The 141,699-nt window shown below is 33.2% G+C and overlaps 14 protein-coding genes and 1 long non-coding RNA gene across 24 annotated transcripts; 9 read left to right on the top strand and 6 right to left on the bottom strand.

Annotated features, from left to right (window-relative positions):
* Positions 1–927: 927 nt before the first annotated feature.
* LOC101219184 lies at positions 928–1,671 on the top strand. Its single transcript, XM_004145397.3, has one exon. The coding sequence runs from the start codon at positions 995–997 to the stop codon at positions 1,277–1,279; it is 285 nt and encodes a 94-aa protein (XP_004145445.1). The 5' UTR covers positions 928–994; the 3' UTR covers positions 1,280–1,671.
* Positions 1,672–6,469: 4,798 nt separating this feature from the next.
* On the bottom strand, positions 6,470–9,127 carry LOC101218943 (glutathionyl-hydroquinone reductase YqjG). 2 transcript variants are annotated; one of them, XM_004145396.3, is made up of 6 exons: positions 8,942–9,127; positions 8,199–8,424; positions 7,936–8,112; positions 7,622–7,846; positions 7,105–7,233; positions 6,470–7,027 (listed from the first exon to the last, which is right to left on the bottom strand). In XM_004145396.3, the coding sequence occupies exons 2-6, from the start codon at positions 8,409–8,411 to the stop codon at positions 6,794–6,796; spliced, it is 978 nt and encodes a 325-aa protein (XP_004145444.1). In that variant the 5' UTR covers positions 8,412–8,424; positions 8,942–9,127; the 3' UTR covers positions 6,470–6,793. The 2 variants fall into 2 exon arrangements, with proteins under 2 accessions (XP_004145444.1, XP_031736254.1); XM_031880394.1 differs by lacking the exon at positions 8,942–9,127 and having other exon boundaries at positions 8,199–8,919.
* A 4,452-nt stretch (positions 9,128–13,579) lies between these two features.
* LOC101206060 (pentatricopeptide repeat-containing protein At4g19890) lies at positions 13,580–16,185 on the bottom strand. The gene has a single exon (XM_004145427.3). It carries the CDS (start codon positions 16,130–16,132, stop codon positions 13,946–13,948), a length of 2,187 nt encoding a protein of 728 aa, XP_004145475.3. The 5' UTR covers positions 16,133–16,185; the 3' UTR covers positions 13,580–13,945.
* Positions 16,186–20,542: 4,357 nt separating this feature from the next.
* LOC101218712 (mediator of RNA polymerase II transcription subunit 22b) lies at positions 20,543–22,867 on the bottom strand. Its single transcript, XM_004145395.3, has 4 exons — positions 22,652–22,867; positions 22,273–22,451; positions 22,094–22,159; positions 20,543–21,050 (listed from the first exon to the last, which is right to left on the bottom strand). Exons 2-4 carry the CDS (start codon positions 22,417–22,419, stop codon positions 20,811–20,813), a joined length of 453 nt encoding a protein of 150 aa, XP_004145443.1. The 5' UTR covers positions 22,420–22,451; positions 22,652–22,867; the 3' UTR covers positions 20,543–20,810.
* Positions 22,868–25,422: 2,555 nt separating this feature from the next.
* LOC101205825 (protein EXORDIUM-like 7) lies at positions 25,423–26,791 on the top strand. Its single transcript, XM_004145426.3, has one exon. It carries the CDS (start codon positions 25,617–25,619, stop codon positions 26,625–26,627), a length of 1,011 nt encoding a protein of 336 aa, XP_004145474.1. The 5' UTR covers positions 25,423–25,616; the 3' UTR covers positions 26,628–26,791.
* A 5,771-nt stretch (positions 26,792–32,562) lies between these two features.
* On the bottom strand, positions 32,563–36,724 carry LOC105436360. 5 transcript variants are annotated; one of them, XM_031880425.1, is made up of 5 exons: positions 36,556–36,724; positions 35,441–35,581; positions 35,281–35,352; positions 35,080–35,196; positions 32,563–34,995 (listed from the first exon to the last, which is right to left on the bottom strand). In XM_031880425.1, the coding sequence occupies exons 2-5, from the start codon at positions 35,474–35,476 to the stop codon at positions 33,091–33,093; spliced, it is 2,130 nt and encodes a 709-aa protein (XP_031736285.1). In that variant the 5' UTR covers positions 35,477–35,581; positions 36,556–36,724; the 3' UTR covers positions 32,563–33,090. The 5 variants fall into 5 exon arrangements, with proteins under 5 accessions (XP_031736285.1, XP_031736283.1, XP_031736284.1 ...); XM_031880423.1 differs by having other exon boundaries at positions 32,563–32,971; positions 33,079–34,995; positions 35,281–35,569; XM_031880424.1 differs by having other exon boundaries at positions 35,441–35,569.
* Positions 36,725–39,404: 2,680 nt separating this feature from the next.
* LOC101218476 (proteasome subunit alpha type-5) lies at positions 39,405–43,779 on the bottom strand. The gene is made up of 10 exons (XM_011662007.2): positions 43,654–43,779; positions 43,496–43,542; positions 43,294–43,375; positions 43,030–43,110; positions 42,575–42,688; positions 42,390–42,491; positions 41,955–42,013; positions 40,429–40,531; positions 39,962–40,027; positions 39,405–39,820 (listed from the first exon to the last, which is right to left on the bottom strand). The coding sequence occupies exons 2-10, from the start codon at positions 43,507–43,509 to the stop codon at positions 39,728–39,730; spliced, it is 714 nt and encodes a 237-aa protein (XP_011660309.1). The 5' UTR covers positions 43,510–43,542; positions 43,654–43,779; the 3' UTR covers positions 39,405–39,727.
* Positions 43,780–51,075: 7,296 nt separating this feature from the next.
* On the top strand, positions 51,076–56,845 carry LOC101218236 (proteasome subunit alpha type-2-A). Its single transcript, XM_004145393.3, has 11 exons — positions 51,076–51,288; positions 51,377–51,453; positions 51,916–51,980; positions 52,075–52,121; positions 52,566–52,641; positions 53,239–53,306; positions 53,789–53,858; positions 54,340–54,425; positions 54,681–54,743; positions 55,938–56,003; positions 56,494–56,845. Exons 1-11 carry the CDS (start codon positions 51,248–51,250, stop codon positions 56,540–56,542), a joined length of 708 nt encoding a protein of 235 aa, XP_004145441.1. The 5' UTR covers positions 51,076–51,247; the 3' UTR covers positions 56,543–56,845.
* A 4,003-nt stretch (positions 56,846–60,848) lies between these two features.
* LOC101217998 (pentatricopeptide repeat-containing protein At2g35130) lies at positions 60,849–68,150 on the top strand. The gene is made up of 8 exons (XM_004145392.3): positions 60,849–61,011; positions 61,924–62,108; positions 62,194–62,426; positions 62,808–63,057; positions 64,097–64,242; positions 66,091–66,296; positions 66,689–66,813; positions 67,355–68,150. Coding segments are annotated over exons 1-8 (1,731 nt in total). The 5' UTR covers positions 60,849–61,009; the 3' UTR covers positions 67,939–68,150.
* A 3,804-nt stretch (positions 68,151–71,954) lies between these two features.
* LOC101217522 (glycine cleavage system H protein 2, mitochondrial) lies at positions 71,955–75,419 on the top strand. Its single transcript, XM_004145390.3, has 3 exons — positions 71,955–72,290; positions 73,498–73,757; positions 75,038–75,419. Exons 1-3 carry the CDS (start codon positions 72,212–72,214, stop codon positions 75,164–75,166), a joined length of 468 nt encoding a protein of 155 aa, XP_004145438.1. The 5' UTR covers positions 71,955–72,211; the 3' UTR covers positions 75,167–75,419.
* A 1,854-nt stretch (positions 75,420–77,273) lies between these two features.
* On the top strand, positions 77,274–83,358 carry LOC101217046 (chaperonin 60 subunit alpha 2, chloroplastic). Of its 3 annotated transcripts, none has more exons than XR_004214040.1 (9): positions 77,274–77,475; positions 77,549–77,723; positions 78,254–78,375; positions 78,464–78,671; positions 78,763–78,908; positions 79,059–79,365; positions 80,617–80,867; positions 82,119–82,323; positions 82,626–83,358. XR_004214040.1 is itself a non-coding variant. In XM_031880160.1 (9 exons), exons 1-9 carry the CDS (start codon positions 77,353–77,355, stop codon positions 82,678–82,680), a joined length of 1,548 nt encoding a protein of 515 aa, XP_031736020.1. In that variant the 5' UTR covers positions 77,275–77,352; the 3' UTR covers positions 82,681–82,831. The 3 variants fall into 3 exon arrangements, 2 of the variants coding, with proteins under 2 accessions (XP_031736020.1, XP_004145436.2); XM_031880160.1 differs by having other exon boundaries at positions 77,275–77,475; positions 82,123–82,323; positions 82,666–82,831; XM_004145388.3 differs by having other exon boundaries at positions 77,280–77,475; positions 82,123–82,323.
* Positions 83,359–90,584: 7,226 nt separating this feature from the next.
* LOC101216813 (protein NAP1) lies at positions 90,585–126,306 on the top strand. 2 transcript variants are annotated; one of them, XM_004145387.3, is made up of 24 exons: positions 90,585–90,869; positions 91,310–91,741; positions 91,855–91,929; positions 92,228–92,308; positions 93,201–93,281; positions 93,436–93,518; positions 93,671–93,755; positions 99,797–99,922; positions 100,039–100,146; positions 101,830–101,874; positions 101,956–102,098; positions 102,843–102,975; positions 110,093–110,203; positions 110,283–110,361; positions 111,152–111,345; positions 112,019–112,164; positions 114,819–114,900; positions 115,028–115,138; positions 116,189–116,314; positions 116,424–116,563; positions 117,084–117,180; positions 124,028–125,019; positions 125,236–125,451; positions 125,649–126,306. In XM_004145387.3, the coding sequence occupies exons 2-24, from the start codon at positions 91,331–91,333 to the stop codon at positions 126,145–126,147; spliced, it is 4,164 nt and encodes a 1,387-aa protein (XP_004145435.1). In that variant the 5' UTR covers positions 90,585–90,869; positions 91,310–91,330; the 3' UTR covers positions 126,148–126,306. The 2 variants fall into 2 exon arrangements, with proteins under 2 accessions (XP_004145435.1, XP_011660308.1); XM_011662006.2 differs by lacking the exons at positions 90,585–90,869; positions 91,310–91,741 and having other exon boundaries at positions 91,886–91,929; positions 93,191–93,281.
* Positions 126,307–127,654: 1,348 nt separating this feature from the next.
* Positions 127,655–128,941, top strand: LOC116401713. The gene is made up of 2 exons (XR_004214042.1): positions 127,655–128,378; positions 128,690–128,941. It is a non-coding gene; the product is annotated as an uncharacterized LOC116401713 (long non-coding RNA).
* A 48-nt stretch (positions 128,942–128,989) lies between these two features.
* LOC101217757 (sulfiredoxin, chloroplastic/mitochondrial) lies at positions 128,990–131,814 on the bottom strand. Its single transcript, XM_004145391.3, has 5 exons — positions 131,670–131,814; positions 131,426–131,589; positions 130,145–130,178; positions 129,451–129,544; positions 128,990–129,207 (listed from the first exon to the last, which is right to left on the bottom strand). The coding sequence occupies exons 1-5, from the start codon at positions 131,749–131,751 to the stop codon at positions 129,192–129,194; spliced, it is 390 nt and encodes a 129-aa protein (XP_004145439.1). The 5' UTR covers positions 131,752–131,814; the 3' UTR covers positions 128,990–129,191.
* Positions 131,815–131,923: 109 nt separating this feature from the next.
* On the top strand, positions 131,924–137,354 carry LOC101217291 (14 kDa zinc-binding protein). 2 transcript variants are annotated; one of them, XM_004145389.3, is made up of 6 exons: positions 131,924–132,063; positions 132,156–132,260; positions 133,699–133,785; positions 134,308–134,455; positions 136,729–136,846; positions 137,030–137,354. In XM_004145389.3, the coding sequence occupies exons 1-6, from the start codon at positions 132,038–132,040 to the stop codon at positions 137,095–137,097; spliced, it is 552 nt and encodes a 183-aa protein (XP_004145437.1). In that variant the 5' UTR covers positions 131,924–132,037; the 3' UTR covers positions 137,098–137,354. The 2 variants fall into 2 exon arrangements, with proteins under 2 accessions (XP_004145437.1, XP_011660307.1); XM_011662005.2 differs by having other exon boundaries at positions 131,925–132,063; positions 132,153–132,260.
* Positions 137,355–141,699: the final 4,345 nt, after the last annotated feature.

Raw genomic sequence — 141,699 nt, 5'->3', positions numbered from 1 at the left:
CTTAATCATGAGATAGCTTAGCAATTTATATCGTATTGAGGTGGTCGTATAGCTTATTCGCCTGGTAGCATAAGAACTTCCTTCCAACCTCTTCCTTAACGCAAGTTAGTTCGTCCATTCCTTCATTCGCACAACAATCCTCATTAAATTAACTCTACAACATCTTTAGGATACTTTGGTAATTTTAATTCTTTTCATATCAATTTCATGTGTTCGACTCTGATCACCCAGGTAAACCTATTGTCTCGCTTACACTTGAAAAGAAATAGGAAAACTTGCACTTTGCAAATTGTGCAATAGGTGGTGGAGACATTGAGAGAGCATATGACATGTAATGATCATGTTAACTTGAATGATGAATAGAATATTAGAGAGCATTTTGCATACAATGATCCATATTCAATGACACATCATCACATCACCAAACAAACAAACAAACAACCATTTTGTAAAGAAAACACCCACAAATCGAAAGCAAGAGATGTAACACAATTACACAAGCAAGCTTTTGGACAACCACTATTAGTGAATCACATGTATTGAGTGTTGATCTCAATCTTACTTATTGATTTTGTAACAAAAATATGCATAGACAAAAAAAATTAACGCCTTCTAGACGTAATCTTAAGGTGTGTTTGGTTGAGATTCTAAATTGTTTAATTTTAACAAAGAAAACTATTTTGAAAAAAAATGGTAGTGTTTAGCAAATTAAAATAATACATTTTTAAAAAATTCATTTATAAAATAATCTATTTTAAAGAAATTTTTAAAAACTAAATTAAAAAAAATATTTAAAATAAAATGTATTATTGAAAAACATTTTTTTTTTAGTTCAATTCATACCGATACTTAGTATTTTAGAAATTAATAAATTTTCATGTACGGTGGTGACGGTGTTTGTGTATTTTATATATTAAAAAGAAAAAAGAAAAAAAAATACTTCTCTTCCTCCCCAAATGGTGTGGAACACCGTTGCGACAACGGAAAGAAAGAGATGTTACCAATGGGTGAATCTCCGTTAGGTGGTGACGGTGGCTGCGATCGCCTGGAACAAGCTCTCCGAGAGTGTCACAAGCGAGTTCCAGAAGGTCCGGCCCGGCGGTCAGCCTGCCGACACCTGAACCGATCTCTTGCTGAGTGTCTGGTGGCGACGGCTTGTCCTAGCGAGGCGGAGGCGGTACGAACCCTCTGCTCCAGCGGCGGAACCGCTCTCAAGAGATCGCAGTGCGAGCAAGCTAAGTTTTCGCTCTCTTTCTGCCTCTCCTCTCTACAATTTTGAAACCCTAGATCCTTGAAATCAGTGTAGAAAGATGGGAAAGCTGTAGATTGGGGATCGCATCGGGGAAGATGGATTAATGAGTATGCGAAGATAATGGAGCACTCGTGTGTTTAAAATTTCCTTAGAACAAACAAATCTTCAAACATGATTCAAGTAGAAGGTCCGATCCTGAGAATTGAGAAAGAATGTGAGTTCATATCCCTTCTCGAGGAGAAAAACATCAAAATTGTTGAATATACTGAGTGAAATTCCTTCCGAGTCGCATAATTTTGTCATTAGCAACTATATATTTTGGTTTCGTTATAGAACATCTAATTGATATCAATTGGAATTCTCAATGTCAAACTCTGAATTTTGTTCAAATAAAGTACTCCCATCTCCGTATTCATCAATCCCATCCCTGCTAGCTTTTGCTTGTTTGATTGGAAATTGATCAGAATCATACCATTGTTGAGATATAATCTTAGAGTTGAAGCCTGCCATTCCTGTTGGCTGTTGCTATTGCAAATGCTCCTGCCAAAAATTCGTATTCAAATGGAGCTCACTCACCAGGACCTATTTGTTCATAACTCTAGGACCATATTTGCAATTGATAGTCAAATTAACTCTAGGACCATATAGAAACATTTTTCAAGTTTGGGAAGGGGAATTATGCAACAAAATATTTAGAACAATTTTGAAAATAGAAAAAACCTATAGGTTTGCCATGGAAAATACCAAAATTGTCTAGACGTGCTTAATATATTTGGTAAAAGAACATTTACATTTCGCTATTCTTTTCTTCACATGCCAATTATATACATTTGGCACAAGATTTGACATAAGATTATTCAAATTTGATCGTTTGATTGTTTAAATTTGACTATGAGTAGCTAAATCTCAACGGTTTTTTTCAAGATTTTTTTGCTACACGACCATTTAGCATTTAGATTTGGATTTGGGAAACAATTGTTTAGATTTTGCTATTTTTGGTACATGATCGTTTACATTTGACGATCATTTTTTTTTCATGATTTTTTGTATATGAAACATAATCTAAACAACCAAATAACAATTTGGAAAGAAAACTTACTCAACCATAGAAAAAGACAATAAAAAGAATATGGAAAGGAAGTGCAAAGAAAAACATTTAAAAAAGATATAAGAGAAAATGGAAAAAAAATCACAGAAGAGGAAAAGAAAAAAATCGCAATAGAAAAGAGAACGATGATAAGGAAGAACAAACCTGAAATTTTAAAAAATGGTCGGATTTATAAAGTTTTTCATTCTGTTGCATGGACCATAAATATTTTAACGGTTCATTAAATTTATAAAAAAAATTCCGTCAAAAAAAGTAAAAATCAAATAGAGTACATTATATATTTATATATTGTTTTTGTAATTACAATATAGGTTTATAAAACAAAATGAAATGATCACTATATATTAGAAAATAGCAAAATGTTAAAAGGAAAGTATATGAGTGGCACTTAATTTTATTAAGATTTTTTTTTTACTCCAATACCGATGAGATAATCCATAATCCGTTTTAGTAATTTGTGGAGACGTAGTTGTAAAAAGTTTATCTTCGTTCCTACTACATTAATATATGTTTGGGAAAAAGATTATGATACTAATGTTACTATAATATACGTTTGGAGGAAGGATTATAATAATAATGTTATGATATTTTCTTTTCTAAAATATATAATGCATATCCAATACATCAATTTTCATAAATTTATTTTATTAAATAATCTTATATTATTCGTAAATTTAGATCATCACCAACTAAATTTTGACATATTTCTCGTAACTTTGGTAATGCATTTCCTAGTTGATCATCTTCGTTAATTTATGACTAAAATATTTTTTTCTAAAAATGACTAAAAAGTGTCTAGGTCTAATTACTGTAAGTATTTTTAACCTTTAAAAAAGTTTAATGAGTATTAATGTATTATAAATATTATTAAACAAAATACAGAAAGTACTAACTTTTATGAAAAAAAATTCAAGATAAATTTCTATAAGTAGGTTGATTTTAGGTTTAAACTCAATTGAATAATTTAATGAACAAAAAAAAACTATACTTAATTAAACATAATTCAATATCGTAATTTATTGAACGGTTTCTTTCATATCCCGCGATTGTTGAAGTTGAACTAAAAGAATAATATATTAAACGGTATGTAATTTTAATTTATTCATTCTTGAAAAAAAAACTTTCTTATTATAGATTAATTTAGTTGTAAAGAAGGAAAACAAAGAAAAAAAATTAATGAATTAGAGGCTTTTTCAAATTTTTATTTTGTATGGGAATGAGTTTGGTATTAGTGATAAACTAGATTAATAATAAAAGTTTATTATTAGTTGATTTTGTTATATTTGCAATTATCTACACCTTAGTTAATTGTTAAAGGTTACGTTGACATACGCCTTATTTCATACTAATTTGAAATTGTTAAAAATTAAAAAATTTCATGAACGAAATTGTTATAAAATAATTTTTAATGACTAAATTGTTATGTTATGGTATGTGATATGGCCCTCTAGTTGTTTTTATTTATTGGAGGAAAAACTTATGAAAACGGTACACATGCGCAATAGAAAAATGAACCAACTTTACTCCAATGGTAATTAAACAAATTTAGTAATCAACATGTATAATCCTAATATAAACAAAGATGGGTTAGTAGAAAAAACTTACCTTTGAAGTTTTTCTACTTTTGTATTTTCTTCACGAATTTGAAGTGGAGACTACCACTAGAGTTGACCCGCTATTCGTCGAACTTAGATTTTTCATCAGATTGTGGGACTCAAAAATGGTGTAGAAAAAAAAGAGAGATTTTTCCTTTTGGAGGAACCAAACCTTTTGATATATTGTTATGGAGAATAAAAGTGAGTTAATGTTTTTTATTTTGTAAACCTTAATTACAAAAATAAAATCTCACCATTAAAAAATAAGAGACCTTTCACATTCGCAAAAACCTTTTTATAAGTAAACTATATGCAAAAGCTTCTCTATCTCACCACTTGACATTCCACTAACTATTAGTGAACTCGGTGTCTCACATACATGAAGCCACTTGCATGTGATGAGCTTGCCAAATCTCAACAAATTAGTCTAGGGCAATGTGGTAATTTGACATTTTAAATCAAATTCAGAGTTCGACCTTTCAAAGTCTAAAGTTAACATTTTGACTTTTCACAACTTTGACCATTTCCATCAATTCTAAGCTTTCAAATATAAATCCATATTCATATTTTTAGTATTTAAATCACATTTAAACATGAAGCTCTATCTTAAGCTTATAACCAACGACTATATCAAATATATCCGTCGGTTTCTCTTTCTTTACCTAATTCGAACAATTTGAATTATTTCATCATGATATTCTAAGTTGATTCCTTGTGAGCTAGCGGGAGAATCTAATAGACCTATAGATCATGGGCTCCAACGATCCGAGATTAACTAGCTAAACTCTTTTAGATCGAGTTAATCAACATTTATTAACTAATGGGTCATTCCACTAAAGTCTCGTAGTTGCACTCTCCTCACTCTAGATATATTTGTGTCCATGTTATATAACCATGTTAAGTAAGTTAATCCTTCACAGTTTGTTCGTAATCTCGACTGGGTCAAAGTACCGCTTACCCCGATACTATATCTTGCTCCTTAAAACCAATTGATCCATTATTGAACAATTGGTTTAAGGTCCAACCTCTAAACCGAATCCTTCTCGGGCCAATGAGAGGATGAGACCCCTTGTTCAAGATTTAGATTCAGTCATTAAGGGAACAACCTATCTACTAACCCCTAAGCGGGTAGGAGTGAATTCCATCTTGCACCCTATGTTCCTAGTTATCCTCTCGTTCTTACCTCTGAAATGGGAGGCTTATGGGTCAGCGCCATTAAGCTGTCTTCGTCTATGCAGATTTTAGGATAATTTCGTGTGAACAGAAGTTCACAGTTAGCTTAAGATTAAGATTAAGTTACATATGATATCTTTAAACGAAATAGTCAATTTTATTAAAGTTAACAGTGTTATAACTTAAAAGTGACTATTTCTATGGTTTCGGTTTTATGTAAACTTTTTACATAGGATGCCTCACTTCCATGTCTCTACATGCACAATTTAGGATCACGTTGTTTGTATTAACTACAAAGTGGGCCGCATCCGTAGTGTTCCCAAAATAAAGTGTCAAACCGTATTCGTATACTATGACTATTTAAGCTATATACTCGAACTTGATCCACGTTTATATCTCTACACAAAGTTCAAGTTTATTCAATACTAGCCTCGGGACCTTAGTTTATGACTTTAAGATTATAGTATCAATAACAATTTTATTGAATAGAATATGATTATAAACTACGAGTTTTAGGAGATAAATTCCAACAAAAACTTGAACATCTTTCTGTAACATGTTCTGGGGTGTGTTGATTTTACCTTGAGATTAGTTTCTAATATATGTTGTTATGGATTGTGTATATTTGTTGTGCCTTTCTATTCCTTAAAACATGGTAGGTCATTTTAAATGATATCTGTAACGTAAAAGCCAGTAGATTCTAAGTAAGAATTTTTTTTCTCAACAAGGATGTTTTAGATTTTGTTGTTTGGTGTATTTTCCCTAGCACATTTGTGTGTTTTCTCTCAACCCACAACTATGTCAATCTTTCACCGGAGAAGATTGTATTGTTGTAGATTCTTGAGACTTACTTACGACTATGTCGGTCTATTCTTCAACAACTTGAGAAGGGTGCTTAAACTTAGGTAATGGAATGTAATCATTAGGAATAGTCTAAGTGATCATTGACTAATTTTTATAAGCCTAAGTAGTTAAAGTGAGAAGATCTTACACTCAAGGAGAGCCTAAGTTTTATTACAAATGAGTCTCACACTGAAAGAGAATCTAAATGATTGTTTGCTAAGTTGACTTATTCGAGTATTATTGTAATTATCGTTTATTTACAAATAAGTACATCGACTTAATATTAGTGAATATACCTTTTAAAAGACTGCCATTCTGTGGAATATTAAACTCTATGTTTTGATTTTTGGTTTAAATTTTTAAGCTTGATGTACGTAGCTCACGTATAACAAACTTTGTTGCGGGTTAAATGACTTTTATTTCATGTTACTTCTCTAAAAGTTTAAACTCCAACATTAATTTTTTGATCACTTCATATATATCTAAACAGCAACCAGATCCATCATAATGATGCGTGCAAAATATATATATAACAAAAACAATTATTCAGTTACATGTTTATTTTTTCAAATTGAAATTTTAAGCTCAACATCCAGGGTGAATTACAAGGTTACAACCACACAACAAGCACTTCTACAATGCAGAACTCTAAAGAAAATGCAAAACTCAGCAGTTAAGAGCATTTTTATTCCGTCTATGCCTTGGCTGCTTGGGCAAAACTCTTGAGAGAATCTGTCTTTTATCTCTATCAATGAGAAACTGAAGTATAATATGTAAAACTCGAACACACAAGCTCTTGAAGTAAGAGTATACGATACAAAACTATGAGGAAAATCTATCTCTATCATGAGGAGAAGAGTAATCAATATTTGGGCCAAGAGGGATGATTCCAAATGGATTGATTGTAGGATGGCTTCCATAATAATGCTTCTTTATATGTTCCATATTTACAGAGCTGCCTACCCCTTTAGTTTGGTATATATCTTTGGTGTAATTGAACAGATTTGAATACTCTCTCAGTAGTTTCTTGTTGCATTTGAAGTGAACTGCATAAACCTGAACTTGGAAAACAGAATGGTGGTCAGATGGAGAAAGAAAAGCACTTTTTTGAGAGGGTTAGTTGATATTGGTACCTCGTCGAATCTTATAATGGTGACGAACAGCCGAATGTCTGCTTCAGTCAGTGTGTTCCCACAGAGGTAACGTTGCTTCGAAAGTATTTCCTCACATCTGTCTAAAGCTTCATATAACTCTTTCACAGCCTGTAGAAGGATGGTTCCTGGTTATTTATATCTCTAGAGTACATCAAAATAGACTAAGTTTAAATTTTCAAGATCGAGTGTTTATTGATTGGGTTGCATTGTATAAGGGCACATTTCTGATCCAAAATACTACTTGAATCAAACAAATCACTAGAAATGTTCGTGTAAAAAAATATGTAAAAGCATAGACCTTAAAGGTTAATTAATTCCAACTGGGACAAATTCAGCTGAAACAAAATTGAAAAGAAATCATAGACCTTAAAAATTCAACTTATTTGAATCAGAACAATCCTATAGTGACCTAATTGAAACAGTTTGTATTCTCATACATTCAATCAGTTTTTACTTTTAGCACTCTAAATTGTTAGCTTCTAAACAGAATGCTTACCTGGTCATAAGGCTGTTGCTGCCTTGCAAAACCACATTTATAAACACCATTATTAATGCCACGGTATATCCAATCATTAGTCTCATCAATTTGAGCTTGCAAGTGAGTGGGATAGAGATCCAGATGTGGATTCTCAGCTATATCATTGAATTCAGTATTAAGCATGCGAATTATCTCTGAGCTCTCATTGTTAACAATTGTTTTGAGTTTCATATCCCATAAAACCTGTCATGAGGAGGATAATGAGAAGTGCATAACATGATAAAACCTAGTAAGAAGCGCAAATTAAGAACGCAACAATGGCTGAAACTTACTGGAACTGTATACTTCCCGCTGTAATTTGTACTTGCAAGTTCATAGAGTTCTCTAAGACTTCTAACTCCATTCAAAGGGTCAGGTTCGGCACCAGGCTCCTCTGTATCAGAGCTAGGAAAAACCCATCCCATATGATCATCAGAGTCCTTGGTTCTTTCCCATATTGGTTTGACTGACTGAGAAAAAAAATTTGATGTAAGGAAGAGATTAGTTCTGAGTAAAAACATCGTGGTTTCATTCAGCTATTAAAAAGGAAATGTACCGTGAAACTGATCGCTTTTTCGAGTCCTTTGAGTTTCAAATAGGCAAGGCACCTGGAAGCCCAAGGACAAGCGTATGATATGTAGAGATGATATCTCCCAGATTCTGATGGAAACTGGGAGGATCCATCTCGTGAAATCAAATTTCGAAACGTCGAAGCTGTTCTTACAAAAGCACCTGTTGTAGACATTTCATCGAGCGCTGAGCGTGCCATTTTGCAGAAAAACCTGGAAGAATGCTCCATAAATTTATTAATAGACACATATAAATCAAAATGACTCTTCACTTGGAGTGAGTTCAAGGGCAAATCAGAATTCCCGTTTCCATTTCTTTAAAAAAATTCAAACCCCATCTCCTCTTTTCTTTTGTTGAGCTCAACGATTTCATTCCAGATCCAACGGGAAAGAAAATTAAGGACAATCAAATTAGGAAGTGAAACTCAAGAAGGTAAAATTGACAACTGGATCAACCCAAAAACAGAAATTCATACCCTCATCCAACAGAACAAATACGTGGTACAAATGATTGAATTAAGGGTCATAATATTTAAAGCAATAACGATCCTGGTAATATTTGAACTAGAACCTCGAGATTTGAAGTCGCACAAACACCCATATAATTTAGTAATATATATGGTAATGGAACACTTGAAAATTAATATTAAAATAAAAGATTCACGGAATTTAACAACAGGAGGAATTGAAAAGAAAAAGGGAACAGAATAGTGAGAAAGGTAGGGATAACCTTAGAGACGTAAAACGGTAATTGGAAGAGGAAGTGTTGTTTGTTTGAGGGAAGAGCAGTGTATGTATAGCAATGGCGAAACGTGAAGTATTCAGAAAGCAAAGCAAGAGTTGATCACCTTTATTATACTTTTATTTATTTTATTCTCAACTTAACTTCTAAAAATGTAATATAACAAAAATAAATATATATATATATATAAAATATATGAACCAAAGTAAACGTAGAGTGATTAATTAATTGTTTGTTTATTTATTTTGGTGTCTTCGGTCATATTCCCCCATAGCCGCCACCATTGACTTCTCCCCCTCCTCCTTCCATCTTCTTCCTTCATCATCAATATCAATGGAAGACGCCACAATTGATTCCAGTTTTGTTCTTTCCTCATTTTATCTTTTCATTCTTTTATCTCTTCTTACGCTTTTTCTCTTCGTTTTTTTTTTTACTGTCTTTTTCCTTTTCCTTTTCCTTCTCTTATTTCCTCATCTTCTTCCGCCCTTTATCCGTTCTTCTTTCTCCCCTTCTTTTCCCTAAAATGAACTCAAATCTTAGAGCGATTTATTTGTTTGTTTATGCTTTGAAAACGTAGGCAGAAAAGGGAAAAAGAAGAAATGGGTAATGGAAGAGGAAGAGTGAAAAGGAAAAAGAAAATAAGTTTGTGGAAGAAGAGAGAGGAGATCAGATTTACAAGTTCATTAACTAAATATTTTAAATGATAGTATTACAAACCTACCCAATTAAAAATTAAAAAAAAAAGTGATAGTATCACAAACCCATCAAATAAAAAGTGTACACTCAACGACAAGAAATGATGATGGTTGCTTCGCCATTGTTAATGGTGAAGGAAGAAGATAGAGAAGGATAGAAATTAGAAGAAGGGGGAAAAATGGAGAAGAAAGTAAAAAATTAAATGTCTAATTTTTAAACAAAAGAAAAATAATTTAAAATAAGTAATAGATATGCCATGTCCCATGTCAATCAGTAGTTAATAAAAATAAAAAAAAAGTTAACCAAATACAAACCTAAAGCACAAAAGCTGTTATTTTTAAGCTTAGATATTAGCTGGTTTTTAGATGAAATGCAATACTTTGATCACGAGTTTATAATTAACATATATTTCAATAGTTGAGCATTGCATTTGAAGCAGTATTGACAAGTTGTAAGAAAAATATATAGAATAATATAAAGGAAAAAATGGTCAATGTGCATGGAGTAAAGAAAAGATCTACAGATTGCTGCAGCCTGAAATCCAAAGAGGATAATGTATTGAGATATTTAGAGTTTTAGAACGTTTGTATGCTAGTTTTGTCAAGAAGTTAACTTTCCGAGGGTTCCCATGTTTTGAGAAGAGGTGAAGAGTTAGATTAAGGGGGGTACAATGGTTTTTTCACATGCGTTGTTGTTCGGTGGGCAAGACGATATGGCGAAAAAGAAACTATCTTTTATTAAAAAACATTTATTTATTTTTTAATTCGATTAAAATAACTTTTTTGTTTGTTTATCATAACGAAGCGTTCAACGATATGCTCTACCTACCTTCAACGCATGTACGAAACAAACACACATTTTGTGGTCTCCTTTTCTACTGTTTTGGCCTTTGAGGTTATAAAAGCCTAAAAAAACGCTGCACAAGTTTCCTCTCATCTCTTTTCTCTGTATTCTACCTGCTCTTCTTCATTTACGTTTTATTTATTTTTCGTAATTTACATTTTCGGGAAATATCATATGAATTCGAGAAGGTGTGTATGCTTCAACGATCATTTTCAGTGCAAAATTGATCATATACAATTTTTGTGGCTGTTTTATCATGGGGACGATGTGGTAACTATCATAACTTCTTGCATAAACAAGGATAAAGTCGTGAAACATCTTAAAGAGAGTGAGCTCCGTGACTCTATCGCTAATAAGTTTTCGTTTTGGAGAATTTTATTTTGACGATCCAACTGTTGTTTCTATTTTTTAGTTCAAGACTTGGATTCAGTCCTTAATAGAGCAACCTATCTACTAGCTCAAAAGCGAGTAGGAGTAAATTTCGTCTTACACCCTATGTCTCAAGCCATCCCCTAGATCTTACTCCTGAAATGAAAGGCTTGTTGGGCCAGCGCCGTTGAGCTGCCCTAAACTATGCAGATTTAAGGACAATTTCGTTTGAACAGAAGTTTATAGTTAGCTCAGAATTAAGATTAAGTTATCTAGGTCGTTAATAAGTCGAAATAGTCAGTTTTATATAGTCAACGGTGATATTACTTAAAAATGATTATTTCATGATTACAATCTTATGTAAACTCTTTACACAAGATGTCTCCACTTCCATGTCTCTACATGAACAATTTAGGATCACATCGTATGTACTAACTAAAAAGTGGACCGCATCCATAGTGTTTCTAAAATAAGGTGTCCAACCCTATTCATACACTAGACTGTTTGGGCTATATACTCGAACTTGATCCACACTTATATGTCTCTACATAAAGTTCAAGTCTATACTAGATAGCCTCGGGATCTTAGTTTATTGGATTAAAGATTATTGAATTGAATATAATTTAAACTACAGACTATGAGTTTTAGGACATAAATTTTAACAAAAATCAGCCAAGGAACAAGATGCCGTAAGTATGGATATTGTACACAATTAATGAATATTGTTTAATGTTGTTAATAAGTTTATTAATCTCATATTGGTGTAATTTAAAATCTGTAGGTATCACATCCCACCCCACAACGCGTCATGAACCTCTCGTTGCCACACAAAGCTATGTAATGTTTTGCTATTGGTTTAAAATAATGACCTTCATTAATTAAGAGATTTACAGCAACCATGTTTATTATGGTTAACCACAACTTCCTAAGAATATGAGTAATAACAACTATATACAATAATATGTATTACCTTTGATAGTCTCCTTTTTGTTAGTTTTTTTTTTTTTTTTTTGTTCTTTAATTATTTGATTCATTTATTCTCTCTATAATTCTTTAATCATAGGGGTGAAACAAGCATTTTGTTCCAACTAACTTGAACAACTCATGAAGAATTGATTTGTTTCTATTGATTGTATCTATGAACACAACTTATCCTATAAGAATTCAATTGTAAATCTATTGTGATTTTCTATGTAGTTAATGAATGAATGTTAATTTAATCAAAGAATTTAATTAATCTAGGATCATTAGAGCTTCATCTATAAATCCATAAATGACTAGAAAATTCGTAATGTTCAAATTTACGAGAAAAAGTATTAATTGTACTCAATACTATTAATGTGTTTTGTTATAAAATTTATTTGAATTTTACAAAAGTGAAGTTTTTCTTTTGCCAGACTTTTTTTAATATTTGTGAGTGTCCAAACTAACTTAAGTGCACCTCAACTAACTTCACAAGATAATATGTCTGACTTTATAACATTTGAGTGTGAAGGATTAATTCCTAAGTCACCTTGAAATTAAGTTGGAACCTTTTAGTTAGTTGTTGAGATTTTCTTGTTAGAATCTTTTAATTAATTATTGAGATAAAACCTTTTAGTTAGTTGTTGAGATTTTCTTGTTAGAATCTTTTAATTAATTATTGAGATAAAACCTTTTAGTTAGTTGTTGAGATTTTCTTGTTAGAATCTTTTAGTTAATTATTGAGATAAAACCTTTTAGTTAGTTGTTGAGATTTTCTTGTTAGAATCTTTTAGTTAATTATTGAGATAAAACCTTTTAGTTAGTTAGTGAGATTATCTTTTTAAAATCTTTTAGTTAATTATTGAGATTAGGTTGTTAGAACCTTTTAGTTAATTACATATTATCTTTTTCTTACCACCTAATCATCTATCTAATAAGAATTTCATAATGCCCACCCATTCATTTGTGGAAAATAAATTAAGAGGTGATGAAACTAGATTTTAATAGTAGTTTAACTAAAAATTGAGATAGGAAATTATTTACCTTTTGTAATTTTTTGGCCACATTTGTTTGCATCTTTTTTATTCTTGAATCATCAAGTTGTTTAAAAATTATGAGATCTCAGTTAGTCAACAAAGACTTGAGAATGTTTGAGAGTGATTTTAAAATTGTTAAAAATCTCTTGTCGACTTGAGAATGTTTGAGAGTGATTTTAAAATTGTTAAAAATCTCTTGTCGACTTGAGAATGTTTGAGAGTAATTTTAAAATTGTTAAAAATCACTTGTCGCGTTCAAATTTACTTTAAGTCACACACTTCATCACTCTATATATTAAGAACGATTTCTAAAATGTTAAAAAGTAATTTTAACCCTCTCATAATGACTAGAAAATATGTCCATATATAAAAACATACACTAAAAACAGGGAGGGAAGGTTTTTGCTGTAAGAGGGTTGAGACAAGCAGATACACTCTCTTAAAAGGCATATGACAAGGTTGACATCACTCACATTCAAAACGAATATGACATATTGTTTTTTAGCAATTTTTAAAGAATATATTTTAAACTTTTATTGAAAAGATGAAGGAACTGTTGTTGAAAAGGAAAAGAAGACGTATGACATCCAAATTTCTTGGATAATAATAAATATGGGGAAAGGGCTTCAGCATCAATCTACTTTCAAAGATAGTGAAAGGATATACCATTTTGAAAATACTTTCATCAACCGTCTTCGTATTTGTTTTGAAAACTATCTTTTTTTTTAAATATATTCATGAGTGTCTGAGCCAGAAAATTGTTCAATGTGTGGCTGTAACAGCAAATAATTCTTCATATAATTTCAATATTTCTTCTTATAAAACAATAAATAGATAAATAGTAATAACAACAATAACAAAAGAGATTATATATTCCTTAAAGAAAGAGAGATTATGAATCAAAACTTGAATTACCTGCACTGTTCTTGAAGTGCAGGCCAAGCTTTATCATCTTAGAAGACATCCCTGAGATGCAGCTGGCTTGGAATCAAATCAAGAGAACTAAATCTATCTTTGATCATTATCCTCCATTGCTCTTCTCTTCAACACGATAAATTCATTTATCATTCCAGTATTTAGAAGGTTAGCCGATACCTTTTGAAATCCTCTCGGATAAGTCCGAAACAAGAGCATACTTATTGCTTTCAATACAGGCAGTGTTGAATGCAGCCAAAGTCACACGGTCGACATTGACCTCCTTATCCAGTAACTTATGAAAGAACAGAGCTGCCAAGGCGACTTTTTTCTCGCAACAAAGCTTCCTTATTAGCGTATGAACTGTGCGTATCCAAAGCTTCTTGTTCAGCCGTTCCAATATAACCATGGCCGAAGCAAAGTCTTCTGTTTTGCAATACTCATAAGTCAATGTCACCCGTGTAACTTCGCAAGGAGACAGCCCTTTGTCTATCATGGTATCATATAATTGGCGAGCCTCATCCAGCCTCGACTCTTTACAAAGGCCACTGATTAAAGCACCATAACTAATGCTATCTGGTGCACAACCATGGTCACTCATCTTCTGGAAAAACTTGACTGCTAAGCTAACCTTTTTCTCCCTACAATAGCCACATATCATGGATGTGTAAGTTTCCTTTGTTGGAGCCAACCCAAGCTTAATAACTTCATCAAACAACTTTTCACTATCCTTCATCATATTTTGCCTGCAGAATGCAGCAATCAAAGTGGTATATAAATGAATGTCAGGCTGGAAACCAACTTTAAACATCTTATTTAAAAACACAAGGGCTTGGTTCATATCGGCTCGCTTACACTGCTCAGATATCAGAATGGTGTATGTGACACCGTCAGCTTCAATTTGATTTTGAAATCCTGTATTTAGCAGCTTGAAAGCCTCTTCAGCTCTCCCTCTTTTGCAGAGACCATCAACAATTGAATTGTAGGTACATGTATTAGGGAAGAAACCTTCATTAGACATCAACTCCATCAATTCATACGCTTTACTGAAATTCCCAGCCTTACAGTGCCCATCAATAAGTGTTGTATAAGTGTTGGTGTTTGGAACCAGTCCCTGTTCTTTCATTCTTTCAAACAACATTTCAGCTCTACTCAACTTCTCCTCTTTGCAGTACCCACTTATCATGGCTGTGTAAGTGTGCACATTTGGCTTGTAATTATCACTTCTAATAAGTTTAAGAAACAGTCTAAAAGCTCTCTCTGTCCATCCCTTCTTGCAAAGGCCATGAATTAATGATGTGTGGGTATACACATTGGGTTTCCATCCATTTTTAACCATCTCTTCCAATAACTCAAATGCTTGCTTAACACTACCCCTCTTGCACAACCCACTAATCATAGATGAATAGTTTATCAAATTTGGTGATAAACCCATCTTAGTAACCTTATGGAAAAACCAAACTGCCCTGTTTACTAAACTTTTTTCACAAAATGCTGTAATAATCAAAGTCAGTGTGGCATTATCAACCACAAAACCTCTCTCCATCATCTCACATATCCACCTATCTGCTTCCAAAACATTACCATTTCTACAGTAACCTACAATTATATACTTATAAGTGCAAGAATCAGGATACACACCTCTTGCAGACATTTCGTCGAACACATTGCCTGCATATTCAACCAGCCTCATTTCAGCAGCCACCAGGATAATACGATTCATTACCCTGGTGGTCAACACAAGTCCCTGATTTCTCATGTCAAGGATCATATCCACCGCCTCCTTCAACTTCCCAATTTCTGCAAAAACACCTACCATACACTCCACAACTTCATGAGCTCGCTCTAGATTACATTTGCCAACCAATGACATCGTACAAACTATGTAGAGCCGCATGAAATACCGGAATTTGGGGAACCCAACTGCCCAGTAAAAGAAACTCAGCGCGACCATTGAACCCTCCTCGCTAGCAAGCAAAGCAACGGCAGAAATGGCTTGCTCATGAGTCAAAGAGGCAGCATCCATATCAAGATTCAGCTTAGATGGAGAGAATCTCAGATGGGGTTGACGTAAATAAGTGTCGAGAACTAATGAACAAATCTTTTTCAGAGGGGACTGCAACGAAGAAGAAGAAGAAAAATCATGGTGCGGCGAAGAGATGGAATCAAAATGAGTTGAGGAGAAAAATGCGAGGGAGGCAGAAGCTGAAGATCCCTGTTGAAAGGAACATAATTTCTGGAGAAATCCATGGGGCCTCAGAATTCGGAGAGACGCCAAGAACTGCATCAAAGGTATAAAAACTGCAGGACCTCTCCCTCCATTCAATGCTAATTGTCGAGGATTTGTTGAGTTCATCAAATATATAAAAATAAAAGTATGAGAAACTTTGACGTTAGATTTGTTTGTTTCTTATTGTAGTTTGATTTTTATTTATTTTAATACTTCTATATAAATATTTTTTTAACTTTTTCTCTCCTTAATTATATCATTAAAATTTCACTTTTATCTCCTACCTATTTAAATTTCACCTTCCCTCCTCTTAACTATTTTGTAATTATTTCAACATTTCAAATTTCTTTTCCTTTTCAAATGTTTGGATATAAATATTTCATTCTTTTTTTTTTCTATATATGTTCACGACAAAAAATTAGGAGTGTGAAGAAATTGGTCTTCTAACAAGTTTAAATAAAGATTTGTGAGCTAAGACTATTACTAAAGCGCCCACCAACCATCATCAGATTTTTGCGATGCCTAGGAGCAACTAATCAAACCCAATAAAAGCATATGCTGAAAATTTGATTAGAATTCAAAGATGAAGAATGTAAAAGTGGAAGACTAAAGAGATAACGGTCAGAAATGTCATTTTCAAAAAATAACAAAATGGCATGCGAATGTGCATCAAATGAATAAATTTTTTATTTAGTTAAATAAAATAAAAAAATTAACGTGCATAACACGTGTTACCAACTAGTTTATATTAAAAAGTATGTTTGAAATGTTATTATATCAAGCAAAATTGCATCAAATGAATAAAAAGAATATAAAAAAAAACAGTCCATTTAGAAAATGTAATGACAAGAGATATTGTCATAAATTTTTTTACTATTTTTGCAAATGCCTCTTATATCAAAGGCATATCAAACCAGTAAAAAACATACGACACATATATTAAATATCTACTTAACAAATTCATGTTGTCTCGTTAAGACAATTTTACTCACCCTAGTGCTGGAGTTTCAAGAGTAATTATCTCATAGGATATAATAGATTAACTTTATTCTAGAAGTAACAGCACGTCTAGGAGATCAACGATCAAAACTTTGTGGATGTATCGAACTTTCATCATTTTGAAAATGGAGAGAACACACAAAAAAGAAAAAAAAAGAACAAATTCATAATTCAAATTCAGAGAACGAGCACTTAATTCAAAATCTTATTTGCGGTCATTTGAATAGTTGTGTCCTTTCTCTAAATTGGTTATTCTCATGAAATGAAGCAATCATTCATGAGAGACACTATTTATTCCAACAACCCCTCAAACGGTAAGTTGACAAATTAAGATATAAGGTAGAAGAAAACGTTTGGTTTTTCCTAATGGAAAACCTGCATCGCGATAATTAGTAAAAAAAAACTTTGAACTTTCCTAGTGAGCATTAATCAAGTTTACTTGGTTAATCAGTGGACTTGATGTCTTGAACTGTCAATCGTTTTAGAGTAAACTAAGACAACATATATCACACAATTTCTCATTATAACAAAGTTTGTTCTCATAATTGTGACTGTTTTGGCCTTGAACATCGCCTGGTTTCATAAGTGTTTTAGAGAATTCTCCTTAAAAAATTCTCACAGAAGTGGCCCTTTCATACTCACATAGGTGATTCCTATAAAAAGCAACACGTATGCTCTTTTCATTAATAATTACCGCTTATAGAAATCATTAAAAGCATAATGCTTACCCTAAAACCAAATTAGCACTGCCTAATCATCTTTAGAATGGGTAAAAGGTCAAACTTCATCAAGTGCTCATTGCGTTATCTAGAGATTAGTTTGCCCTTTGAACCTAGATCTTGGGATCTCTAGTCAACTAGGTTGGGTTGCCTCTCTGATTAACTTCATATTATAGGCTTTATTCTCATTCCTTTTGACGAACTTTCAACCAACTCTCAGTTAGGCATTTCGTAAGTGGATCTGCAATATTATTTTTTGCCATCACAAAGTCGATTGAGATAATTCCACTAGAGAGTAGTTGTCTAATTGTATTATGTCTTCGTCGTATACATCAAGACTTACCATTATACATAATATTTCGTGTCCTTCCAATAGCTGCTTAATTATCACTAGGCACCGATTAAGAACAATTGAGAATATCTTCCAAAAAAAATTTAAAGAGTCATTCTGCTTCTCCAGCCTTATCTAAATCTATAAATTCAGATTCTATTGTGGATCGTGTTATACAAGTTTGTTTGAAAGATTTTCAAGATACCGCCCCACCTCCAAGAGTGAAAAACATAACTACTTATGGATTTGGAGTCTTTAGTGCTCGATATCTAGCTGGCATCTAGGATATCGAGTATAGTGTAAACCATAATTTTTTTGTATGCTTTAAGTATCCTAAAGTTCTCAAGATAGCTTTCCAATAATCTTGACCTAGATTACTTGTATAACGACTTAGCTTGCTTATAGCATATGTTATATCTGGATGTGTACAACTCATGATGTACATTAACCTACCAATGATGCAAGAGTATTCTAGTTGTGCTATGCTATTCCATTATTTTTACCTAAATGGAGATTAGCATCAATTGAATTTTTTGCTATCACAATGTCATATTTTTTATATTTCTCAAGCATTTTATCAACATAATGTAATTGAGACATCACTAACCCTTGTAGGGTTTAGAAAGTTTAATACCTAAAATAACATATGTGACACCTACGTCTTCTGTCTCAAATTTATTAACCAACATTTGTTTAGTATCTATAATAATGTAGATGTTGCTACTTGCTACCTATAACTAGCAGATATCATCTTACATACAAGCATACAATGACATTATTATTCTAATTACTTTTGACATATACATATTTGTCACATTTATTAATTTTAAACTCATTTGCCAGCATTTCACTGTCGAATTTTTCATGCCATTGTTTTGGTGCTTGTTTTAGTCCATAGAGAAACCTTATTAATTTGCAAACTTTTGTTTCTTAATCAAGGAAAACGAAGCCTTCAAATTATTGCATGTAGATCTATACATCTAACTCATTGTTTAAAAAGGTTGTGTCCATAGAGAAACACTTCGACTTATTGCACGTAGAAACCTTATTAATTTGCAAAATAAGGTTTTAATCTATTGAGAAACCTTATTTTAAACGTAGTTTAAATTTTATATTTTGAATTTAATTTAATGCATAACTATTTGTTTCTTTATTCTAAGCTTTCATATTTAAACATACAAATACACTAAAATTAGATCTTTTTACCATCTAACAACCCTCCTTCCAAGTATGAATTATAAAGATGAAAAGCATTAACATACTGGTGGCTACAATTTATAAGGAGATAGTATCTTATTTTGAATTTTAACTAATTTAATTTAAATAGAGTTAATTCTTTTAACTTCCTTATAGTAACAAATTTTATTAATGGGCCAAAATTCCTTCATATTCGAAATTAGATTATTATCTCAAATTAAAATTTTACGGACAAAAAAAAATCACTTTTGCTTCATAATTTTTTTAAAAACTAATAATATAGTCCAAAATTAATTTTGGTGTGTGATGATTTAGTTTCTAAATTTTCAATTTGATAACAATTTAAATCTAAATTTTATTATCTAATAACCTAGGGAGTGTTTAGAGGTTGGAGTGAGTTATTATAATATGTGGGTTATAATAAATCATGTTATTATAATATATGTTTGAGAGGCATACTATTAAAATTAATAGTATATATTTGAAATACTGATTATTTTAGTTTGTATTATGATAGTCTATGTTCGGAGTTTCGATGATTATAGTCTAAATTATATTGGAAGGTAAATTAAATATAGGTTATTTTGTTAATTTATTTAACAATTTAATATTTTTATTTTACTATGTTTTGAAATAAAAATTCGTTTAACTAATTGAAAAAGGATGGTGGTTTTTTCTTTTATTCGGTTGAGAGGCAAATATATTTAATTCTTTAAAAAAATTTATGCATTAACTTTGAAAGCTGTGGTAAGAAAATATGATTGTTGAAAATGTCATCGTTGTATTATTTATTTATTGTGTTCGTTAGTCTTATGATTATGATTTTTAAATGTATATTTGCCTATTGCACAAGGACTTGCCCATTTCTTCATAATGCCCTTTCCTTTTAATTGTATATTTGCCTCCAATCTTGCTTCATTTAGAGCTTTCATTGTCAAATAATAACAATATAAACTATTTAATTTTTGTTTGTTATAGAATAAGCAGTGTGTTTATTAATCATAGAAATATAGATGTAAATGACAGTAAAACATGAAAAGGAAATAGGTTTACACAAAATTAAGAAGAAGATATATACCAATTTGAAGTTGGGAAATGAGGAGGGAAGCAAGCATGAACAACAGTGAGATTTCCTGTATCAAATAAAGGAGTTTCTGAAGAACATCAAATTACCAACGTATCAAAATGGCTTCCTTCCTTTTTTTTGTTTTCTCCTTGTTACTTTCTTATTCATCATCTCCTTAGTTGCCTCCTCATTCATCATGAATTAATTATATTATCTTCTTATCAAACTATATAAAATTAATTTCTGAATTTACCTGCCAAAGTCAACATACATGTTTCGTCCTCTCTGAATTAATTCAGACAACGGAATGAGTTACTTATTTCCTATCATGTTTGCTATTTTTTTAGGCACTTTCAAGTGAAGAAGGAAGTTATAGTAAAACGAGAGAGAAAAAGTTAGAAGTGTTATATTACGTTTCATTATCCATGTTAGCAAGCAACTGAGTTTAGAAGCCAACAGCATCGCATCATTAATTCCACTTTCCACTCTAAATCACGTCAGGCTGTTCTGATCAGTTCTCTGTGTTGAAGAATAATAATGAGATTCAAGCTCCTTCAAATTGGCAGCAGCTTCTTCACCAATTCTAGATAAAAGACGGTCAGTCTGTTGTGCCTGCTGATTGAATTCCACAATTCTTTGCTCCACATGATCGTTTAGTGAAGCAAATCCAGAAAATATTGCTGTCTGCTTAAGTTCTGAAACCAACTTCAGCAGAGAATCAGCTGCCTGAACCTGTTAACAAACAAGTATAGAAACACTAAATTGTAGCCATCACAATAATAATGAAAAGGACAAAATAAATCCCTGATATATTATTGCCTATAATCTTATATGTGAATGATCATTATGAATATAAGAACCTTGATAGTTTGAAACCAAAAATGAGAGTTTTCAACAAGGAATAACTTCTTCAAAGGATACAAACTCCCAAAAGAGAACAGAACAAGACCTTAAAACAATTGCAATCAAGTGAGAACAGCCAAGAAACAAAGAAAGACTCGTCAAACCAATTCTCTCAAGTCCAGAGAAACCTTGAAAAGCATACACAGCAGCTGATAACAAGAACCAATAAATTAACTACCAAAAGCAGGCCAAAATACTTTCTCTAAAAAAGATCTCACCACCAACTGTTCTACAAATGCTATGACATGACGGTCTATCAAAATTTCTCTACAGTCAATTAGCCCATAAATCTTTGTTACCCAACAAATTGACTTGTGCTGAAAATAGATTTTAATTGAGAAAATGTACCCTCCTTTAAGAAACACCAAAACTTTTATCTTCATATCATCCTACAAAATCAGTAAAACACTCCATCTCGCAGTAGATTCAACATTAACCCAACCGACTTCATTGAAGCTCCATAATGATTTCATGAACTTTTTGGTAAAAAACAACTGTTGTTATTGCATGAACTAAAACCAAATCGAGGCGAGATGTTGCATGAATTGCTAAGGTAAGCTCAATTAAGTTTTTCTGAAGAATCAATTGGGATCCCGCAAAAATATTCGAATATGAAGACCACCTCAACTAAAGAAGAGAATTTTCTTGGAATAGGAGCTAGAGGAGAAGAAATACTCACTGATGTTGGAAGAGACGCATAAGCAACTAAATTTATTGCAAAATCATTCAATCCCACAAAATCAAGGCTTCATAAGATTATTATCATTCAATTGTAGAAGAACAAAAGAGCTATCTATCTATCCAGATGGCAACCTAAAAGGAGCATCACAAACAAAGAGAGTAAACAATCAAGGGAAAATATAGTATCTTACCATTCTGGCCGCACGCATTTCCATCATGAAAGATTCTTGTGAGTTTCTAACTGGTGGATCGTTCACCTGACGAAACAACGGTAAGTTAATTATGAATTCCACACATGAGGTTGTTAAATCAAGAAGATCAAGCAGATAAACCACAAAAGAGAATTACAATAAAAATGAAAGAGTTTTACTCTAGAGACGTTGACAAGATGAGTGAAATTGTCAACAATATTGGCTATATCAGTTTCCACTCTCTGGAGAAGCAGTTTCTGCTTCTGAGCTGCCGCCGCCGCAGCCGCTGCAGTGGGGCCAGTTCCACCACCGATGCCTTTGTTCATAATAATAGATAGAAATGGGAATTGAATCAATTCTGCAATGACGCCAAGGCGATCGAAACGAAAGGGAATTAGAACCATTGGGGAAGAAAAATGTAACGCCCAAAAATTTAACACGACAAACATAACCATTAACAATTTAAACTATAAATCCAATCAAGAAAACTAATCTTCAAAACACTTTCTAACCAGTTCAACAAGACTTTCCCAAATTCTAACATGTAATATAACTAACCAATTAAGAAATGGGAAACTCAAATTTGAGGTTGAATGAGAGTGGGTCTATAACACGTCGACAAAAATGGAGAAAAACTCTGGTGGAACGTCGTCGGTGATAGTTCGTGGAAGGTGTGGCCGTGTCGATGGTCGGAGCTTATGGGCGTTGCCGGCGTTACAAAAAAGCAACACGAACAGAGGATGACGAAGCCCTAGACACCGAGTGGAATTCAATAGTTGAGATGGGCTTAGATATGGGTCGTTAATGGGCTCTTATAAAAATTTAGCCCACCAAGAAAAAAGGGAAGAAAATCCCATGGGTTTTATGTCCTTTTATTATAGAGAAAAAAAAAAGTTGAGAAGTGCCAAATCTGCTTACATAATCTTTCATGACACGATTCTCAATTTTCCATTCTCACAATTGTTGTACATATGTGACAAGAACGTTAACAAAAAAGATTCAAACAACTTATTTGATCCGTCCCACGATGGTGGTAACAGGTGGTAAGAAGAGAGTCAGGAAGGGTTTTGAACTAAATGAAGAAAAAGAAAAGTTGCATGACTTTATAACAAAGTGTTTTTACATAATAGCCCTGCGTGAAACATGACTCGAGGTAAGTCTATATATATTGTTATGGATGAAAAACTTAAACTCTCAATAAACAAAATTTAAAAAATAAAATGGAGGAGAAGCTCTATAGTCTTTATCTAAGAATGAACTTGCATATCCAACATCTTATTTAAACGCTTCATAATCTCTCTATTCTTTCACTCGACAAAATTTCTAAGTGTCCATACAAAATTAGGGATTGTGTAAAGCGTTATAGATATATCAAAGAATATTTAATTACATTTTTTTCATTAGGAAATCATTATATCGAACAAAGTAGGAGAATTCCAATAACATTTCCAAGTGTCCATACAAAGTTGGCAAAAAAGACCCTTTCTATACACTTAAATTTATGCGAACAAGATATAAAACTATATCAAAAGTTTGGTTCATTTAACTTTCCAATGTTATATTTTAATGTTGGAAAGATAATGATATTATACTTTTTAATCCTTTTATACACTCATCAGTTTAGGATATATTACTACCTTAGTTTTTTTATTTGAAGTTATTCAACAAAAATGTTGCATGTATTAAACTTTTTCAACTATAATCAACCTAGAAAATGTTTAACTATTGAATTATATATAATTGCAAATCTAACAAAACTCTCAAAATAAAGAGAGTATTTCCCATCAGCAAAATCAAACCTAAAAGATAAATGGAGCATGACAAGAAACCACGTGAAGAACAAAAATATAATCCACTTTTCATACTCGTTGTAGTGATCTTCATTTTCCATTTTGTTCTTCAATTCTCCATCTTTCATTTTTCAATTCTCCATCTTCCTTTGTTTCCATTTTTCTTTTTTAATTATATCTTCAAGCGGACAAACTCTAATCTTTCTACCTTGAAGCGAGCAAACCTTAATCTTCATCCTCTCTTGTAATAAAAACTGACATCAATATACTAGCTAGAACTAGAAAGTAGGAAATAGTTATATAAAATCGGCAGAGACCAGGAAGATTAAGGATGCCTTGCGCAAAGAATATTGCGAGGATTATGAGGGTATTTGGGTATTAACTCATAACTGTAGAATGAGTCAAGCTAGAAGCGATAACTACCTACTAAAGCTTGATAAAGTCCTTCTTTGTCTTTTCAAAGTGATGAAACTGTTGCGTCGGAAACTAAATTGTTACAACTTTGAAAGTACGAGAACTAATTTGTTATATTCCAAAGTTTAGAGACTAAATTGATCATACAAAACTGAAAGTATAAGGAACTAAATTGTTACTTTTATAAGTGTTCACGGACAAAGTGTGTTTTGTAAGGAGATAAAATAAAAGTTAAATGTAGGATGATTTTTAGAAAACATATATATTTATATAAATGTTTCAAGTAAGTAACTTTTCGAGTCAATCTAAATATAGTTGTAAGGAAAATTAGGGTTTGATTGGTCTAAATTTGAAAAGGTGTGTGAAGTTTCATGAAGATACTTCCAAGCCTTCAACTACCACATGGAGTACTCCCCACCTTTGCCATCATTGCAAGATATTAATAACCCATCTTTTAAAAGAAAAAACTACTTTTTGTCAGCTTTTTAAAATGCTTTAAGTTCTATAAAGTTTTGGAGGGTTTGTTTTAATGAATATTATGGTATAAAATTTAACTAAAATCATAGAATTTAAATAACTGTTTTGTTTTTTTAAACTTAGGTTTGAGAGTGAGAAGATTAATCTAAAATCTCTTGTTTTTAAGAATAAAGAGATGTCAGTTGTCGTAGTTCGTGTTGGACTATCCATTTAATTCTCACATTAAGTTATTTGTCATTTTATTTATTTTATGCCTCAATAATTTTCGTCAAACATTAGTGTTTAAAAAAATTATATAAAGTTGGGAGTGTTTTAAGAATTTAGCCTTAAGATAGGTAATATATGGACTCAAAATAAACAAATATTTTTATATCCAAGTTTTAAGGAAAATTTAATAGCCTCTCATAGTATGGACACTATAAAAAAATTATAAATTGACTCCAAAATAAAGTTGATAGATACGCTCTATTTTTAAAAGCATCGTAGACGTGACACATGATACTAGTATAGAAATATCTAACATCGACCACTTTCCATCGCCATTTTAACATATCATTTAAAAGTGATAGATTGGCACCTTTTATTTTGGCTTTATTAAAGAAACATAGAGTCAAAGATATCAAGAACAAACTAGTGCACTAATCAAGGAGAGAAAAAAAAGATAAAAGTATGATGATTTTGTTTGCACATTCCATGTTTCTACTTCACCCTACACTCTTCATCATACTCACAAAATCTATCTTTCCCTAAATACATCTGATCTATATATTCTAAGAACACATGAGAAGCAAAATAGAAAGAAGAAAAGAAAAATCTTAAAACCTCAACAATACAGCAAAGAAATGGAAAACCTCCTTACTCTCTTTCTACTTCTTCTTCTCTTTGCTCTCTTTCCTTTACTCCAAGCTCTACAATGGAGGACCCAACAGACCAACCTCAACAACTTTGAAGGTTCCTCTGACTTTGTAAACCTAGAATACCACATGGGTCCTGTCCTTTCTTCCCCTATCAATCTTTATATCATTTGGTATGGCCATTGGAACCCTAATCTCCAGGATACTATTAAAGATTTCATTTTTTCACTCTCTCCTCCTTCTCCTTCTTCTCCACGTCCTTCTGTCGCCGACTGGTGGCGAACCATCGAGCTTTATGCCGACCAAACCGGCTCAAACATCACGGGTACTATCCGCCTCTCTGGTGAGTTCCATGACTCGTCTTACTCCCAAGGAAACTACCTAAGTCGTTTAGCCATTCAACATGTCATAAAAAACTCGATCACCTCTCAAAATCAAACACCTTTGCCTCTAAATCCCTACACTGGCCTTTACTTAGTCCTCACCTCATCAGATGTCCAAGTGCAAGACTTTTGTAGGGCAGTTTGTGGCTTCCATTACTTCACATTCCCATCCGTCGTTGGGGCAACGGTACCGTATGCTTGGGTCGGTCATAGCGGGAAGCAATGCCCTGGTGTCTGTGCCTATCCGTTTGCACGACCAGAAGGCTCAGAGGCTCCACCGGGGAGCGGGATCATGGGGATCATGGGGGCGCCAAACGGTGACGTGGGGGTGGATGGGATGGTGAGTGTGATAGCTCATGAGTTAGCAGAGACATCAAGCAATCCATTGGTGAATGCTTGGTATGCAGGGGATGATCCAACAGCACCAACAGAGATAGCAGATTTGTGTATGGGATTGTATGGGTCAGGTGGGGGAGGAGGATATGTTGGGAATGTGTATAGAGATTATTGGGGAAATGGGTATAATTTGAATGGCGTTAATGGGAGAAAATTTTTGGTTCAATGGGTATGGAATCCTGTTCAAAGAAGATGTTTTGGACCAAATGCTTTAGATTAAATGATCCAATGTGCTTGTTTTCGTCGATCTTTTGATTTCGTATTTGAATTTCTTGGATTTTGGTTGGTTCTCAAAGAATTGAAAAACACATGACCAGTTGAAAGGGTTATATATGTTTACTTTATTCATCATATTGTTAATTTAGAGCTTATCTTAACTGTGAATTGGCAATTTCAATTTCTTCTTAGAGATGGGTCCTTTGTGAAAGATACTTTGAGAAGTTTTTAGTTGTTATTGTATTGCAAGTGATTGCATGACATCGAAAAAAAATTCAATCATTGACATTCCCTAGATGGAGTAAATGGACGGTTAATTAAACAGTAAAAGTTTATTATTATTATTTAAATAACTTATTAATAATTGTTTGATTTAGTCAATCAATAACTTCTTTTATTATAATTAATTGTCATCGTTGAATGATTTTGGAGCTAAAGGCACCAATTTTTGTCCTTTCTTCAACTGTTTGATTTAAATATAATCACCATCAATTAAGGATAATACTCAGTAATAATAAACAATATATAAAGTTACATAATACTATTAATTTGTCGCTAATAAAAGATCAATTAGCTCATGATATATAATTGAAGAAAATTGTCGAAAATAAAAAGAATGTCAAAAACAAAATTTACATTTTTTTCCTATCAAACATAAATAACTTGTTTCATTTTATTTTTGAGAAAACCTCAGTAATTAACCTACTCACAAACAAAAAAAAAAAAGTAAATAACAAATCAAAATGTATATATTAGTTCACAGTAATAAAAGTAAATTTACTCAATAAGAATTATGGTTAAGTACTTTAACAGTTTCTGTGATCTAGGCAACAAGAGAAAAAAAATGCATAGATTGTTGCTGTGCACTATGTGCCTTGAAGTCAAAGTAAATCTACAACATGAACTTTTCATTACCATATCAATTTACCCTCACTCTTCTAAATTTTGCTAAGTAGGTTGTTCCCACGAGATTTCCTAAGAAATTTGATTCGTGGAGTTGAATTTATGCTGATGTTGTGCATGCGTATGTGGTTCTATCCCTAAAATTTCATCATTTGATTCTCTCTTGGTTGAATACCTACGTTTGATTTGAGAAAGTGGAGCACGTGATGTTCTTAAAGTTAGAGTCTTGAAAGAAAGCTTGTGTCTTCAAAGAAACTTCAATTTCCGGAGTTATGAGTCTTCTACCTCTTGAGAGAATTCTCTCGACTTTCTAGAGTAAAAAAATTTCAACCTCCACAAACGAAGAGAAAGTTCTCTGGTAGACTTTATCGGTTTCAGCCATGATTGATCCATGCATCATACTCATGGGCTCAATCACATTAATTTAGATCATATTTAGATTTTTGGCTAAATTAAACTTATTTTTTTAGCTTAATTGGACTTTGGCCAAAATAAATAATATTTAATTGAACTCAAATAATTAATTTGATCCAGCGGTCATAATGAAAACATATGACATCGTCATAATTAGCCAATTTATGTCTTCAATTTTAATTTGGGACATATATAAATTTTTTAATTAGTCACAAATTCAATTGTATGTATTTTTCATCATTGATTTAGTAAGTGACGTCACAATTTGTGATTGGTCCGAAATTTCTTATACAACCATTGTGTTGTTGAGTCAATTAAAACTTTTATAAGTCTATCAATTTAGATATTTTCATCGCGATTGTTTCAATATTCTTCTTCATTTTTTTCATATTTGAGAATATCGAGATCGTTTAAATATTATTTTAAATTAGCAACACGATTGTTTACCATGATCGACACAATCGTTGGCCACGGACAACATGATCATTAGATTTGAAGTTTTTCACAATTATTTACATTGGACTATGTGATCGCTTACCATAACAAATACAATTGTTTATTATAATCAATGATCGTTAGTCATAGTCAACACGATCGTTTAAAGTATATTATTTCATTGCACAATTGTCTATCCTTGTAATATATCTTAAACGATCATGTAGTTATGTCGTTTTTCAATCTCAAAACGATCTTGGTATACAATATCGTGTACCAAGATCGTTTAGATGTTTATCACGATCATATATCAATATATGAACGATCATTTACCAAGTTTTTGGCACACATGTGTAGTCGATTAATCATAGGGTACTTTTGTTTATTTCATATTGTGAGCTTTTGGAGTTTTTCTGTTTTCAAAATTGTTTTATACAGTGTTTATTTTAGTATTTTGCTCTAGATTTTTTTTATAAAAAAAAACCTACAATAACAATACAATAACATATAAAAAAAAGAAAAGTTAATAAATATAATAAAAAGCACAAAAGAAATTTAATATAGAAATAAATTCTTAAAAAAATCAAATATTGAAAATATTGAAGTTATATTGTGATAATATGTGTTAAATAGATGTCCGTTCTTAGTGTCTATTGCTAAGTGACGATTTATAACAACCCTATGAGTCACCATCTGATTTGTCATTTTTCCTATAAGTAGAGGTCTTTAGTGGGTTTGTAACTGACACACATCGGTTGAATTTCAAAAGAAATTGGAGTTAGTGGAGAATTTTGGATAATTTTATTTTCTAAATCTCCTAATTTATTATTTATATTATTTTATTTATTTTAATAATATATTTTTTCGATATTCGTACTTCTATTGTGCCTCATTTTCATAACACATTATCAGTACGAGCTCTTGTTGACTCCTCCGCTGAAGATAGGTTAGATTTTTTCACTTTATTATAAAAATGTTATTTTGCATATTTGATGTATATTACATTTCATATATAATTATAATATTTTATGATAGTGATACCATGACAAATATTGCAAAACTAGAATTTACCGTCTTTCACATTAATGATAGCAATTATTTACCGTGGGTTCTTGATGATGAGATGCATCTTGAAACCATGAATCTCGCAGATACAATTAAAGGAGGAAATGCAACGATCAATAAAAAAAAACAAAAGTCATGACTTTTCTTCGTCATTCTTCATGAAAATTTGAAGTTAGAACATCTAACAATAAAAGATCATCACATGTTATGTAGTAAATTGAAGAAAAAAATGTGTGGTCATTTAAAATTAGTTCATATTTTTCAAGCTCGTTATGATTGAATACATTTGAGGCTACAAGATTTTAGGTCAGTAAATTATTACAATTTTGTATTAAGATATTACAATTACTGGAAAAAAAAAAACATTTTTGACTTTTCATATCTTAAATATGCTCTTGCACCAGCAATATTGAGATAAAGGTTTTACAAAATATTCTGAATTCATCTCATGTCTTCTAGTTGTCAAACAAAATAATGAGTTGTTGATGAAAAACCACAAATTCCGACCAACTCGAACAAAACCATTCCCTGAAGTGAAAGTGGTAGAGAAAGAAATAATTATTCATTTCGTAGTGGATGTTCTAATAGTCCAAATTTGAAAAGAATAACACAAAACGATGGTCATAAAGCGAAAGCTCCACAAAATAAAAATTCATAAACAAATTCCGACCAACTCGAACAAAACCATTCCCTGAAGCGAAAGTGGTAGAGAAAGAAATAATTATTCATTTCGTAGTGGATGTTCTAATAGTCCAAATTTGAAAAGAATAACACAAAACGATGGTCATAAAGTGAAAGCTCCACAAAATAAAAATTCATAAAGTATAAATAAATACGCTACCGATGTAATATAACTAAATATTGGTCTCATGTTTGTCGTACATCGAAACACTTAGTTGATCTATATCAAGCCTCCCAAGACAAGAAAAAAAAAATGTAGAAGCCAATTGTGCATATCAACAATGATAGATTTGGTCCATCCAACTTGATTAATTTGGAAGTGTCGGTTTTCTCTTCATAACCTCAAATGATGGAACAACAAGTGTTTCTTTTGACTTTCAAAATATCTAGAATAATGTTATCTATTTTCATGTTTTACTTTTGTTAATATTAACATTATACATTTCAAGTGTATTTTACTTATTGTAATTATTTCTTTTTAAATGAAGAAATATGCATCATTTTCGTACATTGGGTGATTCATAAATGAGCAAACAATAGCTATGTATGACCGACAATACAATCACACACTCAATACAAACAAATAAAAATATTTTTTCAAATTGACAATGTTGTAAGTAAAAGTTAATACAATATCAGGTCTACAAGTTAATACAATATCAAGTCTACAAACCTAATCGAAGGGATTGAAAAAACATAAATATTATTTTGACTAGAGTAACAAAATTCATAATTGATAATGCATTGTTCTTTAGTCAATAAAAGAGAAATGGATTGAATTTTAAAGATATACGTTGCGATGATTATTATATTAAGATTGATAGAAAGAATGAAATAAAATATCTTTATATATTATATCTACTATCTCAAATGAGAAACGTATGTTAGAAAAATTATCTTCGGATGTATTTACATCCTAGACTTTTGACAATTGTTGTATATCTTTTACAATAATTGTCTACCATCACACGTAATGGATTAGTAGGATAATTTATAAAACGTTTACAATTAATTTCTAGATCATTACTTATAAGAGCTAAGTTTCCTACATCTACGTGGAGACATATATTTTACATGTCACATCTATGTATCAAGCCAACAGTTGATAAGTGCTCGTCATTACAATCAAAATATTTCTCATTTGATAATCTTTTTAATGTGCAATATATGTTTCAATTACTCCGCCACATCATTACAATCAATTCTTCATAAATTATTAATATCTTGATTCCAACATTAAAAGGAGAAATTGAGAAGAAGATAAAAAAAATTACATGAAATATATCAGTATTGTCTTATGGAATGTATCATTATTGCTCATCTAGATCATAAAAAATCAATGTGAATTTGAAGTTAAAAAAAAAAATTGATTTTCCAACATAACAAATTATCATTAATGAATCTGAAACACACTAGACGTGTGATAAACTAGTAGATTCCAAAGATAAAAATCCTTCCAAAGATAAAATTCCTCGAAAAAGAAAAGTACTATATACTATGATTATGTGTTAAATATGTCTGTTCTTAGCCTCTATTGTCATTTGCATTCCAAGAATAAAAATCTTCAAGAAAGAAAATATTATATACTTTGATAATGTGTTAAATATATGTCCATTCTCTGTTGCCATTTGCATTCCAAAGATAAAAGTCCTCAAAAAAGAAAGAAAAGTATTATAAATACTATGATAATGTGTTAAATATATGTCCATTCGTAGTCTCTATTGTCATTTACAATTTATAACTACTCCAATTGTTATTCATGTGCCACAATATGACACACCACCGGTGTTCATGTAAACAACTATCTACTTCTATTTCAGTATTCATGTAAGCACCACCTACTTATCATTTTGCCTATAAATAGATAGTAGAGTTACACGAAAATTATAGATAATCTTATTTTCTTAATTTTCTAATTTTTTTATTTTTTATTTATATTAATATTTAAAACTGATTCTTAAAAGATCAAAATCAAACAAAAAGTTGATACTGTGAAGCTCGAAGATGGACTAATAATGCTGGGCACTTGATACCAAATGGAGCAAATGCTACAATTCTTCATTTGGTGGAATCCAAATGTAAAAATAGGAATGAATAACTGTACCTCAAATTTTGGATCACTCTTTTTAAAAATTCTGAAATTTAAGAACAATAAATGACAACAAGGGTCAAACAAGTCTATTTTTTAGAAAACGAGAAACAAAAAAGAAAACGAAAAACAATATCAAACGAACCCTTGGAGTTTTAATTGGTTCGTACAATGTTTAGAAGTTCAATTAATATAATTATAAGTTTCCCACGATATGTTGTTCAAAATAAAAGACAATAGAGGGTACAAAATTGATACATTCAGTTTAAGTTGATACAATAGAAAAAATTAGAAATATAAATTGACATTTTTTACAAAAGAAAAAAGACAAAAAAAAAGGGGCAAACATTACTTACATACATGACGGCAAGGAATCCTACTTTTCTTTTTTTGCATAGAGAGCTCAGTAATTGTATTCAAAAAAGAAATTTTATACAAAAAGGGAGAGATTAAGGTATCCCCCCAACATGAGATTGTCAGATCATGGAGAAAAACACCAGCTCCATTTCTACAACATTATCAGTTCTAATCTAAACTTTCCCAACTACATTTCATGCTTCAAAATATAACAAAAACTTCAACAATAACTTTTACCACACTAATGGTAACTACACCCAACTATCCCATGAAGAACAAACCACCATGTTTGTACGTTCAAAAAATTACCTGTAAACTCTGCTCTTTAATCCATCAGTCAGTCAGTCAGTGTGATTCAGATTCCTATTTTCATGTGTCACTACCAAGAAGCATTTTCAACATCGCTGTTGCAACAAGAAAAAAACAGTTTCATTCTATTTCATTAAAAAAAACACAATGTTTCATAGTAGAAACACTGGAAAACAGGTTAAATGAACCGTCCGAATCATACTTCGGTTCTGGGTCATGACTCCTCATTTTCATTATTTTCCTTCCTTCTCTCAATAACATCTTCAGAAGCACTTTCAGAGTCTGAGTTCAAAGGGCTTGAGCTTTTAACTGAGCTTTCTATCACAGCTACAGGACCATGAAATGGTTCGGCAATTTTCACACTTAAAATTAATTCCTTTGCATTGCATCTATTGCCGCCTTCATTAAACCTTATAAAACTATTCCCAGTATTTACTTCAGAACTTTCCAAGGACAACTCTTGTCGACATAAACCAGAATTATTCAGATTTTGGAACTTCATGTGATTCTCTGAAGTTGAACAATTATGAGTACTTTTACAACTCTCCTTTACAATAAGATCTTTAGAGGTAATATTTAGGTCACTATTACTAATATAATTTGAGGATGCTATCTTATCTTCAGAGATTTTATTCAATTCGCAACAATTCTCGGCTGTCGCTACAGTTTCAATATCAATATTCTTTTCGTCGTCATCAACAAGCCAAATAGTATCTGGCAATTCAACAGCTGGATATAATTTCTCTGCCTTATCTGTTTCATTTATATGATTGATATTAGACTTTCCTCGTAAGACTCTAACCATTGACATGCCTCCTGAACTTGTGAAAATACTGTTGGTATCTCCAGATTCATCCAACTCACTACAGGCAAAGCTCGGTCCACATAAACTTGGGGAAACAATGTTGGTATCTCCAGAATCATGCAACTCACTACAGGCAAAGCTCGGTCGAATCAACTTTTTTCTTTTCTGTTGCAGACCTGACAATTCCCCTCCAGTTGGGGTGCAGTGCTCAACTTTGAGATGTTTCCTTCGCCGCTTGAAATTCACAAATGGAATCTCTATAGCACTATGGTCACTGTTACCACCTATACTGTCCTCATTAATTGCCCCATGTTCATCTGACACTTGAAAGCAATTACTATATGAACTTAACAAAGATTTTGTGCATTTTTTCTTCACAAAGTTCCGACCAGCATTGGGTTTTGGACGTGGCACTTCATGGTCAGTTTTCTTCCATTGCCCGCTAACTTCAAGAACAGATGGATCAAGAAAAAGCATCTCATGATTGCAGCCATTATATTCTTGTAGGCTTGCATCAGATGGATAGGATAAGCGAGAAAACACATTGCCCTTTCTTTCATGATCAGAATATATGCTTTTGGAAGATCCATAGCACTCCTGTCCATGGTTCGCTGCTGTATGCTCAATCGAGGGCATGCTTGAAACTACAACAGAGTCAAAAGGTAATTGACTGGGAAATTCTTTTGTCACAGGAACATATATTTCCATGTTTTCCTGCCTTGTTAAGCCCTGCTCATTCTGATATGAGAAAAAGGAATCATTCAGTCCATTGGACGGGTACTCGCTAGTTACGATAGACCTTCTCAAGCTTCCATCATGTTCAAACTCTCGTATAGGCAAAGGAAGTAAGTTAGGATTAGAACATGACACATTTATTTGACTTTGAGTTATAGAAGGAACTATAATGTTTTCAAAATATACAGACGATTGGAGAGCCATGCTATTCATGCAGTCTGATTGGCTGTGGAGGCTGGGCGTTGTGATTTGAGCCCCGCCTAGGCAACCAGAACTACAGGTGGGGTTTCTGGTAACCATATAAGGACAGTATACTGCACTTTCTTTGGTAGGAATTATATTTCTGATATTATAATGGGAAAGAGGAGCACTTTCCTGCATAGAATTAACTTGGTCTTCACCCTCCATTAGTTTCCCTTGTAACCTCTCATTCAATATAGGCCCATTACCATCAGCAACACTTTGGCTTTCACAAATCAAGTAATCACTTGAACACTCGAATGGATCACTGCTTAACTGTCTCGTATGGAGTTGATCACTAAATTTTGTCAAACTAAACAGAGATAAAAGCCTATGAACCTACATATTGAATCAAGCACAAAGAGAAATTTTGAGTAGGCAATGAATCATAACGATCCAACAATAAAATGGAAAATAACAGACCTGCATTCTAGATAGCCCAAAGTTGAATTTCTTAGCTGAAAAGTAATTGTCTTTTATGGCACTTTGAAAGCGATCTTCGAAAATTGGATTGCAGGACCAAAGTATAGAGAACTTAACCTAACAATAGCAATTAGAAAGAAGGAACGAAGTCTTAGACCAGAAAATTTAACAACGTGAAAATGTTATGCACATATGCATTACCTGGGCAGGGAATTTCTGCCCTGATGAGCTATAAGCATGGGGCACAATGTTCATTGCACCATCTGAAGTTGCCTGAAATACACCATGAAGCACTCTATTCTCGTATTCAAACAGAAATAAAATCATCCCAGATTTAATTTGTAGCACAAAGTCGCCTAACCAATATGGAAGACCAAATAACTTCCTTCTGAAGCATTCTGCTCTGGTCACACAATTTGACATAAAAATTGCACCACACTCTGGTACAGTCCCATGCGCACTATTCTCCATATTAACCCCCATTAATTATCTGAATGAAAAGCTGTCAATTCCAAAAACTATAATGCATAAAATCTAAATACTGGATAAGAAAATAAAGGGTAATCATGTAACTTGAAGAAAAAAGACAAAAAAAAAAAAACAGAAAGATTGGTGTAGTTCGACAATGAACACCAGGATAACTGACCCCCAACAAGGCAGGAGATTGTTCTCCCTTTGATTTGGCACTAGTAAAACCAGCAAGCCTACCAATTATTCACCTACACACTTATTAAAACTGATGCAAATGATAGGTTGACAACGAAAAAATGCTCCCAGAGGATTTCTCTTTACCACCCTAGGTGAAAACAAAACATCCTTCATTGCATCTCATCCTTGTGCTATCTCTCTCTCTCTGATTTTGCTCTGTTGAAATTGAAAACCCTCTAATTGTTTCCTCCCTCACACGAATCCAGCCGTAATTTCCTTCATCATCCCAATTTCTTCAACCCTTTATACTTCTGTTATGTGTTAGAGTGAACAAGCGTCCCAGTGCATACGCCAGTAAAAGGTTCCAACTATTGGTTAACGTATTAAAACTTAATTTTTTTGGTAAAATTTTGTGGGTGTAATAATGTCGTATTGATGAAGATGTATATAATTAGAACCAGATTATAACTTCAACTTTTCCAGGTACTAACACACGAAATCATAAAACCCCATCCCCTCGATTCACATCAAATTAAATCCGCTTAAGTATAACGATCAATAAGCAATCATCAAATCAAAAAAAAAACACACACACACACACACACACACACAAATGAAAAGAAAACGAAGAAAAACCTAAGCAAATGCAAGACTGTGGATCACTACACTGCCAATTCAATACCCTAAATTCAAATAGTTCTCTAAAGATCTAAGTTTCAACAGAAAAAGAAGAAAAAAAAACAGAGAATGCGCAGAAGGCTCATAGTGGAATCAAAATACAATAGACAAAAAAAAAAATCAATAGAACAGCGTCGGCGAGAGAGGGACCTGAAAGGCTCGTTGGTTTCCAAAAGGTGAAAGCAGTGAAGGAATCAAAGGAGCATTAGAGAAGTTGAGTATTGAAGATGAAAAGAAGAGAGGGATATTCAAAGAGAAGAGAGGAAGAAGAAGAAAGTTGGGAAAAGCGAGAAGGAGAGATTCGAGAAGAAACTGAGAACAGAAAACGGTTGCTATTGTATTCGTTCTATTTATAGGTGCCCACTAGAAAAGAGGGAACCAAATATTTAAAGATATTATTATTATTTGAATGTTCACACGAATTGCGTTGATTTCTTTTCTTTTTCTTTTTCTTTTTCTATTTCTATTTCTTTTTAAAAGAAATTAAGTTCTATATATATCAAATATAGATGCATTTTTAATTCCCATATTGTGTTAAATCCTAACCCAATCTATCAACGCTATCATATTCAACAAAATCTTTTCTATATGAATGACATTTCTATCCGTAATATCCTAAATAAAATTATATTCACCTTTATCACTAATTAATCTTTATCTCTATTTTCTAAAGTTCAAATATATATATTTAACAAATCAATAATATCTGCATTTACTAGAATTTTGAAAAAAATTAGTTTTAATAGAATTTCTTGTATTAAATTTATTTTATTTATTTTAATGTTTTAAAGCTGTCTTATTAGATTGAGTTCCATTTATCTAAACTATCCAAAAAATGTATTCCATTCATCTAAATGTTTTTTTATTGATTTTGGAAATCAACATATTATTTAAATAAAATTAAAACTAGTAGCAAACTTTTTATTTTTCCTCATTTTCTTTTCTTGTTTGTAATGGCTCTACAACGAATAAGTTTATTTTTTTAATGGTAAATGTCGTTTTGTTTTGGTTTACATCTAATTCTTTATTCTAATAATTTATTGATTATATTCAAGGTAAGTTTTTTCCCTCTTCCAATCTTGTTGTGTCTCGTTTGATGGTTTACTAGCTTGCTTGTCATAGTTCTAATCTAATTCGAATTATTGAATATAATAATGTCTTGTGGCTTAGATTGGTTATATGAATGCCGTACTTATTGGAGTTTCCAACGTACACATCTTATCACATATGTCAAGGATATATAATTCGAGAAGCATTAAAGGAGAGTCGAGCAATGAATGTAAGGCTTATTTTATTTCAAAAACTTTATTCATCATTATTAAGAGTATAATTTCTAACTTACCTTCATAATTATTTGTTGCCAGATTTATCTCATAAATCAACGTGAGTTTGAAGTGTATCATAGACAAAATAGTTTTTTGTCAACATCCAAGACTGTACTTGCTCTTGTCGACGGTGAGACCTTGATTTGATCTCATGCTCCATTGCATGCATTGCATTGTCCTCAAGGAAGCTTCATATACATACGCTCACTCATCAATTTTACCATGTTTCAAATTTTGCTCTATTATATAGGACGAAAAAACATTTTTATTAGCAATGTAGAACAATTTACAAATATGCACCAAGTTATGCTAATCCAGTTATTCCTTCTAAAGACAAAGATCCTGCTAGGAGGCCTAAGAAAAAGAGAACTCCTTCTTATTTGAAAAAGAAAGCTACAGTTTGGTGTAGTAGGTGTTGTGGGAGAGTCATAATTGTAGGTCTTGCAAATAATCTTTATGAGTTGAGCCATATAGTAGTTAGTATTTTTTTGGTTAAACTGTTTTGGAATTTTTATTCGTAAATGAATTCTCTCCGTTACTTTCTGTTATCAATCTAAATATGTTGTTTTGTTCCTAAGTCATTCAATTATGATGCATATCATATATTTGGGAGTCATATAAGTATATCAACTCTCTTTATTTTGCAATTAAATTCTTAAATGTTTTTATAATCGAAATTTGATGGCTTATGTTATCATTTAGGACAAGATTCTTTTTTGTGTTATACGTAGTCCTAAGTCATTCAATTATGATGCATATCATATATTTGGGAGTCATATAAGTATATCAACTCTCTTTATTTTGCAATTAAATTCTTAAATGTTTTTATAATCGAAATTTGATGGCTTATGTTATCATTTAGGACAAGATTCTTTTTTGTGTTATACGTAGTCAGAGTTACCTTACTGTATATCTTCGGTATCATCTTTTTCATAAAAACAATAATTTTTTCATTTTCGACATCATCTTTTTTATAAAGACATTTTTTTAAAAACGGTAAAATATCATTTAGATTAGATATAGAGTACAAAATCGTTTAAGCTAGACACAAGAATCTTTTATGCTGATCCTTTCAAATGGATACAAAAGTACACCAATTAATATCTTTTTATTAATTTAGGCTTTTTTTTTTTTGCTTTTTTCCTTTTCAAATGGTTCAATACAAGTAAACAGTTTTGCACTTTATTTTATTTTAACTACTTTAACTATTATAAGTTAATCTTTTAAATAAAATACTATGATTTTTATATATATATGCATCAAAATCTACGTGACTAAGATGTGATCCATTAACAATCTAAACCTGAGTTAAGTTAGATAGTATGTTCAATCTAAAAAATAGTTTGACTGTATATTGAAAAAAGGAGAGGATAGAGTTCCATGTACTTTCTATTCTTTCAAGAATTCGAAAGGAGAGAAAAAAAATAATTAAAAGATTCAAAAAGAAAAAGTAAAAACAAGGGATACATATAAAAGGATGAAGCCTCTATATTCCTTTCTTCTCCCCATCTCAATGTTCTCATTCCTACCAACAAATGTGTGGATGGAGAACAAACATCTCACCTTAAAAGATGGAAAGGCACGCCAACTATCACCCAACTAACTAAGCTAACTTTGACCTAAATATAATTCTAAGAGTAACACTAAAACAAAAATGTGAAGACGAAGAAAAAGTATAGAAACAATGAATCTGCTTGCTGCTAACTCGAATATTTCCTGTTTGCCACAAGATATTCTCACGTTTTGAAACAAAATGGCGTTTCAGAATATAATGATCAGGGCTTTCGTAAAAGGACTAATCAAATTGTTCATCTAAGTTTGCAATAACCCATCAAGAATGTCCCATATTTAATTTGTAAGCTATCAGTAAACACATCACCAATAGCTTCGAAAGTAGCCGAAAACCTCAGATTCTCCCTCACCATTCAAAGAGTACAAATACATGCCAGTGACAAGAAACATAACAGCAGTCCAGAAGATTTTCGAAAGAACCCCCCTCATAGCCGGCTAATCACCGCCTCCACCTCTGCAGGGGTGTACAGATGGTATGTTGGAGACACCTTCGCAATATCAACATTGCTGGGAGTTACCTGAAATAGGAAGGAGCAGTTTAATCGACATGTTAGTAGATGCATGAGTAGATGTTAGAAGTGCGATGTTTATTGATATTCCATTATTCCATTCCTGCATTTAACGCCAATAGGTTTGAATCAAAAGGCCTATTTATTTACCTTCTCTTCCATAACTTGCTTCAGAATGGAAAGTGCTATGGTTTCAGCTTCTTGAAGTGTTAGGTCCTGAAATCAAAATTGAATACAGTATTGGAGTATGTGGAAATTGAATAAAAGCGAGAGGTTCATTTAATATGTGGCAAAACATATGGGTGTTTAACATTGAAATATAAGTTGCTTGAGCATGGGTGCAACAACCACAGGGTCTCATCGCTTGTAAGCACTTTGTTGGAACCCCTTTCATTAGAGAAAAATGGTACGATTTATCTCAAATAATTATAATAGTAAAGAATACAAAGAAATAGCTTTTTTATATTTAAACTCTGCATCAGTCATATCTCACGTTGACCATATATCTTCATAAATTTCTACCCTGTCTAATTTTTTCTGAGAATGGAAGAAAAAGTAAAAGAGTAATCCACCATAGCATTCAGTTATATCAGACACAAATAGAGTAGAAAAGATACCTTGTTGTATTGCTCTTGCAGAGAGCTATCTGCACCTTCAGAACCCGAACCGATAGCTTTAGCATTGCATTGCCAGAAAGTGCCAGATGGATCAGTGTAGAATCTGCATGAAACAGATTATCAGGTTATAAACTGGGCAGAAAACATCATATGCCAGTATATGACGAAGGGAGTAGTTAATCTATAATGAGAATTGTGCACAAAATTCTGGTATGAATATTAAAACAGTATAAAATGCTGCCACTATCTGCCCAAATAAAAATGAACACTACATCTAAAATTGCATAGATGGTGCAAACAAGTAATAATTAATCTTGTCTCTTTAAAACTCAAGGACAGAGTTGTACAACCTACAAAACAGATCTTGTTCAAGTAAGGTTGTAACAAGTAACTACTGATTAATAAAAAAAAAAACAAAAAGAGTTATCTGACATTAAGAGCCAAATGAATTCGGTGGCCTCAGAAGAAGACTTAATGTTCTAAATTTATTAGAGTACTTAAAATTAGAAATATGAGAGCCAAACGAAAACTAGTTTTATTAAGCTCAAAGACACATGTACGAGAAAAAAACCTAGTAAAAAGTAGAATAAAAGCATGAACATTGGTAGAAGAACAATAATAAAGCAAAGAGAAAGGTCATGAAAAAGGTAAATTCAAAAGCAATGCCCAAGGAGAATCACTTCACAGAAATGCCTTTTATTACAGAAAATGTTTGGTTTTATTTTTACATTTGTTAAGAAACACCAGAATGTCTTGTTATTCTAGTTGTTACCAATCTAAGAATGGTGAACCCAAAGAGCCACTATTTTGAGAGAGTGTATTGAGGATCCCACATTGGAGAATTGGAGAGACTTCGGAAATCTTTGTTAATCCACAGCTTATTCCTCCATCTGTCATTTGGTACTTATCTCAAAGAAAACCTAGAAATACTAGCTTTGAATCTATATTGGCTATTTGATGGTGACCAAACAATTGAGAGAAAAATCTAAAGGGCGAAGATAAAAGTGAAAAATTGCCTATTATTTGATGACCCTGAATTTTGAGGTTACATTACGTTATCAAAGGGTAGCAGTCTGATATTATCTGTTTCTTGACTTTTGGCTAACATGAACCTTTTCAAATTGTAATCTCCTCTGTCACTAGGGTTTGGGATGACCATTGAATTCTCCAACTTATATAGTTTGTCTACACTACATGTTTCTCGTCAAAAAGGTAACTTACAAGCAGCTCATCAAGAAATATCACATAAATTTCAATAGTTGCAAATTCAACTTTCTCCTGGGGCAAGTGTGTAAAAGTATGAAAAACGTCAATAAGAAAAATACCCGACAATGGTATTGTATTCTTAAATAAGATGATATAACCTCTTTTACATGCTACGCGAATTGAAGGATGCAAAAAAAGTGTTCACACACACCCACACAGCCATCACTTGGGCTGTGGAGGTGGGGGTACAAAATACACAATGCACTGAAATAACAGCTAAACACATAAATCAGTTTATTCTTTATCAGTGTTAAACTTACAAGCTTGGCCCCTTCTCATCATGCCCAGCAATAAGAAGAGCTACTCCGAATGGTCGAGACTGTACAGAGAAAAAAAAGTCTTTTATTAGCAAGTGAAATAATAACACCATGTATCCTTTTTCATCATAAGAAAAACACAAGGGATCTAATTCTTTCAAATACGGAATATGGTAACGGGGACTACAGGCTCCTACTTTTCACAGGTACAGGATAGCATTAGAAAGTTGGTTATCCAAAAAACCATGTACCTCTGTAAATATTAAGCACGATATAAGTCCCTAATCATATAATAGATATGAAGGTTATACTTTGAATGGACGCTAGGTAATGAAATAAATGGTGCCAAGTCATTGCCACTTTAAAGCCAGTTTAGATTAATTTAACAGGAAGTGAGAAAAGAGAGTAAACTGAGTAGAAAAAGGTTGTGATAATAACCATGGACTCCTCATCGCCTTCGCCGAATCTTAGGGCTAGATCACAAAGAGCTTGTGTTGTAGACTCCACAGTCATTGGTTCACCATATGAGAACCGATGGTTCTGCAGAACATGAAGTTCAAAATTCAATAGCTTGTCTTTAAAAGATATCGACTATAGATGCAAAGAAAGAGCATCAACAGCACCTGGGTCTCAACTCGAGCATGTTCAACAAGTGTGTGAGCATCAGCAATTAATCCACTCATTGCACATCCAATATGCTCATCAATTTCCATGATTTTTTCCACGCTACTTGGTTCCTAAATAAAAGTTCCGAAAATGAATATATAGAACAAAATAGTGCCTAAGCTCCAATATCACAATTGAAGACAATAAAGGCAGCCTTGAAATCCAAACAGACGAGAAAATGGGTCAATGACTAACTTTTACTAAAATCAAAGTAGAAGTTTCAGTTTTAAGGTTGACAACAAGATATTCAAGTTGTGCTTGCATATAAACTAATATAGCTTGCATATCTATTAGAATTTCTACGTAGGCTGCTAGTGCAAGACCCCTCGTTGAAGCTGAATATAATAATAATATAGGCACTTGAAAACAAATAACAACGAAATTAAGAAAAATCCAAGGAAATGGGGCAGACCAGTAGTGGAGATGTAATACGTTTCTCAACGGCAAGCACAACGCCTTCCTTTGTTTTCAAACCAATAGCCGTCGAACCCAGCTGCAAAAAATTTAAGGAAGGAAATCAGCAGATTCAATAAAATGGACCCAAAAAAGATCATGTAAAAGGTTCTGCCACTCAACTTCCCTACCCTTCTTCGAATCTCACAAACTTCTCCAAGAATTTTTATGGAAGAAAACCCCGAAATGAGAGAGCGAAAGAGAAGGAAAACAAAAAAACTACCTTAATAGCCTCAATCGCGTACTCAACCTGGAACAATCGACCTTCAGGAGAGAAGGTATTGACACCCCTATCATACTCGGTCCTGAAAAAACCCAGCACAGAACCACAAAATGAGAAACCGCAAAATCAAACAACGGAAACAAGAACAAAAATAAAGAGAGAATGAAAGTGGCATCGAAGAGAATAGAATGCAGTGGATCACCTGGTCAGAAACATTTTTGCAATTGAAATGAAGAAACCTGGTAGATTCTGCACAAACACTTGAGAAATCAGAACAAAAACAAAAACGCCAAATTTCCAATAAATTCGAATAGAGAAAAAGCAGGAGAGTCTGTGGAAGGAAGAGAGAGATCTACTTGCCTGAAGCAGTATAGGAAGAAGAAGAAGAAGCAGCAACAACAGCGTTGTTCAGTAAGCTTTAAGCAGACCCTTTCTTGCGAAGCAAGATGATTATGGTGCGGGGGTTTTCTTCGGGTTGATTTCGGACTCCATCAGGTTTTGGGTTTACCCGTTTTTGCCCCGCTCATACAGGCCCATCGCGATTAGGGCCCAGCCCAAAAGAAAAAATAGGAACTGTGATGTATAGCTAAAGAAAACCATTCTTATCGAAAATAACAAAAATAAAAAATAAAAAATTCTCAAGAGAAAATTTAAAAAATTGGCATTATTATAGATGACATTAATTTTAGGGAAATTGCATATGACAAAAAAAAAAAAGTAGAATAAATAAGTATTACTAGATATGAACCATTTAGCTAATTTTAGTCATTTTGATTTTGAAAGGAAACCAAGTGTGGCCTTCAGCGACTACGAGAGGTGCACACATTACATATAAGATAGCTTGATGAGTTATATCGTAGTGAGGTGGTCATATAACTTATTCGCTTGATAACATGAGACCTTCCTTCACTGCCTTCTTAACGCAAGTTAGTTCACTCAATCTTTCATCTTGTCATAATCTATTCTCATCTTGCCATAATCCATTCTCGAATTTGGGTATGTCAAAACCTCACAAAGTGAAAATTTCGACTCTCTATATGTATAACAAATTTTATGTCTTTATTTGGATGTAAAATAAGACGCTAAGGTCTTATTTATAGGCTTTCTGGGGTCTCCTAGTAAGCTCAAATTCTTCAATTGGGCTTATTAATCACATTTCTTAATAAGTTTTCAATTCTCTAATTGGACTTATTAATTATCTAGCCCAAAGACAAATTTGACTAAGTTCTTTCGTGTGTGACCCGTTTGGTTAATTTAATATGACAATGGGCTCATAACTCGTTTTATGGCACATAAGTCAGAATTGGTCTCTAGTAAGACATTGTGGCTACTCATATTAAATTAAGTCGGTGATCTAACATAATCTAATAGAATAGTCACCTTATCTAATTTAATTGCTTTCCCGATAAATAAGCATACTGAAATAATAAATGACATTAATACCCTTATTAATTCCTTTATAGCATGGTCATGTATTTCCACAGTCACACTTAATCGAAAGGTCCAGAGATACCTCTCCATAACAAGAGGGATAAATTTCATCTTGATTAATAATTGTTAACTACATAATTCATAATGTATCCGAGTACAACCTTTATAATTATTCGATTAAAGATCAAATTTGATTGCATCAGAATAGATTAATTCTTATGTTTGACATTATGGTAATCTCAAGTTTAAGGATAAGAACAATCAATTATTTGAGATTGTTTATGACACATGTCCATGTAATAATCTCAAAAAATGGTCGGTCCAATTCTTATTCTCTAATAAGAAAATATGATTTTAATTTATGTTAATACATATATAATATATCATCATATTATTATCAATTATAACCCGTATTAATCTTAGCTTATTATTGTTCCAATAATAATAACTGATTAATGACATTTAGAATATAAAACATATTCATGGATATTACTATACAATAACATGCAATTGAATAATAATAAGAATAATAACTTTTATTAAATAATTAAACAATAAACCAATAGTTCATAAAATTATTATAAAGCACAAATAAAAAAAAAAAAAACTAACATCAAGTTTTACCCTTGAAATGGAAGGTTTATTGGGCTAGATGAGTTGCCCTCACTTATGCATATTTAAGGATAATCTCATGTGAACAAAAGTTTATACTTAGCTCAAGATTAAGACTAAATTACATATGTCATCAATAAACGAAATAGTCAGTTTTATAAAATAAACGATGTTATAACATAAAAGAGATTTTTTCATGGTTTCAGTCTTATGTAAACTCTTTACATAGGATTCTCCCACATTCATGTCTCCACATGAACGATTCAAGATCACATTGCTTGTACTAACTACAAATTAGGTCGCATCCATAGTGTCCCCAGAATAAGGCGTTCAACCTTATTCAAATACTATAAACCGTTTAGGTTATACACTCGAACTTGATTCATGTTTACGTATCTACATAAATTTCAAGTTTACTCAATATAACCTTGAGATCTTAGTTTATAGGATTCAATATTTTAGTATTCAATTTCAGTAATAATTTCTCAATAACAACTTTATTGAATTGAATATTATTTTAAATTACAAATTATAAGTTTTAGGACATAGATTCCAACAAACTACAACTTGGAATAAAACTCATAGTGAAAACAATGTTGCATTTAACGGAAGAGAATAATACATATGAGTACAATAAAACATGTGAATACAATAAACTAGGGCATATACCCAATAAATCTCCCACTTGTCCTAGTTTACAAACATTGTAGACCTAAAATTTATAGATGACCCTCAAACACTTTGGCAACAATGGTTTTTGTAAATGGATCATCAATGTTTTGCTCAAAAGGTATCTAAGTCACCACAACATCACCACGATGTATCATTTTTCTGATAAGATGGTACTTGCGTTCAATATGCTTTTCTTGTTTATGGCTTCTAGGTTCTCATGGTCAAGAGGCCCCCTAACACGCATGTTGCTTGCCTTATCACGCCCCTAAGTCCCCCTATCACACTCATCCTTGCTAACATGGAGATGTCACCAGCCCATGGCACCTAAATTTGGGTTAGTTAAAGTTTATTTTAAAGTTTTAGTGATTTTGGCTCAAATTTTGGTTACTTTTAAACTTAATTTTTAAGCTTAAATAGATATATTAGAATATTTTTACTCGAAATACCTGAATTTAGATTTTAGGTGAATTTTGAAGATTTTGTGATTAACGACAGAATATGTTGAAAGTAAGTCCAACCTGAATAGGAATAAAGTTTTAAAGTGAGTTTAAAAGGTTGAGTAAGGTTAAGAATTCATGGTTAAGCCCATTTATGATAAGTACATGTGATTTAGGAGGATTAGTTTAGCTAACCCTAAAGTAACCATGTTTAGGGAATAATAGAACATAGAATGATTTTCATGAAAAGTATAACTGAGTTTGATTATAGACAAGTTGTTTACCAAACCATAATTTACAAGGGATTTGGAATTGCTTTTTAGGTTGGGTAAGGCTTCGTGACGTATATAAACTAGAGAGAAATAAGCACTAAACAGTAAGTGACAAAAATGAGTTTTAATATGATTTCTAAACCTGTTTTACTAAGCTTATGTTTAAAGCATGCTTTGAGTTAAAATATTTGATCTATACTTGATTTCCAAAGCATGAGTTTCAAGTTTAGATAGAATTTGAATAACATGTGTTTGATTTATAAGTTTACTGAGAATGTTTCTTGTTTACTGAGAATGTTTCTTTAAACAAGGAAATTATGAACAACCATATAATAATGAGTTTCTAAAAGTATTTAAGTTAACTATTGTTTAAACAAAGCTTGATTTATAGATTTGGGAATTGTAAACACACTTTTATAGTTTGAGATAATGTTTTAATTATGAGACTGTGTGAGCATGTTTTAGTCTATACTTAAGATATTCTGAAAGTTATAGCAACTCTACGAGGGAGTTTTTCTATGCATAGAGGTCCTATGATGAGGATATTCAATAGATCCCTAGAGTTTCCATCACGGAGACTGGGTAGAGATAAGAGCCTTGGTAAAGTTCATATTTAGTTTCATGGATTTTGTGTTCTAGCTTCAGCTATAATCTTAAGATTGTGTAACTAAAGTATATAAGTTAAGTGCATATTGCAATCCTAATATGCGACGAGTCATGATCATCGCATGTGAGATGCTTACTATATCTCTATGTCTTCGTGTAGTTATTAAATCCTCGTGTAGTACAAGTATTCCTATTGCTTGTCCAAGTGTAAGTGAAACAATAGGTTTTCCTGGATAATTCGTGGTCGAACATAGAGAATTGATATTAAATCTTAGTTCTAAGACTCACTCTTCATCTAATACGATAACTATCTATACAATATAAAGTAAAGTAAATCTAAACTAAAATTACTATCTACACTAAAGAATCTGTAAAAGAGAATAAGAATGGCAGATAAATGGATCTGTGAACTAATTAACTTGTGTAAAGAAAGATTAAAGGAAAGTATCTACGTTATTATGCGATTAAGCCACGGGGTAGCCTTGATGCGATAAAGCTCAATCAACTAGCTTTTGATTAGGGCAAGCATATCTCAGTGCCTTCAACGCCACATTTGCTCACCTCTCAGGATACAAATGATAAAGTTTGGTTAGCAAGACCTATCTAAAAGCGTTTACTTACAAGACTTACAATACTTCTTTTATAAGAGTGACAACCTCTCGACGCCAAATACCCACACTTGTTCTCCTTTTGAAATACAAGTGTTGGACGTTATCTCATCAAGGTAGAGTTTGTTTCCAACTTCTTCTTACGTGCGTAGCTATATTCTTGCTACTTACTCTCTTGAGTAATTGGCGATATACACTGTAAAATAAGAACAACCTATATTACAAAAAAAAAAAAATTACAAAAATGGAAAGTAAAGAAAATGAATATTACAAGCTAGAGGAAGAGAAATTGTGGAATCTCCTCTACTCTTACTCTAAGCTTTCACTCACAGACTGATCGGAGAAGAAAAATAATAACTTTTACAGACAATAGAAAAGCTACTCCTTTTTACCACTCTCTATGGTTTGGCCCATTCAGGCCCCCTTTGCTTGGTAGTGATGAAATCTTTTTGTAGACAACTTTCAGCAGAAAACTTCTATTCTCGGATCACATCGGTGCCAATTACAGCCTTGTCAAGTCGTATCAACTCTAACTACCATTATTGTCTTCTAGTGAATCTTTCTCAGGTGCTGACGTAGTTCCTCGCCTAGTGATTGTTCTCGCCATACAAGGTTATTATTCTTGTGTAATCCATGTACGCCCTCCTCTGTGATTCAATGTTCTTCTCTTTCTATTAATAATGTGTTAAAACACTGAAAATCATGGTAAAACAGGCATGAGGACTTATGTAAGATGTATTTCCTAATAGTTATGACTTTGCACTAGTAGCTACGCGTTTTGACACCTTTACTACACATTTTGATCACATTATTCTACCTAAAAGACCATAATAACTTGTGTTTCTACAAGTTATTAGGTCTCTATGGACACCTAAATTTTCCATCTCACAATAGCTATAATGAGATGAGACACTACTAATGCCTAGATTTTCGTCTCGTAGTTTTATAGAGATTTGGGGTATGACAAGAGAAAGAGAAATGTTTGAGAATTTATTCAAGTTGAGATCCTTGTTTTTGGTTTGCTTTAAATGTATTTATAGCTTCGACAAGTTTACTACTCATTGATTTGTAAGCATGTTTTATGTCAAAAACTAGTCACCCACTAAGTTTTAGCTCACCCTTTCCAAATATGTTTTCTTATTTTCTAGGTAGAGATCATGAACTCGACACTTGGTTATTTCTACTTATCTGCTAGAGTTTTGAGTTGTTATTTCAATAGGTCTATTCTCATTCGTACATATGGTTTGTATATGAGTTTAGTAAGAGGTAAGTAACTTGTGGGTTGTGAAAGTTAATCTTTTGACTTGTTTGAACTCTAGTTTGTATATGTCTGTATCACACTTATTAAACTTTGTTGTGTATAGTTTGGGTTGCACTACACTATTGTATAAAGTTTGTATAAGGTTTCCGTTGTAAATGTATGCATGTTTTATGTTTGTTTAGAAGTTAAATTTAGTTTTATCTCTAGTTTTAGTAGGGTTAGCATGTATCGTTAGATGGAGAATGATATTTGTTGGCTTCACGCCATCTCTTAGGCTAGGAGAAAGTGGTTTGAGAGGGAGTGTGAGAGTTTCGGTAAAAAAAATCAAACTTATTATGAAAGGACAAACCACGTAAATGTCAGGTACCATTTTATTAGAGATGCGATAGTTGAAGGAAAAATAAGAGACTGGAGAATACATCTTCATCCAAGAATGTTGCAGATGCATGGACTAAATCTATCTCTATTCATAAACTTGAGAGTTCTGGTTGGATCTTTGTGATCGTGGATTACAAATAGGAGGTCGGTTCCAATCCCATCATTTTTCCCTAAAAGCTTTGTTTACATAATTATATTGTATATTCTCTAGCAAGGTGGACATTTGTTAGATTTTTGCTAGCTTCCTTAGAGTTGAGCAGAAATAGATTCTACCCTCCATGGGCTCTATTTTGAGTCTCTATTAAAACGTATTAGCTCGATCATCCCATTGTTTAGTGGCCACCCATTAGAAGAATGCATGTGACATTTCTTAAGCGATTGAGAAATGACATCATAAGTATGTTGTCAAGCTCGAGGCTCTTATATACTTCATTCTTCTTCTTTTCTGGGAATCTGTGGAAGAACACAAAAAGTGTGAAAGAGTATAGGGATTAAGTTTAAGGATGTAATTCCTTCTAAAGGAGAGTGAGATTCTTTCACTAATATTTCCTTGTAGGGGGAGAATTTTTTCTTATGTATTTTATTTATAATTCTTCTACTTTATAACTTTATACGGATGTAGATCCCTTCATGGGATTGAACCATTATACATCTTAGTATTCCTCTTCTCCTTACTCTCTTTTCTTACTCTAAATTATTTTCTGGTTATTTGCTCAAGATGTTTATTTTATCGATCTCATCATTCAATGTTAACATTTTAAATTACCAAATTTTTAGTTCTTAAAGTTCAAATTTGATTTCAATTTAGAGCATAAATTTTAAAATATTACGATCTTAATTTTAAAATTTGAGTTTTATTTCAAGTTGGTCTCCAAATTTCAAGATTTACACTTTTAATTTTAATTTTTCACTAAATAATAATTTTACTATCATAATTATTTTAAAATTTTAATAAATATTAATGCCAAAGAGAAAAGTGAATATTTAGTAAAAAAAAATATAAATGTTGAAATCTAGAAATTAAATTAAAAGAAAACTCAAATATTAATGGACGGCCTTTCTAAGTTGGTGTAAACTTAATTTAGACACTATTAAAGTTTTTAGGAGTAAATTTATCTCTTTTGCCTTTTCTACTTTTTACTTTTGCGAAGGAAATCAATCTTCTCTCATATTTAATCGACCAACTCTTCCTTTTCGTCTTTCTCAATTATTTATATTTTTTGAGAAATTATATCTTATACACTAAACCCTATACACAACCTTACTATTAAATTCAAACTTATTAACTCTAGTCCTAGACCTAATAATTCCTCTAGATGAAAAAAAAAAAAAAGTTAAAAATGGTAATATTATGAGATGTAAAAACTAATTTGAAAATCAAGCCTATGTTAACTTAGAATCGTACTTACCCAAAAGGCCAAAACCTACAAAGAAAAAGTTAAATTTCAAAATAAAAAAGAGAAGTTATTTTTCCAAGAATATATAATAAAACATGAAGAGCGAGAAGCGCAAGGCCCAGAGTGAAAGCAAGGGCCCGTCGACGAAGCCTTCTTCGGCAACAAGAAATCCCCGCTTTTTATCACCACACCAGAGCTTTGCTTTTCTCCGGCATTCCTCAACAAAACTCCCATTTCACAATTTCTTTCTCCATTCACCGCTCCCTCTTTGCAACTCACCATGGGAGACAGCCAGTATTCTTTTTCTCTCACCACTTTCAGGTCTCTTCCTCAACTCCCCCCCTCTCTCTTTCCCTTTATCTTTCTTGATTCTCCCTTCTAACGTTGTTGTTTTTGCGCGGTTCCTCAGTCCTTCGGGTAAGCTTGTGCAGATCGAGCACGCTTTGACTGCTGTTGGATCTGGTCAGACATCTCTCGGTATCAAAGGTATTTTGACTTCAACTCATGATGTTTGGTTTAATTCGTAATTGCCGCTCCTTAGGAGCTCATTTCTTGACGCCGAATGAATGTTTGGTTTAATTGATCTCCTGGGGTTTGATCACATTTGGGTTTTTTGTTTTTATCGACCTCATCCCAATTCCTCGTTGCAGTGTTTTCATGTTGCTTCGTGGGAACGTGATTATTTATTAATAATTGCCAGGGTTTTGGATAAAGAATTTGTTTCTCGGATTATGATCTCACGCACTAGTACAGTTTATTGTCTTAGATCAATTGATCATGCTTATTTGATCCCATAGTTAGTTTGCGGCTTTTATTCACATATGAGTTCATCTGTTCTTGCTTAAGTATAGTTGGGAATTTGCATTTATGTGGTTCGTGATTATAACTACGATATGAGTGTAAAGGGTCTTGAAGTATTTACTGATGGGTATTCCTTCATCCTTGCAGCTGCCAATGGTGTAGTCATTGCGACTGAAAAGAAATTACCTTCTATCTTGGTTGATGAAACATCTGTATGTAACTCAATTTTGTCATTATAAGTTCTAACTTCTTTAAACCATTTCTCATGGTTCACCTTATATTTTTATGACGCTTTCTTTGTCTCAGGTTCAAAAGATACAATCTCTTACACCAAATATTGGAGTTGTTTACAGGTTTGATTTTCTTCACCTCTTGTCAGGGGGACACAACTTTGCTGCTGTGTCTCTCTCATGGATAAACTTCTTTTGGAGTGTTCTTAGACCGTGTCCTTTTCGTTTGCTCTGTTCTTTTTGTAACTAATAAGTTGAGCTCAAAACATTGGTGAACATTACCGACCATAGAGTAGCCTTTTGGAGGAAAAAATCTCCATTTAATTGGTCGGAGCTAATTTACCCTAGGCTAGCATTAAAAAGTTGTGGTGTTACCTTTCTATTTGGTGCTATTAATAAATCGTGTTATTCTTTTTGATTTGTCTCGTTTTTCCTTTAAATATTATCTCTATGGTCTTTAGTGTTTGAATTTGGACAGAGCAGATATGTGGGTCAATCTATTTTCAGCATTAGTTCTTTTCCTAAGCACCTTCAAGTTTTTTTTTATTATGATGCCTTTTCCTACAGTGGCATGGGTCCTGATTTTAGAGTTCTGGTCAGAAAAAGTAGGAAGCAGGCAGAACAATACCATAGACTGTACAAGGTACAATCAGGTTTCTACCATTTTGTCAAATTTCTTCATAACTAAAACACTCTTTAGTTTGTATAATCAGTCTTCCATAAGACAATTTGATACACTGGGTACAGTGAGATTTAAATCTCATATTTTTTTCTTTGTAACGGAAGTCCTCTTCAGTTTTTGTAATCAGTTTACTAGTTGGTACACTTGTTGCACATGCTTCTTGAATATGGAGAACCAGCGGTTAGGTGTTTCTTTTGTTACCCTTGGTTTGGCCTTTATGTGTGTTTGGTTGTACCTTCTCTTCTCGTCTTTTCGAATGATAAGATTATGAACTTCTTAAAAGAATATGAATGATCGTAGTTTCATGTTGATTTTCTTCAATATGATTGAGCTTTTTAGATTCTTGCAATCATTTGCATTATTTACCAATTTTCCTTCTTGAGTAAATGCAAGTAATTTTGATTCATGATAGGTTATGTGATCCTGATTGTTCATCATTGTATTTATGATTTTCTTCACATGGTTGTAACTTGTGTATAATGTATGTGATTGTGATTGTTCACCATTGTATTTGTAATTATCTTTGCATGGTTGTAACTTGTGTAAACTATATCTTAGGAACCAATTCCAGTCACCCAACTTGTCAGGGAAACAGCAGCTGTAATGCAGGAGTTCACCCAATCTGGGTAATCACAATTCTTGCTGTAAAAGTAGTTTACATTGTAGATTTTAAATGGAAGATTGATACAAATTGGTGTAGCCTAACTTACCAAAAACACATGTATTTCTACTCTCTTTCCACTGCCTCTTTCCCCCATTTTTGCATGTTTTTAATTTGGAAAGGAAACCGGCCTCTTTATTAGTAATATAAAGCTCAAAGTACTAAAGGTTTATACAAAGCGAAAATAAAGAGACCAAAGGATCTGCAGGCACACCCGAATGTCTCAACTAGGTTGACATCCCCTTACCGCTCTCATTTGGACCATTTTCACATGTTCGTCATCCCTTTCTATAAAAATAGTTCACTGCACATCAACCATGTTGCCCTGTCCAATATTTTATTTTTTTGGTATTTAGACTGGAACTTGGGAGCTGTTCACCTGAATAGATCTTTTCAATTTCGTTCATGAATTCTGAAGTTTTATTTTGGGTTTTTTCTTGTCTTTAGTGGTGTAAGGCCCTTTGGTGTATCTCTGCTTGTTGCTGGGTTTGATGACAACGGTCCTCAATTGTACCAGGTAAGTTATGTCTCATGTCTTGATAAAATAATGACACACTACATGCTGATTTGAAGATGCTTTTAACTTTATAATTCACTGTCTTTAAATCCATATTGTAATTTTAGTTTTGTATAAACTTGGTAATGAAAATTCAGGAATCCACCTCTTGATCTTGAATATTATATTTGTTTTCGAGACACTTGAATGAGCTGTTTGTTTGTTCAGTGAATGTGAACGAGCACAGATTGCTTCCCCCGTTTATATTTCATCTTTTCAATGAAATATCTGCTTCCAATATAATTTTTTTAGAAAAAGAAAGGAGTGCCTACAAAAAAGCCTGGTTATCCTGCTGTTTTCACAATCAATGTCTCTGTACTACAGCATTGCTTTATTGTGTGTGGGGTAGATATATTGATAGAAAGTTGTGAGTTTTTGTTTGCATCACTGAAGAGCTATTTCTCAATTAGTTTTTTTATTGAATGGAATAATTTTTCTCTAGGTGGATCCATCTGGCTCATATTTCTCTTGGAAAGCCTCTGCAATGGGAAAGAATGTTTCAAACGCCAAAACATTCCTAGAAAAAAGGTATCTGTTTTACTTTTCTATTGTATGGGTTGTTTAGGCAAAGTAAGCATTTTCTGCAGATTTTGCAATTATTTTTCTGTCTAGATTATTAAATAGAACCCAAAGCAAGATTTGTGAACCTGAAATTATCCATAGCCTCTGATTTAAATGCTTCAAGTACCATACCACAGCCTGTTTTGCAATTTGTTTTCGTTCCTGGTGCCACTTGTCCAATTTTCTTGACAGTTTTTTTTATGACCTTACTTTCCAATTTAGGTATACCGATGATATGGAGCTTGATGATGCAGTCCACACTGCTATCTTAACCTTAAAAGAGGGGTACGTATATTTTTAAAGAATCTCATTTAATGTATGAACTTCATTTCTATATATATCATTCTCTCTATACCTTGAAGAGTTTAGTGAGGATTAGTTCATGGGAAGGAGATGCTATGAAATGGCTGCATTTTGGGATGTTGATATTGTACTGATGACATATAGAAGTTACTCATGTCTTTTTTTTATTCATCATATTAACTGCAGAAATTTTAACCACTGGGGAGTTATTTCCTACAAAATTGGAACTAATCCATTTACCTGTGTTTTTAAAAAATGAACTCAAATTCAAAAGGCTTGTGCTTTTAAAAGACAAAAAAGTAGCCTAAAATCTTCTCTCTTATGTAGGCTAGAGCTAAGTCTCGAGATGATATTTATGCATAGACCTTAATTTATATATTTTTTTTATAAGAAACAGATATATTCATAGAACAAAAGAGAAACAACCTAAGGGCAAGGGACAAGAGGGCCTCCTCAAGAAAAACTAAAGAATAAGGATCTTCCAATTGTTAAAAATCATAGAAGGGATGTAATTACATAACTGTTTGGTATAATTCGTACTCCACCAAGAAGCTGTGTGTTGCAACACAGTCCAAAAAGAATCAAAAGAATTATAATATTGTCTTGAAATATTCTAATATCCCTCTCTTTCCAAATACACCACAAAAGGGAATGGGTAGCACAACTCCACAAGATGTAACCTTTTGGTTATAACCTCTAACTTTGAGCCCTTCCAACATCCAACTGTGTCAATCCTTACTAGGAAGACAAACCTCCAAGTCAAAAATTCTAAACAGAGTGTTCTAAGCTTTCCTAGTAAAGATGCAATGCAAAAATTAGTGGTCCATGATCTCCTCTTCTTTGAAACAAAGGCAGCACATCGAAGGGCTGAGCATGGTATGCTGGATTACATAGAAGAAAGGAGAATAGAAGAAAAAGTGTAGAAAATATATGAATGTTCAACACCATGTAACACCACAGAGCTGCTTGGTGATTGGCTAAAAGTAATTCCAGCTAAATATTTTCATTCTCTGACAAGTTCTTCCTAGTGATCTAAATTTAAAATCCTCAGTTTGATTTTGTAAACTATGTATATTTGTTGCCATATACTACATAGAGTCTGCATCCAGATATTATTTTTTCTTATTCTATGGCTAATGTCGCTAATCGTTTGCAATGCTTTGTGTGCTTCTGTAGTTTTGAAGGTCAGATCTCAAGCAAAAACATTGAAATTGGAATAATTGGCACAGATAAAAAATTCAGGTTTGTCTCTCCTATTCTGTTTAACTGGAAATAAAACTTTATCCTTGGATCGAGCTTCAAAACCCTAATGCATAGTTGAATTGTGTGTTATGCTGTAATCCTAATAATGCCTCATTGTGATTGTACCATTGAAAATTTGGTGAAGTTAAAATATAGTAACCTAGCTAGTCAAGTTGAATTACCACACTTGAAACTAGAAAGTTTTGATCTTTCACATATTAGCGAGCATCTTTGGAGGTCCAAAAATGTTAATATACTTCCAAAAAGATTTTTTTGGTTACTACTCTTGAGGTTTGTGTGAAAGCAGACATGCACAAGTATTCTCGTCATTAGAAGTATACTGCCCATTTGGTGTCCCCGTGTCATTCATCTTCTGTTAAAAATACCCATTTTCTGCTCACAAGCTTGATTTTTCAGTTTTTACCGAAAACGCTTATGATGTGAATGTTTATGATTCATACCGACTTTCTTGTCTCTGTTTCTTTTGCAGAGTACTAACCCCTGCTGAGATTGATGATTACTTGGCTGAAGTAGAGTAAGCAACCTGTTTGTTTGCAGAGGAAAGTTCTTTCTAAAGGCAGCTGAGTGTTTGATTTTGAAGTGAAGTGAGCCTTTGAACTTTGGTGATGGCTGACACTGCCATTGCCAAAACTATGAAGAAAATTTGTTGGCTCCTTCTATGGACATTTTAGGTTGCGCAATACCATCCTTCACCATTGTATGTTAGTTAAAAGAATTATTATTGCATGCTTGGATTTTAGATGCTGTGGAGAAGTTTTCTTGTTTTAAAATTATGAAGTCAAATTGTTGGAATTTCTGCATTGATTTGTGTTTCCACTCAACTCCTCGTTTCTTAGGGTTTAAACCTTACGTTCTCTACTGCCTCACTTGAATACCGATCATGTGGATTTGACATAAAATTTAATTTGTCTCGATTGATAACATTTTTATTAAAATTTTGCTTGCTACACATTTGATTTTATAGTCAAATTTCTAAAAAGAAAATGAGTTTTTAAAAATTAGATTAGGCCTATATGTATTGACTAAAGAAAAAATGGTTTTAAAGAAAGTTTGCTTTTATTTAAATTATTTTTGTAAAAAAAAAAAAGATTTAAAGATGTACGATTTTAACAGTTATTTTGGATGGTTATCGAATACTAATTTTTTTCTAAAAGAAAAATAGAACTTAGTTCGTATGGTTTGACAAAGTTTTAGAAAAATAGAACTTAGTTCGTATGGTTTGACAAAGTTTCAGAAATAGTGCTCGTGATTTTGGTAAACTTAAAAGTGTCAAATCATATGAATTAAATTTGGTTGTTTCTTTTTAGTTTTAGAATTTTGATTTGAATTTGAAAGGAGTCTTGGAAGGTTGTTAACAAAGCAACAAACATATGGATGGAATAATAAGTTAAATATAATTTTGAGAATAGAAATAAAATTTGAGTGGCAAAATGTATTTTTGATCTTCCAACTTGAAAGAGAGTTGAATGGCGAAAGTGCAGAAGTAGGTTAGAGAGTTCAATAGCTAAATTAGAAAAGTAGGTTAGGATTACTATCCTTTTAATGAAAACTGATTTATTCAAGACTTCACTAATTAATTTAGAATATTATAACTTTTAGAAATTTTTTTATGATATTTTACAAATGTGCTCATTTTTTTAATTATTATCTTACGTAAAAAAATTATGGCATTTTAGGACCATTTTAACATTCATCTAATTAATTATTTGAAAATCATTATTTAAAAAAAAATTAAACATATTTTCGTTAATTATCGATAACCAAATTTATTATATCAATTCTAACTTCCTTAATTATTAGTTCATATATATTTGTATTTATTAATGTAATATTTGATTTAAATATGGTATAAATTATATAACTTATATGATAATAATATTTTTAATTATTTTCGGTATAATTATTTTTAATTTAATGTTCAAACCCAAAGTTTATTTTCAAGCCATCATCAATTTCGGCCTCAAATTTCTTTTTTGATTCCTATAGAAATAAGTTTTTGTTCTTTCTTCTTTCCTCCTACATCTGATTTTGAATCGGTTAGTCTTTATTTTTTCGTTTATTTTTTGGAACTTTTATTATTTTTCTTTCGTTTTCTAGCACATATTTTTTCCTAAAAAAAGTTGTTCTTTTGTTCTTTCGTTTCGTAACATATATTCCGGTCATGTTCCTCCTATTTTGTTTAATTTTATATTCTTTAGTTCATTTTCCTGTCATGTTCGGTATACCACTCCATACACATATTATATATATGTTATGTAATTTTTTTTTCACATATGCTAATAATACATTTTATGTTTTGTTTCATATATAATGCTGCATATATTCAATAATACATTCATAACTTATTTTTTAATTTTGTAATTTTTTCTTACTAAATTTATGTACTATTGCATACCCATTATGTAACGGATAAATTTTCTTTTTCAATTATTATATATATACTACTACATAATATATGTGATTTATTACATATGTACTACTTTATATATTTGACAATACATAAATATTTTATCACTATATATTAATTGTATTAATAAATCCTTTAGGCGATCATCGACAATGTCAAATACCTAATGATGTTTTGTCCATTGTCATCCTCCCACCGAATGTAAAATGTTCACTTGGTTGACCAAAGAATATTAGAATTCCTTCTAAAATGGAGTTTAAGAAATGCGTTAAATGTGATCATTGTGAACGTGTTGGGCATAACGGAAAGTGACTCAAGCTTTCCTTATCGAACTGTTTTTTCTTTTTTCTTTTTTTATTAGAATTTTATTATGTTGTTTCAAACTTTTATTCGATGGATTCATAAATGAGTTTTTAATTAAATTAATTTATTTCCAAAATTTTCCATTATTTTCATCTACTGTACTAATCAAATTTATTCAATTTACTAACGACATATATTACATATACTCAACATAAAGTTCTATCAATCATGTTCCTGTAAACAATTTATCATAAACCTTTAGTTCTAAAATACAAATCGTATTATTACATATACTCAAGAATCTCAAAAATTTATCATATATCACATATACTCATTATAAACCTTTATTTATAAAATAGATTACCTATACTCCTCGTAAATTTGTATTTCTAAAATATTTTCATTACTCATCATAAACTTTTAATTCTAAAATATACATTTTATTATTCTTAACATACTGCAATTGAACCAATATGAACATGTTATCTCTATTCAACTAAACATATTCGTTTCAAATATACTAAACGATTTTTATCTTCTTTATAGAAAGACGAAGTTGTCTTCAACACCCAAATTTTGGTTACTTTAAAACAGAGGAAACCCTAAATTTTTCGTTTTCACAATCTACGTATACATTTTTCTTTTTGTCGATTGAGTTAACATATTGTTTGAACATCTACAATATACTCATATACCCTAATCTTTATGACACAAAATATACATTCTTACTAACCTAAAATTTCTCCCCAAAATGGTTGAAAGTTGACCGATTCAGTCAATCGTGGAGTATGCTCTTCATCGCCAATATTTCACCAAATCTTCTACTATTTGAAGGCTTTTGTGAAGAGAATGGAAGGAATAGAGTGTCGTCAAAGAAGGAAACTTTCTAGCTTTATTTCAATTTTTCTAAAACATAACCCACGTCTATAGCCAGATTTACCTCTTTGTTGGTTCACCTTCTATTTGTTTTATTTTTGTTTATAAATTTAAATTAATAATACAAGTGGGTATATATATAATTTGGACTAATATTTAGGCTCATTAAGGGGATATACGTGAAAATTATTGGAAACAAAGGTCCATCCTGAAATATCATATGCCAATTTAGGTCTTCTTAATTAAAGCCCCTAGATTTTATAAGGGCTAACAAGAATAATGACAAATTAGAAGGTTTACTTTGGAAAAATAGCAAAATATTTTTAAATTGCTAGAATAGCAAAATTGAAAAATCTAAAAAACAAATAAATGGAACAATGTCTCCAATGCCCTTACCCAATTCAAAAATTTGATTCTAAATACAATTGTTTACCTAAAACCCAAATATCATGTAATTAAATAACACATCCTTGTTGAAATTGTTCAGGTATTCAAATGTTATCACTATCTTCACATCTTGAAACCCTTGAAACCCTTGAAACTCTTCAAAATCCAAAAGAATTCAACTTTCATATCTTCCATTTTCGTAGATTCCACAAAAAAAATTATAAGACCATTCGTCCCCTTCAAATCTTCAAAGTCTTCAATCAATTGCATAAAAGATTGGAGCTTTAAACTTCGTCCTCTTCAAAACCTTCAAAGTCTTCATATGTTCGATGCAAACCAAAGGATTTTCTTATTGCCGACCATCTTCTTCGTCAAACCGATTACAACCATTTTCTTCATCAAACCAATTAAAAATTCATTTTCATTTGACACAAAGGTAAACTTTTTCAAGGAATTTCCTTCTTCGCTTGTTTGAGTTTTGCTTCTCAGCCAATTTTATTCACACTACGATTACACTTCTCAATTGTTGCACGCACATCAGTGATCTTTGAAATTTTATCCATTTTTAAAATTTGCTATTTTCCAAACTAGTATCTATTATTGTGCTATTATCACAATTTTCTCCTTTTTTTTTTTAAAGCAAATTATTTCACCTCTAAAATTTATTCTTGGTTTTGGTTTGTTATCTGGATTTAAAAAATCAAGTTAAATTAATATTTTTAAAAAAAAAAAATTGCGAAGATGTTAATAATACAAGGAATGAAGTGAAAAATAGGCTAAATTTAAGAAAGAAAAATACATAAATAATATAAGTTATATAAGTAAAAATTTCAAATTATAGATATTTTTCATTTCACTCTCTCTTCCAAACTGAGCTCCACTCTCCATTCCCTTCATATAGATAACCTCACATCAATTCATATCCATAATGGAATTGGACGTTCCCATAACCTTTCTTCTTCATTTCCTCAATCTTTACATCTAATTGCTACAGTCTCTGCTCAGCGCTTTCATGTAAGTTCAGCCTCTTCTCCCATGCATGTTCACATTACTCGTTTGCTTTCCTTTAAGCTTAGGACCTTGGTTTGCCCCTATTAGTTTTTGCAATTCCTTGTGGTGTATATGTGTTGAACTTGGAAAATATCGGATTGGTTTTACGAAAAAAATCTCTCCTGAACGAATCTGTTCGTTGTTGTGTTTGAATAAGCTATTATAATTTCATCGTGCCTTTTCTTTTGAATCTTTTTTCATCTCAAAAGTATTTGTTCTCTTCCTTCATTTCTAGATTTTTCTATTTTTTTATTGGGTTTTGTGCAGTTTGTTTTTTAAGAAGGATTTGTGTTTTACACACATTCATGTTTAATGCGTAACTTTGCAATTTGACATGTTAATACCAATTAGATAACTTGAAATCAATGTTGACAATGGGGGAAGTAGCTTATCTCGAAAAGATTGTGCAGTGGCTTCCCTTTTTCAATATCAAATCCTTGATATAACCCAATATAGTGTCTCCTTGGGTTCATCATTCTTGAATTAATCGAATGTCTATTTGGGCTTAGATAACATAAGGTTTCCATCTCAAATTAACTGTTAATAAGAGGAGCAACATATGTATTTTATAAAAATTGTGATGTTTCTCTGCTTTTCCAATTTGGGATCCTCAACAAAATCTAATCTAACGTATTCTTTCTTTTATCTTTAAGGGTTATGTGGCAACATGTCTATCTATGATTGCAACGAAAGCAGATAGAGCTTTCGTTATCTTTGATTGTTATGCCAATGTATCTACACTTAGAATAAAATAATAATAATAATAATAATAAAAAGTAAATGAAAAACAGATAGAAGACTGGACATTTGTTTGTGATATGACCTTTTTTGGAGAGGGCATTTGTTAAGTGTATATTTGTATGGAAAACTCTGCAGGTTGATTTCTGGAAGTGTAGTGAACAACATATACTTACAACCGAGATGTTGTGGAAGTAATTACAGATGGACAGTGAAATGCGCAAACAGTGAAGTTGTAGAGAAATCCAGACGTGATGGGCTTTATGTTGATAAACGTGGAAAATTTAGAACCTTCAATCGCAAAAGATTGTCAAGAAAACGATGTAAAATATGCTACAAACTGGAAACTCTGTTTAGTACTTGAGTTTTGGCTTATATTATCTCGATTAAAATTATCACTTTGTCCAGGTGGTTCCTTGAGGGGACGAGGATGGAAGTATGGATCTGGTTTTGTTGATGGAATCTTCCCTGTTTTGGGTCCTCTTGCTCAACAGATTATGGAATTTGTAAGGGAAGAAGTAGATTATATGGGACTCTGGGATTCTCTTGACACACTACCTGCCACTAATTCAACTTGGGATGATATCATCAGTGTAGCTGTGCAACTTCGTCTCAATAAGAAATGGGGTCCAATCATATTGGTAGGAATTTAATCTGATGCTTTAGTCATACAACAAACCAAATCCAAGGCTTCCTCAACTTCTTTGCTTCTTTTTTCTTTCAATGGTTTTATGCTTATAGTTTAGTTAGAGGGTAAGACAAATAGTTATGCAAATACATGGGATGAGAGAAGTTCATGCTAGCTGGACAGAAAATGGATTAAACAAAATCTCAGGTCATAGCGTGCTTTCCTTTTGTGTAGGTAAAGAGAGAGTTTATGCAATCCGTATGAATATTTTGAATGGATCAAACAATTGTCAGGAGAGAGAGAAGGAGAGAGAGAGAGCCTTATGTTCATCAAAATGTCTTTGTGCTTTGTGCAACTTGTGCTTATACTTGCTATTGCTGCTGAAATTCTATAGATATGTGAATGGATAATGAACAAGAGTACCTTCCGACCAGATGTGATTGTGTACAATCTACTTATGGATGCTTATGGGCAGCGATCACTGTATAAGGATGTAGAATCTACATACTTAGAACTTCTTGAATCTCACTGCATTCCAACAGAAGATACTTATGCACTTCTTCTAAAGGCCTATTGCAAATCTGGATTGCTAGAGAAGGCTGAAGCTGTCTTTGCTGAAATGCGAAAGTATGGCCTTTCACCAAGTACGTTTATAATTCATTAGTTATCTATCTGTACGAGGAAGCTAGTATTATAGATTTTTAAGGGCTTAGAACTTTAAGGAGGCAATTGATATTATAACATTTGCTGTTTGTTGCATGGATGTCTGTATTGAATTTCTCATCAAAGATAACTTTTAGTCATACAAAAATAATTATTTGTCCTGCATTTTTATTTGTATTTTTCCAGTCATGAAGACTAATGATGAATATGAATAAACAAGCCATTTCTTCCATGTCATCCAACTCCAGTGGCTAGTTTTTTGTGCTTTCAAGTGATTTGAATTTTGTAGTAGAGAATATTTGGCATTTCCCCAACACCAGAACCTCATTATCTCTAAAATCTAACAATGTTTTCCATCAAAGAATCAGCGGATAAACCATTATCCTTGTCAAAGATCTTGCAGAACTGCCTCATCATTCTTTTTGCAGAGTGAATGACATGGCATGAATTGATCCCATGTTAACACTAACAGATTTCCATGTTGGTTTTATCTACTTCGGCTATGTTACTACCCTGCAAATGTTTGCGCATACTGAGTTTGGGAAAACTTACGTTAGCAAAGAATGAATAACTTTTTATAGAAGAATTCTGAACATACTATAAAATTCTCTTACTATTATAGTGAACTAGTGATCATGATGAGAATTGAATAACAAGTGATATCTCATAGGGATGTTAGATTTGTGGGAGGAAGGGTAAGAAGGTGACCCATTGTGAGTTCCTAAGTGCTATTTTTCTGATTTCCAGTTCAAGATTTCCAAAAATATGCATACAAATTGCTAACTTTAGTTTTAGGGGATAAGCGCACTATTTCCTTTTTGTAGCTGGTCGGCAATCATCACTTATATGATACTTTTTTTTTCATTTATCATTATTCTTCTTTCTGTAAATATATTGATGATACTTTGAAAGTCATAGGACAATATTGCTACAAGTGGCATGAGAAATTGAATGTTTGGCTTGCAAGATCACTAAACAGAAACGAAAAAAAAGAAAATTGAAATCTATTTCAACGTACAGGTGCAATTGTGTACAATGCTTACATTGATGGATTGGTAAAGGGTGGAAACAATGTCAAAGCAGTGGAGATCTTTCATAGGATGAAGAGAGATGGATGCCAACCCACTACAGATACGTACACAATGTTAATAAACGTATATGGAAAGGTAAGCCTAAACAGGTTAAAGTTGAGAAATCTTTTATCTGCATTTGAATTGCGTTGGCCTATTGTTGTAGCACAGGTATGAAAAATAATATCTAGCTTACTGAAGTGTTTAAATTCTGTTTTTGGGTCGCAATGATTTCTTCATGATACTTTATTATTTTAGTTTCTTTTAATATTTATTATTGTTTTTTATCACAATACTGTAAGCAAATAATTGGTATTTCTTCTTTCCTTCTCCTTTTCTGAATCCGGATTTAACTTAGCTAATTTAGCAACAGTGATAGCTGATCTTCTTTGTTCATTTTGAGATATTAATATTTTTTATTTCACTTTTAGTGAAAATAGTTTATAATGAAAATGAATGAGGAAAAGGCATTTTGAATTACTAACTGGTGATGGTAAGATCATCTGGTTTTTGGTTGGGACCTTGATTTGATTAAACCTTATCATGACATAGGAAGTCAATTCCTCAAACCACACTGTTTTAGATTCACCATGTCTGGTTTAGCCTGAGTTCAATTCAGGTTTCTTTAATGCATGCGTAGATTAAGAATAAATGGAATAAGCAATCTTCCACATTTACACAGAAAAATTAAAAAAAAAACACTTATGGCCAGAATGCAAATCAGAGTAGTAGGACAGATCAGTTTATGCAATAGAAATCCACTATTCAATTTCTTCATCCTTTAAGACTCCTCTCAACCTCGAGTCTCATGTAGCATTATGAGAAGACCATATTGAGGATGGGCATAATGCCTACTCTTCCGGAGAAAATCTCCAAATCCACCAAGAAAAAGTGCCATATTTCTGGGTGGTTGATGATCCCTGGGCCATCCCTTTCAAATGGGAGAGACACCATTCTCCAATTAATTAGGTGTGACACACCATCCAAACTTGGTCCTTACATGATTAGGTATGAAGTTTCAAATTTTCTTCTCAATTTCAAAGACAACATTGTTGGGCGCTGGGCGCGTTAGAATAAAAAATAGGAATAAGTAGGAAACTTCGAGAAAACCAACTAGCTATGAGAAATGTTTTTAAAGTTCAAGGCACAATAAAGCGCAATAGTCTTCTGGGGCTTAAGCGCAAGACACACAAGAAGCACATGCTTTATTTTTGTGAAGCGCACTATATGTAAAATTACTTAGTAAGAAGAGAAAACATAGTTGAAGTGGAAATATGAAGAAAAAAAAAACCCCTAAACACAAAAAATCTTGCATTTTGGCTTAGTAAATTTGATTGTTTTAGTTAATAAACAATGAAACTCCCTAATTACTACTATTTTTTTTTAACAACGATGAAAAATCTCCAAGGCGTTGTGCTTTGTGCCTTGGGGCTTCACAAAGGTGCATGCCTGAGGCGCGTCTTGTTTGTGAGCATCGCCTTTTGGCATCAGACCTGGGCCTCGAACCTAGGTGCACACCCAAAAGGGCTTTTTAAAACACTTGTGAGAAAAATGAATAAGTAGGAAACTTCGAGAGAACTAATTACTTAAAGTAATCCACGCTCTTTTAAAGAACCAAGAACGCTTCGGTTGTCAAGCCTATAAGAAATCCTTTCTAAGTTTCCAACACCAAATGTGAAAATTTCCTGGGCTCCAAATTTTGAAGAGAGCAGTCTCCTGCTGGGCATCCAAAATCCCCAATCGCTTCCCCAGCCTTTTGAATGGAAGAATGAATACACCATACCAGCCACAATAAGTTTGGCTATCTTAGGGCCTGAAGCTTCTTTACAGATATACAATCCTGAATAAAAGGACTGGAATCTACTGTAGTATTTATGTGGATTTCAAATTGGTTTTGATTTTTAATATTTTCCCTCATAGCCTAATAATAATAGGTTTGTGCAGGAAAGTAAGTCCCACATGGCACAAAACATATTCGACGAAATGAGAACTCAAAGGTGCAAACCTAACATCTGCACCTTTACAGCTTTAGTAAACGCACTTGCTAGAGAGGGACTTTGTGAGAAAGCAGAAGAAATATTTGAGCAAATGCAAGAAGCTGGTTATGAACCTGATGTTTATGCTTATAATGCCCTCATGGAGTCATATAGGTAAAATTAATCTGGTACGATCTTCTTTTATATATAGTCTTGGTTCTTGAAAGTAAAGTGTGTATTCATTTTTCACTTCAAAATGGTCGACAGTATTTTGAAGGTCTGACCGCCATATGGACATTGATGACTAGTGAGCTTTAGTAGGCAATTGAATTCAATTTTCCTCTTCTAACAGTTACAATATTTTTGCCAACCCATGTACTTCTTTTAACAAATTTCCTCTGCTTTTCTAACGTAACATGCTGTGGTTAAGAACAATTTAGAAGAATTGCTTATAAATTTGATGTTAAGCTTTATGTTTTCATGCGTTAGAAAATTTTGGATGTCTGTAATAGCCCTTCGATGTAATTTTTTCTTTACTAAAAAGTGTACTGTCTTGGACATTGCAGTCGTGCTGGCTTTCCATATGGAGCTGCAGAAATATTTTCACTTATGCAACACATGGGATGTGAACCAGATAGAGCATCATACAACATCATGGTGGATGCATATGGAAGAGCTGGTCTTCATGAAGGTATGTAAACTCAAATTACATTTAATAATTCTTTTATTGATAATTAATTCATTATAACATCAAATTTTGCACTCATTGCAAACATATTATCTGTTAAAAAGATTTGGTATTAAAGCAAAGAGAACCAACTCAAATTATGTATGTTGCAATAGTAAGGTTGCATCCACTGACAAGGGAAGGATCTGAATGTAAAACCATGTTTAAATTGAACTATCCTACTTCTTTTTTGGGTTTTCAGGGGTGTGTGCAATCTTATGGGTTTTGTGGGGAGAGTGGAATAGTAGAGTTTTTAGAGGAATGGATAGGGATCCGTTGGAAGTGTGATTTCTTGTTCGATTTATATTTCTTTGTAAGCTTCGATTTCAAAAACTTTTGTAACTATAATGTCGGCATTATTTTGTATAGTTGGAGTCCCTAATTGAACTATTCTGTTCCAGCCATTGTCTTTTCACCATTTTCTTCCAGCTCCTAACCAACTCCCATCAATTTCTTCGTCCTCTTGTTATAGTGTTTTTCTAACTCTAATCTTTATGTACTTTAGATGCACAAGCAGTTTTCGAAGAAATGAAACGAATAGGGATAACTCCAACAATGAAATCCCACATGCTTCTTTTATCCGCTTATTCAAGCGCTGGCAATGTAGCTAAATGTGAAGACATAATTGGTCAAATGCATAAATCAGGTCTCAAACCAGACACATTTGTGATGAACAGCATGCTTAATCTTTATGGACGTTTAGGCCAATTTGGAAAAATGGAAGATCTTTTTTCTACCATGCAGAAAGGACCATGTAGAGCAGATATCAGCACGTACAACATCTTGATCAATGTATATGGACGAGCAGGCTTTGTGGAGAGAATGGAAGAACTGTTTCAATTGCTTCCAGCCAAAAATTTAGAACCCGATGTTGTGACGTGGACTTCACGGATTGGAGCTTATTCAAGAAAGAAGCTTTACAAAAGATGCTTAGAATTATTTGAAAAGATGATTGATGCTGGTTGCTATCCAGATGGAGGAACAGCTAAAGTACTTCTCTCAGCATGTTCAAGTGAAGAACAGATTGAACAGGTTACGAACGTTGTTAGGACGATGCACAAAGATTTGAAAACTCTTTTGCCTGTCTGAATTTTTAACCCTTTGCCTTATTTTGTACATTCTTATGTCTCAATAGAATTAAAAATTACCCTTGATCTCCCTCACAGTTTTAAAAGAAAAATTAGCTGAAATTTTTGCAAGTGCAGGTTGTCTGTTCTTTTTGTATGATAACAATTAATTTCGATTCCTAGATCTTTCAATGATGAGTCTAAACAATGCGAGTTTGTTTAGAGTTCTTAAAAGGTGTGTTGGAATGTTTAGATAAGTTTGTTTGTGTAGGTTATGTGTTAATTTAACCTATATTAACATAGCTTTAACTATTAAAGTGGTGGTGGATGGATTGATTGAGATCAATAAACATTAGCACGGCCGGAATCCTCCGCTAGAAGTTGAGTTTGATTCTTTAGAGGTTGGCTTCTGAATTGTCAAGACATTGGTTTGTCTGAATTTGCTTTTCTTTTTTGTGAAGGAGTCTCTTGGTCTTACTGTTTCTGTAAATATTTTCCATTTTGTAAGGTTTATAGAGTGAAGAACAAAGATCTTGATCCTTGGCTTCCTCTTCGGGATCTTCTTGGTTTTGGAAAGATGATTTTCGAGTTGTTCTCCCTCTTATTCTTGAAAGGGGTTTGATGGTTGGTTTGGTTTGTATGCTTTTAGGTTTTTTTCTAAACTATTAAAGATATATCTTTCATCAAAATGCCCAAGAAATTGGCAGATTTAGTTTAGGTTATTTTGGATGGCAAATACTTAGGATGTATTTTGAAGATAAGAGGTTAGTTCATATAATTTTGAAGGCCAATAGTGGGGTGTATCGCAAGGAAGACGTAAGAATAATTTTTTGTGGGATGCATGTAAATTTGTATAGTACAAGAAATATCCAAAATTTCTATTTTCTTTAGGCTTTTTTTCTTATTATATCTCCGTTCTTTTTTAAATTAAACTACGTGAAATTTGTCATTTATTTTAGTACATACAAATGGTGGGGTGGGGTTTGTATAAATACTATGATATGAATTTGTATTCAAATATAGTAGAATCTCATTTTATATAAGTAATATAGTAGTATGATTTCATATTATTTGAACATATATAATTTATATGAACATGAAAGTAAGCACACACAAGATAATATAAGATACCAAACTTTTTCGATGTACATTTTATAACTAACTATTAGATGATTTTATTATTTAAATAATTCAAAAAACATATATAAAAACTAAACTAATATAATGTGGTTAAATATTTGAGGAATAATTTCGTAAGCAACAACTAAATTGAAATTTTGATATAAAAATAAAATATTATTTTAGAGTTTAATTAACGTTAGAATTTTATTTTCGATATCTTCATAACTGTTTCGGGCTCACCATTTTTTACAACCTCATAACACACTTTTCTTCAAATTTGGCATCACTGAACTTTTTGTAATTTGTCATAATCGTTTACTTTTTTTTTATCTTAAACCTTTCTTTGCTACTCTACATAGGGACAAAGAACTTTTTAGAGGATGAGTTGAGAAAGAAAAAAAACAAATTACAAAAAAAAAATTGTTTTTATATAAAAAGAAATGTTGACTTTACATAGTTATAGCTAGAAATTGTAAAAGATTACCATTATATAGAATAACTTGAAAATATGTATGGAAGCCAAAAGAATAAATACCTTAGTTGGACAATATTTTTCAAAGATATATTCTCTTATTAATGCAAAAATATTGCTATGCACTCTTGAAAGAAGAAATGAGAAAAAAAATTACACAACAAACAAATTAACATAAACCATAAACAAATTAAGAAAAATGAATTAAGATTTTGGAAAAAAAAGGTAGTACCACCTAATTTAAGCAATCATATATAAAAGATAGTCAAATCTAAGCGGTCATGTACCACTAATTTGTAAAAAAATCATTGATTTGGGTAAACAAATTTAAACTACTAAATCTAAATAAGTAGGAAAGAATAACAAAACCTAAATGATTGTTTCTAAATTATATTAACTGTTGGAGGTAACCAAACCTAATTGATCATGTGGAAAATAATAGACAATCTAATTACCTAAACTATCATTTTCCAAATATATTAAGCATGTTGAATGCAAATTAATCACGAACATTTGTGGTATTTTACATTGTGAGCCATCGAGTTTGAAATTAGTGTGAGTATAAATATTTTAGCCCTTTATTATATTTTTTAAAAGATTCATATTTTAAATATTATTTTTATTAATTTAATTATTCTATTAACCCTTCTACTTCTTTTTTCTTTTTTTATTAAATAATTATTAGCTAGTTTTCTTAAACAATGAAAGAGAAATTGCACTAAGATACAATAAAATGAAAATGTTAATTACAATCAAACCAAAATTGTATCTAAGTAAATTCAACAAAAAAAAAAAAAAAAGAAGGACAAAATGGAGAAGAAAAAGTTTCTTAGTACATAAACTTTTTTTTGTCTCAAATAAATGTGTTGATGGAAATTTTCTAAAATGGTTTTTTCTTTAATTAAATGTATAACGTTTTTTTCTTTAATTACTAAAAATGTTTCCTTATTTAAGATCAAATATGCATTATCACCACTAATATCAAATGAGGATTGTTGATATGTTAGTTAAAGGTGTTGAGAATAGCTAATGACGTTCAGGCGTTATGTACGTAACGCCGTGTTGAAAGGTCATGCATTAATTAATTGAGGCGTTGAGGTCAAGTATTGGTTATTGAGGTATTGCACAATAATTTCATGTTACACCTCACTCTAAATGTCACTCCATGCGACCAGATGAGGGCATGCTGCCTAGACACCCATTGCATACCCCACTGCCAGATGCACGCTAAACGCCTAGTGAGTGTAACAACTTCTTAACTTACCTCAATGCATAGCTTTTTGCATTGGACTTTTAGGAACCTTCACATCTTATCAATTTATATGAGCACTATCGGCATTCTCAAATATGTTGCTAATTATCTTAGGCCTGATATAGCTTACGTTGTAGGATTACTATGTAGGTTTGAAAGCATGCCTAGTATAGAACATTCATAGTTGAAATGCTTAAACAAAACTCATAGTTTAAGATTATATTATCAAAGGTTATGATGATGCAACTCAGAACTCTCTCTCACATGATTTTAAAGCTACTAGAGACTATTTTTTAATATAGCATGTGAAACTATATTTCAAAAAATATGTCATTTTAGAAAAAAGTTCAATTGTTTTCCAATCATCCAAAATAGGTTAAAAGTGTATCAAATTTTTATGTTTAGATAAAAATTATCTTTTAAGAAAAGTACTTTTTCTAAATATCCTAAATAAATTATTTTAAAATTACAACAACCAAAATTAAAAAAGAAACAGAATAAATCAATTTATATCCCTCAACCTTATAAATTTTATCAATCCAAACTTTAAGAATGGTCTCAATTGAACCTTAAATTTTCGTAAATATATTAACTTAAACTCTAAACTTTCATACATCGATCGATTGTGTGTAATTTTTTTTAAAAAATGAAATTTAATACATTTACATAAAATTAGATTTAAATTGATAAACTTATTTGTTTGGATTTAAAATTAATACAAGCGTGAAAATGTAGGATTTAAATGAATGCAATTGAAAAATTTGTTAAAAGAATATTTTGAGAAAATGAAAAAGATGCCCCACAATTTTAGGTAACAAAAAAAGGCACCGATCACCAACTATGAGTTCGTGGGTTTGTTGTTGACACATTGACCCACCACCTTGCAGCCTTCTGTTTCATTCTTTCATGTGGGATTTGCTTTACCAATCTCTAATTTTCACCATTTCTCTTTCCTTCCTTTCTTTTACTTTTGATCATACCAAGGCTTATATGAGTTATCCAACTCCTAATTTTACAAAAATCTCAAATATATAGATGTTGATGGATAATTTTTTTAAAAGTTGAAACTAAATAAATAAACATTTTCTTATTTTCTTATAATCTATATTACATTTTTCATAATAAAATATGAAATTCAATACTATGAATCATAATAAGCATTCAAGATTCACTTCCTTTGAACCTACACACAAACTATGAGATTGAAATTGACCCAAAATACGTAAAATGCAAATTGTATACACATACACATAATTATATATATATATATACACACACGAGCATACCCACCAAACCTACTGTGCTGTGAGGTGACATCGATCTCAGAGAGCTAATAAAAGTCCCTTTCATGAAACTGTTCTTTTAGAGGCGACGGCAACACAAAGCATTAGCGGCAAAAAAAGCTTCTGTTCTGAAAAGGGTTTTTACAGAACGCTCTAAGCTTCATCAATGGCGTCCAGATTGGTTTGGGCTTCAAGAGCTGCTTCTTATCTCAGAATCTCAATTCCCTTCAGAGGGTTTGCTTCTGGTGAGCCCAACCCCACGTTTTTTTTTTTTTAATGTACTGATTTTCCACCGTTCCTTCTCATTTTATATTAATTTCATCTTAGCGAAACACTAGTGAAACTGATCGATCTGCTTTTGGCATTGAAAGATCTCGGTTTCCAATGATGGGTTTTGTTTCTCTTTGCTGTTTGTTTGATCAATGGCAGACTCTTTTCAAGAATTGGAGGATTTGTCTCGTTTTTTTGTATGGGTGTCACGTCTCATTGTCTGGTGAATGATTGAGTTGGGGTGATTATATTATGAATATTTGTGGGCAGATCTTAGGCAAAGTGATAAATGCTTTTTTAAAACAAGAAAAGCAAAGTTTTCTTTTACTATGTTTTCTGTCTTGTGTCTCCCCCGTTGATTCTCTAATGAATATTTTCCATTCTTGTTTATGATTTTTGAAATTTGAATCGGTTGTGGGGTTCATAGATGTTATTCTACTTACAAATCATTTGTTGAATATACATATCCTTCCATCTTCCTTTTGCATTATCATGTGATGGATCTCAATATTAGATATTCTATTATATTCTACTTGCCTTTTTTCTCTTCCTCATTTCATTTGTTTGTGTTCTTAATTCAATCTTATCATTTGAACTAACATCTGTGCCTTGGTGAAGTTTCTAGCTGCTGATATTGTTCAATATGTAGTTTTCTAGTTTTATTAAGAATCTTCGTCCCTGGATTTATCATTTTTAATTACTTTCTATTTGGCTTCTATAACCAAAATGGAATACTAATTTTCAGAAGATTGCACTTCATATTCTTGATATTTGCATCTTCTAAACAATATAATCAAAGGGATGGGATGTAGAAGTATAAATCCAAAATGAGAAGCAAAATGTGTATAATTATATATATATATATATATATCGCATAGTCTTGTGGAAATGCAAGCATTTTTTTCTTGTATCTTGTGGGGTTATAATCTAACCACTGACTTCGAGGTGAATAGTACAAACTTAACTTTATGCCATGTAGCTGTGTTCATTTTTGGCGCAAAGGTAAGCATGCTAACATCTTACAAACAAAGAAAATTGAGAATAAAATGTTTCATACAGTCATATGATGGACAATTGATTAATTTCTCGTCATCAAAAAGAAACTGTGGAATATTTAACATCCAAGTTTGTGTCTAAAACTACATGAGCGTAGAGAAATAACTTGTATCTCCCATTGTGCAGTTGTGAAGGACTTGAAATATGCTACCTCTCATGAATGGGTAAAAGTAGAAGGGGACAAAGCAACTGTTGGCATAACTGATCATGCTCAAGGTCATTTAGGTGATGTTGTCTATGTTGAATTACCAGAAGTTGGAACCTCTGTTAAACAGGATGGCAGCTTCGGTGCGGTAGAAAGCGTTAAAGCTACCAGTGATATCAACTCTCCAGTGTCGGGGAAAATCATTGAGGTCAATGAAGAGCTCAGCAGCTCCCCTGGTCTGGTGGGTTCCTGGATCTGTTATTCTTGCTCTCTCTTCTCTCCACTTTTGGATACTTTAAGATGGTTTCTATTTAACAACCGACTTGAGTCTTAGGATTGAACAGAGAAAAAAAGAGTGTTTTTTAAACATTTTTTTATAAAAACGGTTTACAATTCACTTCAAAACCTATTTTAAATGGTTGTCAAAGACCAAAAATAACTTATCTTTTAAATTAAAAACAGTTGAAATTGTATTCCAAATGCACCCTTTTGCCTTTCTTTTTAGAACGGATACGGATAGAAGATGACACATACATAGCGACACGAATTTTGGAGAAGGGAATGACACATTTATTAAATGTACGTTTTTAAAAATATGTATCATTTTTATATGTGAAGAAAATTCAAAGTCAATGTGTTGATGCATTTGTACGCTTAAAAAAATAGCTTGATGTATTTCACACTACAAAATTATTATTATTGTCTTACATGTGTAGTTTTAGTTCACTAGTGCTCTAGCATGTCTAACATATTTGATGCATACAAACGTATCCATTACGCGTCCAACAATTGTCAGATTGGTTTGACACTTGTCGGACAGAGACACAAGTCGGATTATAGTCTTTGCTTCATAGCATGTCTACGTAGGTGATATATAGAGGTACACATTTATATGCACCAATAGCTTGTTTCTTTTTCAGAAAAAGCTTAGAAAGATCTGTTTAATCTAATTTTGTAAGGGTTAAAATTTGTTGAACATTTTACATATACGAACTCTTCTTTTCTTTTCTTTTCTTTTTTTTTTCAAAAGATACCAACTCTTCTTGTATCATGAAAATATTGTCAATGGAGTTTGCATCTTGCATATTCTAAATTCTCTAGATTTTACACCCGTATTCAGGGCACAACCTGCCAATACCTTTGGATGTTTTCTTAACAATTACCTTTTCTTTGACTATCCTCCCCTTTGTGTCTATTGAAAACTTTCTAGTCATTCTGTAACTTGATGATTGTAACCATACACACACTTACACAGTAACATTCTGGATGACATCTGCAATTATCCTTTGTTTCTTATTCTCTATAATTTCCTGCATCTTAATAAAACTTGAGAAAGTTTCTTTGTTTATACAAATCGAACTGGATGGATAACGTTTTTGTAGGTTTATTTGTGTTCTTTGTGTATGGTGAGTATATGAGTGAGTTCTTTGCCAACAAATGAAAGCAACAAAGAACCATCACTTAGTTTTCTTTCTTTTAATCAGGGTTATGGTTGTTTCTGATCCATTTGTGTCAATGTAGGTGAACTCAAGCCCATATGAAAATGGATGGATTATTAAGGTGGAGGTTAGTGACAGTGGTGAACTGAAAAAATTGATGGACTCTGAGCAATACTCCAAGTTTTGTGAAGAAGAAGATTCAAAGCATTGAGTGTTCATAGAGATGTTTGAAGAAGTGAGCAGCTGGGAGAGACAACTCTGCATCAGATCAGTTGTTTCCTTCTGTGGGTTGGCCACAGATTGCACATTTCTTGCTTCCTTTTTCTTTTTCTTTCTGTTTTCTGGATTCTCTTTCCTTTGTAAGACTCACTAAATTGGTGGAACTTTTCCCAGTCAGATGAATAATTTAATCTCTTTGAATCTCCAACTAGTGGTGTTATAATGGAAATTTCTAGTAAAAGATATATACATGTTTACGATAAATTTTTTAAAATTATAATAGTACAAACTTTTAATAGTATATGCATTCAAATGTCATAATAATACCGATTGATAATAGTATAAAATTATATTGTAATAAAACAAAAATAGAACGGGTCAAAATAAAATGAGCCCAATATTCCCTCACTTCTTGTAAAGAAAGAAATATGTATTCTTAAATTTAGTCATTGAATTGATTATTGTTTGAATTTGATTATTTAGGCTATGCTTATAGGAATGGGGCATTCGTAATGAAATTTCATTAGTATATTTTTTTTCAAAATTACAGTTATGGTTTGAGTTATGGTAACAATTGACAGTCGGAATAAGAAAAGTAGCAAATGCTAGGCGTGTTCGTCCATTTATTTAATTATATTAGTCCTAGATCGACACTTGGTTATAGGGTAATTCAAAGTACTCCAACATGAGGTGAAGATCGTGTATTTTACAAATAAATTCAAGTTTAGTAAATTCTAAATAAATTTGGAACTTTGTGATTTTGTTTCTGGACATGATTGCAGCAATTTCCTGATAATAATGGAGAATATATCTTCCAGGTTCTCGGTTTATTATATCATAAACCATTTATTAACAATTTCGGTAATTTATAATTAAATAATACATAATATATATTTTTAATAACAATTTGAAATTATGTTGTTAAGTAAGTACGATCTATTTTAGATTAAATTTAAAAAATTTAGCGCACATTTGGTACGTAGAATACATCTTTTGTTTTTTATTTGAGAGATGTTTGAATACAATTATTCCACAAACACAGATGAATAATTTTAGTGAGATGTTTTATCATTGTTGCATGATCTGAGATAGGATGCCCCATACTTGCTGTGTAGTCTGGTATGGAAATTCCTTTTGTGTATGTTCTGGTATTGGAAGATGCATCATGCGTGATGAAATTGATGGAAAATTTGTTGTTATGGAGATTACTTCGCACAACCACGACTCAGCAAAAGAGTGTGGTAAATGTTTGAGCTGAGAAGGGTATAAAGATGTAATTAGGCATGTAAAATGATTTTGCGATATGATCCATATAATGCTTTATGCGAAATATAGTCCTTTGCGGTATGAGTTTACTGTGAATGGTTTGAAAGGAAAGAGTTTCCATATGATTTTGTTACTGAAATTTGAGTTGTGTAAATCGGCTAATGTGTTGAAATGATTTGATTTGAACTTAAAATTTACAATCGAAACACATAACTATTTAAATCACAGGTTTTGGAGAAAGAGTTACAACACGTTACCGCTTATATTTATTTATTAAATGTGTTGGTGAAAAACCTCACTCGCTAGACGCTTTTATCTAATATTTTAAATGTTTTATACCTTCGGCATTTTTTTATGATTTTCATTATGGGCTCATGAGCTTTTTTTTTTGTTTTCGAAATTAATCAAATAGTTTACGAGTTTGATATATTTTTTTTAGAAAACCTCTTCTAACTATATAAATTATTCAAATTTATCCTATCAAATTACTCATTTTACACATTAGGGTCGTTGCGAAAGAAATTGCAAAAATACATTATTTCACACACATTAGCCGATTTACGATTTCTTTTTGCAATTTTTACAATTTTTTTCACAAATACATAAATTCAATCACCTATTTTTGCCATTTCTTTCCGACCTTAATTTTGTGAATAATTTTTAAAAAACATTATTTAAAAAAAATCCATAATTTAATTAATATTATTAAAATTTATAAAATTTTGAGGATTGATTTTAGAAATCAAATACCAAACAGAATTTAATAATGGGGATTGATTTTTACAAACGTCCTTTTAACCATCTCAATTCATTTCATCCGAGTCCCCTAAAAATTATCAAAAACGAACCCGAACCATGAAGATCCGTATGAATAAATAGAAAACCCCTCCTAAACCCTGACGAAACTTTGGGATGAACTTGAACTACCCACTCATCTCTTCTTCTCTTCTCTACGACGCCAATAACCTCATGGAATTCTCTGCCCGTCTCTCCTCACCGGCTCCCTTTCCCCAAACTCTACTCTTCCCTCTGATGGTACACCTTTTTCTTTCTCTTTTACCGCACATCTTCTTAATTCAGTCACTTTGACTTTATGGCTGTTCTGCAGAAGCACGGTGGGAGTCAAAGGCTATCTGGGTACGCGAGAAATTCATGGAATATCAGAAACTTTGTCGTTAGGGCCGGTCCTAAGAGGATATCTTTTGGTAAAGAATGCAGAGGGGCCTTGCTAGCTGGTATTGATAAGTTGGCTGATGCTGTTTCGGTCACTTTAGGACCTAAAGGTTTGTACAACTTCCTATTTTCTTTGATTCTACACCATTTTTAGATGCATTATTTATTTCTTGCGGAATTTTGTTTAATATCACATGTTTGTGTGTGTTTGGGAAGCCAGTGTCTAATTCTTCGCATTCTCAATTTGCTGGTTAATTGTGCGCTGGACTTAAAGTGGCGAGTTTATGATGTCGTTTCTGTAAAGATAATGGTTTTGCATTATATTTTAATTAGTCAATCACTTCTAATTTGAAGAAATTCAGAAGATAGTGTATGAGCATGTGAAAACACAATTTGTTGGAGTTGCAATTTCTGAAGTGTGTGAAGGAAAAGAGGAAAAGATTGGCCATTTCAAAATTCTCTCCTCCCGTGTAATTTCATTTGATTTGGGTGAAGAACTCTTGACCACTTAAATCTGGAACTGTTTGGTGATAATTACTTATTTATTGTTCAATCTAGTTACCCTGTGAATGGTTCAAGAATGATGCATAATATCCTGTCCATTTTAGATATTTTAGTTCTTTTTCACTAAAACATGCAGGCCGCAATGTTATTCTCTCTGAACAGAAAACGCTTAAAGTGGTTAATGATGGGGTTACAATTGCAAAAGCTATCGAGCTTTCTGATGCAATTGAGAATGCAGGAGTGGTTCTGATCCAAGAGGTATGATTGTTAATTAAAATCTTATTTTTTCTGAAACTTGTTTGATGGGGTTTAACATCTAAGATATCTTTGAGTTATCGGTTTTCAGGTTGCTAGTAAAATGAACGACTTGGCTGGAGATGGAACCACCACCGCTATAATTTTGGCACGTGAAATGATCAAATCCGGATTATTGGCAGTTTCCTTTGGGGCTGATCCAGTTTCATTAAAGAAAGGAATGGATAAGACTGTAAAGGAGTTGATCAAGGTTTTAAAGAAGAAAAGTACTCCTGTACAAGGAAAAGATGATATTAAAGGTTCTTTCTTCTCATCTGGTTGAATAATGAACGCTGGTGATGTTTCATCTGAGAAGTAAATGGTGCTGAACTAGCCTCGTCTTTTGTGCAGCTGTTGCAATGATATCTTCTGGAAATGATGAATATGTGGGGAACTTAATTGCTGAAGCAATTGAAAAGATTGGCCCTGATGGTGTGATCTCAATTGAGTCATCAAAATCCTCTGAAACCTCGGTAATAATAGAGGAAGGAATGAAGGTAAATGATTTAGCTGCAAAGATGATCAGTTCTTTTTTATAACCAATTGAGTAGTGCCTATTTGATGTGCATCTGCAATATTCAAAATTTTTCTCATTGTTTTTTCATTTTGCCTTATGGTTCCAACTTCCGTTGTATCTCTCTGCACAGATTGATAAAGGTTATATGTCGCCTCAGTTTATTACCAACCAAGATAAGTCTATTGTGGAGTTTGACAATGCAAAAGTCCTAGTAACCGATCAAAGGATTTCTTCTGTCAAAGAAATTGTTCCTTTGTTGGAGAAGACTGTACAACTTAGTCTTCCTCTGCTGATATTTGCAGAGGACATCTCAATAAAAGTTCTAGAGACCCTAGTGGTGAACAAGATACAGGGTTTAGTTAATGTGGCTGTTGTAAAATGTCCTGGGGTTGGTGAGAGAAAGAAGGCTCTATTGCAAGATATTGCGCTGATGACAGGTGAACTAAATACTTTTATAAGCAGTTATCATACACTCACTTAAATGATTGTTATTTCAGTGGCGGATCTAAGCAATAAAAATCTATCCAAAACTTGGCTTGCATTTGTATATTTGCTTCAGGGTTTTGGAAGAGAGGAGGCTTTTTGGTTAAGTGATATTATTCATCAAATTTTATTTAACTATATTAAACAGTGTGATGGCACTGTGAATATATCGTTTTTAACAAAGACAACAGCTTTTGATTTGCAGTTCAGATTTGTTTAGTAGCACTTGAATGGCCTGAGTACATTCTTAGGCTTTCATTTTATCACTTGTACTGCTTTCTCCTAAAGTTGTGTAGCATACATTTGGTTGCTGGAAAAGATCCTAGAGTATTGTTGGGATGTGTCCAACTTTTCATACAGCTTGAAAGCTATCATGATTAATTGCGATGGTAAAAACTCAATTTAAATCTCTCAGGTTTATTTTTCAGAGTGTAAATTGAAACCTCAATATAGGGGTTTTCATTTCTAATATTCTTTTGTCATTGAGAAGCTTGATGGTAAGCCTTTTTTTCCTGTTCTAGCACTCATCATCATTGCCTCCATGTTCAGTCAAACTTCTTGTTAATGTGTTGATTTAATAATTTTTTTAAAAATAAATGTGTTGATTTAATGAAGTCCACCTTAACCTTTTAGGTTTAATGCTGGTTTACATGATATAAGAGTAGGATTTGTGATCAAACGATTCAAACCTCTGTATTTTCTTTGTAATTAATATTGATTTTCACTCGTTGGGCCTTCCACTAATTTCCAAACCCACAAGTGAGAGAAGTGAGAGAATGTCTTGGAGTGCTCATATAATTAAATTTACTGTAACCCATCAATTTGAGCTTTGGTTCCAATAGTGACACTTGCTTTACAAAAATATTCTAGATTTCTAAGAGTTTATGTAACCCATCAAATTGGGCTTCACCGTTTTTCAGTTTGAAGGTTTATGTACTATTGATCTGAGTTTAAATCTCTGATAAATACCTGTCTGTATTATTTCTTGAATCTGAAAAAACATAAGAAGCCTCTTTATATCTTGTAAGAATTCCAATGACTAAGATGGTGGAAATTTTTTTTATCTTATACATAGTTTAAAATCTGGAAGGATCTGATTGGCGGAGGTGATTATCTGCTGTGTGATGTTAGATTGCAGTTGACATGACTATCTGATTATGTTACAGTACAATATTAGATTGTTGACTTTATTTTAAAATTGTCAGGTGCTGATTTTCTCTCTGGAGATTTGGGTCTAGGACTTGAGGGTGCAACTTCGGACCAGCTTGGAATTGCTAGGAAAGTAGTTATAACATCTAATTCAACAACAATAGTTGCAGATCCCTCTACTAAAGATGAAATTCAAGCAAGAATTTCACAGATTAAGAAGGATCTTGTTGAAACAGATAATCCCAACCTCTCAAGAAAGCTGTCGGAGAGGATTGCTAAACTTTCTGGTGGAGTTGCTGTCATCAAGGTTTGTTGTTTTAAAAGATTACTTAAGGGTGTAGCTTTTGAGAGGCTTCTCATAATTCATTTGACTGCATGATTTTTCTGTATTCATACACTGGTTCGGACTTCCTGATATTTAATTCCTATTCTTATTAGCTATGCGAACCTAGCTCATGAGTCATGATATTAACTGAAAACAGATTACCTGTTAGTTCAGTAGTTAAATGGAAGTATGGAAGTATGGAAGTCAGAAGTATCTTATATATCAAAGGGAGAGATGCCTCAAAAGCAACAGTTTCTTGAAGATCCTCCACGTTACCTTCTTTTCCTTGGAATACTTTTACACCCTCTTTTCCATGCTCACAGACAAAGATTTTAGAGTGCCAATGAGAGAGCTTTGGGGAAGTGTTTAAACCCTAGAGAAGCAAGGTCGAGAAGAAAGCCTTGTACATCTTAAGATTAGCTAGCTTTCCAAATAGCCTTAGAGAGCTGAAAGTTAAATGCTTCTTGTTCCATCGTGAGCATGCCAAGAGGGGACCAGGAGTCCAGGACATTAAAGAGAAGGAAGATGAAGAATTGGGAAACCAAACTCTACCATTCTCATTCAAATACCTGAAATTGCCCCCTGCTTCTCTTTATCGGATTTCTTTGAAAAGTTCTGAAATCTGTTATCCATGTTCTGTATTTGGGCAAGGCAGTATAGTACAACTCGCCGTACAGCCTTGGAAGCATAGTGCATAAAGGAGCGTTATGTATCCTAAACTTCCAAATTTCTCTGTTGAACAATTAATACTTGATAGCATGGGATTTTAGATTAATATACAATTCAAAGATCTTATCTAGATGAAATGAAAGTTCATCTTAGCTTAACCAAGTCCTCAACTTATGACTATGGCATTGCATGTTGTTCTGTAGTGTGTGAGAAGATTGAGGATATTCTTTTAATCCACCCAAGAACCAAAACAGCAAAAAATAATTATTAGAAAGCTCTGAATTTTTATTTGACTGAAAGACATTTATGAAAAGAAAATTGTAATCAAGAATTCGTCATCGTTCTGACTTTACTATGCATCAGTGACTAATCATTTAAAGGGCTTCTTTGCTGTTTAATTTTTTCAGAATTGGGCTTTGAATTGTCTTAACTAATATTATTGTCTTTTTTTTGTTTCTTACATGTCACATCTTATCTTATTTTCTTTATGAACAGTAAAACATCCAAGGAATAAAAATATTTTCTTTTACATTTTTTTTATTGTATGTGGTAATGTGGTCAAAGTTAGGTGGGAGCACATACAGAGGTGGAACTTGAAGACAGAAAACTTAGAATTGAGGATGCAAAGAATGCTGTATTTGCTGCTATGAATGAAGGCATTGTTCCTGGTGGAGGTGCCACCTATGTTCATCTGTATGAATTGCTTCCTACCATAAAACAATCAATGGAAGATCAAGATGAGCTGATTGGTGCTGATATTGTGGGCAAGGTATTGTCAATGCCCCTTTTCATTGTCGTGGTTTCCTTCTCTCTTCAATTTTTTCGTGGAAATTGAACTGCTATTACTTTAGTACCTTTTTGATAGTGAAATGGAAGTTTTGATTTGGTAGATAATCCAAGTATTCTATAATGAAGAAGATGAATGGTGAATTTAAGTTCAGGCACAATATTTCGGTTTTTCTTGGAATTAGCAAGGCATGCCATGTATCGATTGCTTGTAGAAGTGCTCCTTTCATCAAAAATTTGTGCGCCTTTCAAAATTTTGAATAGATTTTGCAAAAAAAATTGCAGGCACTTCTTGCTCCTGCAAAACTCATTGCTAGTAATGCAGGGGATGATGGAGTAGTTGTTGTGGAGAAAACTCGAGCATGCGATTGGCGACACGGGTATAATGCAATGACAGACAAATATGAAGATCTTTTCAATGCTGGTGTAGTAGATCCTTGCCTTGTTTCCAGATGTGCGCTTCAGATTGCAGCCTCAGTTACCGGAATCGTTTTAACCACTCAAGCTGTAATGGTAGAGAAAATAAAGAAGCCAAAGCCACTCGTTCCCCATGTTCCTGGAATATCTCCATGAATGGAAAAGAAAAGAGAAATAGATATTCCCAAAAGTTGACATGAAAAGACAAAAGAAGAGATCGATCGACCTCGCCATGGTTTCTCTTGGAACCTTCTGAGCTTGAGTTGAATAAGGTAAAGAGATTAAGAAGCTTTTAGGGTTTCATGAAGCAGTTGGGAAAGCTCCCATTTTCACCTGTGGCTGATTAAGAGATGACTTGCCCAATTGCTAAGCTAATATAATGAAAGAAATTAATTTGTAGGAACTGGGTTAGCTCCTCTAGTTTTCGTCTCCTAATTATTGCAAGAAAAATACCTATTAAAGCAGAAAAGCTATCCATGTTTTACTTTATTACCACAGTGTTGGTTCTGTTTCCAGGTTTTCCTGTTGTAAAGTATCAACATTTTGTAATGACTGTTCTATTATCTTTCATAGAAATGATAACATTGGGCCAAATTTGACATGGAGTGGACTTGTCCCAACCCAAACTAGCAATATCAATGACCAAGTTAGACTAAAACCAAACATGTCTGACTGAAACCAATAAAAACTAAAAGAATTCTTAGCTTCATTCATTTGGATCCTTGTCAAAACTTTGGTACTTTTTACTTTAGTCTATTTTAGATCTACGTACCCTCAGAATGTTTATTTTGGTCCATGTTAAAAACGAATTGTGTTTATGTTAGTCAGTCATTTGTTTTTCTGCCTATCACAGATTTTAGCTGTCCTTTATTTTTTAGGTAGGAATAACTTGTAGAGTTTCTGATTGTAGTGAATTCAGTATTATATTTTTGCAAATAGAATGAATATAGTTGTTTCTATTTAAAATATTGTTGTTTTCAAAGTACACGAAGAAAAGTTGAATGTATGTGAATTAAAGTAGACATTTTTCTGTTCCGAAAAGAGATTTTAGATCAAGTTAATTTCACATTTTCTTTTGGGTTAAAACATCAGTTTTATTTATGTGCTTTGAATATTTTTTTTTTTTTTTTACACTGTGTCTTTAACTGTATGCATGTTATTATTATCCTTAAACAAATTTTAAAAAAAAATCAACTTTGAATAACTAAATTCAAGAAAGTATGACTAAATTAGATAATTGAAATTAAATTAACTCAAATACAGTAACCAAAATGATTTTTGTAACCTTTTTTTCAGCACATTAATTTGAAGATGGAGACTTAAGGTCTTTGATACCAACCTGCATTAGGATACTAAATAGTGAATATCAATAGCTGCAGCTGCTTTAAGTAAAGTATAATACAAGTTGCCTTATCAGCCTATTTTTAGATCAAAAGTAGGGAAGTTTAAATGTCAATTTAAGATATAAAAGACAAATTTATGGTGCATCAATCATCAAAGTGTGTTTGAAAGTAGGGTTTTCATTTTTTTAAAAAAATAAAATATTATATGTTTAACAACTCTGAGTTAGCAATCTAATGATTAATAAAAGATATGGTAGTTTTTAATGAATTTTTCATCTCTTTTGGTTTTTCTTTTCTTTTCACAAAATGACTTGTTTCTTAGGAAACTAAAGTTAATCATTCAATAATTATAGTGGATTTGTAAACAGTAATTCAAATAATTCAAATACATATAATGATACTAAGTTGGCCAAAACCTCGAGAATCAGAAAGATAATTTAGTCTCTTTTTTTCTTTAACCTTTTAAACTCATTTAATCTCAACTATTACAAATAGAATTTAAAGTTTTTAAGAAGTGTTTTTCTAACCATTCCTCAACTTCACCAATTACAGATTAGATGGTTTAACTTTTGTTTTCTTACCCAGTATTTTCTATACCAAGTTACCAACCCTACAATTGTTTCAATTAATGCCTACACACATAGCTCACTCATGTATATATATATATATATACATATCAATCTACATTACTTGCTTGGTCTAGAGACCAAAGATTGGTGAGAAGGAAAACTTTTTAATAGCTTTGCTAATAAGAAACACTTTCAGTGGAGAAATAAGTTTGGTTAAAACTTTCTATTATTGGATTAATGAAACATGTTAGGAAGTTTTTTTTTTTTTTTCCTTCCACTCAAAAATATAATCATTTGTCAAATTCAAAATTTAGCTTAACTGTAATTGACATGTTTCACTTTTAAGGTAAGAAGTTTGATTCAAAATTAATCACTTGTAGAGATACTGTTTGAAATATTAATATTTATTAGAATTCTCACCTATCTTGTTGTTTGAAATCTTATTTGAGCGAAAATAAATCTGGAGGGATTTTACATTATAAACATATAAAGGCTTCGTTTACTCAAATGTAATGAAACTTTGTGTAATTGTAATGAAATTTCAATGATAGATCAATTGTAAATGTAGTTGAGTTTTTTATTATTATTATTATTCATTTGCTTAAAATTATAAAATTTGTCTAATTTTCTCTTGTCGTTACCTTTATACTTACCTGTGAGAATCAAGTGGTAACGATAATGGTAAAAGATATTAAATTGATAATTTTTTCTTTCAAATAAAAACACTAATGATAGCTGTAAAGGTAACTATAAGAGTACAATGTAACTTTCACATGCAATTGGATTGAATACTCTCTGATCATTAATCAGTTTGCATCTTTTTTTACAACTTTGGAGTTGGATTCCATGTGTCAATACCACGAGATGCAATGCAAAAGTAAACAATACAAAAGTAATCAAATGAGACTCATTCTTCACATTATTGTTGATTTAGTACGTTTTAATTAGAGTAGACGTGACCTAACGTACATAAAACCTAGGTATACAAAAAAAAAAAAGTATAAATTTAATCACATCACCCTAAATCAAAATTCATAAAATTTTAAATTTTCTATTTTACCCAGTAATATATGCATGATTATTATGTAATATTAAATAGTGTAATAGAAGATGATTCGAACTTATAATCTATAAAATAAGATATTAGTATGTATGGTGAATGATATTCGTGTCTTAAATATATAAAAATAAGTAGAAGTATGCAAGACTTGTTATGATGAACATTAATAAAAATCTATCATGATAGAAATTTACAAATTCATCGATAATAAAAATTAATATAAATTTATTATTGATACTATTAATAATAATTAATAGAAACTAATATAGATATGTCCATTAATATTTCCTTTTTTGTTTATGCAAACCGTGTAACATTTTATTTGTGTAAATATTTCTTATTAATATGCCTATAAACTATATATTAATCAAATTGAAGTTCATTGGTTTGCTATTACATGCTCTTCATTAATCAAATACTTTAATTTTTTTTTTCATAAAGCTATATAGAAAGATTTTCTTTTATCACACTAAATCATGATCATGATCAATGGTGACTAATGTGTTTGAAATATTTTACAGATTATTATAGCCATCAAAGTGTGAGAGATAATAATGATGGAAGCTTAATGTCGAAGGTAAGTATGTCTTCCACTTCCAAAATTCCAACTCACAAATTTCATTCAAATTGAAGTAACCAAAATGAAGAAAAGAAAGAAGTATCTTTTTTTTAGTACATCCATAGTTCGAGATTTTTAAATTTTGTAGTCGATAGTATATATTTAAACAAATATATTAAGAGAATTCTAAAAAATAAATTATTTAAGTTAGATTGGAGTTGGAAAAAGTGTTGTTTGCTATCTAACAACTAACGTTTTATCTTTTATAGAACAAAATGTGAAAAATATGTAAGGCGTCAGCAATTGTTTTTTCATAAATTTCAGATTTATCTTCGTTGGTTTTGAATTTTCCGAAATGAGTATTGAATTTCTATGCATCTTATTTATATATTACCTCTCCTTTTTCATATTTCCGCTTCTTATTTATGATTTCTTCATCTCATCTTCTAGAATTTCTTCCTTTATCGTCAACTCTCATTTTTTTTATTACATGATCGTGTATTAAAATCTAAACGATCAATCGTATATCTCCTGATGGACATAGATAGATAACTATCACTATCTATATTTTAGATAGATAAGTGAAGGATCTAAAAGATTGTTTATCAAGATCTAAACGATCGTTTAAGTTTATCAAGATCTAAACAATCGTGTATAAAATCATGTACCAAGATCATTTAGATTTAGTATAAGATTGTGTACCAAGATTAGTTAAATTTTATATAATATCATTTAGATTTGGTACAAAATCATGTACCACATAGACAAAGAATCACTGTCTATTCAAGATAGGTAAGTGATAGATTCAAACGAATCGTATAAATTAAAAACTTTTTCCTGATAGAGTGCATGTGTGATCGATTAATCACATAATATTTTTGTTATTTCACGTTGTGAGTTTTTTCTTTTTTTTCAAAACTATTTTATATGAGGTAAATATTTATTCGTTTTGTTCTACTTTTGAAAAAACTCTAACTAAAATAAAATGGTTGCGTGATTTTCTCTTCTATGTAACTAAAATTATAAATTTAGTTTATGTGCGTAAAAGATTCTCAACTTTTCAACATCGAGTTTATAAACCTTTCAAAACCTTGGTGTTACTTTATTTTATTTTAGAAAGATTGTATACTATTATTATTACTACTATTTAGTTCATTTCAACCAAAAGTGAACTTTCACCACTTAAATTAAAATCGTTGGAACTAAATTAAAATGAATAAATCTCAATCATAATTATGTTAACCAAAATTAATTTATTTTTTTCTTAATAGGAACTCTTAATTTGTATTGTAAATTCAAATATAATTTAATAAGATTGAATCTTCACTATCCAATCAAATCTCCATTACAAAAAAGTCAACCACAAATTTTTCATTTAATTACTTAAAAGAATAAGAAGAAGGAAGAAATGAAACTAAATTAGGAGGAACACGTCATTCAAGTACGTGGATTCCACTAACTCTTCCAATGACAATATAGAAAGAAATTATAGAAAAAAAACTTTTTTTTCTTTGGAAGATTTTTCTCTACGGGACTGTCTTCGAATGAGATGGAATTTAGATTATTAAAAACCATAGGAGTGTTAGAAAGTACGAGCAATCGAAGATGAAACGTAAAATATAAAAACAATTAAATTGAAAATGGTCAGAACATAATGAGTTTTGTATTACAAATCAAACAGAAAGTACACTAAATCCACACATGATTTTTGTAAACATTGCATTACAAACTCATTCTTTTATTAGTTTTCAAGCACCACTATTGTAAGTAGAATGCGAGATCCACGATCCACTCTAGAGATACCAATAGCTGGGCGAGGCTCGAGATCTCCACTCTTCATTTTATCTTTCATTCCCTCTAAATATTCTATGGAGATCGGAGTGAAGATTTCTCATGAAAAATTTAGTTATATCCTATTTCATATGGATTTTTTTTCGTTTGATTTTTTTTTTTTTTTGAATGAAACAAACTTATCCATAACCTTAGATTGTTGCAATGAAAAAGGTTTTAATTAAACAATTGTATTAGGCATAAACTTTAGTTTTGCGTCTAATAAAGTGTAAGGTTGAAATCTCATATTTCAATGTTGATAATACAAATTTATATCAAATGAGCTATACTTATAACTTTATCATAGTTTAAATAAATAATAAAATTAAGCCTTTCTCAAATTAAATTGAAAATTTATTGTAAATGACAAAACTGTTAAAAATATTTATAAAATATAGCAAAGTTTCAGATTATATATCAGTGTCTATTAATATTATTAAATGTCTATCTAGATAAATCTGAAGTTTTTTTTTTAATTTTTTAAATATTTTGGTTCATTTTGTTATATTTGAAAATGGTGCCATCCAATTAAATCAGACAAGTATTTATAGGTCAATTAATAAATGATGTTAAAATTTAATTCAATAAAAAAAGAGAAGTAAAAAATCACATTTATAACCATGCCAAAATGTGAAGTTTCTCATGAAAAAATTAAGCAGGCAGAAGATCTCAAGCTTAATAATAAAATGCCCAAAGCCAACTAAAATTTATCTCAAGCAATTAGAAGTATACTACACACTAATTAGAGTTATAGGCTCATAAGTCATAACTAATCAAACATAAGTAATTAAAAGTATTCATATTTTTGTTTTACTTGTCTATTAATGTATGTATATGTATGTGTAAAGTTACAATAAGTGAGGTTTTTTTTTCCTATCAAATCTAAAGTCATTAATTATGTTATGATTTATCATTTGGTTAAGGTAGAGAGAATACAATAAGTTATGACAATAAATAAAGGTAAGGTGTCTTTTATGACACTAGAGTTATAAAGAAGTGTGACCACATTAATAATGACCTTATGTCTATATATATATATATATATATATATGTCCATACTAATATTGAAATAAAAAGAACAAAAATTAAAGGAAAAAAATTGTTTGATAATATTATTAATTAAAGTTGTATTTAGGGGACATATTTAACTTGAAGTTGTGTAATGAGCCATAGATAATAAATCAAACAAAATATACACACACACATTTTAATTAGGGATGACATTTTAAACCAAGAAGTTACACTCTAAAATTAGGGAAATTCATAAAGTGATGTTAATTGAGTATAATTAACTTATGACATTAACTACTATACTATTCTAGTGGTTTTCAATTCATACGTTAAGAACCAAAAGAAAAAGAAAGGAAAATAGTAGAAGAAATAATTTCGAATTGTTTTATAGTATTTGGAATAATAAACATTTAAAAAAAATGTAATAAAAGTTGTCATTCAATGGTAATAGAAAAAGAAGAAGAAGAAAATGTTTACTAAATATAAAGGTTTAGGCTTGACTTGTTAGAAAATCATATTACCACAAACTTTAATACATATTTTCACTAAAAAAATTCTATAAAATTGGATTCGTTTAGATTTGATACAAAATGAATATTCACACCACTTTTATTTTTACCACAACATCAAAAAGAGAGAAGAAAAGAAAAGGAAAATACCACTTTTGTTTGCAAAATTTGGATTAGGATTCCATTTGCTTTGTGTGTTTGAAAATGTTATATTTTTTATTATTACATAATCAACTAAAATATATTTATAATAGATCAAAATAAATTATAATATGCACAATTAGTAATCTATACAGGTAATTACTATATTTATAAATATTTTAAGAAAATTTATCATTCAAAATAATTTTCAATATTTGTGTACTTTTTTTTATTTCCATTTCATTTAAGTGGGTAGATTTTACAATTTTATTAGTTTACTCCTTTAAATTTATACCTCGTTCAATTTTAGTCTTTCAATTTTAAATTTTATACTTTTAGCCTCAAATATTTACTCTATATTATTAAATAGTAAAATAAATTAAAATATTTATAAATAGTAAAGTTTTATATTTTATCTATCAATATTTATCATTCATACATACCTATACTTATACCTATGAATACTTATTATTGATATAATTTAACATTTTGTTATATTTTATAAATATTTTAAACTATTTTTTATTTATAATAATTTATAATTTAGTAAAAGTAACAATGAAAAGTGCAAAACTCTGTATTTTCAACTAAATATAACAAAAACTAGAATGTAAATGATAATCGTAGTTAAAGTGAGATCAGATTAAAATAAGAGGTTAAATCCTATATCTCTAAAATTACCATACTAAAAAAACACAGTAACTAAATTAAAATAAACTCAAAACTTAAAAAGAAAAAAAAAATTAAAATCTAAAAAGATCTACGCTAAAAGAAAGAAAGAAAGAAAGAACAGTGTAGAAAGAGAAGCATAAAGAAAGAAAGATTACTAAGAATGAAGAAAGGGGTGAACAACTGAAAATGGAAGAGTTGAGAGAGGACTAAGTTAGAGGTTCACATTTTTAGCTCAATACAATCTCTCAAAAACGAAGAGAAGAAAGGAACACATTTTTCTTCTTCTTCTTCTTCTTCTTCTTCTTCTTCAACTCACTTCAATTTACCAACTACCCTTTCAACCCTCTTCCCCATTTTTCATTCACCTCTTGGATCTGACCTCACCTCACCTTCATTCTCACTTCAACTTCTTAACAAGGTATGTATTTCTCTGTTTTGCTCTTCTCTTCTCCGCTCCCATTCTAATTTTGTTGTTTCAATCGCGGGAGATTAATATGATTGTTGATTCTGTTTTTTTTTCCTTTCCCAATTTAGTTCCATCTGAGTACGATTATTGTACCTTTTTAACTGTTTTCATGGAATTCAACATTCAGCTTCTCAATTATTGAACGAAGCTTCTGTCCTGAACAACAACATTTTGGTTTTACTTTTACACAAGGCTAGGATGCTTAGTTGCTTAGCTTCAATTTTCTACTATTGACTCTTGGAGCTGGAATAACCAGCACTAACCAACTAGTCTCGTTTTTTCTTTCATCATTTATCTCTTCTCGTGTTTACAGAATGAATGTTGAATTGTGTTGTTCTTCTACTTAATATTCAGTTTTCAACTACCCCATACTCAAATTGCACATTTTTTAGGATTGAAGAAGTTATTAATCAATGGCGAAATCAAGACAACGGTATTCAGTTCAGGATCCGTCTCTATCACCCACCAATACTAGAACAAGGGAGGATGACCAATCCAGATGGACCGAGTACTTGGGGCCCGATATGACTTCTCCAGTTGCAGCTCGGAATACTAGAAATACTGGTCATGATGGTCAGAACCCCATTTCAGTTGGCTCCCTTAAGGGTTTGAATGTTCAGTGGGTGTACCAGCTTATTGAAGTTGCAGAAGGTCTTATGGCTAAAATATATAGACTGAACCAAATTCTAGACTATCCTGATCCAGTTGCTCATGTATTTTCTGAAGCATTTTGGAAAGCAGGGGTTTTCCCTAACCATCCACGGATTTGCATATTGCTCTCTAAAAAATTCCCCGAACATTTTAGCAAATTACAACTTGAGCGTGTAAGATTTTATTTGTATTTGTCCTTTTCCGTTGGACACATTTGTTTTTATCAGTCATTTTTATTTGTACACTACTAATTAACTTGAGACGCTGTTGGAAAATATTGTCTCAGGTTGATAAAATTGCTCTGGATGCTATCAATGATAGTGCAGAACTTTATATTCAGAGTCTGGAACCATGGGTTCAGGTAGGATTTGGTAGATCTTTAACCAGCTTTCATCTGATATTAGCACGTTCAAATTATTATACTGGCAGCTTTGTTTGTTACGTCAGAATCTAGATGATTTATCCACGAAACTTTGCATGTACATTTTCTTACAAATTCTTTAGACTCTCAACACTCTTTGCTTCACAATGTGTAACCACAATCTAAGATAGAGTTTTCAAGTTGGTTGCTATGCAATTTCAGATTTATGCTTTTCTTTTCATCAATTGGATTTCAAGAATATAGCATAATTTGTAACAGTTTCCTTTCTCTTTAACAGCTGCTGCTTGATTTGATGGCATTTCGAGAGCAGGCTCTGCGACTTATACTGGATATTAGTAGTACAGTCATAACTTTATTGGTGAGTCTTAAAGATAGTCATGTTAAAATGTAGGTGATGTTCGCTGGGCAGAATGATATTTATGGATGTGAAATTCGGTTTGTAAATTGTATTGTTTTTCCTTTAAAAGGAATAACCCTGAATGAAACTAACAAACGCATGTAGTAGAAGGCTCTTTTATAGTTTCACTTGTTGAACATTCCAGAAAGAAGGGGAAAAGAAGAAAAGAAGAAAAGACTATGGGACCTAGTCATAACCATTTCCTTAGTAATGGAATTAGGCTTTTTCCAGATGATCACAGACCAAATTATGAGATGGCTTTCTGAATCTCTCACTGTGGCCTCCCTAAGGAAGTTCCTCATCACTTTTTCTGGAACTTAGCCACCCTTATGGGCAGCTTAGAAATAAACAAAATAGACTAGAAAAATAACCAGAAATTTGCGCTTAGGTTCAATACCCGTTCTTTTGAAATCTTCAATATTTCTTTTGATCTTTCATAAAGGCTTAAAAAATACCATCAGAGTCGAATTTGTTAGAATGTTGGACAAAAGTTGGGATACGGAATGAGAATTAGGACTTGGACACCACCACACTGTTCCAAGTCACTGCCACACCTTTTCCAGGTCCCCATTTTTTCCATTGGATTTCTAGTTCAAGAATAACTCTGAAATAATTATGAAAAATCAAGGATAATATTGCAGCTTTTGAAAGAACAGATATTTTTGAAATAATTTTCAGGCTTTGGCTTTAGTCTCATCCATATAATGTTGATATCATGGAGTGAGTAAATAAAACTTGGTAATTGTAGTTTCACCACTTTTTTTTATCATACTTTCTGGTGTATTTATTGTTTGGATCACAGTGGCAATGATTCTGTATGTTATCTCTAATAACTTGTGACAGTATTTTGCAGCCCCATCAAAATTCAGTGATTCTGCATGCTTTTATGGATCTATTTTGTTCCTTCGTCCGTGTTAACTTGTTCGCTCATAAGGCAAGTCAACTACATGATTTTCTGTTTTTAGTATTTTCCCTGTGTTTCAATTTCATTCATCGAAGAGGTTATCAACTATACATGCTGGCAGCATCCGTTTTTCATCGATATGTTTTGATGTTGATTTTCGAGTTTGCTGATGGTCTTGTGACAGTTGCCAAGGAAAATGATGCTTCAGATTTATAATCTATTGCACGCCATGACAAGAAATGATCGAGACTGTGATTTTTATCATCGGTATGAGGCATAGTTGTTCCTTAAGCCCTACCTCAGCCTGTCACTGTTTGTAGTAACTATACTTATTTTCATCATGACCTCTAACTTTCACAGTTTCAAATATTCAGACTAACAAATTATTCATTTTATGTTTTTTTTTTTCTGAGTTACAGGCTGGTTCAATTCATTGACTCATATGATCCACCTCTGAAAGGACTTCAAGAGGATCTAAATTTTGTCAGCCCACGCATTGGAGAGGTTAACCTCACTTTTATTTAAACGAAAGCAATGAAATGGCCCTTCTTTTCTCTGGGTATAATGAGAATCGGAAATTATAGGTTAAATTAAAATTTTTAAGTTTGGTCCATTTAACAATTGTGTGTAAGGGTCATGGATTTGGAGCCTGGAAAGTCCAAAATCTCTTACTGTCGTGTCTAATATATTGTTGAACTTCCAATTATATTTAATGGGTCCAAATTTTTTATTGTCTTATCTATTCATGATTTATGAAAAACCATTAAAAGTTAAGAGTGGAACTTATTAGCTAATTTTTAAAGTTTGGGGACCTATTAGAATATTAAAAATAAAATAATTATTACCTAGAGAAGGAGTTTTCAATTAAGTAAGACATTACCTACAGAATAATGTTAGACCACCTATTATTCTGTAATACAGTAGAAAAGGAAAGAAAGGAATAGCACGTGTGAAGTGAAGCTTAGACAATTAGAAGGGGGACCACAGTGGGACCCATGGCAGTTAGAGTCTTTGTGTCTGTTATAAGTAGAATTTTAATAGGAGGGAAGGGTATGTGCATTTTGTGAGAACTCTGTTTCATCCTTGAGAGAAAGGATAAAAGATAGTGAGAGAGAGTTTCCTTTGAATTTCCATTTCATAGTTTCTCGAATTGATTCCTTCATCAATTCGATCTTGTAATACATTCATCTTTACCATTGAATAAGAACATTCTATCTCTGTGTTCTATTACAATTTCGGGGCTCCATCATATAATTACAAAAAGACTTTGAAATTGAGGTTCAAAGAGAAACATGGAACCTCACCAAGGACCAAACCTCACAATGGTCTCTGTCCACACCTTGAAACACCATATTCCTCTCCCTATAATATCCCACACCAAAGCAGACAACAGTTACTTTGAAAGGCAGATGGAGGGGGAACTCTTCGATCATCAATGAATGTCTTTGTGGTGAGCAATTATACCCTCAAACTCATGAAAAAAACAATTCCACATCGATCTTGCAAATTGACATTCTTAGAGAAGGTATCCCAAGTTTTCCTCTGCCTTCCAGCAAAGGATACAACAGAAAGAACACATTAACGAATCCATTAACGAAGGAAGCTTTCTCGAGAGCCTATCTAGTGTGTTCACATGAGTCCATGACCGAGCAAAACTAGCCGAAAAAAGAACTTGGACTTTCTTTGGAATCTTAATCCTCCATAAAACATCAAAAGTGACTCAACACTAGGAGAGAAATCCAGCCAATAGACTTAGAATTACCTCCCAAAGGCAGACCACTTGTCGGCAGGTTAACTTATATTAGTTAAAAGTTTTGGGATTTAATTAAACCATTTTTGAAGTTTAGATAGTACTGTCATCAAAATTGTGACTTGTGGGACCAAACTTGTAATTTACCCAAAATTGTAAATATAAAATCTTAGAAAGATGGAAATGGTGCAAATATAGAGTATGAGCATACATCTTACCAAGCAAGGTAAAGAAAGGAAAAATACTTCATCTTAATCAATGAGTTATGAGAAAGGGAAACGAGTTTCCTTTGGTCCTCAAAATTTATAGTCTAACCATGGAAGATTTGAAAATGATCTAAAACGGTCTCTGGAAATGGTTTTATAAATTCTTGCAACGGCAGTAGTAGTCTCAACGTATGGAATAGCAAGGAAAAGGAATATAGAAAAAAGAATGCTATTTGAAATAGTTATTTATTCATTATTTTTTTTAATGGGAATTATTACAAGCAGTAAAGAAAATACGACACTGAGTTACGTGGAAACCCGAGTACTTGGAGAAAAACCACGATATGACTTTCTTATTATTATCTCATATGAACAAAAGATACAATAGGGCAAAAATAAATAGACAATAAGCTTAAGATAAAAAAGGAAAGAATATTAGGGTTAATCTTTCCTTGGGCTTAAGCCCACTAATTCTAATCACTCCCTCTTGGGACGTAAATGTCAATAAGGTCCAACTTGCTAACACATGAATTAAAGCTCTTTCTGAGAAGCCCCTTGGTGAGAACATCAACAACTTGTTGACTCAAGGGGATGTAAGGAATGCATATGCTACCATTGTCCAGTTTTTCTTTAATAAAGTGTTGATCAATCTCCATGTGTTTAGTTTTATCATGTTGAACTGGATTGTTGGCGATGTTAATAGCTGCCTTATTGTCACAGGATAAGTTCATTGACACCTCATAGTCCTAATGAAGGTCAGATAAAACATTCTGTAGCCAAATTTCCTCACATATCCCAGACTCATAACCCTGTACATAGCTTCAGCACTGCTTTTAGCTACAATCCCTTGCTTCTTATTTCTCCAAGTTACGAGATTGCCCCATACAAAAATATAATAGCCAGAGGTGGATTTTGTATGGACAAAGAACCTTGCCCAATCAGAATCAGTATAGGCCTCAGTAGCTCTTCAGTCGGTCTTTCTGAACATCAACCCTTTACCAAGAGTTGTTTTTATGTACCTCAGAATTCTGTTGACTGCCTCCACGTGTTCCTCATAGGGGGCTTGCATGAACTGGCTAACGACACTCACAATATCGGAGATATTCGGTCTAGTGTGTGACAAGTAGATCAACTTTCCCACAAGGCGTTGGTTTTTTTTTTATCAACTGGAACTTTGTCACCTGAGTTTCCTAGTTTGCAATTGAACTCAATAGGAGCATCAGCAGGACGACAACCCAACATACCTGTTTTAGTCAGCAAATCAAGGGTATACTTCCTTTGAGATACGAAGATGCCTTCTTTTGATCTAGCTACCTCCATCTCAAGGAAATACTTCAGATTTCCCAAGTCTTTAATTTCAAACTCATCACCCATCTTGTTTTTTAGTTGGATGATCACAATGGTGTCATCCCTAAATAAAACAATGTCATCAACATAAATAGTCAACACGACGATCTTCTTAGTCTTGGAGACTTTCATAAACAAAGTGTGATCAGAGTGTCCCTGATTGTACCCTTGGGATTTGACAAGGTAGTAAACCTATCAAACCATGCTCTCGGTGACTGTTTTAGTCCATACAAGGATTTCTGAAGTTTGCATACCCGTTGATCAAATTGGGCTTCGAACCTTGGAGGGGGGGCTCATGTAGACTTCCTCTTCCAAGTCCCAATTCAAGATTGCATTCTTAACATCTAGTCGATATAGAGGCCAGTCTTTATTCATAGCAACATATAACAAGACTCTAATGGTATTTAGTTTTGCAACTGGGGAACTTTTTTAGAGTAATTGACTCCATAGGTCTGAGTAAACCCTTTAGCAAATAACTTGGCCTTATGCTTGTCAAGAGTTTCATCTGCCTTGTATTTGAGTGTCACCCATTTACATCCCACGACTTTATGTCTCTCAGGGAGAGTACAAATTTCCCAAGTCTTGTTTTTTCAAGAGCTCTCATCTCTCCCATAACTTTAGTTTTCCACTCAGAGCACTCTAAAACAATGTGGATATTTTTAGGTAGCATGGTAGAGTCAAGGCTGGCTGTAAAAACTCTGACTTGTAGTGATAGGCTCTAATAGGAAACATAGTTACAGATGAGGTGTTTCGTGTAGGACTTGGTACCTTTCCTCAACGTAATAGGAATGCCAAGAGAAGGATCGTACTCATCTAGATTACCTGAATGATCCTGTTCAGCCTTATTACCCACAGTTTCTGCTTTAACGTCAATTTCATCAACATTGTCCTTTTCTCTCATATCTTTAACAACAATTATATCGGACCTGTCATTCAACTCATTTTACTGTCAACACATGAATCGATAGGATTAGTCATACCTTGATCTTGTGGAGGTTTAGAGTTTGGGACTGGAGCCAGCTGATTAGTTGGAGACTCAAGTTCTTTTTTGAGATTCCTCCTATAGTAGATTTTCCAGGAAACTTGGTTTATAGGTAAGACCATGGGATGAGGATCGGGGTCAGGTAAGGTACAAGGCTAAGACTGGTAGATTCTAAGGGATAGTTAGACTCTTCACTCACACTTGCCCCTAAAGATGGCTAACGGGAAAGAAAGGTCGATCTTCACGAAAGGTGACATCCATAGACAAAGTACTTATGGGAAGGAGGATGAAAACATTTATAGTCCTGTTGATGAAGAGGATACCCAACTAACACACACTTCTAAGCCTGAGGGGTGAATTTGGTCTGGTTAGGGCCAAAGCTATGAACATAGGTTGTACACCCAAACAATCAAAGGGGAACCTCAAAAGTGAGGTAGGTAAAGGGATGGAACACCTTGAGACACTCTAAGGGAGTTTGAAGGTGGAGGACATCCTATTGATGAGATACGCTGTAGTAAGAACAACATCTCCCCATAGATAAGAAGGCAAGGAAGTAGACAACGTAAAGGAACGAGCTACTTCCAAAAGGTGACGTTTTTCCGCTCGACAACCTCATTTTGTTGAGGGGTGTAAGCACATGAGCTTTGGTGAACAATCCCTTTCGAGGACAGAAGCTCACTAAGGGTGTGATTTTGAAACTTACGACCATTATCATTCCAAAGAATTGCAATTTTTGCATTAAACAACATTTCTACGATGATAGAAGTTCAAGAATATAGAGGAGACCTCAGATTTATCATTGACAAGGAAGACCCAGGTAAGACGGGTATGATCATCAATAAAGGTTACAAACCACTGTTTCACAAAAGAGGTGTTGACCTTTGATGGACCCCAAACGTCACTATGGTTAAGGGTGAACGGTCGGGTTGATTTATATGGCTGTGAGGGAAAGGAAACCTGATGCTGCGTAGCCCGAATACACTCATAAGATAAATAGAAGACATCAACTTTAGAGAACAGATGGAGAAATACATACTTAATATATTGAAAATTTGGATTGTCCAACTGAAAATGCCACAACATACAATATTGTTCAGAAATAGTAAAATATGAAGCATGATAGAAAAACCATATTAAAAGCGGTAAAGAAAATACGATACTGAGTTATGTGGAAACCCGTGTACTGGGAAAAAACCATGATATGACTTTCTTATCTCGTAAGAACAAAAGGAACAACAAGGGAAAAATAAATAGACAACAAGCTTAAGATAAAAAAAAGAGAATATTAGATTTAATCTTTCTTTGGGCTTAAGCCCTCTAATTCTAATAGGAATAACAAACCATTCTAATAGGAATAACAAACTTTTCATTGATAAAATGAAAGAGGGTAATGCTCCAAAATAAAAAAATATACAAGGAAATAAAAATATAGTAGAGAATTTTATGGTTGAAGATGAGTATCAGCTAAATAAGATGAAAAGCTGACAAACTAACACCCAAAATTTGGATAGAAAGCACCTTGAAGAATATATGAGACAAACTGGACCACAACAATTTGACCACGGGTTTTGGTAAGGGAGATGTATGGGGACTGTTAGATGGTATAATATTAAATTTACCTTCACTGATTTGCTTAAGCTTGTTGCGTCAATTGGTGATTTAACATGATATTAAAGCTCACAGGTGGGAGTGTTGGATGATCCAATATTGAATTTAACTTTACCGATTAGCTTAAGCTTTTGGATAAATTGGTGATTCAACATAGATACATTTCTTAAATGTATTGCGAACAAAGATATGAATGATGTAAATTTGGTGTGGGGACTCATTTCATATCTTTGGAGATGTGAGTTTGCTAGATCAGTGTGGGGACTCATTTCATATCTTTGGAGTTAGTGAGTTTGCTAGTTCGGTGTGTGGACTCATTTCATATCTTTGGAGTTAGTGAGTTTGCTAGTTCGGTGTGTGGACTCATTTCATATCTTTTGTTCATTTAATATAATCCTATTTGATTTTCAAAACTGAAGCAAGTTTTTCTCTACTCTTATATAATTTTGAGAATATTGCACTAAATGGTTTACAGCTAAATTGTATACAGATAAATGGTTTCGATTTACTTTTACTAAGTTTGTATCTTCCATCTTTGTGAACATGTATGACTAATTTGGATGCTTTCTTCTTCTCTGTTCGTTTCAATATTGAATGAAAAGTTTGTAACTCGTGAAGAGTTGTTAATGTAATCCTTAGTCTGCCATTTCAGGTCTTAGAGGCAGTGGGTCCTATTATTTTTCTGTCAACAGATACAAGAAAACTTAGAAATGAAGGCTTTTTAAGTCCATATCACCCTCGATACCCAGACATACTTACGAACTCTGCCCATCCAATGGTAAATCTCTCTTTTGATGATCTTTCTATTTCTTACTACTGCTAGTTATAAACCTCTTGAAGTAGTTTTTTGTTTATTGTTTACTTTTCTAAGCTATTCCACCACTTTCTGTGTAGAGAGCACAAGATCTTGCAAATGTCACCTCCTATCGGGAGTGGGTATTGTTGGGGTATCTTGTTTGCCCTGATGAGCTGCTTCGTGTAACCAGCATTGACATTGCTCTGGTACTTTCCTCTATATCATGAGTCCGTTCCTTTATTGCTAAATTTTCACGTGGACTAAAAAATATATTCATGTCCTACACCTATCTATCCTAGTTGATATTTTCATATCTTTGGATGTGTGAGTTTACTAGATCGATCTGAGATTATCTCTTTTAGACGTTTGAGACCTTGCTTACTCTACATAAGGACATGAGTGATTCAATCAGAGAGTTCCTTCTTCATCCCCCTTTTGTGAGAAGGATATTTTTTTGTGGCCTATTGGGATGCTTTCTATTTTGTGGGATCTTTTGGTAAGCGTAAGAATAGAGTGTTTAGAGGGGTGGAAAGGAATTCTTTTGATGTTTGGTCGCTCGTTAGATTCCATATTTCCCTTTGAGTTTAAATTTTGAAAACCTTTTGTAGCTACTCCATAGATGCTATCTGGTATAGTTGGAGCTCCGCTGTTTTTGTTGAGCATGTGTTTTTGTATGCACTTTTATGCCTTTATTTTTTTCTCAATGAAAGTGGCTGTTTCCATTAAAAAAGAAAAAAAGAAAGATAAGAAAAAAAAAAGAATGAGATTCTTACTTTTATTTCAAAAAGAGTTAAATGTTCTGGAAGTCCCTTGGTAGACATCAATTTGTTTCTAGAAAAAAAAAAACTTTTCATTATACATCAGTCTCACCATTTGAGTCCATATGATCGTTGCTGAAGTCTTGGTGAAATGGTCCAAAAGTGTTCTGTTTCCATATCTTCATATCTCAGGCCACTTTTACCATTATTAGACAAACTATTGACTCTATTTATGGCCAAGATAGCAGTTGATGGGTGGTGACGGAGTCTTGGAAAAACAAAAGGAGAGGTTGGTTTCCAACTACTCCACATAAAGCCCACAATAATGAGGTAGGTTCGGAGTTTTGGATTCTTCGGAATGGTGGGTGTGGTGTTATATTTTCTAGTTTAGATTTTTTTGTTGTCCTTGATGGGAAACCAAAAGGAGTTTGGTCTCTCAAAAAGGAAAATTTTTTGTATGCGGCCACTAATTTTGCTGCTCACAATAACAGTTGGTTATGGATTCACAAATTTACACGTTCCTAATAATCACGCGATATAACTTTGAGGTTCTTTTACAGTTTCTCTCTCGTACATTCAACAAAGCAAAACTGTCAGCCACGTTATGGCCTCCTCAAACAATTTCTTCTAGAAAAGGAATTCACTTTTGTTAGAGGTAGAGGAAAGCAAATGAAATGATGGTCAAACTTTCTGCAACGATTTTCAGATGTTGGAATTTCTTGTCTTAATGGCATCCTATTCCTTGCTTTATATGTAATTAGTAAAAAAGCCTAACCATTCTGGTGGAGTTCATCAACCTGTAAAAATGTCTGTTTCCTGATTATTCCAATGTATTGTTGAGTTTGAAATATTTCAGCACATTGTTTCTTGGCTTCTTGGTACTAGCTACTTGGAGAGATTTTTGTCATCTTCTTATTATAGTTTTGTGTTTGTCATCCCTCCCTTCTGCTACTTGCCTCTTTCCTTCTCTACAGAATTATTGACCTTCGTGGGCTGCACAACTCTCTAATTTCTTTCTTGTTTTACTAAATCTTGCTCATTATTTCAATCAAAAAGAGAAACTCAGCATCATATATTTATCAATAATTTCTTTTGGGTTATCTTCTCTCATCGTTGATCCTGACATTTCAGGTTGTACTAAAGGAAAACTTAATTCTTTCATTATTCCGAGATGAGGTAAGAGAATAAACTTTAGAAGCCTTTATTTGAAATTTTTTTATTCATTTGTGGTCTTATTGTTGTTCAACTGACATGTAGTTCATACATCTACATGAGGATTATCAATTATATGTTTTGCCAAGAGTACTAGAATCAAAGAAAATGGCCAAATCTGGGCGTACAAAGCAGAAAGAAGCCGATCTAGAGTATAGTGTTGCCAAACAGGTTGAAAAAATGATCAGGTATAAAGAAAGTCTTATATTTTGTTCTGTTTCATTTAACTACATAATCATCTTTTCATTTCATTTTCTAATTTTCTAACACTTGTACATGAGAATCATGTTGGTTGGACGGATGTCATTATCAGTTAACACCTGCAGCCTGCAGTTTTCATTTTTAAGAAAATGCTTTTTCTATATCCAATCATGTGTATTAATTGTGCTCTGCAGAGCACATTACGTACATGATAAAAAGTTCAAGCAAAGTTTCTTGGAGGGTTGTAGTAGAATTCCCTTATTATCTGGTGGTGTTGTTTTGATCAATAAGCCAACATCATCCATACGTTGAATAATGTGGTTTCCATGATGGCTCTGGATAGGAAATAGGTAGTAAAATGGATAGCCTAGTAAACTGTCCAAGGTTGTGCAAAAGTTAGTGTTAGGAAATCTGTTTGTGTGCGTTTTATAGGTTTAGTTCATCTGAGCGTTTTGATCGTTTTGTTTGATCAATAGTAAGCCTTAATCAGGTAGGTTAGAAAAAAATAGTAAACCTTATTTTGGAGGTCCATCCTTGATGAAAAATCTGTAACCCTTAATTAAAAAAAATGCTTTAGTTATACTGAAAAATTCCCCTGATCTTGTCTTCATGAATTCCTCCATGAGTTTTGGCCTGCCTGACTGTGTGTGTATTTTCTCCTTTTACCCCTCTTTCATGTTTGTGGCAAAATCATCACGAAGCTGATGATGCAATAATTGTTGTGATTACAGCGAGATCCAGGAACAAGCAATAGTGTCTTGTGGTGCCATACATCATGAGAGAAGAATATTTCTCAAGCAGGAGATTGGAAGAATGGTGATATTCTTTACCGATCAACCGAGTTTATTGGCTCCCAATATTCAGGTATGCCTCTTACACTTTCTCACAATCAAGTTAACTATACCATACAAAAATCTTCAATAAGAGGGTTTTTTTTTTCCTTCCTCGAAAGATTCTTCTATTCCTTTCTTGCCACATGGACCTGAATGCTCTAGTAAAATTCTCCCAAATAAGTTTTTGATTTTGATTTTTTACTTTTCTCATTTCTCATTTCTTATTTTTTTTTCTCCCTTTTGGAAAGAGTGCTCTCTAAGGGTATGGAAAAGAAAAGTCTTTATATCTTCGAGAATAGCTATATGCCAATTAAAAGATGAAATGAGATAGTTCCTAAAGGTACTGGCAAATGTACTTGATAACATAAGGTCGGTCCATTTAAAATGTGTGGATTTTTCTGTTTTTTTCTTAATAAGAATTTAAGTTATTATATTAAAGAAGCAAGGTTATGTTGGGAGATCAGATGATATTTGGGTTTTATTCCTTTCTTTAATCTGAGAAGCACTGGTACGAGATATGGATACAATACAATGTGGACACAACAACTTCTCATTTCTTTAAATTGAGGACATCGACAAGGATACAATAAGGGCACATTTATTAAAATATATATCGTTTAAAATAGATATCACTTTTATACGAGAAGGAAACTAAAAGTTAATGAATGTATGCATTTATATGTTAAAGAAATCATTCTTGTCAAATATATATATGCTAAAGAAATCATTTGATGCGTTTTGCTCTACAAATTGTTTATTTTTATCATATGTGCCTATTTAGTGTACTTAACAAGTGCTTGATGCATGTTTACAAATGTTGGACCTACTTTGGCTTTGTAAAACTAGCGTCTGACACATCTATTGCACTAACAAGTGTTCGTTATGTGTCCAACAGATGTTGGAGTCTCCAAGTGTCAGACACATGTCGGACACAAAATCGTTAGTCAAACTAAAGTGTTCATGCTTTCTAGTTTTTAATACTTGCTTGTTCTTAATTTTCTATATAGATAGAAAATTGCTCCTTAGTATTCAACTACTGCTATATAGAAAATTTCTCCTTAGTATTCAACTACTGCTATATAGAAAATTTCTCCTTAGTATTCAACTACTGATTCACAGTAAAGGACTTGTGTTTTGATTCTCGAAGAAAACTCTCCTCAAAGCGATCACTTGGATCAACATTGGTTGCTGCTGGTGAAGACGGAAAAACTCTTGTTGATACCGATCAAACGTTCAGAAGAGAGAGCTTTGTGTGCTTTGCTTGTTAGTTCACAACACAACTATTGATGCCTTTTAGAGTACTCTTTTCGAGAAAAATAAAGGGGAAGGAATTTCCAAAAGATTGCTCCTACAGTTGGCCAAGAATGGAGTACTATAACCTGAGAAGAAGTTTCTTATGATTGTAGACCATGACCAAGGAAGGCGAAGCCTCTTCAAGATGGACCAAGACTGGATGCCAAACTTTGCACCCACTCTTGCAATATAGAGCAAATCAATAAGGAAAAAGGCCTCAAACATGTTTTGGAAATTTAGAGCTTGTTTAGTAGGCATTCTAAAAACAAAAAGTTGAAAACAAGGGATTCAACGAACACCAAAGTTGTATTTCATGTTCTTGGATATGTGTTTGGTAGTGTTAGAATTAGTGAGCTTGGTCCATGGGGAGATTGTGGGAGATTTACCCGAAATCTTTTTCCTTTTCTTATCTCATTGTGTATTCTATTTATTCTCCGTCATTGTATCTATTGTAATTTATCAAAAAATAATAAGAACAAAATTATTGTGGTTTTTCTCTCGATACTCGGTTTCCATGTAAGTCAATGTTTTGTATTTTTATTGCTTTCAATGTGGTATCAGAGCAAAGCAACAACGAAACCCTAGAAAATAGTTTAGGAGAAACCTAGACCGAACTAGAAGCCGTTGCTGTCGTTGTCGCCACCATGGAAAAATTACTCCACCAGCTTCAAAAGCTGCCGACAGTCACTATGGGCTCACCCTCATTGTCATTTGTGCAGCCAAACGATCAGAATCTTCTTCACAACAATGCTGTTGTCAGGCGCGTGGGCCCACATGTCGCTGTTCGTTCATTTCACCATCTAGCCCAGTCTTTTCTATGCGTTGTCGCTTGTCCAATCGTCGCACCCTTTCGGTCAGTCATAGGCCCACACGCTGCCTTTGCCCTTTGGTTACTGCCAACCACTATTTGATCCGTCAATCCATGCGTCATTTTCGTTTTATTCTTCACAACAGCCCTACTTTTGTATTAACGAAATTGACCAAATCCTTAACAAATCGGGGGTTAAAGTTGGCGAGTCTTCAGTACATTCCAAACCAATCGAGTTGTCGATATATTCCAAGAACACGGTAATTTCACTTCCTAATTTGCCTTAGAATTATATAACTGACTCTGCTGCTGCCTTTAGTGCTTGATCCTTGACCCATGATAATGATAAGAATAGTGAGAAACCAATCCCTGTATGCGAGCACTGCAAGAAACAGTAGCACACCAAGAATCAGTGTTGTAAATTCCTCTACCGTTCCCGAGAAACAGAACTCAGGACGTGCCTATGTTAGTAAGACTGCCAGCACCTCTCAGTCAACTGGCCCTACTGCAAGCCAGACCAGCCCCCCTATTCTTGGCGCCATTGTTCGGTCAGGTATGTGTCAATCCCTTGGCCTTATGAGTGTCGATGGGAAGAATCCTTGAATTTTAAACTTGGGGCTTACAGATCACTTGACATATTCTTTGGAGCACTGTCTCTTATACCCCATGTGGTGGTAATGAAAAAATTCAGATAGCCAATGGCTTTTGAGCCCGAATTGCTGGCATAGGACAAATAGTTCTCTTGACGATCTCTCTCTTCAGAATGTTTTGCATGTGTGTAAGCTTTATTACAATTTGTTATCTATCACTAAGATTACTCATGAGCAACACTGTAAAGCTACTTTTGTACCTGAATCTGTTTGTTTTCAGAACTTGAGCTCAGGGAGGACGATTGGCACTACTCGACTTAGCAAGGGACTTTACATCCTTGATGATGATACCTCCAGTAGTAGTTTACTGTCTTCCTATTTTAGCACTTCTGAACATGATTGTATGTTGTGGCATTTTCGATTGGGATACCCGAATTTTACTTATATGAAATATTTGTTTTCCCATATATTTTCTAAAATTGATGTCTTCTCTCTATCTTGTGATGTGTGTATTCGGGCAAAACAACATCGGGTTTTATTTCCCTCAACCATATAAACCCACACAACTGTTTGGGGTCCATCCAAGGTTACCACCTCATCTGGGCAAAAGTGGTTTGTAACTTTCATTCAGATCATACCTGTCTTACCTAGGTCTACCCTATCACCGATAAATTTGAGGTTTCCTCTGTTTTCCAAAACTTCTATCACACTATTGAAATGCAATTCCATACAAAAATTGCAATTATTCGAAGTGATAATTGTTGGGAATTCCAAAACCATGACCTTAGTGAGTTCCTAACCTCCAAGGGGATTGTTCACCAAAACTCGTGCGCCTACACTCCTGAACAAAATAAGGTGGCCGAGCGAAAAAGACTGTTATCTTCTGGAAGTAGCCCGTTCTTTTATGCTATCTACTTCCCTTCCTTCATATCTGTGGGGAGATGCTATTCTGACAACAACTTATTTAATCAATAGAATGCCTTCTTGTATCCTCTACCTTCAAACTTCCTTAGATTGTCTAAGGAGTTCTACCTTTCTATTTAATTTCTGAGGTTCCTTTTCGTGTGTTTGGATGTACCGCTTATGTCCATAATTTCAGTCCTAATCAGACCAAATTTACCCCTCAAACTTAGGCACGTGTGTTTGTTGGGTATCCCCTTCATCAGCGCAGTTATAAATGTTTTCATTTGTCGTCTAGGAAATACTTTGTCACTATGAATATTACTTTCTATGAGGACTAACCTTACTTTCCTATTAGCCATCTTCAGGGGGAGAGTGTGAGTGAAGAGTCTAACTGTACCTTAAAGTTTATTGAACCTACTCCTTGTATCGTGTCTGACTTTGATCCTCATCCCTTAGTCCTACCTACAAACTAAGTTCCCTGGAAAACGTATTTACAGGAGGAATCTCAAAAAGGAAGTTGGGTCCCCTACTAGTCAGCTGCCAGCTCCAGTCCAAGACTTTGAACATCCTTGAGATCAAGGTATGGAAAATTCTACTGAACCTTGTACTAATAATAAGATGAGTGAGAAGGACAAATCTGATGTTGCTGTTCTTGAAAATGTGGAAGAAAAGAACAATGGTAATGAGACTGAGGTTAGAGCAGGAACCGGTAATAACAAAGCTGAACATGGTCATATAGGGAAACTTGATGAGTATGATCCCTCTTGACATTCCCATTGCGTTGAGAAAAGATACCAGGTCCTGTACAAAATATCCCATTTGTAACTATGTTTCCTATGATAATCTCTCTTCACAGTTCAGAGCTTTTATAGCAAGCCTTGATTCTACCATATTACCGTAAAATTTCAATACTGCTTTAGAGTGTTCTGAATAGAAGAATGCTGTCATGGAAGAAATGAAGGCTCTTGAAAAGAATAAAACTTGGGAGATTTGTGCTCTACCCAAGGGCCACAAAACCATGGGATGCAAATGGGTGTTCATTCTCAAATACAAAGCATATGAAACGCTTGACAAGCACAAGACAAGGTTAGTTGCGAATGACTCAATCCTATGGTGTTGATTATTCAGAAACTTTTTCTCCCGTTGTGAAGTTGAATACTGCTAAAGTCCTACTATCTGTTGCTGTAAACAAAGATTGACCTCTATACTAGCTGGATGTTAAGAATGCTTTTTCTAAATGGAGACCTAGTGGAGGAAGTCTACATGAGCCCCCCGCCTGGATTTGAATCCCACTTTGGTTAGCAGGGTCGTAAACTCCAGAAATCCTTATATGGTCTAAAACAGCCACCCAACGTGGTTTGATAAGTTTACTACCTTTGTCAAGTCCCAAGGGTACAGTCGGGGACATGATCATACTTTATTTACAAAGGTTTCCAAGACCGGAAAGATTATAGTTTTGATAGTGTATGTTGATGACATTTTTTTGTCAGGAGATGATCAGGTAGATATTGGTAAACTAAAGCAGAGAATGGGTGGTGAGTTTGAAATCAAGGATTTAGGAAATCTGAAATATTCCCTTGGAATGGAGGTGACAAGATCTAAAGAAGACATCTCCGCGTCTCAGAGAAAATACAACCTTAATTTGCTAACCGAGATAGGTATATGGAGATGTCGTCCTGCTGACACTTCTATTGAATTCAATTGTAAACTACGAAACTTTGATGATCAAGTTCCACTTGATAAAGAACAATATCAATGCCTTATGGGTAAATTGATTTACTTATCCCATACTCATCCTGATATTTCCTTTGCTGTGAGTGTTGTCAGCTAGTTTATGTAGGCTTTCTATGAGGACACATGAAAGCTGTCAACAGAGTACTGAGATACTTGAAATCCTGATATTTCCTTTGCTGTGAGTGTTGTCAGCTAGTTTATGTAGGCTTTCTATGAGGACACATGAAAGCTGTCAACAGAGTACTGAGATACTTGAAAACGACTCCTGGTAAAGGGTTGATGTTTATAAAGACAGACATAAAGACCATTGAGGCATATACTGACTCAGACTGAACAAGATCTGTTCTTGACAGGAAATCTACCTTCGGTTATGGTACCTTTGTATGGGACAATCTTGTAACTTGGAGGAGTAAGAAGCAGAGTGTTGTGGCTAGGAGTAGCGTTGAGGCCAAATACTGGGCTATGAGTTTGGGAATATGTGAGGAAATTTGGCTCTAGAAAGTTCTGTATGATATTCATCATGAGTGTGAGACACCAGTGAAGCTATTCTGTGATAATAAAGTCGCCATTGGTATTGCTAACAACCCAGTTCAACCGATAGAACTAAACTTGTTGAGATTGATGAACATTTCATCGAAGAAAGACTTGACATTGGGTGCATATGCATTCTGTATATCCCTTCGAGCCAACAGGTTGTTGAGGTTCTCACCAAGGGGCTTCTCAGACCAAACTTCGATTTTTGTGTTAGCAAGTTGGACCTCGATGATAATTACTTGAGGGGGAGTCTTAGAATTAGTGGGCTTGGCCCATAGGGAGATTATGGGAGATTTACCATAAATCTTTTTTCTTTTTTATCTCATTGTGTATTATATTTATTCTCCCCCATTGTACCTATTGTAATTTATCATAAAATAATAAGAACAAAAATATAGTGGTTTTTTTCTGGATACTCGGGTTTCCATGTAAGTCGGTGTTTCGTATTTTTTTTTTCTTTCAAAGGTAGCATATTAAGAAATTTGATTCCAATTTTGACAACTGGATTTTTGTGGTCTTGGAGGTTTGGCCATTTTGTCTTGCTTGGAACTCTTCCTTCTAGCTTTTCCACTAAGTTGGTAACTCAAGTTCTATTTCGGATGATTTTCATTGTGGCTTCAGCTTCGGTTAAAGTTTCTCTTCAAATTATTTTGCTTTTCTCTTGGTTTTCAGGTACTTTAATCTTCAGAAGTTTCCTGTTGTTTTGGAGAGGTTTTGTCTTGTCTTTCGAGGCTCTTTTGTGTTTATTCAGAGGTTTTTTTTCATTGTTAGGCCCTGGGGCTGTTTTTTTGCAAGATTTTTCTTTGGTTATCTCAGCGTTCTCTCTGTGTTTTGTGGCGTTTTATGTTTCAAGTTTGGTTCAAGCCCCAAACTCTTGCTTTTATGTTCTCATTTTGTTTCTAATCTTGTTTTAGTTGTATCGTTGAACATTTGCCCTTTTCCATTTATTCCATGAAAAATTTCGTTTCTTGTTCAAAAGAATTGACATTTCGGAATTTGTTTTTGTTAAATTAAAATATGTATAATATGACATATTCTAAAGTATAGGCCAGCTTGCGCCTAACCCTTGACACAAACAGCTCCTTGCACATCCTTCTAGCCATGCATGTTATATATTTTCACATTTGAAACTTCTCCAATCTCATAAGATGAAAAGAGTCTTCTTATTTATGGACCATTTTTACTTAAATAGCAGTACACACTACTTAATCTGGGTTTTACTGGTACTTCAGAAAGATACTGATGCATTAACTTTTATATTTCTCTAACATCAATATTTATGACAGATGGTGTATTCTGCATTGGCTTTAGCACAATCTGAAGTGACCTGGTATTTTCAGCATGTGGGAATTGCATCCTCTAAATCCAAAGCGGCCAGGATTATACCAGTGGACATTGTAAAGTGCTTCCACCCTGTAAAATTCCTCTACTAGAACGTTGAGGAAGTGTTTGATTTTAATAAAATTTTGTTTGCAGGATCCTAGTGATCCAACTATTGGATTCCTGATAGATGGAATGGATCGTCTTTGTTGTTTAGTGCGCAAGTACATTTCAGGTGAGAAAACTAACTGTTGTGGTCAAATTGATTTTCATACTGTTCATAAATAAATGTTAAGAATGAAGGAGTTTTCAAATATAGCAAAATGAACCAAAATATTTACAAATACAGTAAAATATCACATAGACTGGCTGCTATTTTACTATATTTGTAAATATTTTCAGCAGTTTTGCCATTTAAAACAACGAATAGACTGCTTACACTTTATGGTGAGTGACATTTAACCAAGCATGTTTTTACATTATTTTCTCTTTTAAGAAACAGAATAGTTTTGATTTACAATGGTAGGCTTGCATATATTTTTCTATTCATTTCAGTTGTTATAGTTACGTACTGAATTTCATCAATCAAACTAATATCAAAGTCCATTGTAAAAAGTGGACTTGGAAATGGTTAAATCTAACAAACAATGTGTTAGGATTATTAGTAAAAAAATTAGGATATTTTAGACATTCTTTATTAGATGACAAGTTGGGTTGTTATAAATAGAGTTAGAGAATCAGACAATTGAATATTATGGAAATGTTCTTTGCGACGAACTAAGCTCTTGAATAGATAGTAATTCTAAAACAATTAAAACATATAGAAATGGTTTTAACCTATTGTCGTCGCCTATTTAAGATATTATAATCTTAATTACTGATGGGTGAGGTGGTTGTCTTGGAAAGAGCTAGTAAGCAGTTCTAGATACTCTAAAATACCCTCCAAAAAGAAAAAAAAAATACCAATAATATAAGTGCACAATGTATATACACTTTTTGACAAATTTATATATGTTCATGTGCAGCAATTCGAGGTTATGCATTATCGTATCTTTCTTCCTGTGCTGGTAGATTCCGGTTTTTGTTGGGCACTCCTGGGATGGTGGCTCTGGACCTAGATTCTACTTTAAAGGATCTTTTTCAGCAAATTGTTCTTCACCTTGAAAGCATACCTAAACCTCAGGGTGAAAACATATCTACACTCACACGTGATCTCTCAGTAAGCAACCTTAGAAAGAGCATCTGAACTTTATTTGTACATAGTTTAGTAATCGTAAAAAAGGTGCAGTTTCTATGCATTCTTTTTCCTAATATGACAAAACTTATTTAAGTTAATGAACAGGCTTAAAAAACTGAAGTGACTGTTTACATCTTGGATGGTTATTTGATAAGTGCTGGATTTTTTTTAATAATAATAATCTTTTAAGAAACATATGTCCGCTCTGTTAGTAGCATAATCAGAAGAAGCATTTTGATGCACGTTGTTCCAAAAAATGCTGCAAAGCCTCAATGGCAGCACTCCTTGCATTTCCTACAAAAGTTATTCTCATTTCTCTTGCTCACCATTTTCTGTTGAATTTTCTTAAAGTTTTTCTTATTAAATTCTTTTGCTAATTGTATTGAATAAGAGAAATAACTAGTTAAATGTCTAAGAGATCAAAATTGTTTCAACTTTGAAGTGTTTATTCCCATTGGTTTGAACCTTCCAAGTGTTCTAAAGGAAAAAAGGAAAGAGAAAAAAAGCCTAAACAACCTAGTAAGTATAATCATGCAAGTGGTATTACAATAGAGGTAATTTAAGTGGAAGAACTTTTGTGTCTACACTTCTTGTTTAATATATATCATTCTTCTGTGCTAGCAGATTCTGAAATGGTAGTTGTCTCCATTTATAGGATTTTCGGAAGGATTGGCTGTCAGTATTGATGATTGTCACATCTTCGCGGTCTTCTATTAACATTAGACACTTGGAGAAGGCAACTGTTTCCACTGGGAAGGAGGGCTTATTATCAGAAGGAAATGCTGCATATAATTGGTCCAGGTTCTTTATCTACCTATAACTCCTTATTGTAATTGGCTTGTAACTCCACCATTGTTTAAATTTCATTGCACAAAATTCCATTGAATCTTGAGTAATACATATTTAATTTGTTCAAACTTTTGACCCAAGAGTATATAGAATATATAGAAAGCCCTTGGTAGCATCTCGATACCCACCTTGACACTACCTCATTGGGTCAAATTATTTGATTGCTTATATTTTAAGCATTTAGACACTGGATATCATGAAACTTGACACTGTCCACTAGGGAATTCTCCTGTAACACTCTCTCATGTCTCTTTGGCCCCCAAGTCCTCTTTTTTTGCTCCAGTTATCCCTATTTTTTGTGCAAATAATCATTATTGCTTTAATTGCTCGAATCCTATAATATAAGAAAACATTCTTGTGAAAGTACACTTTAATCCAAAAACTAGCTAAAACTACACCCTAAAAATAGCACATTTTATGCGTTATCATGTCTCATCAATAATATTCAATTTTCATTTGTTAAAAGGAGGTAAAATTAGGTAAAAAGTTAAAAGTATTTACTTATCCTATTTTATGACACATGAAATATGAGTTAGTTTTTCTTACAGAAATAACAACTTTCATTGAGAAAATGTAAGAAAACAAGGGCATACAAAGAAAAAAGAAAAGACCCACCCACCAAAACACCCCTACTAACTGAAGGGAGTCCAACTAAGCAAAATGTTACCTATAGAATATTACAAAAGGTCTTCGAAATCGAAAACCCAAAGGGACATGTAATCTAATCAAAGACCAAACCACACTATGATCCCTTCCCTACCATGAAACACCTGGTTGTTCCTCTCCCTCCAAATGCCCACAAAATAGGACACCTTTGCAAGCTATAAAAAACCCCCTTCTCCTTGAAGGGTGGATGGAGGAGGAACTCCTTGATCGTTGCACAAACGCCTCGATCGCCACCATGGCTAACACCGAACTCCTACAGAAAAAAGGTCCACACAACCCGTGCATACTGGCAATCCCAAAAAAAGATGATTAAGGTTTTCCTCTGCCTTCTGACAAAGCATGCAACAAAAAGCCCCAACAAATGAAGTCCTCCTAGCAAGCCTATCAACAGTGTTAACCCGACCAAGAAAAACTAGCCAGATTAAGAACTTGACTTTCTTAGGAACATTGGTCCTCCAGACCACATAAAAAATAGACTCCCTATGAGCGAGGGATCCAACAACAGATTGAAAAAGGAATTACAGTATATCCCTAACTCCAAACACGAACGTCTTTCCTTCCCTTCCCAAAACTGCACCCCTCAACCAAGAAAGAAGAGAGGCAACCACCACCATTTCCCTATTGGTCAAATTGTGGCAGAACCCAAAGAGAAGGATGTAGAATTATTGGACCTAACAAAAAAATTTGATATCATACAATTTTTGGAAAAGGATAAATGATAAAGATGTGGAAGTGAAGAACAAAGGGAAGAATGCCCCACCCACCGATCCTTCCCAAAATAGGTATCCTTACCATACCCCACAAAGCAACGAGCAAACCGAGAAAAGGTCGGAAGCTCGAAAGAGAAAACTTTCCAAGGATTACGGTGTGTGCCTTTAACCCCTTTTGCCATCCATTCAAAAGGATGATTTCCATGCTTACTCACAATAATCCTTTGCCATAGAGAATCGGGCTTGAGGGAAAAGTGCCATGGCCACTTCACCTACAATTAAATCTAAAATTACCGATCTCTAAACCCCCTTGACTCATAGGGCGCCCCACCACTTCCCAATTGACCAAGGCTACAGAATACAACAACCATAAGGTCTAAAAATTGGAGTAATGGAAAAATGGAGACAAGGCTACAAAACTGGAAGGCATCTATTCTTGTATGATCATGAGCAATGGAAGACTGAAGATCTTTGGCCAAAGAGACAAACATGACCTTACTTGAGAACTCTGTACTAAAGTTTGTACAATTGTGTATGCCAAAGAGATCCATGCACAATACAATCATTTTTGACTACTTTTTAATGTAAAATGCAAGGCACACTAAATTTCAATAAACCTCTTGGGTATAAGTGCGAAGCACATAAAGAAAGCAGGTTGTTTTCCAGACCCAATTGAAAACTGTAAATATTTTTAATACATATGAGGGTTAATGAGAATTTTAAGAAATTAGAGGTTTTGTGAGAGATTATATGAGAAGAGAAGATTTCTCGAGGATGTTTTTTAATTTCTTAAATTTTTTTTTAACAAATAACAAAAAGGAAGCCCAGGGTGAGTTGTGTGAGCCTCAAGTAAAAACATGCTTTGGCTAGAACATAATAGGATAATTTTTTGTATAAATGCTTTTTCATTAGGAGGTTGAGATATTCAATCTAATGCCTCCCATTGTGTGACATCCATGATTCTTGTATGTAGCTAATTGAAAGGTTTTTGTATTTATCTCTTCTTTATGCTTCTGGCTTGAATGATTTTCTAGTTGGTCCTTTCTTCAGTAGAGTCTTTTTGCTGCCTCTTTGGCGCTAACTCTTAAGGCATCTGCCTTTTATACTCTCGTTTATTTTAATGAAAAAACTTTTTCTCAAGACTATAAAATGTAAAAGGAAACGGATGAACATTACTTAGCCGCTTGTAGTGCAAAAGATTAACATTCAGATTTTTTTTTATCATCGCAGATGTGTTGACGAGTTAGAATCCCAATTATCAAAGCACGGAAGTCTGAAAAAGCTTTACTTTTACCATCAGCACCTTACAGCAGTGAGTTCTTGTTTTCAAAAACTGCATGGTCCCTTACCTATATATTTGCAGCTATATTTTGAATATTATATTTCATTTGTAAATGCACTGATAACGTGCTAACGAGCATGTCTATTTTTTTCAAAAGGTCTTTAGAAATACAATGTTTGGACCCGAAGGGCGACCTCAACATTGCTGTGCATGGCTTGGCATTGCCAGTAGTTTTCCCGAGTGTGCTTCGCCAATTGTCCCAGAGGAGGTAATTGTTCAACACATCTTCCTTCTTATAAATCTTCATTTCTGGGATTAGAGTAGTCCTCTTTCTTTTTTGGCCATATTGTGGGTTATTTGGATTGGGAGAATAGGAATTTTTTTTAGGGGTTCTGAGGTTCTAGGAGATTCTAGAGGTTGTTAGTTTTAATACTTCTTTGTGGGTGTCAGTCTCTCCTTCATTTTGTTGTTATCCTTATCGGCTAGGTCTTATTCTTTTAGATTGAAGCCCATTTCTCTATAGCTAGGGCCTAGGGTTTGGACTCATTTTGTGGGGTTATTTTACTGGCTTGACCGTGCATATTCCTTAATTCTACGTGATGAAAGCTTGGTTTCTCAGTTCTACAACTAAATAAATATAACAAATGAAATCAACATCAAATTTGTAGCATACAAGCTGAATTCCAGTCCCCCAACTTGGTGGCATCCAGCCTCATGATTACAAAAGAAGAATGAGCAAGCCAGTTATGTACATGCCTTAATATTATGGTGTGACAACTTCTAATGGAAAGATTTCACCAATTATTAGAGAGCCGTACTTTTTCTAGAGTGAGGCTTTATTTGATTCTTTACTTTGCCATTGGAACTTGGAATAATACCAAGAGCCTTCAAATTGAGGCATGTGGAGCAATTAGTTTTTCATTTTTGTGTTTTCATCAACTGAGACATCCTCAAATTCTTGGAATGAGAAGTCTATTGTAAATGTTGATGTACATATACAAAACTGTTTTAAAATCTTATGAAGAATTAAGCTAAGATTTGTTGGATTTGAGGTTGATGTTGATATCTTAGAAGTAGAGAATGAGTGTGAGAAATGAGAGTTTTAGATTATTTCTCTGCTATCTGTTTGTAAATGTTTTCAATTTGTCTTTAGAGACCTTGTAGTGGACTAATGGTGGTGATGGGATGAGCCTCATGATGATTTTTATCTCGGGGGTCTGATTTGGTTCATATTCATACTCACCTACGATTGCATTTCCTTATTGCAAACTCAATCAAATATTTCGTAGTAGCATATTTGATTTGAAGTGCATGGCAGGTCACCAGAATTGGCAGGGACGCTGTACTCTATGTAGAATCTCTCATTGAGTCTATTATGGGTGGTTTGGAGGGATTAATTAATATCCTTGACTCAGAAGGAGGATTTGGTGCCCTAGAGATTCAGGTACTTGTATATTGCGACACTTCAGGCAGCATTCTCATTTGCTTAACTAATTCCACTCTGCTTTCATTTTTGTAAATATTCCTGAGCCTAATGCTTTAAGAAATTTCAGCTTCTACCAGAGCAAGCAGCTTCTTTCCTAAATTATGCTTCGAGAGCTTCAATTCCTTTGACTAAATCTCCAAAAGGAGCAGCTGGTTTTCCTTTACCTGGCTATGAGAGCTATCCTGAGAATAATGGTTCAATAAAAATGTAAGCTGTTTTCTTTCTTATAACTTTGGTTTTATCAATTTTGTGACACTGTGGGGTCTTTGAGTTGAGAGAAATAATAGAATTGTCAGGGGGCGGGAGAGGTCTTCTAGTGATCTTTGGTCCCTTGTTACATTCTGTCTTTGGGCATCAGTGACAGTCTATTTGTAGTTAATTACACTCTTAATCTTGTTTTACCTCACTGGAGTCCCTTTGTGTAATTTGACCCCTTTTGAAACTGCGTATGTGTTTGTATCTGTGTGTTCTTTCATTATTTCTTACTAAATACTCGGTTAAAAAAAATTCCAGTAAACATTAACCTGAAGTGGTTTTGCAACGGATTATTTTGTCCATGTAATCTGTTGCTAGGATGTTGTCTGGAAATTTTTATGCTCTGTTTTGACTGTTTTGATTGTTTTGGATACTTTGTGTTTCTTATGGAATAAGGGGAAAAAGAATTTTTTTTGATAAGTTGTTAGTTTTATCATAAATGCAGTCAGTCTTAAAAAAATTTCTGTGACAGGCTTGAAGCTGCAATGCAAAGGTTAACCAATCTATGCTCTGTTCTGAATGATATGGAGCCGATATGTGTTCTAAATCACGTTTTTGTTCTGAGGGAGGTATGATATGATTGCTTTTCACATCTTTTCTTTTTCCTTGACTAGGTTTCCAATCCTTTATGATTTGGGAGTAATGTCCCAGTTCGAACGAGCTTTTAAAATTGGATCCATGCTTCTTTATTCTCTTTTTCTGAGAGAGCAGAGATATAAGAGGAGATTTTTCTTTATGTTTGACAATGATATTAGCAAGTTTTCTTTTCTAGTATATTTAGGCAAATTGGACCAGCCGGCTTTTTCTAGTACATGGGAGAAATAATAAAATAAGTTTATTAATATTCTTGTCCATGCTCTACCTGGTATAATGAGTTTCTTTCTTTCTTCTATTTTTTTTTTTTAATTTTAGGAATAAATAATTAAAGATCAAATTATATGATAAAAAAAGAATAACTGATTCTCTTATACTGTATTTGATCGCATCATGCTGACTGCTGAGAGTTGTGGAGACAAGTTCTTTTGCAAGGATTACTAAAATTTCATCAAAATTTATAGATTATTAATTAGAATGTGTTAGATACTTAGATTAGTACATGGCAGGGGTATAAGAGTAATTAGTTATGTAGGCAGTTAGATGGTTATTATTAAATCACCGATTCATCCAAAAGCTTAAGCTAGTGGTTGAAGGCAAATTTAATTATATATCACCAACAGTTATAAATAGGAAGTTGGGGAGGGAAGAAAGGGGAGAATCAGTTTGGTGGGTAGTTTTTTTGCACTCTTCCTTGAGAGAGAGGATAGACAGAGAGGGAAGTATTTTACTCGTTCTTAGTTAATTTCTGCATTTTCATCTCATATCAGTTCTTCTCTATAATAGTGAGTTTATATCAATTGAATAAGAACACATCTTATTAGTGTTCTATCAAATTGGTATTAGAGCATCAAACTTGGGAAAACAGATGGGAATGGCAAAGAAGATCAAAGAAAGATTTGAAGCAGTGGAACAAGAAATCTCTAGCATATGAGTAGAACTCCAGAAATTACCGATAATTGAAGAAACCTTGAGGTCCTTGAGAAAGAGAATTGATAGGTTGAAGGTTCAAACTGAGGAAAACCAACAATTGTTAAAGTGCGTTGAAATGAAGGAGTGGAAGAATCACAGCATCGGCGAGTCATATGCCGGTGATGAAGAGCACAGTTGAAGGAGGAAGGACACCGACGAAAAGAACCAAGAACGAAGTACAAACAAAGATAATAGAAATTGAAGAAAAGGTGAGGGATCGAAACAAGTTTGAATTGCCAATGTTTAGCGTAATTAGTTATGTTGGAACTGCTTTAGATTGTTATTGATCACCGGAGGAACACAATGCATTCAAGGATTGGTTGGAATTGAAGTAGAGGCTATTATTTCGTTTCCAACCAGAGAGGGAAGAAGATGTTGGTGAACGATCCTTAGCAATCAAAGAGAAAAGGATCGTGGAAGGTTGGCGAGAATTACCATGAGAGATCCGAATCGAAGACTCGAGTAAAAAAAAGTTGTTGCTTGAGGAAACAGAAAATGCCAGCAAGTGGCGATTTACAGTGGTCTGAGGAGGACATGAGGCTGCCAATGACGTGACAGAAAGTGATAGGAAAGAAGTGTTAAACTTGATAGTATGGGGTTTCCATCTCAAAACCAATTCATATATAAATATAGTAGGATAGGTAAGCAGTGGGGATTGAGACTAATCATTGCATTTAGGACTTCGTTCCTATTTTAGGATCAATAATCTTCATTTTTCATACCAATTGGATTTCCATCAAAGTCCCCTTGATTTTTCCAATGTGGGACTCCTAGTATCTTCAATATGCCCTCTCAAGATAGTGCCTCTTTGGGTTCACTTGTCTTGGACCGAATACCCGTTTGGGCTTATGGCTTCTGATACCATGTTAAACATGATAGTATGAGGTTCCATCTCAAAACTAATTAGCAATGAGAGGAGTAGCCCATCTACCTTATATGGAGTATGAGTTCCTTTGATTTTTTCAATGTGAGACTCTTAATATCTCCAATAATTTATTAAACTACCAATTCACCCAAAACTTAAGCTGGTGGTTGAAGGTAAATTTAATTATATATCACCAACACTCCCCCTCACTTGTGGGCTTGAAATATTTGAAAGGTTCAACAAGTGGAAATCGATTTTAATTGGGGAGGAAACGACACTGCAGGGACTTGAACACAGGACCTTCTTGAACCACCTACTCTGATACCATATTAGACAACCAATTCACTCAAAAACTTATGCTGGTGGTTGAAGGAAAATTTAATTATATATCACCAACAAGAAGATTAGGACAAGAGGAATAAACCCTATAATTTGGGTTACCCCGATTCAAGTGGGCTTCAACGTATGCTAAATGAGCTTCAAGTTTTTATAAACAAAAGAGTGGAGGCCCATTATTGTGTAAATGGGGCTTCAAGTTTTTATAAACAAAAGAGTGGAGGCCCATTATTGTGTAAATGAAGAGGGTGGTGAGTCCTAAAAATGGAAAAAAGAAAGATTAACTAACATTGGGCTAGTTTGTGGGCTGAAGGAAGATTATTCTGGACTATGGGCTGAAGTCAATGGGTCTTATTGGATTCAAAAAGAATTTCAGGGAAAATTTCTTCATTAAACTTGAAGAGCAGATTGCTGGGAATGGTTGGTAATTCAAAAACAAAACAAAAAAAAAGTCAATTTTGTGATCATACTTGTAAGCACACCTTGAGAACAAGTTGTTTTGAAGGCCTCGGTAATGTTAGATACCTAGATTAGTATAGAGCAAGGGTATAAGGGTAATTAGTTACGTAAGCAGATAGATGGTTATAAATAGGGAGTTGGGGAGGGAAGAAGGGGGAGATCAGTTTTGTGGGTAGTTTTTCTGCACTCTTCCATGAGAGAGAGGATAGGTGGAGAGGGAAGTATTTTACTTGTTGTTAATTTCTGCATTTTCATCTCATATCAATTCTTCTCTGTAATAGTGAGTTTATATCAATTGAATAAGAAGACATCTTATTGGTGTTCTATCAGAATGTCCTTGTCCGGAAAGAGCTTTTCCAAGTATACACAAACACACTAATTTATCATCTCTTAAGATAGAAATTTGCTGAAAAAAAGACTGCTAGAGTGTTTATAGAATTAAATTTACTTTAATTCATCAGCATAAGCTTTTGGGTGGATTAATGGTTATTGATTAACATGGTATTAGAGTAGGAGGTTCAGTGTTTGTGTTTGAACTCCCTTTATATCACTTTCTATTAAGTTAATATTAATTTTTACTCATTGTGCCTTCTACAAATTTCTGAAGCCCACAAATGTAAAAACTTGTTAAAGTATTTGTATAAGTAAATTTACTGTGACCCATCAACTTAAGTTTTAGGGTTGAGATTGATGAAACAAAAATGTTTGTCTTGTATTTTTCTAATGGATTTGAATGAAATATTTATTTGCTCTATTGTCTGACCACGTATTTCATGCTATACCATATTGTTCTGTATATTTTCATTTGTAACTTGTAGTTCTGTAGCTTTCTCTTTGCGAAAAAGAAAATTCATTTCACGTCATTCTAGTAATATCATCCAAGTTTTTATTATCGCATTGTGTGCCACTCGCATTGTAACTTTGGGCTCAAAAGCATGAGTTATAATGAGGTATTAGATGGATCATAAGAGACATGAATTGTTTGTTGGAAAAAGTTTTTATAATGGGTCAGTTGGAATTCTTAGAAAATAGAAATATTCTTACATATGAAATCAACCTCTTATGTTGTCACTTCTTGGATGAGTACTTGTATTGGTGTAAACAAAGCTGTAAATAAAGCTATAGTAGCTGTATTGTTATATACTATAGTTAAAGGTAAAGGTTGATTGTTAATTACTGTAGTTCAAGATTGTTAAGTTGGTTACTAACTAACTTCTTTGTATTAAATCTTCCTTATAAATAAAGCTCTTCCCTCTCATTGAGGGGTAGAATACTATTCATACAAAAATCACTTTGGTAGTTTATACCAAATAGGTATCAAAGCATTACACTCTTGGGACCTATGGCTATCCGGCGAGGAGTACAACTGGTGGCAAACACTCCTGTTCTCTCTCCAAGAACCACCACGAGACGCTTGCTGTTCTTGGAAGCTTCATTGGAGGGAATTCGTGACATGTTGAATATGGCAATTCAAAGGCTAGATGCTTTAAATCCATGTTCAGTCCACCAAGAAGATGAAGATGAACCAAGAGTCGTACAACATCGGGGAAGACGAGGAAGAAGAGGATTTTGACAACAAAACCATCAAGAATTAAATCAAGAAATGCAACGTTGGCCGGAATTTCAAGATTGTCTCCAAGGACATGATAGCGGGAGTTCTTCTAGTGAAGGAAACGGGAATAATAATTTTGGCTATGCAAGAAGAAGAAATGAAGGCCACGGGAAAAGGAGACAAGAATCACATGAGTATAAGATGAAGATTGACCTCCCCAATTATGTTGGTAAGGGTAATATAGAAGCTTTTCTAGATTGGATTAAAAATACTGAATTTTTCAGCTACATTGGAACACCCGAGCAAAAGAAGGTTCGGTTAGTTTCTTTGAAACTAAAAGGTGGAGCCTCAGCATGGTGGGATCAGCTTGAAGTTAACCGCCAAAAACAAGGCAAGGGACCAATACGTTCCTAGGAGAAAATGAAGAATCTGATGAATATTCGTTTCTTGCCACCAAACTATGAACAAACATTATATGCTCAATAACAAAACTGCCAACTGGGAGTACGAAAAGTAGCTGACTACATTGAAGAATTCCTTTGATTAGGAGCCAGAACCAATCTGATGGAAGGAGAACATCTAATTGCTTGATTTGTTGGAGGTTTACGGCTGGACATAAAAGAGAACGTAAAGTTACAATCCTTTCAATGGCTTTTCGAAGCCATTTGCTTTGCTGAAACGGTAGAAGAAATGATTGATTCATGAGCAAAGAACCCAAGAAGAATGCAATGGGATCCATCTTCTTCAAAGAAGACTCCATCTACAAACTTTTCAAAGAACCTTCCCCAACCCGTGAAAGAGAAAGAAAGTGACAAGATTAAGAAGAAAAACAACAAGGGCAATTTTGAAGCTGCAAAACCAACCAGGAATCCTTACAATCGTTCTTTTTTTGGCACATGTTATAGATGTGGGCAGACCAGCCACCCTTCTAATGCTTGCCCTCAACAATAAACGATAGCTTATGCTAAAGAAGGAAATTAGTCAGTTGATGATGATTTTGAAGAAGAAGAAGAAGCTGAATTAGTTGAACTCGATGAGGGAGAAAGATTATCATGTGTTCTACAAAGATTTCTTATTGCTCCAAACGAACAGTCCCATCCCTAATGCCATAGCCTTTTCAAGACCCGATGCACCATTCATGTAGCCTTTTTAAGACCCGGTGCACCATTCATGTAGCCTTTTCAAGACCCAGTGCACCATTCATGGGAAAGTATGCAATGTGATAATTGAGAGTGGCAGTACTAAAATTTGTCTCTAAAAAATTAGTTGCAGCCTTGTATCTCAAAACAGAAGCACATTCGAATCCTTATAAGATTGCGTGGATCAAGAAGGGAGGAAAAACTCAAGTTAGTGAGATTTGTTCAGTACCTTTTATCCATTGGAAATAGCTATAAAATTTATGTAGTTTGTGATGTTTTAGAGATGAATGTATGCCATATTCTTCTCGGACGACCATGGCAATTTGATCTTCGTATTACACATAAAAGGCTGAGAAAATGCTTATGAGTTCCAATGGATGGACTACAAAGTAATCCTTTTGTTGAATAAAGTAGAAGGAATGAAGAGCAATAAGAAGAGTGGCAGCCTATTTATCACCATTAGTGGGAAGAAGCTTTTAGAAGAAAGAGATGAAGATATTGTGGGGCTAGTTGTTTCCAATTCCCAAGACGAAGATCCTGCCTAATTGCCACTGTTTGAAATCTTTCTCAAGCTAATTCAAGAACCAACTACACTACCTCCCCTCCGAGATATTCAACACAATATTGAGTTGTTACCTGGTGCCACACTTCCCAATCATCCTCATTATCGAATGAGTCCCAAGGAGCATGCTATTTTGCACCAAATATTGAAGAGCTTCTAGAAAAGGACACATTCTGTTAAATTTGATAGTATAGGGTTCTATCTCAAAACCAATTAGCAATAAGAGGAGTAACCCATCTATCTTATATGGAGTATGAATCCCCTTGGTTTTTCGAATGTGAGACTCACTTCTCCAATATGCCCCCTCAAGATGGTGCCTCTTTGGGTTCACCTATCTTGGATTGAATACCCGTTTGGGTTTACTGGGTTCTAATACCATGTTAAATTTGATAGTATAGGGTTCCATCTCAAAACCAATTGACCATGAGAGGAGTAGCTCATCTATCTTATATGAAGTATGAGTCCCCTTGATTTTTCCAATGTAGGACTCTCAACTTCTCCAATACATTCAACTGAATTGACAACATTTGTTAGTCAACCAACTGGGAAGATTTAACAAGTTAAGGACTTTGAAACCATGACCTCAGTTTAGTACAAGAATGCTAATGAAGTTTGGAAGTTTGGCTCGTATTAGGTTTAACCTCCCTGTGGGCTTTGATCACTAGGTATTTCTGTATTTATGTTCTTAGCTTGATTTATCATATTTTAGTCTCTTTTCGTAGTTTTTCAAGATCTCATTTTTTGTTGGGCATTGCCCTTTTATATTCTTTCGTTATACTCAATAAAAGCTCGGTTTTTGACAAAGAGAAACCACTTTGTTCTTTATATTATTATTCTTTCTTTAAATGTTGCTTCCTTTGTCTTGTTAACAATATCAATATTGATGATTCTTTTTAAATCGTGCATCACATGAGAGAATCATTTGACTTTGTTGCAGTATATGAGAGAATGCATCCTTGGGAACTTCAGGAGGAGGCTACTTGCTGTAATAAAAACTGAGAATGACCTTCAGCGACCTTCTGTTTTAGAATCTTTGATTCGTCGGCATATCGGCATCATCCATCTTGCAGAGCAGCATATTAGCATGGACCTTACCCAGGGAATGCGAGATGTGTTACTTGCTGAGGCTTGCTCGGGTCCAGTTTCATCTTTGCATTCTTTTGAGAAGCCAGCAGAGCAACAAACAGGATCAGCAGCTGAAGCTGTGTGTAACTGGTACATTGAAAACATCATCAAGGATACTTCAGGTGCTGGAATTCTATTTGCTCCAGTTCACAAATGCTTCAAGAGTACAAGGCCTGTGGGTGGATATTTTGCTGACTCTGTCACAGATGCAAGAGAATTACAAGCCTTTGTTCGGATATTTGGTGGCTATGGAGTGGATAAGTTAGAGCGTATGCTAAAAGAACATACAGCTGCACTTTTAAACTGTATCGACACATCATTGAGGTCTAACCGTGAGGTGCTAGAGTCAGTTGCGAGCAGTTTGCATTCTGGTGATCGAATTGAAAGAGATGCATCCATTAGGCAAATTGTAGACATGGAGACAATAATTGGATTCTGTATTCAAGCAGGTCTAGCTCTGGCTTTTGATCAAAACTTAGCTGAAGCAGCTGGAATTGTTCTTGAAGATAGTGCACCCTTGATTTATTCATTATTATCTGGGTTTGTTAAACACATACCCGATTCATTACCTGAAAGGAAGGATATTAGGAGAATGAGAGAAGTGGCTAATGGTGTTGCAGTAATCTCTGATCATGATTCACAATGGATAAGATCTATTTTGGAAGATGTAGGGGGTGCTAACGACGGTTCGTGGGCTTTGTTACCATATTTATTTGCCTCATTCATGACTTCTAATATTTGGAACTCAACTGCCTTCAATGTTGATACGGGAGGCTTCAACAATAATATTCATTGTCTGGCAAGGTGAATTGGCACATCTTTTAATCTTACGATAACTGTTTCTAAGTTCAAATACCCATCAAATTTGGTTGACTAAATTTTCATTTGTAATAGCGTTCCATCCCAACTCATAGCATTAGCTTGTTATCTAGCTCCCCAACTTAGCCTTGTGTCTAATCTGGTTTTCTTTATTATTTTATTATTTTTTATCTTTCAAAACTCAACTAAATCTGGTTGCAGGTGCATCACTGCCGTGATTGCTGGAAGTGAGTATGTGAGATTGGATCGTGAACATGAGCAGAGGCAGCCTTTTCCAAATGGTCATGCTGGTGGAACATTGAATTCTGCTGAGGCTGAGACTCTTTCATCGGTTGAAGCAAGCATAAAGTCTACAATGCAGCTCTTTGTAAAACTTGCTGCTGGAATTATTTTAGATTCATGGAGTGAAGCTAACAGGTAATCTAATTTTGCATATTAATTTCTTACTTTACGTTTTGATTGCAACTCAAACTGTTTGTTTGAATGTCCAAAACTTGCTCGAGCTGAAGGTTTAAGTTCTCTATATTCAATATAGAATGCACTTCAGCCTAAACATTTTTGGTTTCATTAATCGACATAATATGTAGGTGGGTACTAACTTCTTTTCTCAACAGATCTTATCTTGTACCACAACTTATCTTTCTTGATCAACTATGTGAGGTCTCACCTTACCTTCCAAGAAACTCTTTGGAGCCATATGTTCCTTATGCCATTCTACGTTCAATATATAGCCAGTACTATGCCAATTCTCCAGGGCCATTGGCGCTCCTCAGTCCTTCCCCACACTATTCCCCTGTCGTGTCATTATCTCATGGATCCCCTGCACCACGCCAGCCTCGTGGCGATTCTACTCCTCAGCACGGAAGTAGTGATTTGAGTTACTTCAAGGGATCAATGATGCATGGTCAGAGTTCTGTGTATGATCATGATAGCGGAAGCTCAAGGAGCATTGAAACTAAACACCGGAATGCGCGTCGTTCAGGTCCTTTGGATTACAGTTCTAGTCGGAAAGCAAAATATGTTGAAGGTTCAACTTCAGGCAGCTCAGGTCCTAGTCCCCTTCCAAGGTTTGCAGTCTCAAGGTCTGGACCGCTAGCGTACAAGCAAATGTAAAACTGCCTTTGCCAAATTATACATAAGTTATTCCTTTTCCATTGTTCACTTTCTTTTGGCATTGTAGTCTGAATTTTGTTCAAAAGATACTTCTGAAATTGCTTCAGGTTCTATGATAGATTAAATATCAAATCAAATGAAGTAGTTCCTTCGATCTTACTATTGTGATTATGATTCTTCTAAACCCTTTTGATCTCATTTTACAAAACTTTTCTTATGAAATTTTCAAATGGATCAACGTTACCAATCCTTGATCAACTGAAACTCTTAATTGAAAGGCATCTACTTTGTTCCAGGTTTGGCTTGAAACTAACACATCTTTCATTCCCTTTGATGTAGAGTTTTGACAATGGTATGTGGGAAAAGGGACTCCAATGAACTGGTCCATTAAACACCTGACATCTAAGAAATGATCGAATAGGTTTTCCTAAACATGTGTATATGCATGGATGTTGGCTTGTTTTTGTATGTTTGACACTATCTTCGCTAAGTGTGAACATGTCAAGTTGGCTAAGAAAAAGTCTTTAGAGTTGATTTTCGTGACAAGAGGCATCTGTAAAACAGAAAACATACGTAACAAAACACAATCAATATTCTATGTTAAATCTCAGTGACATCTCGAGGCAATCTCGATTGAGAACAACATAAATTACCAATTGAACTAAGGCAACATTTGTACCAAGATGCCATGCATTATGTGATGTACCTCAGTCCAATCTCATGCGAACTCGTCCCCGAGATAAATGCAACAGATCTTGGGACTCCTTCAACGAATCTCAAGGAAATTTCATAGATCTTGATTGCGACTCCTCATTTGCATGGACCTAGATTGATGAAGTTATCGAAATTCATCGAATGAAACTACCGATATCAATTTAAAATTTAATTCACATTCAACTACATCAAAACACCAACTACAAAATTTTCCATTCGCCTAAGATTTTAAACTAAAAGCTAAAAACTAAACCCTTTCAAAGAAATTCACTTTGGAAATCTAAGTTCGACGACTTCTTGAAATTTCATAGGATAAAAATCAAAGAAATTTCTTCGATTTCAGAAACAAACACTTTTAGTTCTTAGTCGAAATGAGCACAATGTTTTAGGTTTAGGGTTCTGTGAAAATATCTAATGTTCAGGCTTCGAATGGTATTTTGGTCATTTGATGAAATCTTTTATTTTGAAATTAAAAAAGAAAAAACACAATCACATGGATGATCACGACTGAGATTGAATGAGAAATCACGTTGAAAGATTATTTTAAAATTTGTCAAGAATCTTGGTATCATGATTGACCGTGAAAAAGAAAATTACAGAGTTTTTCGAAAGTGTACTACTTTTGAAATATAAAACCAAAGGTATACTACTTTTCAAAATTTGGTATACTACTCAAAATTTTCCTGATAATTGCTCTCGTTTCTTGTTACTAACATTTAAGAAAAGAAAAAAAAGAGAATCAGATTGAGAGAAACAACAAAATGTGTTCTCACAGTTTTTATTTTTATTTAAATGTTCCAATAAATTATCATTGCTCATCCCCATCCTTATGAGAACACCTCCGTCCTTCGTCTCATAAAGTTGAAGTTTGCAACTTTATGAGAAAGTTGACCAAGCTAACATTACGGCAAGTCATCTTCAACCTTCTTTTAAAGTTTACTTCTTGTAAAAACCTCTTGGAGAAGGCAACGTTATGAGAAATTCAACTTTAACCTTACGAGAAGGTTAACTTCTTTTTTTGCCAACCAATCTCATCTAATACTACAACTTATTTTTCTTGATCAACTATGTAAGGTCTCACCTTCGCTCTTTGGAACCATATGTTCCTTATGCCATTATACATTCAATATATAGCTAGTACTATGCCAATTCTCGAGGGCCATAGGCACTCCTCAGTCCATCCCAACGCTATTCCCCCGTCGTGCACTATCTCATGGATCCCTTGTGCCACACCAACTTTGTGGTGATGCTACTCCTCAACACGGCAATAGTGATTCGAGTTACTTTAAGGGATCAATGATGCATAGTCAGAGTTCTATCTATGATCATGATAGCAAAAGCTCAAGGAGCATTGAAACTAAACACCGAAATGCCCATCGTTCAGGGTTCAGGCCCTTTGGATTACAGTTCTAGCCGGAAAGTGAAATATGTTGAAGGTTCAACTTCAGGCAGCTCAGGTCTTAGTCACTTCCAAGGTTTGCTGTCTCAAGGTCTAGACCGCTAGCATACGAGTAAATGTAAAACTGCCTTTGCCAAATAGTAATACATAAGTTTTTCTTTTCCATTGTTCCATTTTCTTCTTCTGCATTTGTAGTTTGCATTAATTTTGTTAAAAACATACTTCTGATGTTACTTCAGGTTCTATGATTGATTAAATATCAATCAAATGAAGTAGGTTCTTCGATCTTATTACTGTGATTGTGATTTCTTCTAAACACTTTTGATCATCATTTTACAAAACCTTTCTTACCAAAATTTCAAGTTGATCAACGTTTACCCAATCCTTGATCAGCTGAACTTTCATTGAAAAGCATCTACTTTGTTGCAGGTTTGGCCAATCTTCTTCAAACTAAAACATCTTTCTTTCTCTTTAATGAAGAGTTTTGATAATGGTAAGCGGGAAAAGTTATTATTACAATGAACTGTTCCAAAATAAAGCAGCTGCAACATTTCTGCTCCACATTCAAATTCAATTCAAAGTAAGAATGATGTGAAGCCATCCATTTTTTATATTTGAAAGAGTATTTGTGAAACCACTCGTTGTAAAATGTTTATAATATAAAGGGCAATAGATTGACCATCTCATAGTTCACAATTGCATTAAGTTCAAATGAGGAAGAATTTAAGAGAATGAAATGAATCTATAAGTAATGGTTTACTTTATTTACAACTAAACTTTGACATTGAAAATATTTCCAATGATTGATTATATACACAGTATGTCTGCTTTAAGAATTCAGTAATAGCCTTTTTGTAGAATAAACAAACAATAAATAGTTTGATGGAACTTGCAAATCTACTACCAGAAGGCAAGACAACCTATTGAAACTTCAACGTAGGTGGTGCCTGCAAGGTGATAAAAGACAAAAAATAATACATTGCAATACGAGAGGGAAAAAATAAATCGTTAGAAATAAGATTTACAAGGCTGTGTTTGGGAGAATGGTTTAAATCATGTTTGACACTGTAAAATCAAATAATAAATTGATTTTGAATAATTAAAGACGATTTTGAACGTTACAAAATTTGACAAAAGTGACTAACTATTTCAAAATAACTCCAAAACATGTCAGATTTTGTTACACAAACCTCAAGGTTTCTTTAGTTCCACGACGAATTTTGCAGCGGATTGTAGGAAGTCCAAGATGTTGATGAGCTTCATAGCGATGACAACCAGAGAAACCTACAGAACCATGGGAAGGAAATCTAGTGTTCAAAATGATAAACTAGATGTAAAATTAATGTGCTAAAATAGATAATAGACTTGATATTGGAAGCCAAATCTGTTTTTTGTTATGCTCTTTGGAAACAATCATTGCTGCTAAAATAGACTACGAAATCTGTAATGGCGTGATTGGAAATAAAATCTGAATGTTCTCAAACCCTAAGCTAGACTATTCCATTTTAGTTTTGTACTTCCAAATATCTCAAATTCGTCTTTCAGCTTCCCATAAATCTTAAAAGTTGGTCACTATTAAATTCATAAATAAATGGAGAATGGTGACAAAGGGTGCGTTTAATTTAACTTTTCAAACATTTAATTTTAAAAACAAGTTATTTTGAAAAAAAATTGAAATGTTTGACTCTCAAAAATAACTTGTGAAGCACTACCAAATTTTACTTTTTAACCAAAGAGTTCATACAAAGTTTTTTCTTTAAAAAATACCTTTTTCTTTAGTATTTGAAAAAATACTTTCTTTAAACAAAGTAGATAATATTTTAATCTAAAATATCCTTACTACAGAAAGATATATAATATAAATATTCACTAGAAAAAACATACCATAATAAACTCCATCAACTTCAAGTACATCAATCTGCATCCACAACAGAGAAAATGAGTAACATCCTAATGTCATTCTAAAGAACTTTTAGGGCACATATTGAGACTGCGGCATAAAAAATATCAGCCATTTTCGCCTTATAAATATTTATCTGATATGACTATTATATTAGTATCTTCATAGATTATAAGAGATATTAACAAATCATTCACAATATCAAAAGTAAACGACCCTCTGACTAGAAGGAAAGGGTATCAAATGCATTTAGCATATGAACTTCTGCAGGTGATCAAGTTTCTTGGGAAATTAAAAGATTTCTTTAGTGATTGATTCACCGTATCCTAATTCTCTCAGTCCATCAATCGTTCTTTTATGTTTTCCACAATTCTAATGTTTACAACGTCAACTAATATTAACAATGAACAAACAGAATGAATCCATTTGTGAGTCTTGGTGTTCAAGTTTGCCTGAATAATTAATGAAACTTTCAACGGAAAGATTGGATGTTAGTTCACTGGGTCAAATCCAAGGCTTCTCTTTTTCTTGGTGACTAATTCCTATCTAATGACTAATCAAGTCCTATATTTGGAATAAGGACCAAAAGTAAAGCTTTCGTGGGTTCACCTAGCTCCAAAATCCACATCAAAGAGTAAAATATGGTTATCCACAATTGAACTTTTGAGTAATTAAAATCACTCATCTTATAGGTTGATACCACATTGAAAGTTTCAGTTGGAGAAAGAGCAAAGCATATAAATTCACCAGCAGCACATAAAATGAATGAATCTACAACAAAAAATATATGGTTTCTACTAATACAAATTTGAATAGCTTTGAACATATACTCATCAAAAAGCACAAGTTAACAATTGCTACATTATCCTCCTCTTCCCATCAAATTCTAAAGCTAACAAAAATTGCCACATTCTTCCAATCAGATTCCTTAGCCTAAGCCAAATTGTTTTACAACCCTACAATGCCAAGACATAGTTCAACTAGTTAAGATGATAATAACCATTACAAAAGATTAGAGGTTGGAATCTCCAACCTAAAGAAAAGAAACAATTAGCAGAATGCAGATGTATTGCAACTTCAACCACAGCCAAATGGATACCATTTTTTTTTAATGGATACCAATTGCTCAAACAAAGCACAGTAGAAACTGCAAAAGAAATCATGGATACCCAATATTATAGCCATTTCAGTACATTGATCTTCTAGGAAACCGTAGAAAAAAGTTCAATTCAGATAAGATGAATTGAGGAGGTGAAAAAGCTCACTGGTACTTGAAGCCCAATTTCTTGTATACTGTCCATTAGTTCTTTGACTTTATCAGGATCGTTAGCTCTGGTCCTCATTAGAGGTCTCCGTATCTTCTCCAGAGGAAGCTCCAGGATCATTGGCCCACTGCCGTTGCCACTCCCTGCTGATAGCGGATGAGCACCTACCATTTCATTTCATCGTCAGCTGTTTTAAGTGAACAAGGGAGAGAAAAGCAATCAAATAAAAAACAGATAAAGAAACCATTTGATGAAGCTGAAGCAGAGACAGTCCTCAAGCTGGAACTGAAACTTGGGAACTTTAAAATGAAGAGATTGGCCATCATCGACCGTACTTCCTCTCTCTCTCTCTCTCTCTATGGTCTGGACAATATGCAAAGAAGAAGATGATGAAGAAGTCTATGGATCGATATTAACAGATCCAGAACCATGGGATGATGGAAAATGGGCCAATAAATCCATTTTTGCTTTCAAGACTCAATTTTAGCCCAACCCATTAGTAAAAGCTTTTGAAATTTTAGAAAAATAACATTCTCAACGACTGAACCGAACCTAACCCATCAACCGTTTGTTAAACATTCCTTTGAAATCCTGGGTTGATTGAGAAAGCCAATGGCTGCTGGGACGTCTTTCTTGAGGTGTTTTCTTGTTCCTTCTATCTTCTTCTGTATTTATCTCTTCTTTTGCACGATGAATTGTAGAATTGTTTGTTTTCGCATGGAACCAGCAGGCAATGTATAGCTACGACTACAAGAACATTGGTGACTGCGAAATCCAAACATTCCAGCTACCATTTCTCGACTTTTCTCCTCCCACTTAGAACTCACTCTCGAAGGTATACAACCCATTTTCTATTTACTTACGAGGATTATTTTGAAATCAAGCGATTCCTTTTTATGGTTTGGTTTATTTCGACTGTAATACAAAGGGGAGAGAAGAAATATTATCCATTTTGCTATTGTTACTGTTCTGTTTTCTAGTAAGTAGAAAATATCTCATGGCTGACAATGAAAGATTATCTAGTTTCCTTCAAGAGGGAGGGAACCTTTAATCTATTTCATGGAAATGGGGTTATGTGACAGCAAACTTGATATCTTGAGAAAAATATTTACCTCACCATTTTGAATTTTTCCTACATCTTGTCTGTGTGTTGTTTGGGGAACTAAAGATACTAGCCGATTCGGCTTAGAAACAGAATGAAATTGTGCTATAACCCTACGATGTCCATGTAGTTAAAGCTTTATGTGGTCTTAAATGTTAGTGTAAAGACAAACCGACAAACGATTCTCTCGTGGTTTGTGAATTCCAAGATCCCCAGGCAGGGGTAAGATGAGATAATTTCATCCCTGGAACACTATGATTTCTTTATTAAAGCAATGAAATCAACCACTTTAGAAAAAATATGAAAGAATACAAGGGTATGCAAAAAAATATAAAATAAATAAAATAAAACGAACGAACGAAAAAAAGAGCCAATCTAAAGAATAAGGGACCGATGAAAGAAAATATCCCCATAGAATAGTTACAGAAAAACTTTGAAGTCGAAGCCTATAGAGAATCATGAAAACTAATAAAAGTCAAAACATCACTAAGCTCCCTTTTTTACCCTCTAAACACTCCATTATTCCTATGATATGATTGAGATAATGTGGTAATTAGAATCTTGTCGTACAATAAAGGAATACATAAATGATAAATCCATTATCCATGATTGATAACCATAACAAAGCATTGTTATGGGATAGTTGCAAATTTAAGTCAATGATTTCTGCAAGTTTAAGAAAGTGGGGACAATGGGTACAATCTATCTCTAGTTATCATTACTTATTACACCATTCTTTTATGGATACTATTAAATCATCAAGTCGTCTCTTTACTAACCGCCCTTAATATATTGTCCATGGGAAAACTGTTAATGAATTATTTAAAATCTCAACTGGGATTGTGATATTTTCTAACATACATAATTGAATCTGTGTTTGTTGTCCATTGATAAGATGTGTATTTTAGATTAACATAGACTTCTTTATGATTCCTTCATTAGCTGTTACTGTCAGATATTTGTTTTCCCTCTTTGGCACGAATTATAAAGCAATTATGTAGCAGGAGAGAAGGGACTGGAGAAAACTTAATGATCAGCTATTTATTTCTGTTTCTAACACCTATAAATAAATATAATACCATCTTTCTGGTTTCCCACAATTCCAAATTTCCAATAATCTAGCTATTGATGTATTTACTTAGTTTTTGTTGTTTCCTTATATTTTCTCCAGATTGACCATTCGTGCTGGTATTACAAACAATGAAGAAGTTGCTGCTAAAGCAGCTGCATCTGACGCGGACAGTGGAGCTCCAACCATGTATCGTCTTTAATAAATTAGTGAGGATTAGATGTTACTAAAACCTTAAAATCCCATTCTCCTAAAATTGAACTTGAAGAATTATTAGCAATATGGGAATTTATTCACTTGAGAGAAGATATGTATATGCCAGTGTGAAATTGCTATCAACTCTTGAACAAAGCAAAGAATTAGGTATGAAATTTGTCAAATTCCTGTATTCAGGATCTAAATCTAGTGTGGTTAAGCTTAATATGCAATAAGAAAACCAAGCCTCCGAAAAGAGCCACTGTTTGGTTGACATGAAAGACCTTGTTCGATCCATCTACCCATATGGGAACAATTTGAATTATGTTTCAGATTCTTTACAATGTTGGATTTTTTTAATCTTGTATGAATTCATGTTTACATTCAACAAAGTAACCGATAAGATACGAAGGGCCAATATTACATGTTAAATGATAACAGTAAGATAACTTAGATTGATATTGGGCTATATCTTAGAATTAATTAGCTCCTTATGCTTTGACTTTTATCCTTCAGATTTGACAAAATAATATCCAAGGAAATTCCTTCGAACATTGTCTATGAGGATGATAAAGTCCTTGCATTTCGAGACATAAATCCGCAGGCTCCTGTTCATGTATTAATCATTCCAAAGCTCAGAGATGGATTGACAGAGCTGGGAAAGGTACTTCTTTCTTTCCTCTTCTTGTTTCTTATCTCTATATATTGACCTTGTTATCTTTAGTAATCATATGATGTTAGGCATATGTGTCTGCATATTCTTTGATATAACATATTAAGAATTCCTTTCTCTTTTTTTTTTCTTTCGTTTTCTTTATTTTTTCCCTGGTAAGAAACTTGTGTATATGAACAAAGGTGTGAAATATAGCCTTAAGGGCTGGAGAAGAGTGAACCCCACCCATAAAAGAACTATAGAAGCGTTTTTCACTCTCTTTTTCCCCTCCAAAGTCCTACAAAAACGAGCAAACAGTTTAGATATCCCTAGTTAAGTTTGTAAATTTTGCTGATGATGATATCAAGAAATAACTACCTTGAAATTGGTTCTTAAGAATTAACTTTAACTACGTTTACAAGATGGTGAAAGTAGGAATTATGATACAGGAATCATGATGTAAACCAATGAGAAATTTTGTTAATGTTTAAAAGTTGTGAATACAAGAAGATAAGTACTCTATTTAGAATTGAAAAACAAACTAATTCTAATCCTAATTAATAAAAGAATCTAATATTCTAACTAATAAAAGTCACTAATCCTAATCCTAATAGATCAAGGATTTGACCATAATATTCTATTCCTACTACATCATTCTATTCCTCCCAAAAAAACTCATCCTCAAGTTTTAAAACGAGAATGAAGTTAAAAATAAAAAGGTAAACCACTTGAATGAGAACAACACTGAAAAACTAATTGCACAAGTCGAGCCAAAATTTGTCTTTTGAAATAGAATGAATTTTTTAGCAAAATCACCATGATTTAGTCCAAGAGTTATGTTGTTCAAGAGATCCATTGCCATCATAACCAAGTCACGCATTGCTTCATCATCTTCTCCTTTCTTCGTTGAGTCTGTCAATTCAACCATCTCAGCCTTGTCTGCGATTTTACTAGAATACTATTTTTTCAACTCCAAACATGGCATCTCCCACGTTGCTTCGCAATCAGCTGGAATTAGGTTTTCAAGTTTATTTAAATAAGTTTGTCCACGAGTATTCTCTTCTTTTACCTCTTCAACGACTTTGATTTGACATCTCTTATGTTGTGGAGAGATTCATGGGTCGAGTCACTCTCTTCCATTTTCAACATTGGTTTCCTTTCCGATTTGAGTCTCACAATGTCCAATGTGAGAGTATTCTTGTCGATTTTATTCCCACATGTTATTTCTTTTTGAATCGGTTTATCATATTCTTCAACTTGAATCTCAATCTGCTTGTCTTCACTAAGGATTTTCACTTCAACGTCAAGAATTTTAATTGTGTTATCTTCTTTTTTAAAAAAATTTTTTGTGTGGGCTCTGATTTTTGTTCATTGTTTTCTTCCTTGTAGTGAATTTGTTGAATTACATATTTTTTATATTTTTGCCAATGTTCTGAAAATTGCATCACTTTTTGAGTTATCTCTTCCAACAAATAGTTGGGTTTTCTTGACATCGTTCTTTGTTTCTTAAACTTCATGAGTGATGTACAAATTGGGTGTTGTTGAATAAGTTTCTTCATCATAATTGATGTCAGACTGGTTCTTGAATTTTCTTGCATATTTCTGTCTTTCTTAGTTCTCCATTACAAAAATAATGATTTCTATCCAAAATTCTAGTAGTTCTTCTATAATATTACATTCTTGCAAAATCTTGACAATTTTTTTGTTGTTTTTTTTTAATTTTAAGGGTTCCCCTTTTTAAATGTGTGTTGTTGGGCAACAAGCAAAACTTACTAAGCTTTTATGATTGGCATCACAAATAGTTTCTCGATCTTACACTGATGGCAATCAACGTTGGTCCATATGGATGCTCTGATACCAATTTAATGTACACCAAAGAGAGAATTTTATTATTGTTTAAAAGTTGTGAATACAAGAAGATAAGTACTCTATTTATAATTGAAAAGCAAACTAATCCTAATTCATACAAGAATCTAATCTTAATCTTAACTAATAAAAGAAACTAATCATAATCCTAATAGATTAAGGATTTGACTATGATAATTCCTACTACATTGAATCATTATAGTGTAATACTACGATGATTCACGCATATGATTTTTTTTCCGACAATGATGGTATAGGCTGCTGTAACAAGCTAACCTACGCCCAAGTTTGTGATGCTTATAATCTCCATGAAGATGAAGTTTGGTTGTGAATGTGATCATGTGTTCTTTGTGTGTTTGAGCATTTAATAGCCCAAATGTATATTATGCAATAATATTAGGTGTTTATGTACTCATTAGGCTGAAGCAAGACATGGAGAAATACTGGGCCAGCTTCTGTATGCAGCCAAAATAGTGGCTGAAAAAGAGGGTATTGTTGAAGGATTTCGAGTAGTCATCAACAGTGGTGCAAGTGCTTGTAAGCAATGCCTTTCAACAACAATCTATCCTTTGCAAAATTTAAGAAAATCACTCCGAAACATTGAAAATTAAAATATCAAATTAACTTTGAGTAATTAAAACGATGTTCTTGAGTGATTTTCCATGTTTTGTCTCTGCTTTTGCTGCCGTCTTACTGATCTCTCGCTCTCTCACACAACAGGTCAATCTGTGTATCATCTTCACTTGCATGTCTTGGGAGGGAGACAGATGAAGTGGCCTCCAGGTTGAAGGCAACAACAGTTTTTTGTAATACAATTATAATGTATTTGTTTACTTGTATCTGCATTCAGTGAGTGAGAACTGAGAAAAATAAAGGACAACATTGACTTCTGCAGATGTGAATCAAACTCAATGGACGTATCCGATTATTATATTTATAACAGCCCAATTAGTATTTCAAATTTGTTTTATAGGATACGAACTTTGACCAAATGTAGTAAAAATGTTTGACATATCAGTTAATAAACACCTAATGTCAAATTAAACTTGTTTCCATCTTTATATTTTTAACATTATTTATATATTTCTTAGGAAATGACCATCTTGATATCTATTTACAAAATTTTACAACACGGTAGAAACCATTTAGTACAATTTGTGGCAGTTTTATTATTTAGTGGATGAAAAACAAGTTAAATTTTTAATTGAGATGAAAGTCAGGTTTAAAATAATCAGCTTTCAAAAAATTATAGAGTAAAAAATAGACATAAGAAATATAGAAGTCTATTAATATATTAAAAGTGGACAGATGAAAGTGGGAATATTGGCAAAAGTAGCTGCACACTTTTAAAAAAACTTGTAAATTTGTTTTTCTCAATCAATTTTGATCGACTTTGATACCAAGATTCTTCTTAATTTTTTTAAAAAAATTTGAACATAATTTCTTGGTCCATCTTAGTCGAAATCGGCATTGAGATTTTAGGTTTTGTTTTTAAATTTCAAAATAAAGAGTATTTTCAAATGACCAAAATATCCTTAGAAGCCTAAACGTTAGACATTTGTAAATCTTAAATCTTGTGCTTATTTCGGTTGAGACGAAATGTGTCTTGCTCCCAAAATTAAAGAAATTTGTCTAATTTTTGCTTGTTGAAATTTCAAATAATCATTTAAGCTTAAATCTATGAATGTTATTTACTTTAAACTTCATAGTTTAAGGCTGGATTTTAGGTTTTGTTATAGTGCTTTATTTGAAATCTGAGGCAGATTGAAAACTTATTCAAAATATAGGTCTTCGAATGGCAAATGGTACGTTATGATTCATTTTCTTCCTCCACCTTCACTAGTCTTAATCTGCGCCTACTAATGTTTTGATTTCAGGCACTCATAAAGGAGATTGATCCGACATATGACGAACATGCTTACCTGGATCGAAGTCTTGAAATTTCGAGGGCAGAAAGTTACGTGGAAGGCCCACCTGCCCTTACTTCTCATTATGTCAAGTATGCCCTTGCATATACTTATGTCGATCTTCCCTTGTTGCTCCTTATGTTTACCATTTTCCTTCTCGAGACGACGGTTGTCCCACCACATCTACGAAGCAACCAACTGAGCTCGATAGATTTTGGACGACGTGTTTCAACCAACATCTACGACGCCTAGAAGCCATATTAGATCAGATGAATGAGTTCTTAGACCGAATGCAGTCATCCTTTACAGCTAAGTTATCGGCCATAAATGAGCTTTTGATGGTCTTAGTTAAGGTATAATTGTCTTTAAGTTTCCCTATTGCTTGTTTTTGTTTTATTTAAGGAGTAACAATGGTGTTTCTATTGCTTCGTTAATAGGACAAGGCGGTTGACTCCCAACAATGCTATGGTGGTGGTGAAGGTTTGTCATTTAATGCATCAGAAGTTGAGAATAGAGTGGACGATGTATTCATGGATGTTCCCACTCCAAACATTGATGATCAACATGTTGACGACAAGACAAGAACATCCATCAGTGAAGATCTTGGAGATGGTATCGTATCTAGATAAATCAATTTAAAATTTGGTCGAGATCTTTCAATTAGCATTGAGATTATGTAAGAAAATGCATTACAACGACAAAAACAGCCTCAACGGTATGCAAATGACAAGAAAAACATAATTTCTAAACTTAAATGTGCTATATTCACCTTGGGTTTTCTTTTTTTTTTTTTTTTTTTGAGTTTTTCAAGAAATGGAATGTGGATATGAGAAGAAAGTACCAAACACTTTTAGAAAGTTTTTGGGGTGCTTTCTTGGGATTTGTCGTGTGAAATTTCCAAACTTCTTCAGAAACCAATTCATTACGACAAATATAAAATAATTTTCAAACGAACTTAAAAGTATTTTCGTCAATTTCATATGAATCACGAGATGAATTTCACTAAATGAGGCATAATAGGGCCTGAGCTCACAAAATCTAGCTCGAGTTTGGTCGGATTTGTACCAAGATCTAAAACATGAACCTTTCTATTTTAAATCTCGGTGGATCTTAGAGCAACATTGCACCAAGTTCTAAAACTCACCTTTCTATTTTAAATCTCGATGGATCTCAGGCCAAAGTTACATCGAGATCTAAAAAATGAACCTTTCTGTTTTAAATCTCAGTGGATCTCGAAACAACATTCACCGAGATCTAAAACATGAACCTTTCTATTTTAAATCATGATGAATCTCAAGACAACATTGCATTAAGTTCTAGAAAATCATCCTTTATTGTGTTTCTTTACAGAATCCTTTGTTTAAACTATAGTTTATGGAAATAGATGAAAGCATTTAGACTAGTTCAAAATATGTATTTGAAAATAAGTTATTACAATAATTAATATCAAGATATGTTTTAAAAGAATTAGTTACAATAACTATGTTACTCTACCAAAAATATTTATTTGCATATATAACTCGGCTACGTGTTGTTGTCTAAATAGTTTCATATTCTTTTAATTTAGACAATCTTTTGGAGAATTACATATAAGACACTCAACAAATTTAGCACAATTCAACGACTTCCCATTTTGTAGCACTTTTTCGCTTCTATTTACTGGTCACGTTCCGTAGTTGAATTGTGAGGGAATATGATTGCTATTATAAGTGAGGGAATGACACGCATGACCGTTTGGAAAACTCTGTCAACAATCGTTTGCTTGTTGTAGTTAAGTATAGAGTCAATGATCACATGATCTTGCAATGCTTTATGTCAGCCGCAACCATCAACCAACGTTATCTTATGTTGACTGGTCTGAACACCCATTTAACTTCCAACCATGATATGTGATCCTCAATGATATCAATGGCGTAGTTGAAAAAGTATTTCAGCTTCGAATCGGTACATAGTTGGACATGGGCAATTTAGTTTGTCCAGGCCTTGTTACCATCACATGAACACCTCATCGTCATTCAGACATGCAACGATCATTTCATCCCCTAAATTGCATCTAATTTAGAGAACATGAAAAATAAAATTTATAAGTACTATAGCGTTCATCAATCTAATTTCGATAAATACCTTTTAACTAAAGAACTAACCATAAATGATGTGTCCAATACCATAAACTGGTATATGCATAGATCCATCCTTGAAAGCATCTTCTTCTACACGTGCATCATCAACAAATTCATGGTCTACAAAAAAGTAAAGTATTAGCAATATAACATATAAATAAATGAATGAATGTAACACTAAACTTAAATCTTCTAACACCCATGTGTTTTCTCCAGTGTCTGGAAGAAATCCTCTTTACGAAATGTGTGGCAACAGTCTGTTCTTCGTTTTTGGTCTTCAAATTTTTCCTCTAGGAAAAAATATTCCCTCCACAGGTTTGCATCAATCAGCCAAAGGGGATCGTATCTCGATATCTACCTCTTTTTTACTTCTAGAATAGGAATTATACGTGAGGATTCATCGATCGATTTTTTTTCTTTCCCTCATCAGGTGAGAATTTTACTGGCTTCTTCCTCTTACGTTGTGGGGGAGGTGTGTCCTTATCCTATAATCCATCAGAGTTAGTAATTGACAGTGACCCAACTACAAACCTTAAATTGTACATGTCATACATACCTCGTCTTGATCTAGTGATGGCTCGATCACTTTTTCTTTGGTGAGTGTTTGTATGCTGAAAGAAGGTTCTTCGACGAGTAGTTCATTCGTTGGTAGGATTCGAAGCCCAGGCACAACATCTTCAATCAGATTATCTACCATTTGAACTATTGACGGGACCACAATATCTTGAATCAAATCTACCAATGGGTCTACTGCTGGTTCAACCGAACCTTTGCCAGCTTGATGGGTTCCATCCATATCAACATCATGGTCCTTGTGTACGTTTCCATCCCCATCGCCTTCTTCCTCATGATTGTTTCTGTTATTTGTGTCTCTGGATGTTGCACGAGGACTCTAAGACACACTTTAAAAAGAAATGAAAAATATGTAAAACTTAAATGATCATGAACCGATGAATTAAGCATTCATGTACTACTTAATTTAAACAAAAACAAAATGAGTGCAAACATAACATACCTTGACTAAGAACATGAGCAACTCTTTTATGGTCGATAACTCAGTCGTAAAGAATGACTCCATGTGATCCAATATGGAGTCCATACGATCCAACTTAATGTTGTCCAATCTGAAGCCCATGCAATCTGCACTAGCTTCTGGTCGCTCTAGAAGTGGTCGAACTTGGATCCCAACCCTCTGGTCCAACTTAGGCTTCGTATATGTTAAAGAGCCACAAGTGTCACGATCAAAGGTCAGGTTATCCTCATCAGGAGGAACAAAGAGTTGAAGTTGATGCTATGCATGAGGATGGGCAAGGGGAGTATCGTTAACTCGTGGAGCAGCAATGAGGTTATCCTTATAACCTTA

Source organism: Cucumis sativus, chromosome 1 (assembly GCF_000004075.3).
Source record: "Cucumis sativus cultivar 9930 chromosome 1, Cucumber_9930_V3, whole genome shotgun sequence".
Taxonomy (NCBI): Eukaryota; Viridiplantae; Streptophyta; class Magnoliopsida; order Cucurbitales; family Cucurbitaceae; genus Cucumis; species Cucumis sativus.
This window is presented reverse-complemented; position numbering and strand designations above follow the sequence as displayed.

Excerpts from the sequence above, each read along its gene's own strand:
- LOC101219184 (XM_004145397.3), top strand. The coding sequence starts at position 995 with ATGTTACCAATGGGTGAATCTCCGTTAGGTGGTGACGGTGGCTGCGAT.
- LOC101218943 (XM_031880394.1), bottom strand. The coding sequence starts at position 8,441 with ATGGAGCATTCTTCCAGGTTTTTCTGCAAAATGGCACGCTCAGCGCTC. Across the intron at positions 7,234-7,621 it reads AGCAACAGCCTTATGACCAG|GCTGTGAAAGAGTTATATGA; the intron begins GTAAGCATTCTG and ends ATCCTTCTACAG. Across the intron at positions 7,028-7,104 it reads CCATTATAAGATTCGACGAG|GTTTATGCAGTTCACTTCAA; the intron begins GTACCAATATCA and ends TTCCAAGTTCAG.
- LOC101206060 (XM_004145427.3), bottom strand. The coding sequence starts at position 16,132 with ATGAACTCAACAAATCCTCGACAATTAGCATTGAATGGAGGGAGAGGT.
- LOC101218712 (XM_004145395.3), bottom strand. The coding sequence starts at position 22,419 with ATGAACAAAGGCATCGGTGGTGGAACTGGCCCCACTGCAGCGGCTGCG. Across the intron at positions 22,160-22,272 it reads ATCTTGTCAACGTCTCTAGA|GTGAACGATCCACCAGTTAG; the intron begins GTAAAACTCTTT and ends TTGTTTCGTCAG. Across the intron at positions 21,051-22,093 it reads AAATGCGTGCGGCCAGAATG|GTTCAGGCAGCTGATTCTCT; the intron begins GTAAGATACTAT and ends GTTTGTTAACAG.
- LOC101205825 (XM_004145426.3), top strand. The coding sequence starts at position 25,617 with ATGGAAAACCTCCTTACTCTCTTTCTACTTCTTCTTCTCTTTGCTCTC.
- LOC105436360 (XM_031880422.1), bottom strand. The coding sequence starts at position 35,562 with ATGGGGGTTAATATGGAGAATAGTGCGCATGGGACTGTACCAGAGTGT. Across the intron at positions 35,197-35,280 it reads GGCAGAAATTCCCTGCCCAG|GTTAAGTTCTCTATACTTTG; the intron begins GTAATGCATATG and ends TGCTATTGTTAG. Across the intron at positions 34,996-35,079 it reads TTGGGCTATCTAGAATGCAG|GTTCATAGGCTTTTATCTCT; the intron begins GTCTGTTATTTT and ends TTCAATATGTAG.
- LOC101218476 (XM_011662007.2), bottom strand. Across the intron at positions 43,111-43,293 it reads ACGCGATTGAGGCTATTAAG|CTGGGTTCGACGGCTATTGG; the intron begins GTAGTTTTTTTG and ends AATTTTTTGCAG. Across the intron at positions 39,821-39,961 it reads AGCAAGTTATGGAAGAGAAG|GTAACTCCCAGCAATGTTGA; the intron begins GTAAATAAATAG and ends TTCCTATTTCAG.
- LOC101218236 (XM_004145393.3), top strand. The coding sequence starts at position 51,248 with ATGGGAGACAGCCAGTATTCTTTTTCTCTCACCACTTTCAG. Across the intron at positions 51,454-51,915 it reads GACATCTCTCGGTATCAAAG|CTGCCAATGGTGTAGTCATT; the intron begins GTATTTTGACTT and ends TCATCCTTGCAG. Across the intron at positions 53,307-53,788 it reads CAGGAGTTCACCCAATCTGG|TGGTGTAAGGCCCTTTGGTG; the intron begins GTAATCACAATT and ends TCTTGTCTTTAG.
- LOC101217998 (XM_004145392.3), top strand. Across the intron at positions 62,109-62,193 it reads AAGATTGTCAAGAAAACGAT|GTGGTTCCTTGAGGGGACGA; the intron begins GTAAAATATGCT and ends CACTTTGTCCAG. Across the intron at positions 64,243-66,090 it reads TAATAAACGTATATGGAAAG|GAAAGTAAGTCCCACATGGC; the intron begins GTAAGCCTAAAC and ends AGGTTTGTGCAG.
- LOC101217522 (XM_004145390.3), top strand. The coding sequence starts at position 72,212 with ATGGCGTCCAGATTGGTTTGGGCTTCAAGAGCTGCTTCTTATCTCAGA. Across the intron at positions 72,291-73,497 it reads CTTCAGAGGGTTTGCTTCTG|TTGTGAAGGACTTGAAATAT; the intron begins GTGAGCCCAACC and ends CCCATTGTGCAG. Across the intron at positions 73,758-75,037 it reads TCAGCAGCTCCCCTGGTCTG|GTGAACTCAAGCCCATATGA; the intron begins GTGGGTTCCTGG and ends GTGTCAATGTAG.
- LOC101217046 (XM_004145388.3), top strand. The coding sequence starts at position 77,353 with ATGAACTTGAACTACCCACTCATCTCTTCTTCTCTTCTCTACGACGCC. Across the intron at positions 77,724-78,253 it reads GGTCACTTTAGGACCTAAAG|GCCGCAATGTTATTCTCTCT; the intron begins GTTTGTACAACT and ends TAAAACATGCAG. Across the intron at positions 78,672-78,762 it reads AGGAAAAGATGATATTAAAG|CTGTTGCAATGATATCTTCT; the intron begins GTTCTTTCTTCT and ends TCTTTTGTGCAG.
- LOC101216813 (XM_004145387.3), top strand. The coding sequence starts at position 91,331 with ATGGCGAAATCAAGACAACGGTATTCAGTTCAGGATCCGTCTCTATCA. Across the intron at positions 101,875-101,955 it reads TTTCATTATTCCGAGATGAG|TTCATACATCTACATGAGGA; the intron begins GTAAGAGAATAA and ends ACTGACATGTAG. Across the intron at positions 115,139-116,188 it reads CGCCAATTGTCCCAGAGGAG|GTCACCAGAATTGGCAGGGA; the intron begins GTAATTGTTCAA and ends AGTGCATGGCAG.
- LOC101217757 (XM_004145391.3), bottom strand. The coding sequence starts at position 131,751 with ATGATGGCCAATCTCTTCATTTTAAAGTTCCCAAGTTTCAGTTCCAGC. Across the intron at positions 131,590-131,669 it reads TGCTTCAGCTTCATCAAATG|GTGCTCATCCGCTATCAGCA; the intron begins GTTTCTTTATCT and ends ATGAAATGGTAG. Across the intron at positions 129,545-130,144 it reads AGTTGATGGAGTTTATTATG|GTTTCTCTGGTTGTCATCGC; the intron begins GTATGTTTTTTC and ends ATGGTTCTGTAG.
- LOC101217291 (XM_011662005.2), top strand. The coding sequence starts at position 132,038 with ATGGCTGCTGGGACGTCTTTCTTGAG. Across the intron at positions 132,261-133,698 it reads CTTAGAACTCACTCTCGAAG|ATTGACCATTCGTGCTGGTA; the intron begins GTATACAACCCA and ends TATTTTCTCCAG. Across the intron at positions 134,456-136,728 it reads GATTGACAGAGCTGGGAAAG|GCTGAAGCAAGACATGGAGA; the intron begins GTACTTCTTTCT and ends TGTACTCATTAG.